General features: G+C 43.9%; 1 pseudogene across 1 annotated transcript; it reads left to right on the top strand.

Annotated features, from left to right (window-relative positions):
• Positions 1 to 35,660: 35,660 nt before the first annotated feature.
• LOC308627581 (small ribosomal subunit protein uS19-like) lies at positions 35,661 to 116,950 on the top strand (annotated as a pseudogene). Its single transcript has 2 exons — positions 35,661 to 35,767; positions 116,517 to 116,950. The product of its transcript is annotated as a small ribosomal subunit protein uS19-like (transcript).
• Positions 116,951 to 144,179: the final 27,229 nt, after the last annotated feature.

Below are 144,179 nucleotides of genomic sequence, written 5' to 3'. Positions count from 1 at the left end.
TCCCTAGGGACTTGACAGGGCAGTGCCCCCAACTTTACCCTGTACTGCCTCCCCCAGATTCTAAATTTAAGCCATTTTTCTTTGCGGTGGGGGGGGGGATCCTGTCTTCCATAGACCAACCAACTTCTGATGAATACAGAATCCAAAGCCCACCTTGTCTACATAACACATAATGCCTCCCAAAGTAAAGAGTAAGTGAGATGAGGATATCACCCATGGGGTATAGGACAAGGACCAGTGACCAGACGTTCCTTGAAGACAGGTTTCCGCTCAACAAAATACTTGCCAATAATCAGAACTGTCCGACTGTGAAATGAACTGGCTACCTCACTAGCAAGCTTCCTTGTCACTGGAAATGTCTGAGCAACAGCTACAGAGCCATCATCCCAAGCTTCCAAATGTTGCAGAGGACATTCCTGCCCTGGGTGAAATACTGACCATCTTCCAACTCTAACATCTTTTCTCCAGAGAATTGTAGCGGGGGAAAAAAACCATACTCAGGGCACAATGGATTTCAAATCGTAAATGCATCCTAGTCACTGAACCAAGTTAGGAACTTCTCTCTTAGCTTCCACTTCCACACCTCAATCACAGAACTCTGTGCCCTTTATTTATCTGCTGCCTCTCCGTTTGCACAGACCCTTCTATCAGCTCTCGTTATCACTGGGCTGGGAGTCCGGTCTTACGCTTCACACACTGTCGGGTCGCTCTGGTCAGGTTCTGCCAAAGGGAGGCACTGGTGAGAGATCAGAAGGTGGGAGAGGGAGAAAATCTTCCTGCTAGTTTTCCAGCCGTCAGAGGCAGCTCTGGCGCTGGCCAGCAGTTGCCATAGCGGCAGCGGGATGGAGTCCTTCCAGATTCCAGCTGCCAGGAGGGGGGCAGCAGCACCTCCCAAGCAATTCCAGCGGCGCAGCCTGGGCTCAGGTGCGGGCTCCCGTCCAGAGGGATCAGCAGCTTCCTCATCTCCAGGTATTGCCTCTTCTTTCTTCTGCTCCTTGCCAACTACCTACTTTCTCCCTTTTGCTCCCCCAGCGCTTCCTTCCGACGCCTCTGTAACCAATTCCCTGCATTAAATCTCCTCTGTATGAAATACCTCCAATGCTTCCTGTTTTCCTGGCTGGAGCCTGACTGATGCAATCACCAGCACTCCTGGGTCTCTCTTCTCCCCTGAGGCATCCCCAGTGCATGTCCCAGAGGGGAACACATATCAAATTAGCACCCAGCAGCAACAGCACCCACCACCAGCCTTTCCGGCCCTAGCTGATCCCCGAGCTGCCATCCATCATGTGCAGGCAAGACTGGAGGACTGTAGAGTCTTCAACTTAACACCTAACAATCACAGCTGATGAGGCTGCACTCTGAGACAGATCTATGGCTTCAATTTCTCACCAGTATTTTAGCTCCCCAGGCTAGCTGTCACGTAGCTGGTCTCACTGAGAGGACATTAAAGGACCCATTTTTCAGGAGTTGGCTTATGCTAGCAGAATGCCATTTCCATGTGATATTTATCAACAAGAAACTCTCAAACATGCTCCCATACCTCAGTCCCCGAGCAGATTTAACTACTAGACAGCCCCCATTTATAAACGAACAAATGAAGTCCTTCTCTTTCATAAGGAGAACAGGAAAATTCTCTGCTTCAGGGTTTCTTCAAGAGCTCCCCTGGGAGAGAGACAATTCCAGAGAGGATATCTCTGCCAGTCCTATCCCCCTCCTTCCAGCTCAGGTTCCAGGATAGGTTCTGGGCCAGTTGGTTGGTTGTGGGGAGGATTGGGATCAGAGAGCCAAGATAAGGGAGCTTGTGAATTTTCTACTCAGCTCACTCCATCTCTCATTCCAGAAAATACACTATCGACAGAATTGCAACCACTACACCCCTTAAATCAGTCCACTGAGTTAGGTAAATTTATGCCCCCATCAGGAAAATACATTTTGGTACATGTCTCTCATTGTCCTATTTGCATAAAAACTCTGATATAAGCCTATGGGAGCCAGCACAGGTCCAGGGTTAAAACCTAATGCAACCCCAGGATCTGAAGACCTCGTATCCCATTTGGAGGAGGGATGGCCTTTCCAAGACCAACTGATCTCCAGAGAAGTTTAGGGAACACTTCTACACAGTGGTAGTAGGGTCTGCTATGGGAAATGGGTCATGAATATGTAAAATATAATTATCATTTGTAGATGCACCTTAGAACACATCCCAACAGTCCTGGTGGAGGATCAGGGTATATTTGTGGGATGCGGGTCCTGACTCAGCCCACCAGGAGAGCAGGTAACTGCCCACGTCCAGGTCTCCAGAACACCCAGCTCTGTCAGGTGAGGACAGAGTGGGACCATGGTGAGAGCCAGGAACTCTGGAGTCCGCTGGAGACACCTGACCAACACCTGGCTGCCACTGTTTCATTTCCATGCAGTTCTCCCAACCCCCAAAGGGCTCTGTGGGTAACTCTGGGAGTACCTGGGGCTGGTGGGGAATAGAAAATGCCACAAGTGGAAAATTCCCAGTGGGTCACATTGATGAACAACACTAAAAGTCTCCTCATGTTTTTCTCTATCAAGAATGCCTTCCTTTATTTCAGTTTATGCTCATCTCCCCTCTCCTAGAAGTCTATGTCGACCGGGGGCAGGTTCATACATTAAACACAATCAGTTATAGAAACCCTGGGTTGTAATCAGAGTACTAGCATGTTTCTCTTCTCCTCTCTCTGTCTCTCTCTCTCTGTCTCTGTCTCTTTGTCTCTGTCTCTCTGTCTGTCTCTCTCTCTATATATGTGTGTATATATAGTCTCTCTACACACACACACTCACATCCTACATATACTGTGTGTGAGTGTGTTTTGTTTAAAAGGGCAGAATGAGGAAAAGAACCCAGAAAAGACAGGAAAAAACATGCCTAGAAAGTAAGACAATCAAAATAATTAATAACTAGCATTTACTACATGCCAGGCACCTTGCTAGTGTCTCTGTGTGTATTGTCTCAGTATTTTTTCCAATTTTGGTCATATCCGTGTACACTCATAGTATCATTGCTAAATGTTTTTCTTCCAATATAGTTACTCATTCATTACTATTTTAGGAGAAAAATCTCACAGTATCGTAATACAACCATGGGCTTGATATGCTCTTTTTTGGCAAAATACATTGGAATAATAAATATAGCTATAATATTCAATGAACTGGCCAACAAACATCACCTATAGCAGCACCTATAACCTCATCTGGGGGAACACCACAACATGTATGTACTCTTCACAACAACTCCACGCTATATGACAACTGTCCCCGCTGAGCACTGGGCCGATCAAGACTCACAGAGGCTAAGTAACTTGCCCAAAGCCCAAGGGAGTAAAGTCACCTGAGTCAATGGAGGAGACGTTCCAGAGGCAGGGAGTGGCCAAGAGTGTCCAAAACCACAGAGGGGCTGAGTTTGCCAAAAATGCAAAGGATCCCTTTGAACTTGGAAAGTCATGGGCCCGTATGATATGGATTTGAAGAATAGAAAGGTGGGAGCAGAGGTAATAAGTGAGTAGTTCAGGAACTTGGAAAGGGAGATGAGAGGGACACAAGAGTTTGCACTCAATGTGACTGACTATGAAGTCCAATCGTGTCCACAGCTGCTTCCCAATGCAAACCTCAGAATTGGGATTCCCATGTTCCTACTTCTCCCTGGTGAAAGCAACATGAGCTGCGGGCATATAAAAGATATCGCAGACCCCTAAAAAAGGAGTATCCAGGTTTTCGAGGTCAGGTGGTAGCTTCAGCCAGGTGGCGGTGAAAAGTCTAGAAGGAAAAGCATGCGTCTCAGTTAAGATGGTGACCCTCAGAGCTCTTGGCATCCATCCCAGGGAGGAAATGCCCTCCCACTGAGGCCACTGCTGAAACTGCTCCCCATCACAGCCGCTGCTCAGATCTACCTCAGGGCAGGAACCTCACTGAGGTTGGCATCTCCTCCTTAAAAAACTGAACACCCTCGGGAGGGCAGCAGATGCTAAAGTCCAAGAATGATAAAGAGGGCTCCAGCCTCCACCATCTCTGGAGGCGAGTTTATAGCCATTTAAGGGAGCACTTAAATTCCAAGAGAAGAGCCTTTTTGGATGTCAGGCATCCTCTCCCCTTAACTGCAGATGTGGTACGGGGTCAACCAGAGTGTGTTTACGATAGCTGTTTTGGAACCACTGAGAAAGACAAAGACCAGGTCCTCCTTCCTCCTGCTCCCCAGCCAGGTCAAAGGACAGGCTGAGGATGAGGACGGAGTGGGAAACCGCTTGTATCTGGGGACTGACGATGGGTATCACCAAGCATGCAAATCATCTGTGAGAGCTACAACTTCTCCCAAGAGGTACAACTTTCATTTCCTGGGGACTGTTTGGCTCTATCCAAAGCAATCCTTGGGAGCTGAGATCAGAGTTGAATCAAATTTGCCAACTTTATTTTCCCGTTCTCTGTAATCCCTCAACCCATCTCCCCTTATCTCCTCCCTGCATCCTAGTCCTGAGAGTCTCTAGGACTCCAGTCTTCTCTCCTCCCTGCATCCTAGTCCTGAGAGCTCTCTCCTACAGAGCTCCCAGCAGCACCAGCAAACAGTGAGAGAGGCACAAAGCAGGGAGAAAGAGCATCGCTGCCCACTCCTTCAGAAACATACACAATCACCCACCTGGCCTGCTGGACCCATCTTCCCACCCAGCACCAGGTAGCCCTGCAGGTGAGGTCTACCCAGGATGTCTCATTACCTTCATCTCTGCCTAAGCGGAGAAAAGAAGAAGGGTGAACCAGTCCTACAGCAGGAGGCTCCAGGTAGCTCTGAGGACGGTCATTTTGATCAGGGATTGCTGGTCAAGGGCTGTTTTAATCTTGGCAGAGGGAGAAGAGAGCAAGCTTATTTTTTGTGACTGTTCCCAGCTCTAGAATTCTACTTGTAAAAGCCTAACCATGAACTTTATGACCTACCCAAGCCTGACACTACACTCCTTCGGTCCTCTATTTCCCAGGGTTCATAACCCAGCCAGGAAACCTGCACCCCCGGGTACAGACAAAGCCTGTTTTCTCAATAAATAAGTGACCATTTACAGGTTGACAATGCAAACCAACAGAGCACGCACATGACGCTTTCCTGGGAGACTTGAGAGCAGATCAGACTGGACTGGGTGGATGCTGGTCTGAGAATGGGCCTGGCCTTGGACAGCTGGGGACTGCATGCTAGTGAGGAGGATACTTGCAAAATAATAGAGTCATAATAACAATAGAAAGATTGATGACAATAATTAAATATTTTCAGTAATACACACATCACTATAGAAGTAGTGTCATACTATTTTCTCTTTTATTCTTAAAAGTTATTTCCACCTGATAGGTTAAAGTGCATTCCAAGTGCTCAAATGCATTCATCTTCTCCTCAGCCCATCTCCTCTCTACTCTCATGCTGTTTAAGACATCAACATCCTTCCAAACTGTGGAGCACAAAGTCTGGGAACATCTGATTGAACCACCCCTCTCAAGTTCCGTGGCTCATTTCTTTGTAGCATTTCACATCACTTTGTTTCTCCATCCTGTTACCAGCACCCCAAGTCAGGGACCTCTCTCCTGGACAGCTGTAATTGCTCCTCACTGGCCTCTCCATCCTGTCATTGGCTCTTAATTCTCAACTAGGCGAGGGGCCAAAGGACTCCCCTGCCCACAACTGTCAGTGGCTTTGTCATTCTCATCCCTGGAAGTCTTTCATCTCGACTCCCAGGACACAGTGTTGGTGCCTCTTTACGCCACCTACTAATACCTTAATGCCAGGGCACAGTTCTTTATCTGCAATTCCAAAAGAGAAAAAGCTCTGAAAGTGAAAAAAAATTTTGGAACTTATGTGATAGTAAGACCTGTCATGAAGCTATTTAAAATTTTTATTTGCCTCTCCTAGAATTTTCATATATTTCATCAGAAAAATATTAACATCTTTGACTGTGGAATAATTCCCCAGGCCCCACAAAGGGTAGTATAAATTATACTGGATACACATCATAATATTTTGCTAAAATCAGAAAAATCCTGTATTCCAAAACACACATGGCCCAAAGGGTTTTAGATAATGAATATGGGGCCTGCATTCACTTGCACTGGAGTCATGGCTCGTTGTGTCTTATATCTAGTTATCAATCAGGGAATCCTCAAATTGAGCGCATACTATACAGAAGGCAACTTTCCAGGCAGTGGAGGCATGTAACAAGTTAAAATGCATGATCCTTGACCAAAGTTCTTACAGAACATCCTGAAGACCTAAAGCAGCATCAACATGCTTTGGGGCCAATGAAGGAATCTGATGAGAAAGGCATCATGGCAGACTGGATGCTCAGGAAGAATGCTGCAGAGGAGGTTTACCTTATGCTGAGTGGTAAAGGAAAAAGAGAAAAAGCAATAAAGGCCTGGGATGGCAGTCCAGGGGTGGGCAGGTAAGTGAGAAATTCACAAGGGCTTGCAATTTAATTGACTATATTGAACTATTAGACTCATGTACGGTCATAGGACAGCTGGCCACTGTTTATACAATTATACTTCTTAGAAAACTACTCCTGCTGCTGCTACCAGTGTCCCTACCAGCACTGCGGCCAAAATGTCATCTGGATCCTCAGCAACATTGGGTGAGAAAGCCTACTTCCATTACAAGTACTATTTATGGAAAGTGCAATGAATGCCAGGGCTGGTGAAAATGCGGCTGCAGAAGTAGCCAAGGTCAAACCATTAAGGGCCTATTTAGCAGGTGGCAAGTCTAGTGGCTGAGATTATGAACCCAACATTTAACAGCTCAGCAACCCTAGGGAGGCTGCTTAATCCTTCTGTGCCTCAGTTTCTTCATCTGCACTAGGGGGATGCTGCTGCTGCTGAGGCTGATATTACCCAATTCGTCCAAGTATTGTGAGGATTCAGTGAGAATATGCATGTAAAGCCTTTAGAAAATATTCAGCAAATGTTAGTTGTCATTATATTACCATTCAAAGGAACTTATGGGCAAAAGAAAGCAGCTGAAGGGTTGTGACATGGTCGGATTGGCATTACATGACCTCAGGTGCACATGTAAAGTCTGGCTTGAAAGGGAGGAGGCTGGAGGCAAGGAGACCAGTTCGAAGGCTAGTGCTGTGATCCAGGCAAGAAGTGGAGCAAGGCTGAACTCGCAAGCATGGCAATGGAACTTAAAGGTAACCCATGGGTTCAACAGAATAAATAGCCAACGTCCATGCCAAAATAGTAGGTAGATAGATAGGTAGGAGAGAGGGGCCATCTGTTTCTTACAGCGGAATTCCAATTAATACATGTGGAAGAAATAAAAGAAATAGAAAATCACCATTAAGCAAATACACTGCAGTAACTGGGACAGGCAAGAACCATTTATGGACGCTAAACCTAGTGGGCAAAAGTACGACGGGAAGGGGAGAGCTTGCTAGTAATGAAAAGGTGGTTCTCCATCAATGCTGGGCAGTGCAACATGGCTGCACTTGACCATCTGCAGCCAATGGCATCACACACAAAAGTCAGAGATGTTAGGGTCTTGGCAGAGCAACTCAACCATCCCCCAGCCCTGCCTTCCAGGAGCTGCCAGTCTGCCCACCACAAACAATGCTGACTCCAGCCAGCCTCCGAATACAGTGGAGCCAAGCACATCAGCTGTCTCTCTAACCAACTAGTAATAAACATGCAGAGTCCCTTCTCCCCCTGAGCAAATAAGGTAGGTGTTCTGTGGCCTGGGTTTGAGTGTGACCTCTGCAGCCAGGCTGCCTAGGTTCCAGTTCCAATTTACTACTCACCAATGCAGACTATTCTTTCTGGGCCTCAGTTTTCTCATCTGGAAAATGGTGATACTGGTACCCATCTTGAAGGGTTAATCCACATAAAGAGCTTATCACAGCGAATGGTCTATAGTCAGCACTCGGGAATATGAGCAGTTATCACATGTGCCCTCTCTCATCAAGATGTCCAGCTGGGAGCCTCTGCTCAGTGGCAGTGTCTGAGGATGGCAGCAGCTATTTGGTCTTTATCCTCACACACACCTTGACCTCTGAATTAAAGCGCTCAGGAAGGCACTTCTACTGCTACCCCCAAATTTGGTATAAACTTGGAAAGTGCTGATAAATCTATTTTTATTTATTTCTAATTTATACCCTGCAAGCTTTCAGAAAGAACGTAAAGCAGCACAGATAAATCTTCGTCACCTCCAGTGACAGGAACCAGGGAACTCTCTTCTTTCACACCTACCACGAAGGTCAGCCCACCCCATCCCTTCCAAGCAGACGGGGGTATCCAGGGAGCTGCTGAGGGTGGTGGTACCTCTGCAGAGCACCGGAGAGATGGCACCCCCTCCCCACCAGACCACTTTCCTCCTGCCCTGCATGCCTGCTGCTCCCACGTCTCCTGTGGCCACACCAGGAGGTCCACGCTGGCCTCTACTGTCCCCAAGGGGATTGTAGGAACAAAGGCATCAAGGGGCAAACTGCTCTCCCACAGCCCCCAAACAAATAAAAATCAAGTATACAGATGAAATCAAATCAACGGTAGCTTTGGAGAGAGGGTGTTTGTTAATCATAAAAGAGTAGCCTGGCAGTATCAAAAGAAGGGGGTCGGTGTCCTGGCAGCTGGGAAGTCAGGCCATCCCCACCGCACACCCTGCAGCTGCCCCCAGTGACACCTGCTCCCTGCAGCTCCACTCCCCAGGGGTGGCCCGCCTGGAGCTGCACTTGCTTCTCTCCTCTGCCTACCCCAAGCTCCTCTACTGGAAGTCCCTCCTGACTGCCCACTCACTGGCCCTGGACCTCTCTGAACATCAGCGTCACCAATCATCTCTGCCTCCTCCTGAGCACCTGAACCCCTTCTGACCTTCCCCCTTTCTCACCAGCACCCCTCCCCCCTGATGCTGATCGACAGATCTGTAAGCTCCCTGAGGACAGGCTGATGGGGCTGCGTGAAGGGCACACAGGAGGCAGGACACAAACTTGGGCTGACTGAAGACTGTGGAGACTTTGCTGGGGTTGACCTTGCAGTATTTCTACCAAATTACTCAAAGCTAAAGCGGCAGTTCTCAAGCTTTAAAGTACATAAGAATCAAGTGGGAGGTGGAAGGTATGGATGGAAGGGGTGTGCTCTCGGCTAAAATATAGATTTTCATGCACCCCTCCAGAAATTCCGTTTTAATGGGTCCAGGTTGGGGCCCAGGAATCTATTTTTAACAAGATGCATGGGATCTTGTGTCCTCCTTCAAGAAACAGACCCAACCCCAGAACCTGGGCTAAGTGGAAAAAGCCCCGGTGTGGGAGCCCAGCGCTGCTGGAGCAACACCCTGGTTTTGATACCAAGTAGGTGATATTAGGTAGGGAAACAACCTATCTGGGCCTCAGACTTCTCATCAGTGAAATGGGCAGGTAGGATGAGCTTCCTGGAGCTCTAATAGTACAAAAAGACAGCTAGCTTTCAGTAAGCAGCTATTATATGCCAGCTGCTCTCCTAAGTATTCTCCATGTATTTCTCCATTACTCTGAGAGAGGTGCAGTGAGGACACTGCAGAGAGGAGTGCTGAGTGACTTGTCCAGGGTCACACTGTTGGTAGTGAGAGACGTGGGATTTAAACCCAGACAGTCAGGTCCCAGAGCCAGAGCTCATCACCACCATGCTCTGATCCCAGATAGGACTCCTGGTCCAACTTTACAGAGCAAGCAGGACACAGGGCACCTGGATGGCTGCCATACTGGTTTGCCCATCCAGAGCTCCAGCCACACCCTGGGAGCTGCCCTTGGGTCATCTGCTAGGCCAGTTTAAAAGCAAGTCTTGGGACTTCCCTGGTGGTGCAGTGGTTAAGAATCCGCCTGCCAATGCAGGGGACACGGGTTCGAGCCCTGGTCCGGGAAGATCCCACATGCCGCGGAGCAACTAAGCCCATGTGTCACAACTACTGAGCCCAGTGCCACAACTACTGAAGCCCACGCACCTAGAGCCCGTGCTCTGCAACGAGAAGCCACCGTGATGAGAAATCCATGCACCACAACGAAGAGTAGCCCCCCCTCGCCGCAACTAGAGAAAGCGCACGCGCAGCAATGAAGACCCAACACAGCCAAAAATAAATAATTTTTTTAAAAAATAAAAAAAAAATTTTTAAAGCAAGTCTCACTGAATGAGGTCAAGATCAGCCTCAACCCACAGGCAAGAGAGGTGCTCATTACTTAAAAACTGGGAAGGATTTCAAAAGCCAGAAGCAGAGTGTGCAGACATAAGGAATGCCAGGGCCTCCCCAACTCCAGAAGCTCCTCATGGGGGAGGACAGGACAACACGGGGCAGAGGGGAGGCTGAGAAAATTCCCAGTAGGTCAGACTGACAGGCAGAGCTTGTCATCGCAACAGGCCACTGCAGGCTGCAGCCCACGTCTCTCAAAGCACAGAAAGCACAGATTACACCTCGGGCCATGAAGCCCAGAGTTAGAAGTTCCCTGGGGGACCCCAAGGGCACCTGCCGCCCCCACAGGAGCAGCAAGCTCAGGAGAGTACCTCAGGGCCAAGGTCACATTAGGGGTGAGGGGGGTCTGCCATGTGCAAACTGTACCTGGCAGAACCCTGAAAGGGAAGGGAGGTGAAAGGAGACCAGTGAGTCCTACTGCTCCAGGCCCCCTGGCTGGGGTTGCCCTCTGCTCACACCTTTTGTGAGGTCTACACATCTCACTCCTCCTCCATCATTCACTGCCTTCCCAAACCCCACTTAACTGTGAGATTCCAGCTGAAAAGACCCTCTTCCTAGCCACCCCGACCCCAGGTCCACAGCCCTTCCCCACTGAGCTTTGCACACTCTGCTTTTGGAACTCCCCCTTGCACTACGGGTTTGTGATAGGCATAGTTTGTCGCTTAGGAGTCTGCCCTTAACTAGCTGTGAGATCTTGGAAAAGTCACTGAATTTCTCTAAGGTCCAATTTCCTCAGCCTTGTATTGGGGACAGTAATTCTATCAACCTCAGTGGGTTGTCGTGAGAATCGAATGACATGTATGCAATGGCCTCAGCACATAAGTACTTAGTGAATGTTAAGGATTATTATTTATCTCTTTGAATGTATGTGTAGTGTAGCTTTTGGTCAGCTAGTACATATTCCCATGAGAGCAGGTGTCTTCATATCTCCCGGCTGTAATAATAACATCGTCTACTTTCTACTGAGGAGCTACTGTGTCGAGTCCTCTGCTAGGTTGGTGAATCTCTAAGCTACCCTTTAGGAGGCTCCAGGCTGGAGGTCCTCACGCCCTGATACCCTGCACAAAAGCCATTTTTGTTCACATAACCCTCCCTGCAGCAAGCCTTGGGCAGTTTCTGTACTCCCCTCAGTCCCAGGTTTAGCAGATGCCCTGGAAAGCAAGAAGGAAAGACAGGGTGGCTGCGGGGAGTTCCATATCTCCTACAGGGTGCTGCAGGGGCAGAGAAGGGACACTGTGGGTGTGGGTGCCCATGTACATGCACAGGTGGCATGGCACACGGAAGAGCATTTACACTCCAGCTCGTTTCTTAGGTCTACCACGTAACTGGCAATGTTACCTTGGTCAAATGTCTAACTCTCTAATTCTTGGTTTCCTCATCTATCCAGGGGAATTAGAATTTCTCCACAGTGCTATTATTAGAATTGTTTCCAGCAAGCATTTACGGACTACTTTTTCCAAACTAGGAAGCTACCAATCCTACCCTACCCCATGAATCAAGTCCCTGAGGCCTTGTAGGACGGGACCCACATAGCACAGAAGGAAAATAGCTACATGCCCATTATCAACACAGTCAAAAGTCAGCATGGAGATTCCTATGAGAACACAAACTCCAGTAATGGTTAAAAGAGCTATGAATTCCAGTATGCACAAAATCAGTGCTTCTTCACACATCTTTGCCCTCAAGCGGCATTTTGTAATATGAATGGAAGCAAAGTCAGAGCAAAAGTCAAGGATGTGTTCAGAGGTGAATACTCAAAATGGCAGGCAAAACTGTGCTAACGACAGGGGCCATGCTGCACTCAGCCCAGAAGGCGAACTCATCCTGAGAAAATCACTCTCCCTCCACACACACTCCCCACCACCTTAACCTGAGAGAGTGAAAAGCAAAGAGTATTTACATTAAATGATTTAGAAATGCAAGAGCATCATGTGAATAAAACGAAAGGGGTCTTTGTTTAACAGTTGATTTGACAGCCAACAGTGGGCCCTGACTCTTCTTCATAAAATGGGTATTTTAAGAGTGCCTATTTCATACAGTGGTTGAGAGGATTAACTGAGATAATCCAAGTAAAGAATTCAGTACAATATCTGGTACGTAATAAGCTTCTGATAAACGTTAGCTGTCAATGCTGTTGTTTTTGTTGTTCCTGTTCTTAAATTGTTAAAATTAAAGAATCATGAATTAGGGAAGTAGATACCCTAATCAAATGGTTCAGTCTTTGGGCTGGAAATATTATTCAAATATCTAAACATCCACTTCTTCCCATAACTCTGTGGCTTAATGGGACACGACTTGCATGATTCGGGTACATCCAATAGAAAACCCTGCCCTGGTCTTCTGACATCCCAGGGCTCCCTGGGATGGAAGAAAAGCAGAAAGCTCAAGTCAGATGCAACAACTGGGATTGAGGACTGGAAGAGGAGTGGCTGAAAAGAAAATGGAATTGGTCCAAAAGACACAAAAAAATAAAAGGGGAGTGTGAAGAGCTCTTTAAAAGCCTCACATGCCCTGGGAGAAACCTTCAAAGGAGAGAAGAATGAGCCACCCCTTCAGACTCTTTGAAGTACTTACACGGAAGGTGGAATCCCTTGGTCCACTCCATCTTCAAATCCCGCCAAGTTAAGGGCCCCCCCTCAACTACGCGTTTTACATGGTGCGTACCTGAAAAGCCAAGTGCTCAGGCATTGCAGGTAATTTCTCTCACCATTTAATAAGGAATGCCTGGGATATTCCAGCCAAGAAGTGTTTCTTAATTTCATGTGCAATCTGAAGGCATTATCCAAGGGTTATTTTTGTTTTGTTTTATTCAGAAGTGGGGTTGCTGGAGCATTCCTCTTGGACATGTTCAGATTTGAATTAATTAGAATTCCTGTACAGTTTTCTTCGGTTATAATTATAGCTTAATTTGATTGCTTAATAGCTCTGGTTTTCGTAATGTTTAGCACCTGTTGTAAATTGCACACGATAAATCACCTTCTACCTTCCACCGTGTTTATGCCTAACTTTTGCCTTTTCCCTTTCAGCTGGTGGGCTCACGATGACAGCCACATGCTTTGCTCATCCCTGCCCTTTCTGCCAAAGAACTCTCTTTTGCAAGCCTATTTAACCAGAGAAGAAGTGACTTTTACTTAAATGCCTCCTTAAGACTGTTAGATTTTTTTAAGAGGAAAAAAAATGAGAAGAAAAAAAAAGAGTATTTCGGATGCTATAAACTCTGAAGACTGACCTCTGGTATTAAGTAGACTTCCACTTAAGGGTCACCTTTCTGATGCACTGGGTGTACGGGGGTTTTTTTCCCCCTCCTCTCCTTTCTAGGATTATTAGACAGCAGTGGAAGCCCTGCATCATTAATTGATTTCTCCCATGCATTGTGCTATGATACAGTTTTTCAAGGCTGTGCATAATTGTGTTCTCTGTGCCAGCGTTCTGTGTTCTGTCCTTGTCATATTGTCATTGAAGGCTGTTTCCACCCTCTGTAATTGGAGATGTTCTACTTTTGGACAAAGGTGTGGGGGCAGCTCAGGGGAACGGCGCTGACATTTACTTCATCAATTTATTTTTATTGTTCCTACATTTATTGCAGCTATAACAGCCCTTTAATAGTTATATCTCCTCCCTGTAGGGTATTCTGGTATTTGAAATTTTTTTAACTCATTTGTTCTCATAGATAACAGTAAAGTGCATTTCAGGATAACCTTTAGGTTTCCATCTTTTCTCTTCTGTTGGCTCTGAGGCGGTCTTCGCTTTCAACTTTTACTGCGCTGCCAGTCTAAAGGCCAGAGAGCCAAGTTCATTCTAGCACTGGAATAACCACAAATTAGTGGTCCTGAAAATTTCAGGGAGGTTAGTCCTAAACCAAGGGTGCAGCTATTACCGTAATTCAAAACTGGTCATCCTTTTAATGGGGTGCGGGGGGCTAGAGGAAGGTGGGCAGGAAGGGGAGAAAACGAGGGGCAACAAGAGAGAATCCCAGCAAATACCCACCAGGCCTCCCATTACAATCCTAGTCAAATAAGGATTGTAATTAAATCTTTATGACTGATGAAGCATCACACTGGACCAATTTTGAGTCTCTGCCCTTCAAGGCCAAAGACACGGGGTACAATTAAGAGGAAACTGCACTTGGATTTACTGTTCTTCTTGTGTATGGATACCATGACCCCTCTATCCTAGTCCCACCTCCCTTAAAAAAGGTTATCTTCAGATAGCCTTGGAAATAAGTCCTTAACTGCAAACCTGGTTTATTTATTTACTTTTTAAATTTTTTACCAGCATTTTAAAATTTTTTACCAGTAGGAAAAATAAATACCGATTTTGTCCACTCTCCTTCCAACATCTTTGCATTTGAGAAAACATTTGTATAGGCAAGCTATATTTCTATGCTTATTTTTAACACCATGACACTAAGCCAATGTATAACAGTTTGTGCTCCAATTGCCAGCTTTAAAACATTCATTTCCTCTGAACAGTATCTAGGCACATTTCAAATGGGAGTCCATTCTTATTTCTATCCCCCAGTTTCTCCTACAGACTCATTACCACACCTTCTCTTCCTAGCAGTCTTATCAGAACCTACCAGAAGTTACTGCCCTCATCTCAATCAGGGAGGGGCAAATGCCTTGTCCACTACCAAAATGCCAGATAATTAGACAAAATAATTGGCTCCAGATTCCATACTGATTCTAGCACCAGGTGCCTTTCTCCCCTCACTACCAACGTGAATATCAACCTGGGTAACATCATTTCTCATGCATCCCAGATGCCACCATTTATAAAAAGGGAAGGTTGTTTCAAACCACATAAACTCTCAAGACCTCGATTATTGTAGGATCGATCTAGTAAATCCCTGATAAAAGCAAGAAGACACTGAATGATCAAGGTGGGTGCTCCTGGTCTTGGTCCCCAGCCCCAGGTTCCCTCACAATAGTAGATAAAGGGGGAGACCCCAGGCTTAGGACATCCTGTGGAAGCTTCTAGAGCCAGAGAAGCCTCTATTCCAGTGGTTCCTGCAGACAGGCTCTGCCAAATGGTACCCTTTGCCCCCAAATGTCCATGTGCCCCAGCCTCCACATGTTTCCATTTTACTTCTACCCTGTATCACCACTTCCACAGCAAAAGAACCCTTTTCAGAAGACTATCACCTACTGCCATGTTGGTACATCAATTAAAGCTTCAGAAAGGGAAAATACAAGGTGAAAAAATAAATCAAGTGTACAAAACCAAGAGGGGAAAAAATTTCACATCCTGGAATCAGAGCTTGGACAGGGAAGCTATAAAAGTGTACCGTTCCAAGCCTCTGCTTCACAATAGGGCTGTACAAAAACCACCCCGGAATGATGCTGCCAGGTTTCTGGTGAGGATAGGATGTTTGGAGGCTCGATTGGGATTTTTTTTTTAATCACTACTATTCCAGTTGGACTTTATCATTGGATAGTTTAGAGAGATACTACCAGCAGGGCATTAATCCAGACGAAAATATTTTAATATTTCCCCATTATAGATCTGGCTCAAAATCCCAGGATTTGCATATTCAGGTTCCTGACTTCTTTCCTCATCTTTGAAGACTTACAAAGAAAAATCATGATGGGCAAATGCACCATAGCTTCATAGCTGGTGAACTTGGAGAACATACCCATTGCCCTGGCAGGGCCAGAGGCAGTCAACATCCTGAATTCTCCGCCCAATGGCAAGAGGCATTCTGCACCTGAATCATGGGCACAATTAAGAGGCCTTCACCAGCTACACGTTTCACTACCACAGGCAAGTTATTTTCAAGGATGCTAAAGCCTAGGTGTGAGATTAGAGTTGCCAGGATCTAAAGCACTAAATTTACTGAAAGTTCATTTCAGTCAGTTCTGCTATTAAATGGTCACATGCATCTCTGTTAATCAAGTCAAGATGCTGGTCACAACTAATGTGAGGTAAGCTTGACAACAATGGCATTCTAACAAGAAAGAAGACCTTCCATAAGGAAATGGTATCTCTGGACTCAGAGATGAGCGCTGAAGGTCAAGTGTGCCCACGGTGGCCTCCTGAGTAGCAGACCAAACACACTGTGAAAGGGCATAGGGAATGCAAGGAGGGAGATCTGCACCACTCCTTCACATCTGAAAATGTGACACCAGTACCAGGACAGGGCAAGGCCAGGCAGAGGGGAAGCCACCTAAAATGGAAATAAAAGGAGAAAGAGGCCACAAATGGGAGGCCTGATTATATTGTTCTCTACCCAGCTGGTGGGCAGCCCTTAGCAAGGGCATGCAGAAGAAAAGGAAGGGTGGTGGGGACTGGTGGGGGATCTTCCATGCCAAGTCTATCCTTCTTCAGATGGTATGCTAGGTAGAGCTGGAGTCTAGGATGGGTAATGAATAAAGTGACAGGTGCCCAGAGCTAAGTTACTCTTATGCCCCAATTCATGGCACACATCACTGTTAGTCCATGCAAGTCTCCCTCATTTAATCTTTTCATTCTCCCTTCATTTTTCTTCCTCCATCTCCACTCCCACCCATTCCAATAGGTACCTACTGTGTTTCAAACTTCATCTTGTATCCACAGATTCTGTGGAGTTGGTTCAGGAGTGATGCCATGTTCATTTGCCATTTGGTTTTTCAGATTGACCCTAAGGTTTGCTTTTTATTTTGTTTAGGCCTGCCCTAACAGAGAGTATTACAGAGATCAAGGACTTTACACCTGTTGATCAGACAAAGAAAATGAAGTGGTGGATCTCAAAGACTATTTTAAAGCACATATGCACAGCATGTATACATGGTTGTGCAGATTATTTCTGTGAACAGTGCCCTCTGGATATGCAGAATCAACAACCTCTGCAACTGGACATATTTTCTGAAATCCATCACTATTGATATTGCTATTGTTGTGTTGACCTCAATAAGGATTTTTTAATTAAAAAAATTTTTTTTTATCTTAAAGGTAGTACAAGTTTGTTATAAACAAAACTAGAAGACTGTAGAGGGCATAAAGTTAAAGCACCCCTCTTCCCTCACCAGCACCCCTTCAGTCCTATTCCCCCAGGTAAACACTGTTAACCCTTCCTTGGATGTATATCCTTCCAAAACTATTATACACATGCAAGAATATATTATATACAAATGTTTTTATACAAATGACACAAGGCCATATATACTATTTTACTACTTTTTTCTTTCTCAACATATTTTGGACATGTTTCTATAAAAATACAGAGAGAGACTTATTTCATTCTTTTTAGCAGCTGAACAGAATCTCTTTCTATCAAAGTACCATGATTTATTTAACCATTCTCCTACTAATGACAATTTAGGTTGTTTCCAATTTTTGCTATTATAAGCAACACTTCACATTAAATGTTCACTTACGTATGCATGGAGACATATATATATATATATATATATATATATACACACACACACAAGTGTATATATGATAAATTACTAGAAATGGCATGTCTGTGTCAACAGGAATATACATTTTGAAATTTAATAGATATTATCAAACTGCCTTTTTAAAAAATAATGCCAATTTACATGTCCATGAACACTGTTTGAGAGTGTGTTACCCAACACCCTGGAAACATTAGGCATTATGAGACTCTTGCAATTATAATACTTGAAACTACCTATGAGACTTTTTTAAAACTACAAAATAATCTCTCATATATTTATTGGCCACTAATATGCCTTTTTCTTTGAAATATCTATTCATGAGTTTTGCCTATCTTCCTATTGGTATATTTGTCTTTTTATTGATTTGGAAGAGCTCTTTGCATATTAAGGAAATATAGAAAGATTTTTCCCAATTAGTCATTTCTTTGTTTATGATATTTTGGCTATGTAGAATCAATTAGCCATGTTTTATTTCCTATTTTTATGATATTTCACCACGTGGAAGTCTCAGATTTTTCATTATCAAACTAGTCAGTTTTTTTAATAGCTCCCATGGTTTCATGTCTTACTGAGAAATGTCTGCTATAATTGAATATCATTAAAAATTTCATTCTTTTTTTTGTGATTATACTTTTATGGTTTACTTTTTCTTTTTACATTTAGGAATCCAGGCTTATTTATTTTTCCAAATGACTTGCCAGCAGTCTCAACACCATTTATTGAATAATAATATATCAATTACCTATTGTTTTGCAATGCCACCTTTATAATTTAATAAAGTCTCATACATTTCTGGCTGTATAGCTGGACTTTCTATTTTGTTCCATTGCTTTATCTTTTTCCTGAACTAGTACCATACTGTTTTATTACCATAGTTTTACAATATATTTTTGGTCTGGTAGAGTGTTTTGTTTTTTTTTTAAACTGTAGTTCATAAAATGCACAAAACTGTCAAGACCTTATCCTAGATTAGAGATTTTTCCTTTCGTGAAGGATATTTATACAAAGAGTGCAAGTTTATTTTTTAAGTGTATAATCCTACCAAAAAGAATATTTAATAAGAATTCACCCTATTACTAGCTGGGAGAATTGGTTGGATGGATGGATGGATGGATAGATAGATAGATAGATAAATAAATAAATAAATAAGGCAGGGACCCCAATCTGAAGAAATTATGTAGCTAAGAAGGTACCAGAACACAAATACCAGGGCAGTTAAAACAAAGGACAACCCCTGTGGGTTTGAGCGATAAGAGAAGGCTTCTCAGGGATGATGATGGATGGACATAAACACCACTCACAGAGCCCTTACATTGTCACAAGTGGGAAGGTGCCTTTCCCCTAGAGATCGGCTCATGGGCTGTGTACTTTTTGCTATTAATAAAAACTGACATTTATTGACGGCTTACTGTTTACAAGGCACTGCTCTAAGTGTGTTATAAGCACCAACCCTATGAAATAAGTACATATTTTTATTAGGTTTTTTTTTTTTTTTTTTTTGGCTGCACTGTGAGGCTTCTGGGATTTTAGCTCCCCAATCAGGGATCAAACCTGGGCCCTCTGCAGTGGAAGAGCAGAGTCCTAACCACTGGACCACCAGGGAATTCCCTACACCTATTTTGCAGATGGACAAAACAAGTCACTTACCCAAAGTCACAGAGCTACTAAGTTGAGAATTTGAACATAGGCTGTCTGGCTCCAGAATGTTCATCCTTAATCATATTTCACTGCCTCCAAAGCCAGAAAGAGGGCTTGATCCAACAAACCCTCCCCTGCCTAAAGCACTCCCACAGATGATAAAACTATTAACGGGAACAGGCTGCCCCACCAGTACAGCCTAGATGCCCCTGTGTTCAGGTTGCAGACACAGAAGCTCAATGAAAAGTCCAAACTTCCTGAAGGGATGGAGGCACCTGGAACGCTGGCCCCCTGGCTAAAGTTTGCAGTTCATTCCCATCAGCACTTGCGCCTCCTCTCCCACAGAGGAGACTCACAGTTCATGCTCCTGCACACTCTTTGGGCCTCCGGTGCAGTCTGGTCACCTGGTGACCCCTGCCCACCTGGGACCATGGTGGCCTCTGTCTGACCTCGTCCCAGGCTGACAGCTGGCGTCGCACTCATCCAGACAGCCAGCGTTCCTGGCCGGCCGGAGCATTGTCTCCTGCCCTGCCTTACAAACGTGTGGGAGAGGGCAGGCCACTCCTGTTCAGCCATGGCCTCAGAGGGGGGCCGGTCCCTGGAATTAAGGAGATGGGAGAAAACAAGATGCCAGCTGCAAGTATTTCTGACTTTAAGAAAGAAACAGGGCCGATGGCCTCCTGAAGTCCAGTGCCAGCAATTGTTGGAAACAAAAGGCCCTCTGGTAGGCAGGGTCAGGCTAGAGCACAAAGCTCCATTGTTAGGCTACACTAGTGGTTTCCCAACTTTTCTTTTTAAGCCACGGAACCGTTTATAACCCCTCAGCCATGCCCTCAACGTCTGGAAGGGCTTTCAGGTAGAGCCCATTACCAGGAAGAAAACAATGGCACTCTGAACCCATCACAAGCAGATGCGGCATTGAGACAATGGTGCAAAATGTCGATTTTCTCATCTAGTCGCCTTTCATTCCTTAAAGAGGCTGTCTCAGATGAACGTCTGGGAGTCCCTTCCCTCTGATCTCCCTCTTCTCACTGCCCCCATAAACTGAAAACTGGCAAGGTCTGGATGCCCTGCCACTCCGGAAGGGCAAAGCTGGGTCCTTACCCTGCCCATTGCAGTCTCTCAGATTCCTCACAGCCAAATAAACCCTCCTCTCCCTAATGCTGACAGCCTCTCAATAGCAGCACTGCCACAGGATATGGTGCCAACAAACCTCCGCCTCTTATCCATCATTCTCTCCCCACTAGAGGGGAGGAAGAAAAGGAAAGAGACAAGAAATCCTGACCCAGCACCATCATTTTTTCAGAGAATATCAGACACAGAAAGCAGGTACTGTAATACTACTCTAATCCAAGCAGGGACAGGACTTCAGCCCTCTCAGCCTTTGAGAATAGGATAAAAGTGAAAAAGCTCATACACACAACATTTTGCATCCAATTTCAAGAGATGCATGAACCCTCCAGAAATTCAAGGATCTCAGGTTAAGAACCTCGGGCCCACTTTTTGAGCTATCCTGTACCATTTTAGAGTCTATTTCAGAGACAGCTAGGTTCTCATCAAGGCTGTTTTCTCTTCTGGGCTCAGAGCTATACTACAGGTCCCAGTCCCCTTGCACATTCACGGGGATGTATAACCGATTCTTGCAAAGGGACATGAGCATAAATGATGTGTCCCTTGTGGTTGGAGGCAGTTAGGGGCAGGCACACCTTCCCCACTCTCTCTCCTCCCTGGTCTGCCAGCTGGATGACTCCAGGGATGTTTTTTGTTTTTTGTTTTTAATATATTTATTTATTTATTTATTTGTATTTCTTTTTGGCTACGTTGGGTCTTCGTTGCTACGTGCGGGCTTTCTCTAGTTATGGCGAGCAGGGGCTACTCTTCCTTGCGGTGCGGTTTCTCATTGCAGAGGCTTCTCTTGTTGCAGAGCACGGGCCCTAGGCGCGTGGGCTTCAGTAGTTGTGGCGCACAGGCTTAGCTGCTCTGCGGCATGTGGGATCTTCCCGGACCAGGGCTTGAACCCATGTGCCCTGCATTGGCAGGCGGATTCTTAACCCCTGCACCACCAGGGATGTCCCTCCAGGGATGCTTTGAAGCTGCACAATGAAGATGTCTGAGCCTTTACATGGAAGGAGCTTGGATCCCTGAATGACAACATGGACCGGACAGACCACCTCCCCGCAACCAGTCTACACAGGGCTGTGACATGAGCTAAAAATAAAGCTTTATTGTGGTCTGCCACTGAGAATTAGGGGTCATGCATTACAGTAGCTAGCATAATTACCCTAACACAGGGCTCCTTCATACAAATATCCAGCCCAAGCACTCCCTTTCCCTCTGCCTCACCTAGAGGAGTGGTTCTAAGCCCTGGCTTAATATTAGGATCACCTAAGAACCTTGTTGAAAAGGGGAGAAGGGGTGAACCAGCAATAGAGCCTGGGCATCATAAACTTTTAAGTCTTGCAGTCGACTTTCACTCACTCACTAGGGTGAATCTGGTGGTGAGAGGAGGAGCTTTCCATTTCCTCAGAGGCATATTAGTAACATGGGCCAACACTCCTTCTCCACTGCTGCTCCTCTAGGAGGTCAGAAGAGAGGTAAACCTGCCCATGCCTGTCTCTGCCTCGGCCACCATTCTCAGGGAGACCATAGAAGCACAATGACTGACACTAGTGAACACTTACTCTGCGCCGGGCTATGTTCTGAGCACTTTACATCCAGGACCTCATTTGAGCCTCTCATCACAACTCAGAAGGTGCGAGTCATATCTCCATTTTAAACGTGGCCCAGAAAGGTTAAGTAACTGTCCCCAGATCACACAGCTAGAAAGAGCACCCAGTCCTAACACTTCTAATTTATCATGACTTTCCCAACTTCTCAAATCACCTTTTCAAAGACAAAAACTCCTGGATAGAGTCACATATGAAGGCATTACCAGTTATCACCTTGGTTATCAGCTAACAGTGCATATGGAACTGGCTGACACTTACCCGAGAAAGAAGAGGCCTCAAGGCAGCTGCGGTGCGCAGGCAGGAGGAGGGTCTACTGGTTTGCAAAGGCTGGAGCACACCATGACTCCTGGGCTGAGAGCCCGGCCTCAGCGCAAAGCCAGACCTAGTCATGCAGCTTCTCCCAGTCTTCCCAGGGCCTGGCTGAAGCTTAGAATCCCCAGTCTGTAAAACTGGGGGTGCGGTGAGCAGCGGGGAGGGAGAACTGGCACCGACCCCCTTTTTAGGGCCTTCGTAGAGTGAGGCTCCAGGAATCCAAACCCGGGCAGCAATCACATCACACAGGGTACCCCTAGAACCACTCCAGGAGATCCGGGTGGGGGGCGGGGCTTGTGCGGGAGGCGGGGCTTCCCGCTAAGGCTCTCGCAGCCCCTCCCTCCTCAGGCTTTCCTGTTCCCTGGTCTTTCTCAGATGCTTTGGGCACTTTTCGTTTTTAAATCCATTTCGCACGTTATTACACATTCCTCTGTGTAATTTTTAAAAATCTATAAGTTATGAAAGCTGTCATTCGATAAGGTCTTTATTCTCCCTGGCTGGAACTTCTTCTAAAGTACTTCTCAGTAGGCAGCGAATCACTCCCCTTTGATTACCATGTGATTAGTTTGTTCAACTGATGGCCTTTCTTCTCTAAGATACTCATTGTGTCTTCTGCCTCCTATGCAGTTCTTAAGAATTTAAATGAGCCATTTTATTTCTTCCTCCAAGCCCAGAATCCACACACCAGCCCCACCCTTCAGCCTTCCCTTTGAGTGTGCCTAATAAACAGCGGCTCGGTTTCCTAGGGCCCCCTCTAATGGGGAATTTTATGTTGTTTCTGACATTGTTGTGCTTCCCACAAGACCGAATGCTGCTAAAGATTGAGAGACAGTGACATAAATGTCAGGGAAACGCCTCGGTAGTGTCAAGCCTAATTAGACGCTTACACTTGGGGGACAACTACGGATACCATAAAACGCAGAGCTCATCCTCTCTCAGCACACGCCTGGAGTCTGGCAGATGGGGCAGGGCAGGAGAGAAGGCCCAGGAACAGGATAAAAGGGGATGGAGAACAGTTTCGCTGGGAGGCTGAAGGCGATATTAATGCATCCTCTTACTCCTTTTAGGTCAGCCACTCTTGTCCTGGAAGTACCCATAGGCAAAGCCATTAGATACATCTGCAGTGCCTAGGGGCTGTGAGCTTGTAAAGGGCCAAGAAAATGTTTGAGATGAAAAACTATTTTGGCTCCAGATAACAAAACTGAAACTGTGAAATCAACATGGTAATTGAAGTAATAATTAACAAGGCAAATTACAAATGTTATTTTACATTTTACAGCAAAATTATGTGTGTGTACAGACACACACACACAATATATAGTGGAAGGTACATGCATTTTAAAGATAATATAATGTTGGGTGAGGCTTCCAAAAATAAGGGTGCCTTCAGCTTGTGAAGGTCCTAAAGTGGCCACATCTACTGATCCAAGACACATTTCCATGGGTACATGTGGGTCATTTACATATAAATAACACCACTAATATTCAAGTTCTTCAGCAGCATGCCAGGTACACTGAGGGGACCAGAGAAATGAAGATAGAGTCCCTGCCCTCACAGCTATTAGAATCTAGTTGAGGAGATAGGACTAAGCTATGAAGAACAATTCATTTATTCATTCAATATCTCTTGATCACCTGTTACGTGCAATATTCTTGATACTGAGAACAAAGCAATGATCAAAACCCACAAAATTCCCTCCCCTCATGGAGCTTAACAATACAACAGTCCTTTGAACAACAGTATAAGAAAGAACCAAGTTCATCATAAGCTCCAATGATAAAAATGCTAAATGAGCATTTTTCATGGAGCAGAGTGAGGAGTGAAGGAGATGGTGCTCCCCAAATGGTCAAGGACACCTGCATGCAGGAGGGCGGGTGTGAGCTGGGTCTGGTTGCTCAGTCGCCCCTTCCGCAGCCTGTGCTCCTCCCCGGATGTGTACAGAGAACCTGTACACAGGCCTGTTTTTGCCCAAAGGGAGATAATATATACATGGATGAGATAATGTGTGTGAAAAGGCACACTGTAAACTTTCAAGTGCTATGTGAATTATCTGTCTTATTATGCATGTGACACATTCTGTTTATTCACCTGAGTAGAGATACTGAAATCATTGTGGAGAAATCCATGTACAGTCATTTTCTCCTCTCAGTTTTTACCCAGATATTCCTTCCCAGCTAAGCTGAACCAACTTGTACATAAATATCCCACGTGCACTTCAGTCACATTTTTGCATCCCACTGAGGTAGCAAGAACAGGAGTCACCTCAGAACAGCATTTAGAGAAAGACAAAATCATCTGAACTTATCCAAAGGGCTTCCTTGCTGAAAGGAGGAGAGGGGACTGGTTGGGAGATGAGTTTGCTTCTTCCTGCCAAGAGTGCCCAAAGCATGGATTCCACGGTCCAGACTCCCAAAGCTATGTGGTACAGCTCCAGTGTATTTTGCCAAGACAAAGGGTCCATTTCCTTTAGTGGTATAGTAATTTACACTGTTTCTAAGAGCTTGAGCATTGCTTGTACCCATGAAGTAAATAAAATAATTATCATTAAGCCCCATTTGACAGATGCAGAAAGTAAGACAAACCAGACTTAAGTGAGCTGCCCAAGGTCACACTCACTGGCCATAATAAAGGAACTCAGCTTTCCTGGCACACACTAGAATTCCTTTCATCATGTCTTTCCCTAAAGCCCTGGTGCCAAGAACAACTAGAAACCTTCCTCCTTAGGAGATCACCAAGCCCAGGTTGACCTCTCCTGAGATAATCAGAATTATTTTATGAGTAGATACTCACCATTAATTTTCCCATCAGACTTTCCCTATGACGTGCACTTGTCCAATTGCCCAAGACGTTTTCCTCTAGACCCTCCCTTCTCTCCCCCAAACACACACCTAAAACACATACCCACCCAGGCACATACAACATGAATCTTTTCAAAGCCCATTCCTCAAATGCCTACATTCTAGGTTTGCCAGATCTACACAAAAATTTTAAAAATACAAAATACCCAGTTAAATTAGAATTTCATGTAAACAAAAAATAATTGTTTAGTATAAGCATATCCAAGGCAATATTTGGGATATACTTATACTAAAAACAATTTTTTTCATGTATTGCATTGCACAAAACTAGTTGCCCAAATGGAATCAGAGTCTTTGAGCCTCTAATCCAAAAATCTAATGCTCTCTTCTAATCCTAAACATATCTGGGTCCTACTTGCAATCAGCTGTGAAGGTGAGAGGTCTAAACTCCCCGGTTTAATTGTCAAAGAATCTGAGGGTGATGGAAAAATTAACAGTAATTTTGTCTCTGACTCCCATGATATTACACCTAAAGTAATCAAGACCAGAGGAAACTTAACCAATGCATGCATACAGAACTCAGAACTCTCACTAAGAAAGCTACAGCTGTCAGACCCAGGAGGCTGTTTGCACCCAGAACGAATCCCCGTGGCTATGAATACAGTCATTTCTCTGCATCCTTCCTCAGTGGTATCCAAAACCCCTGCTCCCCTGTCACACTGAACTCTCTCCCACAACAAGGCTGGCACCCTTTTTGGCACATAGTAGGCTCAATCCTTATTTGTGGAAAGAATAAAATGCAATGCATATTGAAAGCCACATTTCCAATAGGTTAGCTCAAGTTGGATAAAACTGTTAAGAGTCAGAAAAGTGAAAGTCCTGGAGAAAGGCATCATTGCTTCCTTCGTGGGATGGAATCTATTTGAGGGGTAAAGAGAAAGGGATTCTAGCATCCAAAGAGAAACAAACAAACAAAACATTGACAAGGCAAATGCAAGCTTTCTCCTCATAATGCTGAGTAAATAAGCACACACTAATGTAACTCAACAGTACGTAGAGGGCTTCCCTGGTGGCGCAGTGGTTGAGAGTCCGCCTGTCAATGCAAGGGACACAGGTTCGTGCCCCAGTCCGGGAAGATCCCACATGCCGCGGAGCGGCTGGGCCCGTGAGCCATGGCCACTGAGCCTACATGTCCAGAGCCCGTGCTCCACAACGGGAGAGGCCACAACAGTGAGAGGCCTGCGAACCGCAAAACAAACAAACAAACAAACAAAAAAAAACAGTACATAGAAAACTAGCTAGCCCCATGGAGGAGAGCGGTCCCCCAGAGAACTGAAGAACTCATGGGCCCATCTATATTTTGAGCATTGGGGTTGGGGGTGGCTGCAGAGGACAGGAGCCTTCCAGAATAATACTGCTGAAACTTCAGCTAGACCTCCACCCAGTAGAGGCAGCTCCCTCTATGTATTTTTAACCTTATAGTGTTTTAGAATGAGGGATACTGAGAACAAGAGAGCGAGGGAGAAACTTTATTTCTTTATCATTTATATTTAGTATATTACAATGTATTTACTGCTCAGAGTTCCCGCTCAAGAGACACAGTTTTTAAGGGCACGTGAGAACTATGGGGAAAGGCAGGAAACTACTAGGAAATTGGTTGCAGGAGCATAGGATAGGGAATGGAAGGTTCTAGACACATTTAAGGCATCCTTACCCCAGCCGGCCCTATCACTAGGCAAGGTAAGCTGAACCTGGATGGGGAAGGAACAAAGAGGAAACCAGCATGAGCTGGAGGTCTAGTTAGGCTGTAGTGACCCTCACTGGCTCTGCATCTTGGATGAGCCTCTCCCCACTGGGCACCCAGACACAGATGCAGGACCTGCCCTCAGGGATTGGATTCTGGAGGGAAGACAGACATGTCAAAGGCAATTCCATACTGTGAGGTGAGCACACAGGCGGACTAGTAGGCAGCTAAGCGCATGCACAGGGGCTCAGCATAGCAGTTGCAACAACAGGAGAGAGAGAAATATTTTTGAACAAATTTCATAGTGGATTTTTCTCCAAAAACTGCAAAATAGAGAAAGATCAGAACTTTATTAAATTTCTTTACAGTGCATGGTTGAGAACATAGATTCTGAAATAATTCTGCCTGTATTTGAAGCCCAGCTCTGCCATTTGCTAGATCTGTGACCTTGGACAAGTTACTTAAATATTCTGGGCCTCAATTTTCTTATTTGTAAAATGGGGATAGCACCGAGCATATTATGTGATTGTTAGCAGTGAAAATGATGTGAATTTTAATATACATAAAGCACCAGAGCCGGGTACATAACAAGTGCCCAGTAAATGTTAACTATTATTACTATGACATATGTAGTTTGGTATTGTTTTTTAGACTGCATGTTGAAACAAAGATACCTTAATCCATTCCAGGTTTAAAGTCTCTAAAAATTTTAGTACGGTCTGATGATAAATACCATGACAGAGGTGTGCCCAGGTCAGTATATTTAAGATGCCCCTAGAAGGAACTCCTCACTCAGACTGCAGAAAGATAGTCAAGGAGGGCTTTTTGTAGGAATTATCTAAGCTAAATTCTGAAGGGTCATCCAGGCGAGGGGAAGAAGAGCAGCTTGTGCAAAGGCGAGAGGCAAGAAATGGGAAGACACAAATGTATGAGGGTAGAGAGCAAGAATGGGGGAGCAGGACCACTGAGAGACAGCTGTCCAAGCCCAGGCACAGGCTCTGGCATGACACCAGGGAGCACAGTGCCGAGGGAGATGCATGTCTCCCTCGCATGTTAGGAGAGGGTCCCCCTAACTGGGGGAATTGAGAGGACTTGGTAATTGGTTGGTTTTGAAGGTGAGATAGAAATTGACTTCTTCCCAACTGTTGGTTTGGACAACTGCAAAGATGTTGACACCATTCGCTGAAACAGGAAACACAGGAAGAGGAGATGAGTTGGGGGCAGGAAGGGTGAGGGGGGTGGGGAGAGTGCTAGAAATGAGCTAAGATCATGACTTCCATTTGGAACCATTTACCTCTGGTATTTCTGTAAAACAGCTAACTATGAATGCTAGTAGGTAATTGGATACACAGACAAAATAATTAAAATTTCAATAGCTATCCCTTATATATAGACTTCTTCTGCAGAATGAACCATTCCATACGAGTTTTACAATTACTGTGTGATGAAAACAAGTATCACTATATATGGAGCACTTACTATGCCAAGCATTTTGCATACATTAGCTCATGTAATCCTTACATTAACCCCAAGAGGTACATACTGTTAGTGACCCATTTTACAGTTGAGGACACTGAGGCTTAGACCTAAGATGAAGTAGTTGGACCAATGTCACTTAGCTGGTAAGTAGAAAATCCACATGGTTTGTTTTCCTTTTTGACAGATGCAGAAACTGAAGGTCAAATGGGACAAGGAACTCATACAAGTTTACAGAACCAGGAAGTTGAGGAGCCAACTCTAGTGCCCAAATCTGCTACTTCAGGAGTCCAGTGCTCTTTGCATCACCCGTGAATTCAGGGTGTAGAGGTCTATAATTTGCACAGGGCAAGAGTGAGAAGATTATATGGGTAAGGCCAACTGGTAGCCATTATCAAACAAGGCAAGAACTGCTTATTTCTCTGTGCGGCCTCATAAGAATAAGGCACTTCATACCTTCCTGCTGCTGTTCATGATGCTGATGCTGATGATGACAATGACTACAGAGGCTGGATGCAGCTCAGAGTGAACTTCTACTGATGCTAACACTTCAATTAAGACCCAAAAACCTTTGTGACCTTAGAGTTCTTGAAGACAAACTTGGGACTGTGAATTATCTTCTCTCTAGAGAAGGTAACTTGGGCTGGAATTGCGTTTGTGTTCATTCATTCAACAAATATTACAGTGATGGAGCAGCTATTGTCAGCCACTGTGCTAGGCACACAGAACCCAGTGATGAACAAAACAAACATACTCCCTGCTTTTATGCAGCTCACAGTCATAAATACCCCAGCTAAATCAATGAATTTGGTAACGTTGCAGCATACAAAATTAATGCACAGATATCTCTTGCATTCCTATACACTAACAATGAAAGATCAGAAAGGGAAAGTAAGGAAACAATCCCATTCACCATTGCAACAAAAAGAATAAAATACCTAGGAATAAACTTACCTAAGGAGGTAAAAGACCTGTACTCAGAAAACTATATGACACTGATGAAAGAAATCAAAGATGACACAAACAGATGGAGAGATATACCATGTTCTTGGATTGGAAGAATCAATATTTTGAAAATGACTATACTACCCAAAGCAATCTACAGATTCAGTGCAATCCCTATCAAATTACCAAAGGCATTTTTCACAGACTTAGAACAAAAAATTTTATAATTTGTATGGAAACACAAAAGACCCCGAATAGCCAAAGCAATCTTGAGAAAGAAAAATGGAGCTAGAGGAATCAGGCTCCCCAACTTCAGACTATACTACAAAGCTACAGTAATCTTGACAGTATGATACTGGCACAAAAACAGAAATATAGATCAATGGTACAGGATAGAAAACCCAGAGATAAACCCACACACCTATGATTACCTTATCTATGACAAAGGAGGCAAGAATATGCAATGGAGAAGAGACAGCCTCTTCAATAAGTGGTGCTGGGAAAACTGGACAGCTACATGTAAAAAAATGAAATTAAGAACACTAACTAACACCACACACAAAAATAAACTCAAAATGGATTAAAGACCTAAATGTGAGACCGGACACTATAAAACTCTTAGAGGAAAATGCAGGAAAAACACTCTTTGACATAAATCACAGCAAGATCTTTTTTGACCCACCTCCTAGAGTAATGGAAATAAAAATAAAAATAAAGAAATGGGACCTACTGAAACTTAAAAGCTTTTGCAAAGCAAAGGAAACTTAAACAAGATGAAAAGACAACCCTCAGAATGGGAGAAAATATTTGCAAATGAATCAACGGACAAAGGATTAATCTCTAAAATATATAAACAGCTCATGCAGCTCAATATTAAAAAAACAACCCAATCAATAAATGGGCAGAAGACTTAAATAGACATTTCTCCAAAGAGGACATACAGATGGCCAAGAGGCACATGAAAGCTGCTCAACATCACTAATTATTAAAGAAATGCAAATCAAAACTACAATGAGATATCACCTCACACCAGTTAGAATGGGCATCATAAGAAAATCTACAAACAACAAATGCTGGAGAGGGTGTGGAGAAAAGGGAACCCTCTTGCACTGTTGGTGGGAATGTAAATTGATACAGCCACTATGGAAAACAGTATGGAGGTTCCTCAAGAAACTAAAAATAGAATTACCATATGACCCAGCAACCCCACTACTGGGCATATACCTAGAGAAAACCATAATTCAAAAAGACACATGCACCCCAATATTCATTGCAGCACTATTTACAACACCAAGGTCATGGAAGCAACCTGAGTGCCCATCGACAGATGAATGGATAAAGAAGATGTGGTACATATATACAATGGAATATTACTCAGCCATAAAAAGGAACGAAATTGGGTCATTTGTAGTGGCATGGATGGACCTAGAGACTGTCATACAGAGTGAAGTAAGTCAGAAAGAGAAAAATAAATATCGTGTATTAACGCATATATGTGGAATCTAGAAAAATGGTGCAGATGCACCGGTTTGCAAGGCAGAAATAAAGACACAGATGTAGAGAACAAACGTATGGACACCGAGAGGGGAAAGCGGAGGGTGTGGAATGAATTGGGAGATTGAGATTGACATGAAATAGATAACCAATAAGAACGTGCTGTATTTAAAAAAATACAATAAAATTCAAAAAAATAATAATAATAAACAAATACCCCAGCTAGTCATGCCTACTAGTTGGATGGTGAGTGGGGAATGGTGTCCCTATCTGAAAGCTGCCTTCAAGAAGCTGGCATCTTTGAGCTTTTTGGGTCCCACTGGTGTAAGGAATACTAAGACACAAGCTATGGACTAAGCCTGGGTTCCCAGTCCTGGCCCTGCCTGTGGCCAGCTGGGTGGAGGACCTTGCGAAACTCACCAAGTTTCTCTGGCCTTGACATAATATGGCTGGAGGCAGGGGAGGGCAAAAGGACTAGATCCATGGTTTTCAAACGCCTTTTAAGCTACATTATTCATTCTTTATTCATTAACAAATATTTACCTAGAACCGACTTTGTGTAAGTAACATGAACAGCACAAACGTGGCCCAGGCCTCAGGAAGCTTGAGGCCTAGTGGAAATCTTATGCCAAATTCCACCACATGAAACAGATGAAAATGGAGCTGATCCTAAGGTTGTCTGCAAAACATAGTAACAACAAACAAACAAACACCACACAGACTAGCTAATCTCTCAGGTTACTTCCTAGAAGATTCTTGGGTTCTTTTCTCCCAGGCTGGGGCAACAACAGCAGCAGCAACTCATGCTCTGCATGCCTACCTCCAGTCCTACGTCAAGCAAAGATTTTCTGTAACTTTGTCCCACAAGCCCCAAGCACTCAAGCTCGTCAAGGTACTGCTCCCCTGGTACCTTGCTGTGCTCCACTGGTCTGTTCTGGGGAAGCCGGCCATTTGCATGAGACTCTCAGAGTGTCTAGTTCAAACAAGTCAGGGAAGGGAAGACCATATTTCCATCTGGAGGCAGAAGGCTTTTCATGCATTCCTGCCCAAACACAGAATGAGCCCTGGAGAGGCTGCAGTGGGTGTTAGCAAAAGCAAGACAAATGGTCACAGTTGTGAGCTGCTTCTTCCCAGAGAATCCATTTTTTTTTTTTTTTTTAAAGAAAAGGAATGAAAGCCCAGCTCCCCTATTCCCTTGCTAGTTTTGCAAAACAAACAAGAGCAAATAATTTTCATTCATTGACTTTATTTCTTCCTTCCGAAGAAATCTCCCCAGCTTCTAAGGAAGACCCATTTGAGGCTTACTGCACACTGTCTGTCCACTTGATGAGAAGGAATTTGATTTTTTTCCCTTTCTCATGCCATTCTGTGCCATCGTGAGCCTGACCATTTCCAGATGAACTGCTGCCTTTACCAGAACGAAATGTTTGCAAAAAGGTCTTTAATGAACTGAAAACGTTAATTTGAAAAGACTCCTCTGTGGAAAGATTGAGGCTTGGAGAGGGAAGGAAATGACACACAGCCTGTGGACTGGCAGACAGCTGGTTTCTCTCAAGTTTTTCAAAGAGGGGAGATGGAGAATGGGCTACATTAGGTTGAGATCCAAAATGGACCCTCACTTGGAAGGCAGGACCAATATGGCAAGTCTGAGCTTTGTTCACACACTCAGCTTTGTTTTGCTCTTTTAAATGTCTATATACACAGGATTCTCCCTAGTGAAAAACAATACACAGTCCCCAGGCCCCTTCCCCAACACCAGAAATTCCAGCAAATGCCCCACTGGCATTATTTCAAAGGTAATCTTCAGTGAGAATGATATTCACGTGAACAGTAACAACCACCAGTAACACCACCACATTTTTAAAATCAAGGTGATTTTCACAGCACACCCACCGTCAGTGCCACCCATACTGCACACAGAAGAAGACATGAAAGTTACAGACTCTGCTAAGAATGCTGATTATAAGTCATCGGGCAGATATAATTACAGGAATTGCTCTCTAGCCGAGCTGATATTTATTTCAGCAGCTCTGACCCTTCAGGAGGATCTTGCTGCCACCCCACCCCTAACTCTCCACCCACCACCACCCCCACCAAAGGGCTTTTCTAACTGAAAGCAAACCCAAGCCAAGTCCTGTTCATTCTCTCGGCAAGGTGCCAGAAAAAGTGTAAATTTTCGTGAGCTACAGCTATTTTGCCAGAAGTCTGCAATGTGTCTGGACACGAATGGCTGTTCCCTTTTGTGAGACCAGGCCTGAGCACCAGGAAGTTCTAAAAGCAGCACATGGAGAGAGATCGGGTGACCAGAAAAGGGGACAAAAACAGCCTGTGTGCAGTATATCAGGCTCTCCTGGGGTGTCCTGCCTGTGCCCAGATCAATCAACTTATCGCCCTTTAAAAAAAGGTAATCTTTCTCAGGCGCAGTGTTCCAACTGGGTGCTGTTAAGTTTGCTCCCAAAGCCAGTGCCCCAACTCCCTACCAGGACTTCACCTTTCATAACAGGAATTAAACCAGTTAAGTCTAGAGACACAGAGAGACAGAGAGAGAAACAGAGAGACAGAGAGACAGAAATTAAGCACAAGCACAGCTAACTAGATTTAACCCATGATGCTCCTTTAGCATTGGCAGAGATGAAAGCAATAAGACAGCTTGAGGCTCTTTGAAAGAAAGAATTTTTAAAAATATGGAATGAAAAGATCACCATACAAGTAGGGGGTATCATGAACCAGTCTCCCAAGCACGCATCCCTCTTGTTGTTCAGGGTCTACAGGCTTCATGCATTCAGAGGCCCCCTGGGAAGTGACGATGCTCTCTAGCCCCCTGCGAGTCTCCTCTTCCTTGGTGATGCTTTGCAGCCCCCCAGTATCATGCCCTGAGGAATCTCGCTGCTCAGTGAAAGCCTGTGGTTTGTCTCTAAATTCCCCAGTTTTCACTCCATCTCTACTGAAGGGGGCAGTAAACTTTAATGCGGAGGAGGCAATGATTGGGAGACCAGGTGTGACTTAACAGGCTTTAAAGCCTCTGAATAAAAGCAAAGCCAAAGGGAAGGGTATGCTTTCCAAGTAATTAAAAAGCAGTGTCAGCCCCTTCACTCCTATCTTGTATCCCGACCCGCACCCCTGAGATCTTGCCCTGACAAAGCGAGGGAAGGATGCAAATCGAAGAGACCTAGACTTGACTCACCAGATGACTGTATTAAGGTGCACATGCTGCTAAGTTTCTACGAAACTGGCAATGGCTAGGATAGGGCAGGGAAGAGCTGGAGTGAAAAAAGTGACGGGGTGAAAAACCCATAACGGAACACAGGTTTGCCTCAAGTTACAGAATAGATATATTTCGTAAAAGTGAACTATAAATCGTTTTAATAAATGGATTCACTGTCAGCATACCAGCTATTGTTCCTAGAGGGAAACCTTTTGTAATTTGAAAAAGTAGCTGCTATTTATTTTTTTGGGCCAATTTGTGTTGCTAGGTATGATATGGAATTTTTATAAAGTAAAGGATATCAAAAAAAAGTGTTTCCTGAACTTATTAAAGTATGGAACTCCAACCAGAAATGCAGCTGCCAGGTATATGGACTGAAGTAAACTAAGAGAGAGAAAGAGAAAGAAGAGGAAAAGAGGAGAAAGAGAGAGACAATGCGCCCTTGGGTTAGGCAAACCCAGTGCAATGAATTAAGATGTCTGTGCCCGGGGCTTCCCTGGTGGCGCAGTGGTTGGGAGTCCGCCTGCCGATGCAGGGGACACGGGTTCGTGCCCCTATCCCGGAGGATCCCACATGCCGCGCAGCGGCTGGGCCCGCGAGCCATGGCCGCGGAGCCTGTGTGTCCGGAGCCTGTGCTCCGCAACGGGAGAGGCCACAGCAGTGAGAGGCCCGCGTACAGCAAAAAAAAAAAAAAAAAAAAAAAAAAAAAAAAAGATGTCTGTGCCCATCATAATAGGGACGGAGATGAGCAAAGAGCATGCAGAGAGATGAACTGTCAGGCTGGAAAACCAAAGACAGAGGGTGTAACTACACAGAGAGCAAAGGAGGAGAAAAGGAGTGAGGTCAGGAAAATGCATGCAGGCTAGGGGTACTGGGGGAAGTCGGAGACTCCAGCCAAGTGTCTGAAATAGCCCTGGGCTGGGAGGAGACAGTGTGTACGAAGAGGAAGGTAGAAAAGGGGGGTTTGAGATACACAGGTTTCCCTGTTCTCTAGCAAAGACGATTCCAAAATAAACTGTGCCTTTGCCACCTTGGAGTCTCATGGACCAGAGGTCCATACGCCATCCTTAACAACCACAGCACCCTTCCCTAACGGAGAAAGGTCAAGTCCATTTCCAGCCGCAAAACCTGCCCAAGTTCTCTCAGCCTCAGGGAGAGGAATTTCACAGACAGAAGGTGGAAAAGGAAAAGTCACCGGAGATGCAAGACTTGACAGCAGAACAGGAAAACGTTCAAAGTCATTAATTCCTAATTAAATAAAGTTGATTTCAAACTTGTGGGGTTTTTAAATGTGTTTCTATCTTTATGGCTTTTGTTTACTTTGTGTAAGAGGGAAGTTCAGAGAGACTGGTACTTTCTTGTGTGATTTTAAGAAGGCTGCCTGAGTAACTCCATTATTCTTGGTTACTCGTTTAGTCCCCACAGACTGTAAGGGTCTCCTTGGTCTCCAGCACCCAAGAAGCCCCTCAGGTGTGCAAGGCCCAGCCCCACCTCACAGGACACAAGGGGGAGGATCAGGCCACAGGAAGGACCAGCACCCTTTCTTAAAGACATCGTGCCAAGAACATTCCCCTCTGAATCTTAAATACTCCTCCTAGAAACCCATGCAGGTAGATATGAGTCTTACCAGCTTACGAAGGAGAAAGGCCCAGGGAGGTTAAGTCCCTTGCCTGAGGTCACACAGTTACTAAGTGGCTGAGTCCAGATTTAAAGGTGACTGACCAAATGCTGAACAATGTGGAACACGCTGCCCGTGCTACAGCGGTCAGTGAACAGCAGCACCCAGGACGCCTGCAGAGGCCACCTCAGCACTGTCACGGGGGACCCTCCACAGCCGGAAGGGTAGCTGGACCCCTACCTTCTTGCTGAGGGGCTCTGCAAGGCGCCGGCCAGTCACACACGTGACATTCAAAAGAAAAACCACCCTTCACAAGGCACGTAAAGAAAACCCGTTTTTCTATCTTTAGGTCATTCTGTGCCTCCACAGCCATCTGCAAGAATGGAACTTGGTTTCATTAAACATGATATTTTTGTCAGCTCTCTTATGCTTTTTTTTGTTTTGTTTTCTCTTGCTTTCAATTAAAGGATTTTTCTTCCCTTCCCAGAAATTCTTTGGGGATTTGAAACCCACTTCAAGGAAGGAAGAAAAAAAAAGGAAATCATCTTACAGTATTGGTCACCGAGATGGGTGTGAAGACAACAAGCTATAAACTGAAATCAGCTCCATCTCCAAAAGCAAAGAACAGTCTCTAAAAAACTGCTTTGAATTTTAAGAACTAGAAATAATGCTGGCAAACTGGTTTGTCTTTCTTAAAACACAGTAATTTTTTTTAAAGCCTCCAAATCAACTCCCAATGGTTACAACCAAGTAAAGAACATAGGCTGAGACTTCAAGCAAAGTCAGGATGCTCCACCAGAGAAAATTATTTAGCTTTGAAGAAATAAAAATATGAGCAAAAATATGAGCTGGAAATAAAATTAAAATCACACAAGAGCAAATGTGGCGGACACTGGAAGTCAGGCATCCCACCAGCAAATAAAACCAGGGTAGGGCTTCCCTGGTGGCGCAGTGGTTGAGAGTCCACCTGCCGATGCAGGGGACACGGGTTCGTGCCCCGGTCCGGGAAGATCCCACATGCCACGGAGCGGCTGAGCCCATGAGCCATGGCCGCTGAGCCTGCGCGTCCGGGGCCTGTGCTCCACAACGGGAGAGGCCACAACAGTGAGAGGCTCGCGTACCGCAAAAAAATAAAAATAAAAATAAAATAAAATAAAATAAAACCAGGGTAGAATCAGCCAGTGGGGTGGGGAGTCAGGGAAGGGGGCCAGGCTGTGTGGGGTTGGGTTGAGTGTTTCCCACTTTGAAATCAAAGAAATGGGCGTGTGTGGGGTGTCTGCCTGCATATATGACTGTCCTTTTCCTCAGCAGAGTCAGGATGAAATAATCTCTCTCTTATCACAGCCTTTGATCTCACAATCCCCTTTGCCCATACTACTAAGATATCCCACATCTCTGCAATTCAACTTTGAATGCTAACCTCCCCCCACCTTTTATTTTTTTGCCTACACCTGCCCTCACACACTAGTGGCTCTGCTCTGCTTTATGCCTTGCCCATATTGCAGTGTTTTCGTTAGATGGGAGCCATCACCATGGCAGAGGCCAGCTGCCACCCGCACATGGGGAGCTCAAGCCAGTATCCCTCCTCCGTGGGGCTGGAGAGGGGTCACAGGAGCAAAAGGGCTCCAGGTGTCCCTGAGAGAGGAAGCACTGACCCAAGGGAAGGGAAAGGTCACACTTGCTTAGCAAAGCTCCTCAGCAAGTCGGTTCTTAGGGTCTTTCTCTCTCTCTCTCTCTCATTCTGGCATTCCTGGGAAAATGCTGGTGTCAGGAGCTCATTATGGAGTTTGGCTCAAGAAAAGACTGCCCACCTATATCTTGCCTTTACCAACCATTTCCACTGGGTGTGCATCACTGCCCCCTCACCCCCAACCTTCTGGGTTCCTTCTAAGGCATCTGAACGAAGAGTCTACAATGCAGGGCCCTGGCCTGGAAATCGCCTGGATCCAAAGGTGGATCCCCACCAGCCACCTTTGATCTGACCCATAAGGAAAAGAAAACAAGATTCTGGATTCAGACACACCCTGGTTCCAACTGATCTGGCTGGGGCCCCTTAACCTCCTTGGGGCTGAGTTTCCTCATCTCTGAAACGAAAATCACAATATCCCCCTCACATGTCTTTTGTGGCAATGACATTTAATCATTCATGTAAAATGCCTACATAGGAGCTTCCCTGGTGGCGCAGTGGTTGAGAGTCCACCTGCCGATGCAGGGGACACGGGTTCGTGCCCCAGTCCGGGAAGATCCCACATGCCACGGAGCGGCTGGGCCCGTGAGCCATGGCCGCTGAGCCTGCGCGTCCGGAGCCTGTGCTCCACAATGGGAGAGGCCACAGCAGTGAGAGGCCCGCATACCAAAAAAAAAAAAAAAGCCTACATAATCCAGTGTCCAGCACATAATAGGCACTGAACCACAATGGTTCCTGCTCCAACAGCCCACAACTAGTTTATATTTCACAACAATAATTCAAACCACTTACTGAGTCTTTACTGCTTGCCAAGTACCACCCTAAGTATTTTGCATAGATAATCTATTGCATCTTCAAAAATAAAATCCTCTGAAGTACCACCCTTATTCCCCTTTTATATGCCAGTCTCATGCCCCTTAGTAAGCTGCAGAGGTAGAATTCAAACCAGGATCCTCTCGACTTTAAAAATCCTGTTCTTGGGACGTCCCTGGTGGCGCAGTGGTTAAGAATCCTCCTGCCAGTGCCAGGGACACGGGTTTGATCCTGGTCCGGGAAGATCCCACATGCTGCGGAGCAACTAAGCCCATGCGCCACAACTACTGAGCCTGCACTCTAGAGCCCACAAGCCACAAATACTGAGCCCGCGAGCCACAATTACTGAAGCCCGTGCGCCTAGAGCCCGTGCTCTGCAACAAGAGAAGCCACCGCTGTGAGAAGCCCACGCACCGCAACAAAGAGTAGCCCCCGCTCGCCGTGACTAGAGAAAGCCCGAGCGCAGCAATGAAGACCCAACTCAGTCAAAAAAAATATCCTGTTCTTTCCTGCACATCTGCTGCTTCCTGTATCCTCACAATATTCATGAAAACTTTTGCCTGTGTGGTCTTTTTAAAGGTTTCTCTCTTAACATTTTCCCTTTCCCATTTATTCATTCATAAACAAGTTTTAGCTTGCTTAAGATAAAAAGTATCAGTGATTTTCCCTATTCTGCATTTATTTATCAATACATGATCCACAGCTAAGTACCTCCTGGCACATTAGCAAAGCAGAGATATCCATAGAAATCAAATTGCTCTTTGCCAAACCCCAAGTTTTAGCTTGGTTAAAAAAACAAATTTTTTCATATTTTGGGGGACAAGAAATCTGTATCTTCTTCCTAAGGCAGCATCCACCCTGGCTACAGCCTTCACAAAACCCAGTTTTCATTTATCTATCCTAAGGCACAATAAAAATTTTTAAACTTTTATTATTTGTGAGTTAAGCCTCTGCATTCACCTTACACTTTGTTCTCCAAGCCCCAGCTCAAATCCCCCTAGACAGCCTCCCCGTTTCTTTCAGCCCCAGGCCCAATCCCCACATCTTGATGTGTCACAGAGCTCAGAGCCTGTTCTCTGGCACTTCCTTAAAGGGTTTTCTAAGTGTTTCACATATGGACATCTTGTCGACCTAAGAAGCTTATGAATTCCTCAAAGGATGGGATCTTGTCTTCTGTTGATTTTGAAACTCCTAAAGTGCTTAGTACTTTACTTGGCATCAAGTAAATGCCTAGTAGAATGTCCACAGATGTAATTACCCTCTTAAGTACTAAAAGTCACAGGCATACCTCTGTTTTTTCTTTGGAAGTTACCACCAGCCCTATCCGACTGCCCAGGTCAAACCAGAATGACGTATGGTCCAGCAGAGACCAAACTAGAGGTCAGTAAGCCGATCTCCATGACCCAGGTGACCTCCCACCTCATGAAGATCATCCAACCAGTCCAACCCAACCCAGCCCCTCCTTGCCCTGAACTCTTCATTTACAAGGAGGCACAGGCATCAACACTTCCTTCTTCTGATAATAACACTCCCCCATCCAACGCTTTGGAAACTGCTCTTCTCCCAACATAACCAATGGTTCTGATCAGGGCCGAGTATCTCATCCCTCTGGCTACAATGATTCGTCCAAGGATAACCATAAAGATGAGCAACCCATCTCTCTGGTCACAATGATTGGTCCAGGGATGACCCAAGCTGGGCCAATAAGACCATTCCCCATAGATTTTTCTAACTGGAACTGGCAGAGAGGAACTCCTCCCTCTCTGAATTTGAGGGTGTAAGCATGAAAATCAGGAGCTGCCTGTTCTCTTTTGGAAGAGAGAGACCACCTGTGTTTAGAGAAAACGAAGGAAAAAAACAGAAGACAGAACTTCAGAATTGACCACGGTCGAGCCCTGGCTGCAGTGATTCCTAAGGCAGCCCCTGCTGCTCTGCTGAAGACTAAGTAATGGGATCCCAGATCTCCCTTTTGCTTAAGTTGGGTTTCTATCAACTTGCACCCAGGGGCTTCCCTGGTGGCACAGTGGTTGAGAATCCGCCTGCCAATGCAGGAGACACGGGTTCAATCCCTGGTCAGGGAAGATCCCACATGCTGCGGAGCAGCTAAGCCCATGCGCCACAGCTACTGAGCCTGTACTCTAGAGCCCGTGAGCCACAACTACTGAGCCCGTGTGCTGCAACTAGTGAAGCCCACGTGCCTAGAGCCTGTGCTCCACAATGAGGGAAGCCACCGTGATGAGAAGCCTGTGCAACGAAGAGTAGCCCCCGCTTGCTCCAACTAGAGAAAGCCTGTGAGCAGCAACAAAGACCCAACACAGCCAAAAATAAACGAATAAATTTATTAAAAAAAAAAAAACTTGCACCCAGAGTGTCCTCATAACATATCTACTTCCCAGGAGGGGCATGTAAATTAGTCCAGGAACAAGTATGGATTAGGCTGTCCTGCACAAGTGGGTGCCAAGAACTGAGCCGTGGATTCCTCTTGAGCAGGGCCTCTGATGGGTACAGGAAGGGTGTTTTCAGGTAGTGCTTCTCAGCCTGCTGTGACCTGGGTCATGGCCTGCAGCATCAAAGGCTCATGACCGAAACCCCTGGGAAAAATGCCCCCTTCTTCCCTGCTGGCTGCAGTAGCTGATGGGCGAAGGGACTCACCAGCCTCCTGGTTGGATGTGGGAGGGAGAGGCCTGCTCTCCCTGCTCTAAGAAGACAGGTAGCACCAGGCGATCCTGCAGCAGAGTCTGCTTTTCCATGTCAAGACGGCAGCAAAACAAAAGCCTAGTATTACCAACCTAGTATGAAAAGCTGAACTGGCAATCAAAGCCTGAGACATCTCCACTACATAGGCAGAGAAATGCCTGGCTGCCTTTTTCCAGGCCACCACCAGGCTCAAATGAGAGAATAGCAGTAACTACAACTTCCTTAGCAGGCGCTATGCACTGAGACTTTACATGCATCCTCTCATTACATTCTCACAGCATGGCCTGGCACAGGCCAGAAAACTCTGGTCGCATTTTAGAAAAGAAACCTTACCCAAAACATAAAGCTGCCAAGTTACAGAGCCGGGAGTACAAACCATGTCTATATTAGCAGTGTTTGTGCTTTAACCATCATGTCAGTCCTCCACCTGGAGATAGCACTGTCAGACTTAAGGGGAAAAAACAGAAAACACAGGACACCCAACTACCTTTGAATTTCAGATAAAAAAACAAATAATTTTTTAGTTTAAGTATGTCCTATGCAATATTCTGGGTGGACATATATTAAAAGATTATTGGTTATTTGTCTGAAATTCAAATATAACTGGGTATTTTGTACTCTCTTTGGTAACTCTACCTGGAGATCCACTTTATGAATGCACTTGCAAAATGGCAGAGTGCTACACAGAGTAAAATTCTTTGGCTTTTAATCCTAATTCCCATCTAACTGAGGACAGGCACTGTCCTGGGACATTCGTATCCACAGCTATAAATCCAGACAAGCACCCAGCCCGAGCAGCTTTCCATGGCCCTTGTGGAAATCAGATAAGCTCTAAGCAGTAAAGACACTTGGATAAAGTTCACTAGGATTCAGAAAAAATATTAACCACCCATATGTCCTCTTCCACCACCCACACACTGCCCTTCCCAACAGCTGGGGGATCTCTTTTTAAGCCTCTTATCCTCCTTCCCCCACCCCTTCAATACCTAGATGGCAAGGTCATCCCACTTGCTAAGTTTCTGGCCACTGCATGTCAGCCTTGTCCTAGAGTCTGGGGAATGTTACTGTAGAGATACAGGCCCTACACTCAAGGCATCACACTGTGACTGAAAAGACAGTGTACAATTAAGTGCAGGAGTGTAATGATACAGTTCCCACTCACTGGGCACCTTGTCCTCACCAGGCATTGCGCTAGCTACATTCGCAGAGAGGATCTCATATAATACGCCCAACACCTTGTCCAGAAATCACGAGCATCCTGTCTGAGCAGCTGGAAACCACCAGGAAGCTCCCACCCTGCTGTTAGAGATGCCAGATGAGACACTGGCTTCTTATTTGATGAATAATTAAAATCACCAATCTGAGTATATTAGGATAAGGGGCCCTGCTCTTTTCCATTTCTTACTTTCCTCATACACATTGCCTTAAACTGATTAAGATGTTCATGCCTCAGGGGCATTTAGAGTACAAACTGGACTGGGTCCCAAAACATGGCCCCTGTCAGAACACATGTTATGGCCAAAGAATAGCAGAAAATGGCTCCATGATCCCTCCTTTGTGGACAGAGGGAGAAAGACAATGTCTGAGTTTCCTTTCCCTAATAAAGGTCTGTGGTCCTACCAGTCACCTCCTCCCAGATCACTTTCACCCAGACTTTCACTTCTGTCTGGCAAATGGCTGCCCTGCCCTAGGTGACAAATGCCCTTCTATTGTCTCATTATGGATTCCTAATCTCTTCTCATTTTTCTCCATAATTCCAGTTGATAATAGTCATCAACTTTCTCTCACTGTAGAAGAGGACTTCGAGATAATGTAATCCCTTTTATTCATAAGCAGCTGAAGGAGATGATTCAACAAGGGTTTTCCAAAATCTAAGAAAAACAGAGCAGAATCTAACAGGTTCACAGAGGCCACACTACTTCCAACTTCCTTTACCACTTTTTCCAGCTCAGCCCCTGGGTACCCTGGAAGCATTATGCCTAAGCACTTTTAATGCTATCAACACTGCCAGATTTCCTAAGAACAGTTTCTCATCTTTTCCCAATAACTTACTCCCCCTTGCCCCGCTTCTCAGCCTGGCCTTGTCCAGGCTTGGCTACAGTCATCTTGATTCACCTCTCACTTAGGGAGTGCAATGGAACTCCTTGTAAGGTGACTTGAAGCCAAGGGACCAGAAAGCAGCCCACCTCAGATGCTGCTTTTGTTGGTTTAGGCTTTGGAAGAATCTAGTTTTATCATCCAGGAAATATGATGTGACACCTTGGATAAATGAATCTGGAAACGAGAAAACAAGATCCTATTGAACTTGCATGTCCTGCTTTTATCATCCTCTCTTCATTTTCTGGAATATAGCATTAATTGCTTCCATACTAAACATTATATCTGCTTTCAATCCCAGAGTCTCCAATGCTTCATAAGGAATGCTCAATGTAAGTTTTTTCTTTGTTTGTTTTCTTTGTTTTGCTTGCTCTTTCAAGGTCTTCATTTTATACCACTAACTTGTGGCTTAGAGGACTGTTTTGTTTCTGCATTATCCTGTCTGGGAGGTTGTCTGTTTGTTGCATTTTATTACTATTTTTAAGAGATCCTAGGATCCTAACTTTGGTTCCAGTATCTGATATTTGACCTCATTCTTAGCTTTTTGCCTCTAATGCTTCCTTTTCATCACCTAGAACATTCCATCTTACTTTGGACCTCTCTGAAATCCCTACCTGTGTCCATAATCCTTCTCAAATCCCCCATTACTCTTCCCTTGGTTGTGAGTTCTTAAATAAAAGGGTCAGTAAAAAAATTTTCCCCTCAAAATGAGATACAGCCAACCAATTCCCCTTCACCACTTTTACAGTGAAACTCAACTTAAAAATCATATAGTTTTTGGAATTTTTCTTTCAGACCTGAGCCCATGCCAGTCACATCTGTGTTCTTTACAAATGGATGGTTAGTCTTGCCTCACAGTAACTTTTCCTCTCTAATCCTTCCCCCAAAACGTTTTCTCCCTGTCAGCTCACCACTGACTCTCTGCAAATCATCCTGTGATCCCATGTAGAAAAGATATGATACACAAATAAATTGTAGTGTCTTGTGCTTGGGGGTTATAACTGAAAACAGATTTGTAGTCAGAAAAAAATGACGTGTATAGCACAAATATAATATATATATAATGCTACATATATGGTACATATGTCAATAGCCTTAAAACCATCATGATAATCTGCAAAATGAAACACAACTTCTGCCCAAACATCCTGAGATCTTTAAAGTGAAACAAGTGTCTCATGGATGATAAAGGTATTCAAAACCCTAGTTGTATATACTTTATCCATGTGTACAATTACATCCTGTTTAGCACTTTACCTCAATAATCATCTCATATGCTATTACCAGGGCTAACACTTGAGTGCTAACCGAGTGCCAGCACTCTGCTAAGCAGCATACATGCCTTAACTTTTCATTCTCAGCAAAACCCCATGAGGTAGCTATTCTTATCATTCCTGTTTTACAGACAAGGAAACCAAGGCTTAAAGGGAATTTGTAACTTGCCAAAGTTCCCATAATTTGGCAAGATGACAGTGAGAATTAGAGCTCAAGCTCATCCACCTCCAGAGCTGGTCGGGGTGACCACCCTCATGTGCTCCTCCTCTTGAAGGGTCCCGAGGAGAGTGACCTTTTAAACCTATACAAGGCTCCGGAGTTTGCGGTCCTCCCACCAGCCTGCTCACCAGGCGACTAATCAGTCAGCAGTGCTGGAGTAGGTCAAGCTTTGTTCCCCATCTTTTATGGAGTATAAAGATGATTAATTGCTTACACAGAAATTGATCTAACCACTATTTTATGAAAAATGCAGGATTTCCGTAACTCTAAAGGAACTTCTCAAAGAAATTTGAATTAGGGAACAAAGTAATTTAATTTTTCCATCCCATTTTTAGCTACTGATTAATGTAGAGTCCTGAGTGTTGGAAAGACTTAGGGAGATCAATAAGAATATGAACCCTTATGGAAAGGTTTGCTATGAGAAAGAATTGTAGCTCAGGGTCTTCGACGGAAAATAGCCAAAGGTTAGAGTCCACGGACACCGGTGCTATGGGCAGGGAGTGGGGCGGGGGACAAACTCTCATGCTACTGTGACTTTTAACATTTCTTCTGAACCCAAGCTCTCTCCTGGTCAAGGAGATAGTAATCCGCTCCCGTAACATGTTGAGATCAGGAGGGAGAGGCAACAGTAGGGCTGGCGACCGCAGCCAGGCGACAATATCGGGTATAAATGGCGCCCTCCCTCATCACCCTCACAGCCCAGCAGACTACCCCCAGCTCTGTCCTATTAAGAAGAACACCCCTTGTCTCTCAGGCTGCAGTTGGTCAGGATTAACCCCTCCCACCCCCTCACCCCACACCCCAGCATTCCCCCTCCTTCCAACAGTCCTTTGGACAGACATGACTGACAAGAGTACCACAGGCAATGATGTCACAAAGAGAGGGGGCAGTGTGCCCTGTTAGACCATCTTTCACTCCAGTGGACTCGCCTTCACAGACAAATTGATTTGCAAAGGTTCAGGCTGCCAGCCTGGGCTGCTTTGCATACAGAACGCTCCCTGGTGACACAATAAAAAGTGGCCAGGCTAACAGAGGAGCACAGCAGGGTCTGGCCAGTTCAAAGTCCAAACTCCACACCCCCTCACCTCAGTCTGGTTTGAAAGGTCACTGTGTGTCTGGGAAAATAGTCGCAGGATACAATCCTTTATTAAAGGTCACTATTTTTCAACAGCACTTAACACACACTTACACACAAATTGAGACTGGAGAGGGGAAAAAAAACAACTGGGGGCTGCATCGTATTGTATATTGTGCTTGCAAGATTTATGTCTTGTGGTCACCAGCAATAAATACACACTGCTTCAGTATTAAAGTTCACATTAATCCACTGATCCTCCCTCCCCTGGAAATCAGCCTCTTCTTTGCCAGGAAGATAGGGGCAACCAAGACTTTTGTCCATCCCTTTTGTTCCTTCCCCATCTTTTCCTTCCCTTGTTGCAAGATTTTAGTTTAGTTTTTTGGTTTTTTGTTTTTAATTATGGGTGGGTGTTCTTATTATCACTGATGTACACTCATAGAGCTTTAGTCCTGGTAGTTCCCTCTCTTGCACTGTGCAGGATGTGTGCCTAGCATTTGAATCCAAGACCATGTGTACTCATCATGCCTGACACTCAAGTGTGCGTCTGTGGATCTGTATGTGTCCCAGACCTGGAGAGGCAAAAGTCAAGTTCTTTTCTGTGCTCCTTGTGAAAATCCAGGGGAGCACTGTAGCTAAACCAGTGGCCATAAAGCCATCAGGGAGACTGCCAGCCCTGCCTTTTCATTATGTTGTATATTTTATTTGAGTAAATACTTCCGATACAAGCAAAAATAGCAACTGTATTTTCCTCCAGTAACAGACAGCTCATGTTTGGATCCCAAAAAATGTTAACAATAGCAATCCCTGCATTCATAACAAAAGAGATTATCAAAGAAGTCAGCCTGAGCTGTTAGATTAATTTAGGCAAGAATTGCAAAAGGAAATATTTAGAGGAAATTCTATGAATTTCAAATAGCCAGCAAAATATATAATGTTGAGGATTCCACTCTGCTCTGTAGCACATTTTTTGCAAAGCTCTTGCTAGTGATAGATTTCTGAGCTATCAAAAGCACATTAATTTTTTCTGATTAAAACAGCTGTGAAAATATACAAGTGTAACTGTGAAAAATCCGGGGCTTATTGTAATACTTTAAGCAAAACAAGGATAACGGATTTTTAAATACGGACTTGCCAAAAGTAAAATATCTAACACGGGAGAACTAATTCCGCGTGTGCTTCTAATATTTTGGCATAAATACTCTAATCCTCTTGTCCATCCCGTTGGCACCTCGTCTACAGTTGACTTGTTAAGGGCAAGTTCCTTTGTAATGTCGTCAGCACCTCTCCGTAGTTATTGACTGTGCTCTCATTAAAACGGCAAGATCACAAAAACGGCAGAAGTGAGAAGAGGTGGGAAGAAAGCCCACACCTCACTACAAAGGTATTCAGTAAGGCAAAAAAACCTAAAGGCGAAAATGATAGAACATGACAGAAGTGAAACTGTCTGACAAGGAGGAGGGAGAAGGGAGGGAGAGGGAGGAAAAGGGACAGGAGGAGAGAGGAAGGAGGAGGACCAGGATGAGAAGGGGGAGCCTTCTGGAGGCGGGGCTGGAGTTCAGTGACTCTCTTTCCATGTTTCTGTTTACTTATAAAAATACAAGGGATCACAAAGACCAAGTTCGAGTTGCTTACCATGTTCACCCAGAGTTATGCAGTGATACAGTCCACGAATGGTGTACACACACACACAAACTCACAGTCACACACAACTTATCTTCTTCTCATTATTTAAAAATAAATCCTTTGGGGAGGAAGATGTCAACTTCTGTTGCTCATACCCCTGATTTGGGCTTGGCTGGTAATGATGTTACTGTGTACCTAGACTCTTCATTCCCTGATCGACTGCCTCGAAAGGGGTGACCTCATGAATAAAGTCATTGTATGATTCAAAAGCATGGGGGAGATGCGCCTAACTACAACAAGATGCCTTTTGGGAACCACCCAAAATTCAGCCCCCCCAACTCTGAAGACAGCATAAAGACTGAGAAGAAAAGAGAAAAGAGAAAAGAAAGGAGAAAAGAAACTCTCTTTCCTCTCCCCCCTCGGCTGCAGGCTGGAAACAAGGTTGTGCTATGTGCTGCACTGACCCTCTGCAGGCTCCCATTCAAACAGAAGTTTTGGGATCGGGGCTCCCTGTTGGACAGTGAGGTGGTGGCCAAATGTTCCCCGTTCCCACGTAGAGCCCTTGCCTCTGAGACAATGACGCAAATGCCACCGCCTCTCAAAGCCGTTAGGAGGGCTCTGTAAATAGAACTGTCTGGGATTCCAACCTACAGAGCCCCAGCATGTTCAAAGGCAGCACATTAATGCATAAAATGCCTGGATTTGGCCGAGGTATTGCATCTGTCTCCACAAATGATGCTTTTAGGACAGCAAAGGATGCAGCGTCAGATTCTGAGGGGGGTTGGGAACTGCTGAACTGGGATGGCCCTTCTCTCCCCTCCTCTTGACTCGCTCTCCCTCCAGCCTCCACCCTGCCCCCTCCCCAGCCAGGTGATTAATTCCAAGCTCCAAGACAGTCTCTAAAGGGATGCACGTTCGTTCGTTTGTTCGCTGCAGTGACACCCAGTGCTAGAGGAGAGAGGAACAAGCAGAGGCTTCTCTGCTGCCAGCTGTGGCCAGAAGCCTGCAAGTCTCCTCTGGCCAGGCTGAGCGTGTCCTGTTCCCCGGGCATCTGGGCAATCTGACCCAACCCGGGTGGGGTGCTAAGGGCCACGGTCTTAGATTTGATGATGCCCTGCATCCCAGGAGGGTTCCCGGTGCTTTTTGCCCAGTACAATGGTGCCCTCAAGCCCTGGCCTCTTCCTCTACACCCTGATTCTCCTGTCCAGGACCACTCCACCCACACTCATATCTGTGCTCTATCCCACCCTCCCCTCCCCATCCCAGGACACCTGTGGTCGGGTATCCATGCGTACCACCCATCCAAGTACCTTCCAGGCAAATATCACCTCTCGCTGTAAGAAATGGACTTTTCCATGCACTACAAGTCCCTGTGATTGTCCTTCCTAACGGACAGAGTCTGGCTCACACAAAGACCTCCCACAGCACAGTGGACCTTCAGGCTGAAAAACCACCATCATTTTTCTCCAAGGCTCATTGGTTTGGGACATTTTCGTTTTTCGTTTTTGCAGGATCCAGTATTTTCTCATCTTTTTATCATTAAAGCCTATGATGATTATGTGTGACTGCGTGCATGCGTATGTGTGTTTGTGCAAATCACACCGAGGGAAATAGTGATGCAGTCATCCTTTGGTCAAAGGGGGTGGGGGGTGGGGGGTCTCAGTTGCTCACAGATTTTGCAGACAGGCATCCAGAACGTTTTGGGTCAGTGTGTCAAGAGTGTCAGCTCCATGTGGGCAGGGACTATACTGCTTTAGCCCCAGCACCCAGAACAATGCTGGCTGTCACTTCATGCTCAATAAACATTATTGAAAAGTTTTATATGCTGAAGAATGCAAGCATGTGTCTCAGTGGTTTCTGGCATGTCTTTTAGTTTTCACAGATTAAAAGAAAAATTGCCTGGGCAGGAGATCGACACCATCCTTTTTGCTTATTGAGCCTTTCTTTTGTGGTCCCTCAAGGGGAAGAAGACAAGGCAAATACATGCATGTATCTGGGCATTCACACATGTGTGTGCGGGTGTGTGCAGGTCTGTTGGGGGCAGGTAGCATATAGCATATAATAGGTGGTTTTTTCCCCTTTGTTATGTCTGGTCCAATCCCTCTGCTTCTTTGCTGCCCACGTCATGCACCTGAGCTCTGTTATAATAGCAGTTACAATGGTTTTGACAGCCTTATGAGTATAGTTCGGAAAACAGCTGTCATGGAAATTAGCAAGTTTTGCCAACAGCTCAGCTCTGAGGTGATGGGAGCCCAGGCCGGGACAGGAGGAGTTAACCGAGATGAGTGAGGTGTTTTGCAAAGTCCCAAATCCCTAAACTCCCACAAAGATCTTTGATGGCCGTGATCAATAGATTCTCAGACCACAGTGACATAACCTTGTTGTGGCTCGGCAAGGGTACAGTGGCTAAAAAGGCGTGGGAAGGTGGAAAGGTGGGAGGAGCAGGGAGAGAGCGTGAACAGAAGGGGATGAAGATCTCATAGGCCCTACCCTGCACCCCCAGCACCTCCTTCCCACACCCACCCCTTCTTCAACAGGCATCACACAGCAAGTGACTGGTAATGGTTCTTTGGCCTTGTACAGCTTTTAAAATCCTTCAGCTGAAGCATCTCAGCTCCAGTCGCCAGCAAAGCTTGAGCACCCTTGAGACCCTGGTGCAGATAATCATCATCCACTCAGTGACAAGAAGCTGAGCGCCGCTTCGGTACCAAGGAGACCGAATGTGGCAGGGCACCAAGGTGCCATCTCAGATGCATCCAAGCAGCCGCCGTGGCGGCAGCCGCAGCACGCAGGGAGGTGCGTGTGTGCAAGTTGTTGTTTTTTCCCCCTTCTCTTCTTCTTCTTCATCTTCTTCTCCCTCTTTCCTCTCAGCCTCCTCAGAGAATCCTTTCTCAAGAGGGATGCTGTTAACGCAGCGGCTCTTAGCAGCCTTCCCGTTACCCAGAGCCTGCTGGACCAAATTGAATCCTGTAGTCAATACTGTTAGAAAGGAAAATGACACTAATTTGTGTAAAAGTGTAATCAAAAGGCAGTTGGGTGATTTTTCTTGCTTTCATAGAAATGTGGGTTTGAGTTTATGATTATATAAAAGAGAGCCAGCCGGTCAGCAGCTTCCTGCCTTCCTTCCAGCACTTCCCAAGCACTCTTTTTGCCGTGTGACAGCATTATAGTTAATGGTGTTGCATTATGTATACAATACACTGTGGATGGTACAGCTGGCTGGGATGGTCCTGCAGACCGGGGTGCTGATGGGTATTTACTCACCAGCTGAAAGGACGAAGAGAGAATATCTAGAAATAAAGGAAGAGCCATCCCTAATACACACAGAACTCAAACCCCCAGCAGCTTGGAACAGCCGGTGAATTTCCAGATCGCAAATGTCCCTGCGTTTATATTCCCTTTTCCACCTCAAGCCTTTGGCTCACATTTTCCATTCACAGAGCTCCCTGGCAAACTGAAGATGGTCTAAACAAGGAATACCACATCCCTTGCACGTATTAAAAATAGCTCTCCAAACAGCCCAAAATATTTTCATTCCATTGTCAACTTTCCATCTCACACCTTAACAAGGGGCAGTCCTCAGAGAGGGACAGCTCCGAGCAATTATCCTTTGCGTGTATGACTTCAAGGCCAAGTCACCAGGCCTCAATCCCCTGCCCAGAAGCAGGTCAATTTTCCCATTAAGCAGTTGTACAAAGGAGACGCAGACACTGGAGGTCTGCGGAACGGAAGACACTGTTCCATTCCCGACGCCGTGAGGACAGAGGTGGGCAGTGCATATGCAGCGTTGCAATCCCCCAGGGGCGCATGAACGTTAGGCACTGACCACTACACTGGAAGAGGTCACAGTAATGAAGCCTGGGGCCTGGGAGAGTGGAAAAGGAAACCATCTTTGCCCTGAAAGTACGGAAAGTTTGCCAGGAACCGGAGCAGAGGATTTTAGGATCCCCGAGAGCCTGACGAAATAAAGCTACATCTTTAAAGAGTTATTTAAGGGATTGGCCTTACTCAGGGGGCACCGAGGAGGTGGGAGCCTGCATGTGAAACTCCAGAGACAGCAGGGACAGTCTTAGGGCCTCTCCTTCCCCAGTCATGCCCCCCAACACCCCAACAAGGAAGAGCTGTCCCTATGTGCTGACCAAAATTTGAATTCACTTAGTTGATTCATTCATTCAATAAGATGTACTGTTCACCTACTATATCCCAGGCACTGTGCTAGGTCTTGGGGATACAACCGTGAACCATACTGACAAAAATATCTGTCCCCATGGAACTTACATTCTATCCCTCCACGAAGGATGAAGCCTTTCAAAAGACAATGAGAGATGCAAACAGTCTGGGGAAAGATAACTAAGACATAAATGACCAAGGTCTGTGTTTTCTATAGGATTTTTAGTGAGGGAGGGAAAAGGAGCATAGCACCAAGTTGAGAGGGAAGAAGGAAGTGAGGGACGAAAATTCAAAAGCCTAAGGCACCGAGGCAAGATTCACCCACTTTGCAATTCTGCTGAGGTTAGTGCTGGTAATGAAGAGGTGATCACGCAAATACCCCTAGCATTAAATGCCAAGATTCTGAGTTACTGTTATATTTATAAGAGACAAGAAACTGGCAAAAATCTCTGCTCAGCTGTCAGTAAGCCTGGGTTCCAGAACCAGGTCTAAATGCAAAACTCCAGGGCCCCCCAATATTTGGACCAGTAGAGAAACTCCCCCTGATCTCTGTCTAGGCAGCTGGCCTCCTCTTTCTTCCCCAGGGCTTCCCACAAATCTCTGTAATGCCAGGAGCCCAAACAGGTCAACCAGCACCCTGTTCACCGGAAAGCATCCAGCAACTTGTAAAACAAAAATTCTTTCCCTAAAATTCTGGTGTGCTGTTCAAACTTATTAAAAAACTTGACCTCCATCCTCAACCACTGCAGCACCCAAGAAAGCCATGGATTTCACTCAAACCACATGTCATGCTTTCCCCTGGCCTTCAGAATCAGAGTCCCTGAGTCACAGAAAAGCTGCCTTGCGTCTGAATCATCCTGGAGCTTCTGGCCAGCGGCCTCCCTGCCATCGTGCTATTTCTAGCCCTGACAGAGTCACAATTTTTTTTCTCTGCCCTGATTCCTTTGACCTGCATCATGATATAAACTTTAGCACTGCCCCCGCTACAGAAAGCCTCACTCTTTTCCTCAGTAACTGGCATTATTGCCAATTTTCTTCTCTCATAAGAAGAAAAAAAAAGCTTTCAAGTTACTTCACAGGAATTAAGAAATTAAATAGCATCCACCAAATAAATGGCGCGCACACATACACACGCACGCGCGCGCGCGCACACACACACACAAACACACACACTCACATGCAACCATCCCAAAACTATTGGCCTGAAAACTTGGCTATCCCACAGATGCTCCTTTCGACATAACTGCGTAAAAAGAGGTCAGGTCTCGGTCTGCAGCCTGAGCTCAGTCTGTGGTCTGCCCAGGGTCACTAAAATAAAAGATCATCCAGAGGGCTGAAAGAACTAAAGTTACTCAGCGTGCACGCTGCCTAGGGGTGCCAAAACAAGGGTGAAAATACAACTCGGTATGTGATGGCTGTGTGGGACGTGAGATCGTGGCTGGCTGAGGGTGCTGAATGGCTCACTGATATATTGGTACAGTTTGGCTCTGCAAAGAATCTAGCTGAAGAGAAAGACCCAAATACACAGAGAGAAAGAGAGAAAAGGAGAGAGACCTAGAAGGAGACCAAGTGATCGAAGGAGACAGGATGAGTGACAAGGAGACAAAGAGGCAGGGAAGACAAAGGAGGTGCCCTCCTCTCCTCCATGTTCCCAGAGATTAGAAGTGAAACCACAATGAATAAATCACTATCATGGTTGGTGATGATGGAAACTTCTTTTTCCTTGAGGGGAGGGAAAGCAGACGATGTCTTCTCTCTATCCAATTTTTTAACAGTCTGCAGGAAGCTGGGGAGAAAATCTAGACCAAGGAAAACAATAACAGCAACAGCTGGAAGAAAAGACAGTGACTGGACTAAGAACTGAGTGTGCAAGTTCCTGTGGCCATCAAATTGTTGTGGTTTTATGACTCTGATTTCTCCCTGCCAATAATTTTTTCTTTTCTCCCCCCAGACTTGTTCCCTTAGGCCTCGCTTTACTGAACCTCAGACAATAGTGACCTCAGCATAGAGACATATATCCAGGCAGCCTCAGCCTGAGGCTGGAGACCAGGACACAAAGGGCAAAGGTTTGACCCTAAGAAAAATTTCTCAGGGGGTCGGATCACACTGCCTGGCCGGAGGGATTTTTTTTCCCCTGATATTGTTTTCTCTCTTCAAGTGACTGATTTTCCCAGCCAAATCTTTAACTCCCTTGCAAGAGAAGTGATGTTTGCGTCTCTTCGGGGTTTGGGTGTAGATGTCTGCCTCCTGCCATTTCCCATCAAGGCCATCACTTTTTTTTAAGCTGCGGCATCTCCAAGTCTCAGCTTGATGATACGGGCAATGCAGCCAGGGCTGGACTGCACCGGCTCCCGCCTCCCTGGAACCTCCCACCTCCCACCCCTCTCCCCAGCCACTGCCTCAGGGGGCCCAGCATCTCTCAAAACTGCTGGGTTATGCATGGCCAATGGGAAGACATTTGTTAGTTGCAAGTGTTCAAATTAACACTTACTCTTGTCTCAAGGTCTGCAGGGAAAACCAAGTCTGACTACTAATTACAGCTTTGGGGGGTGAAAATAAACAGCAGTGTGGCAAGTTGAGGCCTTGGTGCAGAAGAGAACTGTTTTCATTTGGTTGCAGCATTTTGACAGTTGAGGCCCAAGAGCTAGAGAGGGGATCCTGGGGCAGAAAGCCAACTTATCCTGCTCAGGAGAAGTGCAATGTCTTCAGGCCTCACCATTGTACCCTGGGCCTCAGAGCTCCAGGGCAGCATCATTCATCTTTGCTGGCTTTTTGAGAGTGGCAGAGATGGGGAGGAAGTTGTCCCGGGGTCAGTGGAAGACACAAGGGCACTATCATGGTGGACCAACACAGCTGGTCCCTTTCTGCCCTCTGAGCTCAAAATTCTCTCCACTGCTCCAGACCTAACAGAAGTTCCCAGCCTTGCCACTACCACCTATAAAGAGCTTTCTGGCTACTCCAGCTCTTGCAATCTCTTGCCCTTCATTTCTTTGAAGCAATTTTTTTCACCACTCTTTTTTGCCCATGTAATTACCTTGTAGAGTTGGCTAACTTTTAGTTATAATGCTCCGTCCTAATGATATTGTATAATCTGGGAAATATTATCTCTAGTCTTTGGGAAATTCTCAGCCATTACACCCTCAAATATTGCTTCTGCATTTTTTCCTCTCTTTTCTCCTCCTGGGACTCCTATTAAACAGATGTTGGGGCCTTTTGATCTGTTCTTCAGATCTCTTAACTTTTTTTCATGTTTTTCATTTAATTAGGTCTTTATGCCACATTTTGGGACATTTCCTCAGCTCAGACTTACAGTTTCATATTCATTTTTTTTTTGCTGTGTGCAATATGTTATCTGGCCTATTGTGTGGGGTTTAAAATATACCAGAAAATTCTTTAATAGCTTTTGCTCCAAGACGTGGAGTCTAACTCCTCTCCCCTTGAGTTAGGGCTAGTTTTAATGACTTTCATCCAATGAATAGAATATGGTGGAAGTGACAATGTGCAATTCCAAGACTTGGTCATAAAAAACATTGTGGTTTCCTTCCTCTATGCTCTCTCTCACTTGCTCTAGGGCAAGCCAGCTGCCATGTCATGAGGACACATCATAGTGCACTATGGAGAGGCCCACATGGGGAGGAACTGAGGTGGTCTGCTAACAGACCCATGAAAGAGCCATCTTTCCTCCAGCTTCAGTCAAGTCTTCAGATGACTGCAGATCTGGCTGACATTCTCACTACCTCATGAGAGACCTTGAAAAACTAGCCAGCTAAGCAATTCCTGAATTCCTGACACAAAGAAACTGTGAGATAAAAAATGTTTATTGTTTTTAAGCTACTAAGTTTTGACATGATTTGTTAACTAATCCACCCATAGACTCAATTTTTTTTATTCTAGTAACTATTTCTTCATCCCTGAAGTTTCTAATTTTTCCATAACCACCTGTTCTTGTTTCATTGCCTTCTGTTTTTATTTCATTTCTTTGCCCTCCCTTATCTTTGAAAACGTTTAAATTACTTATTAAAAAAAATTTTTTTTGATTGCTCTATTACCTCCTTTCTTTGAATGTTGATTCATCCATTTGCTGAGTTTGTTATTTGTCTTTCATGGTGCTGGCTTCCTGGGCACTGTGTAATTTTTATTTGTGAAATTATCTTTTATGAAAATTTCTTTCTCTCAATATCCAGAAAACCCAGGGCAGTCTTAAGGAGGAATTGATCATTAGACTCAGGTATCTCAGCTCAAAGTAATATGCTTACTAACCATGGCCCTGAGTATACAGCAAGTTCCCAAGGTCCTGTCATGCTGGATTGTGCTTCTTAGGAGCTTAGCCACAACCCTAGGCAGGAAAGCAGGGTTTTTCTGCTGCCTCCCTCCCACATTTAATAGGGAGAGCCTGATCCTAGGCCTTAGCTTTATGTAGGCTGTATAACTCAAGCATCTGGCTTTCAGAGTAACAGGGTCCCAGCCTGAGCCTATTGATTAGTCAGTCCCATTCCCAGTCCCCACAAGCCTAACAGCTAAGTCCTCCTTCAGTGTGGCCCATGTATTAAATTATTTTATGGAAACCTCTGCATTTATGACTGCTGGAAATTTCCTCTCTTGATTTAAGCATTGACTGGGTACTCGTTAAATTTTTTCCCCATCATTTGTAAGTGTTTAAGGTAGAAAGAGGAAGCTTCAGCCTGTGGCCAATATATTTGCCCTGCACCAGAAGTCTTATTTGCTAACCTTCCACATTTATTTATCCTCTCTCCCTTGTCATACCTTAAGCTTCTAAAAGGTAGGGACAGGATCATGTCCCTTTTTTACTTCTCCTCATTGGAAGAGCAGAATACCTTCAACATGGGAGCTGCTCTATAAATATTTGATTGACTGACAGGTGAGGGGATGATGTGATGAGAAGGTTTGGAAGGAAAAGGAAACAAAACATCTCCCATATTTCATTAGGACATCTGACCCTTGGATGTGGAATCCTGCTAAGAAGGTGGTTCTTAGCTTTTTCTGGATCGTGGACACTTTTAAAAACTAATTAGACTCTTTCTGCAGAAAAAAAATAAAAATAAAAATAAAAATAAAATATATATATATTTATGTAACACACAAATACAAAATTCTACATTCTGTTTCAGAGATCTAAGTAATTTAAAAAGTTAATTCCAAAGTATAAAAATGTTTCTTGTGTCCCTTAACAAAATTTCTTTGGTGTTCTGAGTTACTTTTTTTTCTTGCCACTTACCAAATATCTTTTTTTTTTTCTTTAATCATTAGAAATCACCCTGTCCAGTGACCTCTCTTGACAGACATGGAAACTGAGGCCCTGAGAGCCTATGTGACTTACCAGAGCAAATCATGGTCTGACCTCTGGCTAGATGCATCTCTAAGAACAGCTATTTTCCACTATCTAGACTGCTTCTCCCCATAACTTTGGGACTAGGTACACTCCTACTTGGTCGCACCACAGAAAAGTTAGATCTAATTCTGTCAGTAATGATACTAATTTTTTCCTAATATGTTTACCCTCCTTTACAAATATCCCCTTGTACCTGGCCTTTTTCTGTAAGTCACTAAAGTCAACTGGTACATCTGAAAATGGTACTTACAATCTCAGATCCCTTAGCCAATTGAATCTCAGCCCCCTTAGCCAACTGAACTTGTCATGCTCCCATCTGTCATTCAAGGTCAATTCAGCCAACATTTATTGATGTCTGGTATTTATCAGAAACTGCTCTCAACACTAAAAATACAGAAATGACCAAGGGCACACTGGGCTCATTGGCTAATGGAATGATGGACATGTGGGCATGTAACTATAAAAAAATGTACATAGTGAACTAGGGGTATGTATAAAGTGGATACCCTTCTAATAAAGAAAATTATAATTAATTTGAAAAAGTAGAAATTGTTTAAACCACATCCTCAATTCACCATAGAACAAATCTAGAAATTATTAACAAAAGTGATAATCCCCTACCAAAATACCCTTAGCTCCTTGAATTTTTAAAAATTCACTCATAAATAATTTCAGTTAAAGAAGGAGAAAAAGTATAGCTCAGGACTCTACAGAAAATTATAAACATGAACTTAGGAGATGCTCTCAAGTCTACAGTTAGAGGGCAAATATATAGCCTTAAATGTTTTCATCAGTAATTTGTAAAAGGATAAAAATACATAAACTAAAATTTCAAATCAAATGACTTAGAAAAAGTAAAGAAGAAATGATTAACAGAAATTAATGTATTAGAAAAGAGTTGGTCTTATATATAAATTTAAGAGAAAAATCTAAATATTCAAAATTAGGAGTAAAAAAGTGTATAATCCACCAACATGAAAATAATTTTACTTATATAAGAATCTCATGTGCCACAGTATAACAAATAAAAAATAAAATCTCTGTAAAATAGATAACTTTCTAAGAAAATGCAGATTACAAAAACTGTATCCAAAAGAAGTAGGGAACTTAAACAAACAAATGCCATGGAAGAAATTGGAAAAGTCTGCCAAGGGATTAGACCCAGATGGCTTTATGGGCAAATTCTTTCAAACTTTCAAGAAATTGACTATTCTATTGCTATATAAAATGTTCCAGACCATATAATTTTTTGAAATCTCCCTTGTTTATTTTGTGAAGTTAGCCTAATGCCAATACAAAAATCTGACAAAGACAAAAACAGCACAATAAACATTCTAACAAAACTCTGGCCAATCTCATATTAGTAGAAGTAAAAAGATCAAAACACTTCAAGGAGGGTTAAGTACGCTCATTATTCCCACTGTAGTTAAATTTTTTTTCTAGACGTTTAGCCAATGCAGTAAGACAAGAAGAAATAAGAAATGTAAACATTGAAAAGGAGACCAAATTAGCATTATTTCCATAACTGATAGTCACCATCCACAAAACTCAAGGTAGTAAACCACTGAAACAAATTACCCAGTAAACTAGACAATTACAAAATAAATATATACATAACAATAGCTTCTTAAAATAGCAGCAATAACTACCCAGCAAACATAAAGGGTAAAAGCTTCCATTTCTAATAGCAACAAAACTATAAAGTACCTTGGAATAAATTTAACAAAAATGTGCAGGATCTTTATAAAGTTAATGACATGCTTCGCAAAGATCTATAAAGAATAGAAAGAGTGTTATATAGTGTATCTGAAAGGTGAGACTTAATATTGGAAAGCTGTAAATTCTCCCCAAGTTAATGGACTTTTACTCAAAATAACAGTGAGAATTTAGGGAATCTAAAAAAAATGGTTTTGAATTTCAAAAACTGTTTTGAAAAAATCAAGAATAATGACAAGCTGAACTTCAGCTGCCAAAACAAATTATAAATCTAGTAAATAAAACAATGCAGGACAGAATAGTAAGCACCAAAACAGGACCAACCAGATAAAAACTTAGTCTAGGAAATGTGTGCCATTTCAAATGAACAGGAAAGATAAAAATTTTAAGAATGGTTTCTAGGACTACTGGGCAACTATTTGAAATAAAATGTAAAATTCAATCCTTACATTATATGGCATGTCAAAACTCCAAATGGATTTTTAATGTTCAAAAAAAAAAATAAAATGTTCAAAAAATAATGAAAGAACAAAAATGTAGATGAATGTCAATCTGATGGTGGGTACAGAAAACTTTTCTATGAATAAAATTAAGGAGGGAGGGAGGAGGAAGGAAGGGAGGAAATATTAACAGATTTAACTACTTGAAAATTACTTCTAAAAATCAAAATGACTTAAACATTGAAGGCAAATATTAACTTGATAAAAACATCTGCAACATGAAACAGATAAAGAATTAATATTCTTACAATCAGTTCTTGCAATCCATAAGAAAAATCAAAATATTGTTAAAAGTGAGCAAATGAGATGGACAAGCAATTCAAAAAAGGAAAAACGCAGATTACATACAAGTATTTTAAATGTTTAGCTTCAATAATAACCAAATAAATTCAAATTAAAACAAAGCACCACATTTCATTTAATTTCAAAAACTGAAATATCCAAGGCTGGTGAGGATATAGGGTAATGACTTTTTTATATATTTTGTTAGCAGAATTGTATATTAATGCACTTCTGAGAAGCAATTTAGTAATATGTATAAAAAACTATACCAATATTTACCATGTTGACCCAGGATTTCCACCTCTTGAATTTTACCCTAAGAAAATGATCAAAGTTACTTACAGAGATATGCATACAAGAATATTCTTTGCAGTATTACTTCAATAGAGGAGTTTGAATCCTCCAAAATATATAATCAGTCCCTGATTAAATGACTTACAGCATATCCACAGGCAAAATGATTAAAATTTTACCTATAGATTATCTAATGACACAAGAAAATGTCCAAGATACATTGCTAAGGACAATGTTACAAAACAGTATGCAGAATATAACCATAATGGTGCTTTAAAATTTTAATCATGAAATGTGTTATTTAATATCTGTCTTGTTCATTCTCACACTACTAGAATGTTCTCACCCCTGGCTACATGTGAAAATAGTCTGGAACACTTTTTATAAAATACCCCTGCCTGGGCTCCACCCCCAAAAAATAAAACAGAATTTCTGTGGATGTTGGTTTTTTGGGTTTTTTTTAACTTCTTCAACTGATTCTAATGTGCAGCCAGTGTTAAAAACTACTGCTGTGTAGAGCAGTGATTCTCAACCTGGGCAATTCTTCCCCCAGGGGACATTTGGCAATATCTTGAGATGATTTTTGGTTATCATCCCAACCTGGAATGAAGGATGCTACTGATGTCTAGTGGGTGGGGGCCAGGTTTTATGGGTGGAATTTGTCCCTCCAAAATCATGTTACAGACACAAACCCCAGTATCTCAGAATGTAACTGTACTCAGAGATAAGGTCATCAATGAAAGGATATTAAAATGAGGCCTTTAGGGTAGGCCTAAATCCAATATGACTGATATCCTTACAAGAAGAGAGACACCAGGAATGCAAATGCACAGAGAAAAGGCCATGTGAGAATACAGGGAGAAGGTGGCCATCTCCAAGCCAAGGAGAGAAGCCTCAGGAGAAACCAACCCCCCGACACCTTGTTTATGGACTTCCATCCTCCAGAACTGTGAGAAAATAGATTTCTACTGCACAATTCCCCCACTCTGATATTCTGTTATGGCAGCACTAGCGAACAGGGATGCTGCTAGATATCAAACAATGCACAGGACATTCTGCACAACAAAGAATTATCTGACTCCCAAATGTCAATAGTGCCAAGGTTGAGAAACTCTGCTCTAGAACCTAGCTCAGTGCCAAGTGTAGATAATCAATAAATATCTTCTTGAGTGAGATAGTTAATAGGTGAAAATCAGTAGGACTTCTTCACCAGTTGAGTGGGAAGAGAGAGCCACAGAGAAGAGCAAAGAATGGTCACCAGATTTCTGTTTGGGCCAACTAGGTGAGTGGGGAAGGCAGAGTTCAGCGAGATGGAAAGGATGGAGTGGGGAATCAGGTGGAAGCGGAGGTGGGCACCCAGTGGAGGTGTTCAGTGGCCAGTCAGAAATAGGCTTCTGGAAATAAAACAAGGCATCACCAGTGTACAGAGAGAGGTTCAGCTGCTGTGAGGAGATAAGACTGCCCCAGAGGAGCATCTAGAATGAGAAAAGTACCAACGATGGAACCTTGAAGATCAGTAAAATTTAAAGGGCAGGGAGAGGAAAAAGGAGCCTGCCCATCAGATAAAGGAAGAAGAAAGAGGCCAGTTAAAAACCTTCATCTAGAGAGCAGACAGCAGAAGCAAGAAGAACTACAATCCTGCAGCCTGTGGAACAAAAACCACATTCACAGAAAGATAGACAAGATGAAAAGGCAGAGGGCTATGTACCAGATAAAGGAAAAAGATAAAACCCCAGAAAAACAAGTAAATGAAGTGGAGATAGGCAACCTTCCAGAAAAAGAATTCAGAATAATGATAGTGAAGATGATCCAGGACCTCGGAAAAAGAATGGAGGCAAAGATCAAGAAGATGCAAGAAATGTTTAACAAAGACCTAGAAGAATTAAAGAACAAACAAACAGAGATGAACAATACAATAACTGAAATGAAAACTACACTAGAAGGAATTAAGAGCAGAATAACTGAGGCAGAAGAACAGATAAAGTGACCTGGAAGACAGAATGGTGGAATTCACTGCTGCGGAACAGAATAAAGAAAAAAGAATGAAAAGAAATGAAGACAGCCTAAGAGACCACTGGGACAACATTAAACTCAACAACATTCAGATTACAGGGGTCCCAGAAGAAGAGAGAGAGGAAGGACCAGAGAAAATATTTGAAGAGATTATAGTCGAAAACTTCCCTAACATGGGAAAGGAAATAGCCACCCAAGTCCAGGAAATGCAGCGAGTCCCATACAGGATAAACCCAAGGAGACACACACTGAGACCCACAGTAATCAACTTGGCAAAAATTAAACACAAAGGAAAATTATTGAAAGCAGCAAGGGAAAAACAACAAATAACATACAAGGGAACTCCCATATGGTTAACAGCTGACTTCTCAGCAGAAACTCTACAAGCCAGAAGAGAGGGGCATGATATACTTAAAGTGATGAAAGGGAAGAACCTACAACCAAGGTTACTCTAGCCGGCAAGGATCTCATTCAGATTCGATGGAAAAATCAAAAGCTTTACAGACAAGCAAAAGCTAACAGAATTCAGCACCACCAAACCAGCTCTACAACAAATGCTAAACGGACTTCTCTAAGTGGGAAACACAAGAGAAGAAAAGGACCTACAAAAACAAACTCATAACAATTAAGAAATGGTCATAGGAACATACATATCGATAATTACCTTAAACGTGAATGGATTAAATGCTCCAACCAAAAGACACAGGCTTACTAAATGGCTTCACAGGTGAATTCTATCAAACATTTAGAGAAGAGTTAACACCCATCCTTCTGAAACTCTTCCAAAAAATTGCAGAGGAAGGAACACTCTCAAACTCATTCTATGAGGCCACCATCACCCTGACACCAAAACCAGACAAAGATACTACAAAAAGAGAAAATTACACACCAATATCACTGATGAATATAGATGCAAAAATCCTCAACAAAATACTAGCAAACAGAATCCAACAACATATTAAAAGGATCATACACCATGATCAAGTGGGATTTATCCCAGGGATACAAGGATTCTTCAGTATATGTAAATCAATCAATATGATATACCATATTAACAAATTGAAGAATAAAAACCATATGATCATCTCAATAGATTCAGAAAAAGCTTTTGACAAAATTCAACACCCGTTTATGATAAAAACTCTCCAGAAAGTGGGCATAGAGGGAAACTACCTCAACATAATAAAGGCCATATATGACAAACCCACAGCAAACATCATTCTCAATGGTGAAAAACTGAAAGCATTTCCTCTAAGATCAGGAACAAGACAGGGATGTCCACTCTCACCACTATTATTCAACATAGTTTTGGAAGTCCTAGCCACAGCAATCAGAGAAGAAAAAGAAAAGGAATACAAATTGGAAAAGAAGAAGTAAAACTGTCACTGTTTGCAGATGACATGATACTATGCATAGAGAATCCTTAAGGTGCCACCAGAAAACTACTAGAGCTAATCAATGAATTTGGTAAAGTTGCAGGATACAAAATTAATGCACAGAAATTTCTTGCATTCCTATACACTAATGATGAAAAATCTGAAAGAGAAACTAAGGAAACAATGCCATTTACCATTGCAACAAAAAGAATAAAATACCTAGGAATAAACCTACCTAGGGAGACAAAAGACCTGTATGCAGAAAACTATAAGACACTGATGAAAGAAATTAAAGATGATACAAACAGATGGAGAGATAGACCATGTTCTCGGATTGGAAGAATCAATACTGTGAAAATAACTATACTCTCCAGAACAATCTACAGATTCAGTGCAATCCCTATCAAATTACCAATGGCATTTTTTACAGAATTAGAACAAAAAATCTTAAAATTTATATGGAGACACAAAAGACCCCGAATAGCCAAAGCAGTCTTGAGGGAAAAAAACAGAGCTGGAGGAATCAGACTCCCTGACTTGAGACTATACTACAAAGCTACAGTAATCAAGACAATATGATACTGGCACAAAAACAGAAACATAGATCAATGGAACAGGATAGAAAGCCCAGTAATAAACCCATGCACCTATGGTCAACTAATCTATGACAAAGGAGGCAAGGATATACAATGGAGAAAAGACAGTCTCTTCAATAAGTGGTGCTGGGAAAACTGGACAGCTACATGTAAAAGAATGAAATTAGAACACTCCTTAACACCATACACAAAAATAAACTCAAAATGGATTAGAGACCTAAATGTAAGACCAGACACTATAAAACTCTTAGAGGAAACATAGGAAGAACACTCTTTGACATAAATCACAGCAAAATCTTTTTTGATCCCCCTCCTAATGTAATGGAAATAAAAACAACAATAAACAAATGAGACCTAATGAAACTTAAGAGCTTTTGCAAAGCAAAGGAAACTACAAACAAGACGAAAAGACAACCCTCAGAATGGGAGAAAATATCTGCAAACGAGTCAACGGACAAAGGATTAATCTCCAAAATATATAAACAGTTCATGCAGCTCAATATTAAAAAGACAAACAACCCAATCCAAAAATGGGCAGAAGACCTAAATAGACATTTCTCCAAAGAAGACATACAGATGGCCAAGTAGCACATGAAAAGCTGCTCAACATCACTAATTATTAGAGAAGTGCAAATCAAAACCACAGTGAGGAATCACCTCACACCAGTTAGAATGGGCATCATCAGAAAATCTACAAACAACAAATGCTAGAGAGGGTGTGGAGAAAAGGGAACCCTCTTGCACTGTTGGTGGGAATGTAAATTGATACAGCCACTATGGAAAACAGTATGGAGGTTCCTTAAAAAACTTAAAGTAGAATTAACATATGACCAGGCAACCCCACTACTGGGCATATACCTAGAGAAAACCATAATTCAAAAAGACACACGCACCCCAATGTTCATTGCAGCACTATTTACAATAGCCAGGTCATGGAAGCAACCTAAATGCCCATCGACAGAAGAATGAATAAAGAAGATGTGGTATATATATACAATGGAATATTACTCAGCCATATAAAGGAACGAAATGGGGTTATTTGTAGAGACGTGGTTGGATATAGAGACTGTCATACAGAGTGAAGTAAGTCAGAAGGAGAAAAACAAATATCTTATATTAATGCTTGTATGTGGAACCTAGAAAAATGGTACAGATGAACCGGTTTGCAGGGCAGAAATTGAGACACAGATGTAGAGAACAAACATATGGACACCAAGGGGGGAAAGCCGCAGGGGACGGTTGTGATAAACTGGGAGATTGGGATTGACATATATACACTAATATGTATAAAATGGAATACTAATAGGAACCTGCTGTATAGAAAAAAAAAAAAGAAGAAACTTCATCTGAGGGCAGCCGTGGAAGCTACAATATTTTTATATGTTAACTTGGCTAGGCTGTTATTCAACCAAACACTAATCTCGGTGTTGTTGTGGATGTATTTTATAGATGTGGATAATATCTCCAATCAGTTGACTTTAAGTAAAGGATATCATCCTAGATAATGTGAGTGAGCCTCATCCAGTCAATTGAAAGACCTTAAGAGCTAAACTGAAGTTTCCCTGAGGAAGTAGAAATTCTGCCTCAAGACTGCAACACCACCTCCTGCCTGCGTTTCCAGACTGCCAGCCAGCCCTACAGGTTTCAGACTTGCTAGTGTGCACAATTGCATAAGCCTATTCCTTGTTGTTTCTCTGAAGAACGCTGACTGATACAGAAGCCAAGGCGGGGTCAGAACTGATGGATCCATTCTGCACCTTTATGCGTTGGCTTTGGCATGTATGAGTGAAAACAGGAGGTCACTCTACACCCGTGATGAGAACTCGGGAGAGGAGAAATTGAGAAAAGAGAGAAGAGGTCTGGGAGAGAGAGCACAGGAAGATTTCGAAAATGTGTGCCTGCCTGTGGAAATGAGGAGGGGCCAGGATAGGGGAAAATGGATAGACCAAGTCAGGATACAGGTGCCCAGCTATCCCATGCTATCCCTGCTACCATTTGTGGGCACTCAACACACCTTCAGTGTCATGTGAAGCAGTTTACACTCATTAACCCTCACCACAAACCTTCTGAAGGGAGCTTTCATCTTTATTTTACAAATGTGGCAACTGGACCTAAGAGGCACTAATTACACTATATCCTTCACTAGTACATAGGGGAACCCAGATCCAAACTCAGGCCCCTGTGGTTCCACACTTCCACTATTGACCACCAAGCTGTTATTTTGCAAGCTACTTGATGGAAATGTTAGGAGTACAGAAAATGGAGTTCTAATGCTGACTCTGCCCTGACTGGCTACAGGGCATCTCAAGCAGGGCGTAGGGCGTGGGAGTCATCTGCTGTGATGGAACAGCCCAGCCTTTGGCATCAGACACCTGGGTCTGGATCTCAAGTCTACCATTTATTGGTTGGGCAGCCTTGGGCAGGTTTCTTACTCTCCCATGATTTAGCCTCATCTTTAAAACAAAGATTAGGGTTTCCCTGGTGGCGCAGTGGTTGACAGTCCGCCTGCCAATGCAGGGGACACGGGTTCGTGCCCCGGTCCGGGAAGATCCCACATGCCGCGGAGTGGCTGGGCCCGTGAGCCATGGCCGCTAAGCCTGCGCGTCCGGAGCCTGTGCTCCACAACGGGAGAGGCCACAACAGTGAGAGGCCCGCATACTGCAAAAAAAACCCAACCAAACAAACAAAAAAGATTAATGATACCTACCTTTAAAAGACTGTAATTTCTGAGACAGCATACATAAAGCACATAGCACATAGTAAGTATTCAAGAAATGGGGATTCCATTTCATTCTCAATCTTTCTCTGGTCCTCAGTTTTCTCACCCATTCCACCTCCTACAGGGGTTTGGGGCTGGTCAAATGAGATAACAAATGCAAATGCCCTTGATAAATGCAGGGCATCATCATTATGGGAGGACAGGATGCGAGCACTGCCCTTTGTACAAAACTCAACCACCAATTGTATTACCCTACTAAGTCATGTAAACCCCCTCTACCTCAGTTTCCCCATTTTAAATGCAGGCATAGTGAACACTTAGGCTTATGAGGACAAATGAGTGCAATCTGTAATTATTTTAAATTGGATTTCAGGCCATATGGTTGTTCTGGACTTCTAAACAACCAGATGACATCCCCAGCTTCCCCCACCAATATACCCGCCTCCCCTATCCTACGACGGAACAGCATCCCCCTCCCATCAGCTCATTTGTCTCCTCAAGGACCCGCTACCTCAAACTTTACAGAATTTTCTTTTTTTCCTTCAGCTCCTGACTCCATGCACATCTCATGCCTTGCTCTCCCAGAGTTGACACATGGCTGAGCCGATATCCTTCCTCTGTTTCCTTTCTTGTTACTACATGTCCAGTAGTATTGCATAAAAGTGCTCAACGGGAAGGGTCAAGCTCAGTTTCAAGCCTGAGGTCTGGGATTACATCAAATCCGTAACGTTTATCTGCCCTTGCCATCAGCCAAATACTTCCCAATTTAGGTCTCCCATCAAGAGAAGACTGAATTGTCTGGGCTACAGCATGCCCTGCTCTCGCGTCCATTTTTCTTACTTAATTCCAAGGGTATAACTTCCAAACCCACTTAGGCCTGTGTAATGGTCACAGACATTGTGGCTATTCGGGGCCAGGCAGCATTTCTACCTGAGGCAGCTGCAGGGCCTACCGTCAGAATGAACAGACCACCTCTGCCGGGCTGGAGCGGGGGAAGGCCCACACAAAGGGCTTTTTGTTTCAATTAAGTAAGAAGTCAATTTGAGCCCCATTTCCAAAGTGCCTCGCTCTCCCTTGCCTTGGGCACACAGTGAATGTTATTCTTCTGTGACAAAACTCCCCCATTATAGCATGCACAGTCCTAACTTAGGGGTGGGGGGGATACTGACTTGCCCCAAACACCAGCATTTTTGTGGAAATCCACCTAGAAGATGCCCCTGCCAGCAGATGTGGTGTCTTCCTGTTCTCTCGCCTCTTTGTTCATAAATTCATTTTATTGCCACTATCTACAAGGAATAACTGGGTACACCCTCAGTGCCTAGGGCAGTGCCTGAAACCCAAAAGGCACTTTATAAATATTTGTGTAGTGAATAAACACATGAATGATGCACAAATAAAAAGTTCAAGTGGGGGTGAGAAGGGAAAACAGAGTTTGGGGTTTGGTTTTGTTTGGTTTCATTTTGTATTTAAATGAAAGAGGAGAAGGAAGAACTATAATTTGGGTTCTAAATTAGAAGGCAGCTAGGTCCAGGAAAAAGTAAGTCATTTGTTTGACCATCTGGGGGCCTAATGGTAGACCAGCAGGTACCTGCTATTGACAGCTCAAGGTATGGCTCTAGAAATCTTCCGGGTGCAAGAAGTTTCATCCACTAGATTGGGGGCATCTTCCCTGCAGCCTCTGGGCCTCACTTCTGCCTTGTTTTGCTCATCCTGCTCCATGTACACCACCTGAATGAGGTTCCTTAACCCTGACAGCTTTCTCTAGGGAGCATTTAGAGCCTTTAAGATCTTACCTGTGTTTCACCAGAAGTCTTCTCATTAGTTACTTTAAATGTTCCCAGGGCTTAAGACATTAAGATTTAAAGGAAACAACTGACTGCTTTTTTCCATGCCAAATCAGACCATTGTTTAACATGGTGAGAGCTACCACTGAGGTTACTGAAGTAGAAAAAGGCAGGCATATGCTGCTGGAGAAAAGGAACTTAGCAGGGAAATTCAAACCAAGAAAGGCTCAGGGACCAAATGAGTCAATGCGATGTCTTTAAGAATCAGGCTTTGCAGGAGTCCTGCAGCCTGAAAGTCAGACCTGAACTGGCCTCTGGGACTCCCAGAGCATCTCTGTACTGTATGTCATCTCACAAAATAGTCAGACTGGAGCTACCAGAGAGGTGCATGCCATGGGCAGGAGGCTTCCTGGAGAAGGAGGTCCTGGCCTACCTTAAAAGATGTCAGGCCTAGCAGGGTGGGGAAGCAGAAAACAAAGCATAGTGCTATGTACAAGGGGGTGAACGACAGCTGGGCTAGAAGCTTGTTTTGAAGCAGGAGATGAAGGTCTCCCTTCTGACCATGCCCCACCCTGCCGAGAGAATCTCGCCCTTCGTGGGAAAGTGCTTTGGGAAACACCAAAGTTATCTTTGTCTGAGTTATGTGGGGAATTCATTATTGAGTCATCTTGGAGTTCTGACTTGTGATAGTGGTTCCAATTTACTCAAAATTTATTCAAAATTTCTAAATGGGATTAGGTCAAATCAGAAAATGGAGGTGGATGTCATCCCCTTCAAACCTGAAATATATTAACTCAGGACAGAAAGAGGCCTTCTAAGTGGGCAGGGAAAGACCAACTCATCTGTTTGGTGTCCAGCTCAGGATAAATGGAAAACATCCCTGGATTCCTCTAAACACTTATGGGCTTCTATTTACCAGAACTTTCTCAGAAAGAATTCTTCACTTTTCTGAGCTGTGAGTTTATGCAGGCATCAGGATAACTCAGTAATTAAGTCCCCACACAAACCAAACTCAGATGATTTTTTGCTCTCCCACCATTTCCCATGAAGGCCTTTTTCTCTTTGCAGGGTAGGGTACTGTCAGAAAGACCAAGGCGATGTAAGCTTGTCTTGGGCTCCTTCCAGTTCCCAGGTGGCTGCTTCCATGCTCATGAGGACCCCACACCCAGCACACCCCTCTGCCATGCCCTAGTAGATGCTGCCATCCTTGGTGATTACTCCATGACAAAGGCCACCTTCCTAGGCATCATACTTCCCAGGGGCCCAATAAGGTCATCTAGGCCTTTTGTTCTAAGTAAGATTCTAAATTTTAATAAGGGTCTTATGCAGACATTGCCTGCAGGCAACACTGGCCCATATCTTTATCAATCCTTTCTATATTTGAAGAAATTCCCATGATATCACTCCTGCCTCCTCACTGTCGTCACAACTCAAACTCCCACTTTCTTTTGCAACTGAGAGGCAGGCCTGTGACCTAGCTCCGTCATTATACACATCCACATAAGATTTTGTTCTAGAAATGAGCAAGACAGCCACACAAGGAACCAGGCTCTGTCAAGGGCATCCCTTTGGCTGACCCCATTAGCAGCAGGGGCATCAGGCCTCAGGGCACCAGGTACGGATCCAGACACAGAAGCTGCCCTAATGCTACAGACAGCAGTGCATGCAGTTGAGTTGAGATGATGGGTTCCTAGCATTGAGTCCTCAGCAGCTGCAATGGTGGTTTCATCTTCAAACTAACTCTACAGTGCTGGGGCACTTTTCCTGGAAGCTTAACCTTGAATCTGTTTCTCCCGCAACTCCCAATGATTTTGGGGGGTGGGAGGGAACCAAATATCATTTAATAAATACATTTTCTTCTTCAAACAGTCCGAGTGGTTTCTGTTGCCTACAATTAAGAACACTGACAATATGCATTTCAGAAGCCAAGGAGCAGGAGCCTGGGGCACACAGACATTTGACACCTGTCCATGCTCTGAGGGGGCACTCTTTTCCACTGGTGACAGGGTAGAGGAAAGGGGTCATCCCTTCCTGGGGATACAGGGAACTAATTCTTTCAGTGCAAGGCAACCTCCTAAGGTAAGGCAGTCCTTCCTTTGAATCAGTGATGTCTGCAGATGTAAGTTCCTTTGACACCCCCCTAAAGCTATGTAACACAGAAGAGCTTCAAAATGTGACCTCAGGCCACATTAAGCTTCAATGATCTCCCCTTTCCTGCCCTTCCCCAGTCCTAGCTACATCTTTACTTCACCTGTTTCCAGACTCCCAGTTACCTCCTTTCTCAAACCCCTCTCTTCCCACCAACCTCAGTCAAACTTGCAATCAACCCCTTTACAGTATAACCACTAAAAATAGCTTAGAATATTATTCTTCGCCTTAAGTATTTGCATGATATAGGAATCAGAGCCTTAGACGAAAAGAGCAAGACCTCCTGGTGAAATTCCAAGCATCAGCCCAGTCAATAAGGGAAGTTTGTGTTTGACTTGCTTCCATTTTTATTTATTTGTTTGTTTGTTTTTACATTGAAGACTTCCTAGGATGACTACAAGCCATTAGAGAGGAAGGAAAGGGTCTAACATTACTAAAAGTTCCCATGCTGGATGCTTTTCCCAGCAGTACCACATCTACCCCTTGCCTTCATGGTTTCAGCTACACTAACCACCTCCTGGCTCCTCCAACATTCCAAGCAGTCTCCAGCCTCAGGCCTGTGCATTCACCAGTCCCTCTGCCTGAAGCACACTTTGCCCAGATACCCAACAGGCTCACTCCCTACCTTGAGGTCTCTGCTCAAGTGTCCTTAATTAGAAACACCTTCTCTGACCACCTGCCCCTAACCTCCTTACTCCTGGTATTCTCACCTCCCCGCTTACCGTTTTGTAAGTTCTCCATATCACTGATCACCATAGGACACGCTTACTAATTTACTATCTAACCCCCTTCCCCGCCACCACCACCAGAAGGTAAGTTCATAAAGGCAAGGATTTTTTTCTTTGTTCCCAGCAACTAGAATAATCATTGGCATGTAGTAAGTGCTCAATAAAATTTTTTGCATGAATTAAATTCATACAGAATGATGTAACCATCATTCTCATTTTCAGAAAAAAAGGGTTATGTTCAGAAAAATTAAATCACTTGCTCAAGGTCTCCCAGCTAATCCATGGTGAAGCCTGCACCCAAGCCTAACTCTGTGCAACAACAAAGACCAAGCTTGCTCACCTCTACCATGCTAGGCAGGTTAATCATGGAAACCACAGGATCAAGGCCCACTCCCTCAGTTCCTTAGTGACTTCCCAACCCCTTCCTGGAGACTTATACTTGTATTGCTTAAGGTAACACTGGCTGTTTCATCTAATAAACCTTCATTTCTAAGTGGGTTAACACAATAAAAGAGTCTGACACCCGTGTTCCTTGTAGGAATGTTCTCCAACTGGTGAATCAGGGACCCAGGCTCTTTCTAACTTGTGGGTCCACCATCTTTGTGCCATGGCTAGCACTCAGTCACATGACTAACACAAATGCAAAGGAGTCTGGGAAATTTAGTGTGGTTGTGAGCCCAGGAAGAGGAGAAAAGAGTTATGGTGATCAATTACCAGCTTTAAGAAGGTCCAAGTGTCATCTTTTATTAGCAACTCAGGTTTTCGAATGCCCAACCACTGAGTGCAGCGGCACCATGCAAAGAGGTGAATGACCTAGACCTAGAATTCAGGTAGTCTTGCGTTCAAATCCCAGGCCCACCACTGACCACTTCCTTGACCTTAGTGAGGTTACTTAGCTCTTTAAGTCTCAAGTTCCTCCATGGTAAAATGGGGACAGTAATCTGTCTACTTCATCAGGGTGTAGAGAGTAAAAGCTGAGATAATGCTGGGTATGTAGCACAGTCCTGACACCTGGCTATTATTAGGGAGAAGATGTTCAGAGAGGGGTCTCCAGCTTCTTTTCCCAGTACTTTTACCTCCAAGCTAGCCTGTGGTCCAGAGAGCTATTCTAGGTCTCAAAGCTTAAATGAGAAGCTTTGTCCCCACTTGACAAGTGACCTGTGAGTCCTCTCTGTTGCATCCTACTCACGGTTTCTGACAAATCTCCCAGTATGTGTTTGCATAAGTCAGTTTGAAATGCCCTTTCCATTAACAGAGGAGCTCTGCTATTAACTAATTACACTGTGGCTTTTCCTGTGTTTGCCTCTGTGCCTGGGAGAAGAGGCCAAGTGTGAAGTGGCCTCTGGCATGAAGAGAAGGCTTCTGCAGATTGGGATGGGTAGGGGCTGGGGTGGGTGACGGGGCTGCTGTTTTCTCTCCTTTCTTTTCTACAAATCCAGTTGTTGGGAGAGAGGCCTGCTGAAAAGAGGGCCCCTGGAGGAGCTGCTCTGAATTCCCCAAAAGAATTGGGGAAACTCAGATTTTTAGAAAAATACTGATGTTCAAAAAAAATAGATTGGGCTTCCCTGGTGGAGCAGTGGTTGGGAGTCCGCCTGCCAGTGCAGGGGACATGGGTTCGAGCCCTGGTCTGGGAAGATCCCACATGCCGTGTAGCAGCGAGGCCCTGGGCCACAACTACTGAGCCTGCACTTTAGGGCCCGTGAGCCACAACTACTGAGTCCATGTGCCATAACTGCTGAAGCGCATATGCCCTAGAGCCCATGCTCCACAACAAGAGAGGCCACCATGATGAGAAGCCTGCATGCCGCAGTGAAGAGTGGTCCCCGCTCGCCGCATCTGGAGAGAGCCTGCTCACAGCAACGAAGACCCAGTGCAGCCAAATATAAATAAATAAATTTATTAAAAAAAAAAAAATAGATTAAGTGCTCAAGGTCACCCATCAAATACAAGGTTTGCTTATAGTGGGGTCCTAATGGGAAAAGCTGGGTCTCAGACACTAGACCCTCACTGCTGGTTCTGATCCCGTGACCAACATCTGCAGGAGTAGTCTGCCCAGTCCCACCTTCTGCTGTGCCTTCCTCCATATTGGTAAAGAAAAATAAAAGCCTTGGTTTTGGAATGAGTCAGCTGTGAGTTCAAATCCCAGCTCTGCCACTTAGGCAAGTTGTATAACGTCTCTGAATCTCAGCTTCCCTAGGTGTAAAGTGAAAATATCTATCTCAAGGGGACACCACAGGATTAACTGTGAAAAAGAGCGACTCAAAAGTAGATACTAATAGGTAAGAGTTTCCTACTGTGACCCCTACCCTTAGATCTCTCTCATGGCTGTAGAACTTGATGTCACCAACCTGAAAATGTTCTTAAGTTGTTGCCCCTCTCTGAGGTATTCTCACTTTAATACAATGCAGTGTATAGCTGAGGGGTGGGGAAGTTTGCCACACTTTGAATGGTGAGATGCAAATATCTCTGTTACACTGATGGGGTGGGCCCAACAGAAACCCACTTAATGGGGTCTGAAGAGACTTTGGGGGGACAACTCCTCCTGAGTGAAGGAGTTGGGAATTATGAGCTTCACCCAATAGAAGGCCTTTGCCACAGAACAGGATAAGGGGTTTTGAGTTGGAGTCAATCAAACCTATCCCTATCCCAGCTACATGGATAGGTGTCTAGGTCCTGGGCATAGAAAGTAAATGAAATAGAAAGAACTGTGCTCCATTTCCAGTTAGAGTGCAGAAAATCACAAGAGACCGCTGCTACCACACTAACAATGACAGCAAGACAGATAAGCGACAAAATCACAATTGTTTAAAAATCATCAGAGAACCGAAGATGCAAAGAAGGGAAAATGAACTAAATTTCAGAAAGCAATAACCCCTTCCTGGCAAGAAGAGAGCCATGATGCTTTCATCATTGGTGAAGACACAGAAATCTGCCATAGATGGGGGTAAGGAGAAACCTGTCAAACTTCTGACAAACTTATAGTGGTGAGTGGGTTAGCACAACAGATTAGGACCCTGAGGGGTCCCAGCCAGATGGTAAATTTGTACCTACCCACCACCCCACTCCCATTGTTTTCATCTATACCCAAAGTCAGTATGCTGAGGGGCTGGGGCGGGGGGGTAGGGAAAGAGGGATGAGATAGATACTCCTGAGGTACCCAGAGCCTTTCCCAAGGGCAAGGCTGAAGCTGGGGGTGGAGCAGGAGATCTGAGAGAAATCCCTCCAAGGCACTTGGGGCCTCTACCAAGTGCACTACAGCCATTCTCCATAATATGTGTGCAGGGCATCTGTGTGGAGAGAGAACTATCAAGATGCAGAAAGATGGGGGTAAAATTGGAAAGCAAAGAGAATATTTTTCATATTAATATTTTATATTCCTAAAAGATGAAGAATTTTCTGAAATCTCACCAGTGCTCAGATCCCAAACCTGCTAAAAGGAGTTCTGATTCTTTCCTCAAATTGTTTTAAGGCAGTGGCAAAATGAATCTAACTTCAGTTGCAATCAAGCCCAGACTCAGCTGAACTACTCAGATGAGATTGACTCATCTCCCAACACATGCCCTCAGAAAAAGACGATCTCCTCTGCTGGAGGTGACTATTATTTACTTAATTTCTACTGGTATTCTATACAAAATGTCCCATATATCAAAATATATGAAAGCTGCAAAGAAGCAAGAAAATGTTACCCATGTTCAAAAGAGGAAACAGTCAACTGAATCATATCCAGAGACTGCCCAGGCAGGGACTTTAAAACAACAGTGATAAATATTTCAAAGAAACCAGTGGAAAAAATACATGCAGGAACAGATTAGTAATTTCAAAAGAGAGAAAGAAACTACAAAAAAAAGGACCCAAAGGAAACAACAGAAATGAAAAATACGATATCAAAACTGAAGAGTTTATTTAATGGACTTTACATCAAATTTGATATAGCAGAGAAACAGATTAGTGAACTTAAACACAAATCAATAGAAATTATCCAAACAAAAACAAAGAGTGAAATAAAGAGAAAAAGAAAAAAGAAATCTGTGATAATAACAAACAGTCTAGAAAACATGTAATTGGAATTCTAGAAGGAAAAAAAAGAGGGATAATAGGGTAAATATATTTTTATTATTTTTTAAGATATAACAGCCAAGTGCTTTCCAAAATAAACCTATAGATACAAGAAGCTCAATGAACCCAAGTAGGATAAACATAAAGAAAATCACACCTAGTCATACTTAAACTGCTAAGACTCAAAGATAAAGAGGAAATTCATAAAAGTAGCCAGAGGAAAAATGATACATTACTTAACGGGGAACAACAATGAGAATGAGGCCAGAAAACTGGAACAACTTCTTTACAGTGCTATAAGGAAAAAAGAAAAAAACTATCAACATAATGTTTCATATCTTGCAAAAACAGAGGCAATATACAGACATTTTCAGAGAGACAAAAACAGAGACAATTTGTCTCCAGCAGACCAGTACTACAAGAAATGTCCCCCTCAAAATGTTTTATATATATATATATATGTGTGTGTGTGTGCACGCGCGCACATGTGTGTGTGCATGTGTGTACAGATATTTGTTTCTCTCTCTCTGTGTATGTGTGTGTGGAGAGAGATCTATCCAAACACTAAAATAAAGAGATATATATACTTCTGTAGATAAATATATAGAAATACATATAAACACTTCTGTGTGTGTATATATGTACATATATACATATATAGAGAGAGAGACAAAGACAGAAACAGAGATGGAGAGAGACAGAGAGAGAATATATATACATATATCCGTAAAAAACTACAGACTTAAAAAAGACAACAACAACAATGAATTATGAGGTTTATAGCATAAACAGAAGTAAAATATATGAAAACAAAAGCACAAAGGGCAAGAGGCAGGTAAGGTCCTTACACTATTCACAATGTATGAATGAATGTATCTGAAGGTAGATTGCGGTCACTTAAAGATACATAGTTTAATTTCTAAAGTGCTTATGTTGTAAAAATTAACACAGAAAGTAGCTAAAAGTCAACAGAGAAGACAAAAGAGAAAACTAAAAAATACTTGATTCATCCAAAAGAATACAGAAAAAAAAAAAAGAAACAAAGAGCATATGGTGGGAATACCAAAATGGTAGACTTAAACCCACTCATACATTTAGTTACATTAAATATAAATACATTGAACACACCAACTGTAAGGCATAAATTGCCAGACTGGATAAAAGTAAGACTTACCTATATGTTATTTTAAAATAACATACATTAAATATAAAGACACAGATAGAATGAAAAGAAGAACAGAAAAAGATATTCTAAGTAAACTGTAAGTATAAAAAACTAGTGTGCTATGTTTAAATGAGACAAAGTGGATTTAAGACAAAACATGTTACCAGAGACAAAGAGAGCATCTCATAATTATAAATAAGGTCAATTCATCAGGAACACCTAATAATCCTAGTGTATACTCAAAACAGGGTTTCAAAATTCACAGCACAGAAACTGACAGAACTAAAGAGAAAAAAGAGAGACATCCACATTTATAGTTGGAGGTTTAACACCATTCTCTCAGTTACTGACATAAAAAATAGACCAAAAAAATCAGTAAGAATATGAGTTGGACACCACTTTTAAATAGCTTGACATAACTGGCATTTATAAAACACTGTTCCCAATACCTACAAATATTCATTAATTTCAAGTGCACCTAAAACATTCACCAAGAAAGACTACATGCTGGGATATAAAACAAATCTCAAAAATTTATCAAAGACTCAAAATCATATCAAAGTATCAAAATAACATTCTGTGATCACAAAAGAATTAAGTTAGATAGCAATTGCAATAAGATAACCTAGAAAATATTGAATTATTTCAAAACTTAAATACCCTTTTTTTAACTGAAGTATAATGACTTTCAATATTATATTAGTTTCAGGTATACAGTATAGTGATTCGATATTTTTATACATTACAAAATGATCACCACAATAAGTCTAGCTACTGTTTGTCACTATACAAAGTTAGTACAATATTACTGACTATATTCCCTATGCTGTACATTACATCCCCAAGACCTATTTATTTTATAATGGGAAGTTTTACCTCTTAATGTCCTTTACCTATTTCACTTATGCCCCCACCTCCTCCCCTTTGGCAACCACCAATTTGTTCTCTATCTCTATGAGTTGTTTCTCTCTTGTTATGTTTGTTCACTTATTTTTTATGTTCCACACATAAGTGAAATCATGCGATATTTGTCTGTCTCTGACTTATTTCACTCAACATAATACCCTCTAGATCCATCCATGTTGTCACAAATGGCAAGATTTCATTCTTTTTTTATGGCTGGGTAATAGTGAATTGTGTATGTGTGTGGGTATATGTATATACATATATATATGTATGTATATATATATACATATGTATATATGTGTGTGTGTATATATATATATATATATATACAATAGACTATATATATACACACACATCGTATCTTCTTTATCCATTCATCTATTGGTGGACATTTGTGTCATTTCCATATCTTGGCTATTGTAAATAATGCTGTGAGGAAACTTGGGGTGCGTGGATCTTTTCAAATTATTATTTTCATTTTCTTTGGATAAATACTCAGAAGTAGAATTGCTGGATCATATGTAAGTTCTATTTTAATTCTCTGAGGAAGCTCCATACCGTTTTCCATAGTGGTTGTACCAACTGATACTCCCACTCACAGTGCACGAGGATTCCCTTTTCTCCACACCAACACTAGTTATTTCTCATGTTTTTGATCATAGCAATTCTGACAGGTGTGAGGTGCTATCTCATTGTGGTTTTGATTTGCATTTCTCTGATGTTCAGTGATGTTGAGCATGAATTCATGTGCTGTTGGCCATCTTCATGTCTCCTCTGGAAAAATGTCTATTCAGGTCTTCTGCTCATTTTTTTAATTGGGTTGTTTTTGTTTTTGTTTTGATATTGAGTTGTATGAACTCTTTACCTATTTTGCATACTAACCCCATGTTTGATATAACATTTGCAAATATCTTCTCCCACTCAGTAGGTTACCTTTTCATTTTGTTTATGGTTTCCTTCTCTGTGCAAAAGGTTTTTACTCTGATGTAGTCTCATTTGTTTATTTTTGCTCTTGTTACCCTGGCCTAAGGAGACAGATCCAAAAAAGTATTGCTAAGACTAATGTCAAAGAGCTTACTGCCTAAGTTTTCTTCTGGGAGTTTCTTCTTTCATCAATGTCTTAGAGTTTTCAGAGTACAGGTCTTTCAACTCCTTGGTTAGATTTATTCCCAATTTTTAAATTCTTTGTGATGCAATTGTAAATGGAATTGCTTTCTTAATTTCTCTTTCTGATAGTTCATTATTGGTGTATAGAGGTGCAACAGATTTTTGTATATTAATTTTATATCCTGCAATTTTATTGAATTTCTTTATTAGTCCTAATAGTTTTTTTGATGGAGTCTCTAACTTTCTATATATAATATCATGTCACCTGCAAATAGGGACTATTTTAGTTCTTCCCATCCAATTTGGATGCCTTTTACTTTATTTTTTTTTTCTTTGTCTGATTGCTGTGGCAAGGACTTCAATACTATGTTGAATAGAAGTGGTGAGAGTGGGCATCCTTGTCTTGTTCCTGATCTTACAGGAAAAGCTTTCTGCTTTTCAACATTGACTACGATGTTAACTGTAGGTTTTTCATAATGGCCTTTACATTTATGTTGAGGTATGTTCCTTCAGTACCCATTGTGTTGAAAGTTTTTATCATAAATGGATGTTGAATTCTGTCAAAAGTTTTTTCTGCATCTAATGAGATAATCATATGATTTTTATCATTCATTTTGTTAATGTGTTGTATCACGTTGGTTGATTTGCAGATATAGAACCATCTTTGCATTCCTGTAATAAATCCTATTTGATCATGGTGTACGATCCTTTTAACGTATTGTTGAATTAGGTTTGCTAATATTTTGTTGAGCGTTTTTGCATCTATATTCATCAGGGATATTGGCCTGTAATTTTCTTTTTTTGTAGTCTTTGACTGATTTTGGTATCAGGGTAATGCTGGCCTTGTAGAATGAGTTTAGAAGCACTCCTTCCTCTTCAATTTTTTGGAATAGTTTGAGAAGTACAGGTATTAACTCTTCTTTGTATGTTTGGTAGAATTCACCTGTGAAGTCATCTGCTCCTGCATTTTTTCTTGTTGGGAGGTTTTGATTACTGGTTCAATTTCATTACTAGGATTGGTCTGTTCATATTTTCTATTTCTTCCTGATTCAGTCTTAGAAGATCACATGTTTCTAGGTACTTATCCATTTCTTCCAGTTTGTCCGATGTGTTGGCATATAATTGTTTATAGTAGTTTCTAATGATTCTTTGTATTTCTGTGGTATTAGCTGCAACTTTTCCTTTTTCATTTCTGACTTATTAAGTTGGGCCCTCTTTTTTTCTTGATGAGTCTGGCTAAAGGGTTATCAATTTTGTTCATCTTTTCAAAGAACTAGCTCTTAGTCTCACTGATCTTTTCTATTGATTTTTTAGTCTGTATTTCATTTCTTTCTACTCTGATCTTTTTTACTGCCTTCCTTCTGCTAACTTTGGGCTTTGTTTGTTCTTCCTTTCCTAGTTCCTTTAGGTGTAAAGTTAAATTGTTTATTTGAGGGTCTTTTTCTTTACATTGTTTCTTTAGGTAGGCCTGTATCACTATGAACTTCCTTCTCAGAACTGCTTTTGCTGTGTCCCACAGATTTTGGAAAGTTGTGTTTCCATTTTCATTTATTTCAAGGAATTTTTTCTAATTTCTTCTTTGATTTCTCCATTGATCCACTGGTTGTTTTGTAACATGTTGTTTAGTCTCCATGTGACTGTGTTTTTTCCAGTTTCCTTCTTGTAATTGACTTCTAGTTTCATACTGTTGGTTGGAAAAGATGCTTGATATGATTTCAGTCTTCTTAAATTCATTGAGACTTATTTTGTGGCCTAACATGTGATCCATCTGGAGAATGTTCCAAGTGTACTTGAAAAGAGTGTTTATTCTGCAGTTTTTGGATAGAATGTTCTCTATATATCTATTAAGTTCTTCTGATCTAATGTGTCATTTATTTTTTTGTTTTGTTTTGTTTTTTTGCGGTACGCGGGCCTCTCACTGCTGTGGCCTCTCCCATTGCGGAGCACAGGCTCTGGATGCGCAGGCTCAGCGGCCATGGCTCAAGGGCCCAGCCGCTCCGCGGCATGTGGGATCCCCCCGGACCGGGGCACAAACCTGCGTCCCCTGTGGAGGCGGAGGCGGAGGCAGAGGCGGACTCCCATCCACTGCGCCACCAGGGAAGCCCCTAATGTGTCATTTAAAGCCAATGTTTCCTTATTGATTTTCTGTCTAGATGATCTATACATTTATGTAAATGGAGTATTAAAGTCCCCTACTATTATTGTATTACTCTCAATTTCTCCCTTCGTGTCTGTTAATATTTGCTTTATATATTTAGATGCTCCTATGTTGGGTGCACAAATATTTGCAAATGTTATCTTGCATTGACCCCTTTATCATTATATAATGCCCTTCTTTTTCTCTTGTTACAGTCTATTTAGTCCAACATGAGTACTGCTATTCCAGCTTTCTTTTTTGTTTCCATTTATATGGGATAGCCTTTTCCACCCTTCACTTTCAGTCTATGTGTGTCTTTAGATCTGAAGTGAGTTTCCTGTAGGCAGCATATATATGGGCCTTATTTTTCTATCCATTCAGGCACCATATGTCTTTTTTTAAACTTATTTATTTTTGGCTGCATTGGGTCTTTGCTGCTGCATGCAGGCTTCCTCTAGTTGCAGAAAGCAGGGGCTACTCTTTGTTGCAGTGCATGGGCTTCTCATTGCAGTGGCTTCTCTTGTTGCAGAGCATGGGCTCTAGGCATGCAGGCTTCAGCAGTTGTGGCACATGGGCTCAGTAGTTGTGGCTCCTGGGCTCTAGAGCGCAGGCTCAGTAGTTGTGGCGTACGGGCTTAGTTGCTCCACAGCACGTGGGATCTTCCTGGATCAGGGCTCAAACCTGTGTTGCCTGCAGTGGCAGTCGGATTCTTAACCACTGTACCACCAGGGAAGTCCCACCATATATGTCTTTTGATTGCAGCATTTGGTCCATTCACATTTAAAGTGATTATTGATAGGTATTTACTTAATGACATTTTTTAAATTGTTTTCTGGTGTTTTTGCAGTTCTCTGTTCCTTTTTTCTTCTCTTGGTCTCTTTCCTTGTGGTTTGATAATTTTCTTTAGTGTTATGTTTGGGTTTCTTTCTCTTTATTTTTTCGTATATATTGAAGGTTTTTGGTTTGGGGTTGCCATGAGGTTCATATATATTGACATATATATGATATATAAACCAGTTTAAGTCTGAATGCATTCTAAAAGCACTACATTTTTATTACCCCCCACACACTAAGTTTTTGATATCACATTTTACTTCTTTTTATTTTGTGGATCCCTTAACTACTTATTGTAATTATAGTTGATTTTACTAATTTTGTCTTTTAACCTTTATACTAGCTTTTTAAGTGTCTGATTCACTGCTTTTTTATATATATATATTGGCCTTTACCAGTGAGATTTTTTCTTTCATATTTTTTTTTTATTTCTAGTTGTGGCCTTTTCCTTTCTGCTTAAAGAAGACCCTTTAACATTTCTTATAAGGCCAGTTTAGTGTTAACGAACTCCTTTAATTTTTACTTGTCTGTGAAACTCTTTACAGCCTCTTCAGTTTGAATGATAACCTAGACAGGTAAGAGTACTCTTGGCTGTAAGATTGTTCCTTTTCAGCACTTCAAATATATCCTGCCACTCCCCTTTGGCCTGAAAAGTTTCTGCTAAAAAATTAGCTGATAGTATTATGGGAGTTTCCTTGTATTTGAGTAGTTATTTTTCTCTGTCTTTAAAATTCTCTCATTATCTTCAAATTTGGCATTTGAATTATGATCTGTCTTGGTGTAGATCTCTTTGTGTTCATATTGTTGGAAACACTCTGTGCTTCTTGGACCTAGATATTTGTTTCTTTCTCCAGCTTAGGGAAATTTTTAACCATTACTTCTTCAAATAAGTTTTCTACCCCCTTCTTTCTTTTCTCCCTCTGAGACCCCCTATAATGCAAATGCTAGTATACTTGATGTTACCCCAGAGGTCCCTTAAACTATACTCACTTTTTTAAATTCTTTTTTTCTTTTTGTTTTTCTGATTGGGTGATCTCCACTATTCTGTCTTCCACATCACTGACCCATTCTTCTGTATCATCTAATCTGCTGTTGACTGCCTCTAGTGTTTTTCATTTCAGTTATTGCATCCTTCAGCTCTGACTGATTCTTTCTTATATTTCCTAACTCTTTGTTGAAGATCTCACTGTGTTCCTCCATTCTTCAACCAAGTTCAGCGAACATCTTTATGACTATTACTTTGACCTCTTTATTAGGTAAACTACTTATCTCAGTTTCATTAGGCTTTTTGGAGGGGGGCGTTTATTTTGTTCTTTTGTTTGGAACATATTTCTCTGTCTTCTCGTTTTGTTTGATTCTTTGTGACTGCATGTGCCAAGTGGTTTTGGCTGGCCAGCTAGAACTGGAGCAGTGATGGGCCAGGGGGGCTCCAGGGCTCAACACAATAGGGCGGTCCTGGCAGAACAGCTGGAATGGGACAGGGTGTCCCAGTGTGCACCACACTGGGGTTGCTCTCATGGGAGAACTAGAGTTGGTGTAGGCCAGGGGCATGCTGAGGCAGCTTTGACAGGCTGGCTAAAGTTCCTGCCCATGCTATCAAGGTGGAGGGGGAATGCAAAAAAATGGTGCTCTCCAGTGCCTCCAACCCTGGAGAGAGTTCCAACAATTCCCCACCCATTTGGCAGATGCTTTAGGGTTATTAAATGGATTTCCCTCACATAATCTAGGTGCCTTTTAGACCACTGTTTTTTCTCTGTGCTCCAGGGTGGCTGATTCTACATGCAGGCCCTCCTCAGTGATATCCCTCGCTCTGCAGGTTGTCAATACCATGTCTCCATCTCTCCTATCCAGCTCTATGTTATCCCTCTATTGTTTCTTGTGTAGAAGTCCGTGTCAATCAGCCCTCAGTTCTTCTGAATATATACAGAATTTCTGTATATATAGGTGAAATTCAGTAGGTCCATGGGAGGAAGTGACCTCAGGGTCTTCCCATGCTGCCATCTTGGACCAAATTACCACTTGTAAATAATCCAGAACTCAAAAAAGAAATCATAAGGAACATTAGAAAATATCTCTACCTGAATAATAAAGAAAACACAACATAACAAAATTTGTAGTCCTATATCTATTAAATAAATTAAACTTGGACTTCCCTGATGGTGCAGTGGTTAAGAATCTGCCTACCAGTGCGGGGGATATGGGTTCAATTCCTGGTCCAGGAAGATCCCACATGCCACGGATGAACTAAGCCTGTGAACCACAACTACTGAGCTTGTGCTCTAGAACCCATGAGCCACAACTACTGAGCCTGCATACCACAACTACTGAAGCCCACATGCCTAGAGCCCATGCTCTCCAACAAGAGAAGTCACCACAATGAGAAGTCCACACACCACAATGAAGAGTAGCCCCTGCTCACTGCAACTAGAGAAAGCCTGTGCACAGCAACAAAGACCCAATGCAGCCAAAAATAAATAAATAAATAAATAATTTTAAAAGAAGAAATTAAACTCATAATAACATACCTACTAAAAAAGAAACCTCCAGGCTCAGATGGCCTCACCAATTAATTATGTAAACATTTAAGGAAGAATTAGTGCCAATTTTACAGAAGCACTTTCAGAAATTAGAGAAGGAAACACTTCCCCACTTGTTACATGAAGCTCATATAACTCTTATATCAAAACCTGAAAAAGACATTACAAGAAGAAAATACAAATATCCTTCATGAGCATAAATACAAAAATCTTTAAGCAAATATTAGCAAAAAATTTAGCTTTATATATACATATAGAAAGACAGGAAGAGAAGGGAACTTCTTTAATCTGATGAACAGAATCTCCAGAAACCTACTGCTAATGTCATACTTATATCCACTCTTACCACTTCTATTCAGTATTATGTTAGAAGTCCTAGTCAGTACAATAAGGCAAGAAAAAAAATACAACACAAGAATATTAGAAAAGAAGTAAAACCATTGCTATCTGTAGACAATATGATTGCATAGGTGGAAAATCCTATGGAACAACAAAAGAATTAGTAGAACTAATACATGAGTTTAGGAAGGTCACAGGATACAAGGCCAATGTACAAAAAACAATTTAATTTCTATATAGTTCTAATGAATAATTGGAAATAATTTTTAAATTCCATTTACAGTATCAGAAACATTAAATATTGATAAATAAAACTATTTTAAAATGTGCAAGTCACAAAATTTTTGCAGAAAGAAATTAAAGAGATAAATAAATGGAAAGGTACCATGCTCGTGAATTGGAAGACAAAATATTGTTAAATGTCCACTCTGTCTAAATGGATCTATAGATTCAATGCCATTCCAATAAAAATTTTAGTGGACCTTTTTGAAAAATTCACAAGCTAAGTCTAAAAGTTATATGGCCATAGAATATCCAAAATATTTGAAAAAGAATAACAAATTTGGAGGACTTATACTACATGATTTCAAGCCTTATCAGAAAGTTATAATTTGATATTGATGTAAAAATAGACAAATAGATCAATAGAACATGATAGAGAATCCATTAATTAACATATATATATATATAGTCAATTGATTTCAACTTCTGTTACAAAGGAAAGTCTTTCTAACATATGGTGCTAGATCAGCTTGATATCTGTGTTAAAAACAAAGTGAACCTCAACACCTACCTCACTCTTTACACAACAATTAATTCAAGAAAGATGGATCATAGTCCTAAATGTAAAAATTAGAGCTATATACCTTCTGGAAGAGAACATAGAATATTTTTGTGATCTTGGGATAGGCAAAGATCTTTTAGGATGGTTGCAAAAAGCACTAACCAATACAAAATAAACTCATGTATTAGAATTAGTCTAGGGAGGAATAATACCCTGGTGGTCCAATGGTTAGGACTCCACACTTTCACTGCTGAGGGTGCGGGTTCAATCCCTGGTCAGAGAACTAAGCTGTACAGCATGGCCAAAAAAAAAATTAGTCTGGGGAAGATTTTATTCTCCAAAAATGGCTACAGCAGTCCCACATGCTCTTCCAAAACTTTGTCACTCCCCTACCAAGAAGCTGAATTGATTAACCCTTCCCTGAAACCTGGGTGAGCTTGTAGCTGCTCAATTCCTAAAGTAGAAGTGATGAAACTAGGTCAGAAAAGGAAAACAGCTGCCATCTAACTCTCTCTTTCCTCTCTCTCTTTCTGGAAGTGCTCTCACCCTTGGAACCCAGCCACATGGAGAGGTCACAGTATTTATTCCTGCCAACAGTCCCATCTAAGATCTAAGCTGACAGTATCAATGGCCAGACATGTGAGTAATCAAGCCTTCAGATGACTTCAGTCCCACTCTTTAAGCCACCTCAGCTGACATCTAAGGGAGCAGAGACAAGTTATCCCTACTGAGTCCTACCAAAATTATAGATTCATGAGCAAAATAAATGCTGTCATTATTTTAAGTAAAAAAAAAAATTGGGGGATAGCTTATTATGTAATAATAGTATCTGGAGCATTCTGAAAATAAGAATAATTTTGTGATCAGAAGACACCATAAATAAAATAAATAGGCTATCCACAGACTGGGAAAAAATATTTATAATACATATATTCAACAGAGGATGTGTATCCAGCATACATAAAGAATACCTACAAATCAAGCTTTTAAAAAATAACAGCCCTATTTTTTTAAAATAGGCAAAATACATCTTACAAAATAAGATACGGCAAATTAAACATGAAAAGTTGCTCAACATCATCTTTAAGTGAAAATTAAAACCATAATTTCACACCTACTAGCACAATTAAAAAAAAACCCTAGCAATGCCAAATATTGGAGACAATGTGGAGCAGTATTTGGTGCATGTATAAAATAGTACAATCACTTTGCAGACCTGTTTGGCTGTTTCTTATAAAGTTAAATATACATCTATCCTATGGTGCAGCATTTCACTACTAGGTATTTACACAAAAGAAATAAAAACATGCTTCAACAAAAAGACTTATGCAAGAATGTTAATAGCAGCTTTATGCATAATAGTAAAAAACTGGAAACAGCCCAAATATCCATCTATAGGAGAATAGAAAAATAAATTGTGGCACATCCATACAATGGAATATAAATCAACGGCGTAAAGAATGAACAAAAATTTATATACATGCAACAGCATGGATAAATCTTGAAATCATTCTTTTAGAGGAAAAAGCCAGACACAAAAGAGTACATATTTATTGTTCCAGTTAGATGAAGTTAAAACTAAAGTAAGATGATAAAAATTAGAAAGTGGTTTCCTCTGGGGACAAGGAAATTGACTCTAAAGGGATACAAGAGCAATTTCTGAGATGTTCTGTATCTTTTTTGATTACATAGGCATACACAATTGTCGATAATCATTGAACGGAATACTAAAGATATGTGTACTTTATTGAATATAAATTATACTCAATCAAAAATCAGAAAGAAATGTTTCCCTAAACTCTGTGACACATTGATGCTCAAGCAGCCCTCTGTAAGACCCCCTCTAACAAATGCCTCTTACAAAGAAGAGGAACATTCCCCGGTCCAACTCCCTCCCCCCACTTTACCACAGACCACCAACCTCCAATACAGCAGCATATTGGAGCACAGAGGCACTGAGCAGGACATGGGAAGAGCAGCAAGACGTAACAAATATCTAGGGTCCATCAGCAGTTACAAACTTTTTTATACACAATACCTCTTAGAGTGTCCCAGGAGTACTAGTGTTGAGTAGGAAATTTTGCAGGAGGACCCAAGGTCATGAGTTATACAGGTAGGAATAATGAGCCAATCAAATGTGTGACTTTATTCATACCCACAGGCTGGTGGGTCAGGTTACACCAGAGACCTGAAAATTCTCACTCACTCCAATGAGACTGCTTGACTTACTGTACTTCCCAAGCCACCACTTTCTCCCACCTAACTTACTATACTACCTCTTCCACCCAACTGATGAGTTCTAAAAACTCATTCCTGCCAGGTCTGGCACATATACATACTATTATTTTTCAAATATGTTATTCCCCAAAATGTATGTAGACACTGATTATTCAAATACAAATTCACCTAAAGGTATTACTGAGTTCACTGTATCTTCTCAAACAGTAAATGTCAAAAGTAGAACTCCTATTGAGAGTTAATTATTTTTAATAAATAATTTTGAGGGGTTCTTATACCTGAACAGATACTTAGAGTCAGAGAGACCTGGATTCAAATTCTGGCTTTGCAACTTCCTAATCATGTGACCCTGAGAAAGTTACTTCATCTCTCTGACTTTCCATTTCTCATCTGAAGAGATAGGGATAATGATAGGGTCATTGGGGGATTAAATAATGATACTGAAGTTTTAGCACAGTGTATGACACATAGTAGGTGCTCAGTAAATATTAGCATTATTCAACAGAAACTGTAAGGTATGCTAAAAAAAAAAATGTCCAGGACTTGGAGTCAAAAGACATAATTCTGCTCCCATGTCCCCACTTCTCTCTCTGGTTTGAGCATGTTCCTTTAAATCTCCAAACCTCTAAACCCTTACATGCAAAATGAGTATGTTGAGTCTAGTTGTATTAGCGATGTCCCACCACCATTGAGCAACTTTTTCTAAGTTGCTGGGAAGAAGATGCCCAAGATGGAAATGTTTATCCCACCATCAACACAATCCAAATTGCAGCAAAGTGCCAATGAACAGCAGGGCTGGGGTAAACATGGCTGCCACTCCCTGCCAGTGGTGAAATGACCCAGGAAAACATCCGGTAAACAGAGAGCTTGGAGTGTTGAGCTAAGAATGATCTCTTCCCTCAGGACTGGCAAATGAGCTAAATCCAAGCAAAGAGGACCTTATGGATAGGAGAGGAAAAGGTCTTTCCAGTGTGTCCGACTTTTTCCATTCCCATTACTGCCACCTAAGTCACGCCTTCAGTGTCCTGCCTTGAGACTGCAGAGAAAGCTTCCTCACCAATCACCCTGCTTCAGGTAATCCTTCCCCATTCTATCCTAAATAGCACAGCCAGAGCTGTCTTTCCAATGCACAGCATCAACATGCTCTCTCACGGTCAAAGTCCTCCAGTGGTGACCATCAACACTGGACTCATGCTCTTCCCCCCTCAAGAATGAATACTCTCTAAATTCTAATGATCCTTGAGGGTCTAGCTCAATTCCTACTGCTTCCAGGAAGCTTCTCCTCATGGATTCTTGGATGAAGTAGAGAGTACTCACTCATTAGAGAATCTCAAAAATAACTCAAGCACATGCCCGTAAATCTTTATTGGTTCCCCACTTTTTACTGAATTTTTAAAAAAACACCTCAGACTGGCACTCAGTACAGTCCACAACATTAGCCCAACCCAAATTTCCATCCCACTCTTCCACCACACATGGGCTATTCTCTAGCCAATCCTGAGAATTCCTGAACTCATGAATTCACGTTCTCCCTACCTGGTATTCCTGCCCTCAGACTGTCAAAATGGGACCCATCCTTGCTTATTTCAAATGCTATATTAACTCTGCTGCTTTCCCTGATTTCATCCTCCTTCCAAGCCCCTTAGTACCTTGTTTATTCCCCTGGGACTCAAAATCTTCTTGCGTTTCAATTAAAGGTGCACTTTGGGAGCATAAGACCATTAAGGACAGATGCCTCTTTGTGCATTGTGATCCCTGGATTAGCACTGTCCATGCATGTCATGGGACTTAGGAATTATTGGGTGAGGGACACTGGAACATCCATGTCTTGGTAGTTGTACGAGACATGCCAGCACTGAGTGGGAAGTCAGATAAAATGGCACCTAGAGTCCCTTCCAGTTCTAATCTTCCAGGAGCCCTAGAAGGCTCTAGGGGACCCCCTGAGCTCTGCTTTTTCTGAATTCCTTTGGCCACCAGTCACTCAATTCAGCATGTGATTGATTGGTTTTGGTGTTGTCGTTTACACCTAATTTTTTGCAAAGATAATACATTCACATAGTCCAAAATATTTTTTATAATCAAAAGGCACAAAGGACAACACCTTATCCCCCCACTCCTGTCACGTGACTGCTCATTAAGCACTTTTATTAGCTTTTTATATCCTTCCAGATTTTCTTTACGCAAATGTAAATATATGTTCTTCTATTTTATAACACAAACAGGAGCTTGCATTTAGGTGTTTTTGCAATTAATTTGGGAGTTAAATTTGCCTTGCCAGCTGCAGTGAAACTGCCGTGTGAGGTGTGTACCTTAAAGCTCCTCCATGCTGTACTATGACTAGCTCAAGGCTGGGCACACACAAATGTTTAAATAAGTGCTTCTTGGTTGGCTGCCCTTCCACAACTTTCTCTGCCCTGCCTGGAGCTGAGAGCACGTGCCCCACCTACAACTCCAACGTGTGAAGAGAGGCCCTGCATTCTCACTTCCTCTGACACATTTTTAGAGAATGGTCTGAGCCTCAGGGGGGTCAGTGCAAGTTTTATTCTGTGGTATGCCAAGCCTCCTTCCACCTTTCAATTTGGTGGAAGAGAAAGCACAATTGCCTGGGAGTCAGGAGACTTGGAGTCAGCTGCAACTGCATCCCCAAGTGGCTGCAAAACTCTGGACAAGTCATCTGTCCTCTCTGGGTCTCAGTCTTCAAAGAGGCTTCCAGCATCAGGGCAGTCCTTGGCCAAGGTCTTCCAGCCTTGGCTCTGCAGATGTCATGTGCTGTGGGCGTAAGGGCATGTTTGCACCCAGGAGTTCATGGAAGGCACCTGGGGCATTTCCCCTGGACCTGTGTTTGCTGATGACAGCCCTTGCTGCAGTCACAAGACAGTGAGTGAGCATCTCAGGGCAACAGTTTCCTCCCCAGGACCACAGGCAGCTGTATACCCAAAGCAAGACTGAACTTTTCCTGATAAGTCAAGAATGGCCTAAGCAAGGGTTCCACAGTTGTCCACATATGGACCCCAAAAAGCCTACGGGCACATCTGGGGAGGCCAAGCTACCCATCCATGGAGCCTTCAAGGCCAGCACCCTTCTTACCCGCAACCTCCGAGCAGGTGGCACTAGAATGGGGAACTGTGTGGTTCCCGAGAGCCTGGCTGGGGAATTCCTCTCGATTTCTCTCTGCTCCACTGCCCTCCCCACCTGCCTCCATCTGCCTTTAGGGACAGGAGAGAGCTGACCTGGAAGGGACCTCCAAAGCCATCTGGTCCACCCTCTCAGTCTACAGATTCAGAAACTGAGTCCAGAGAGAGGAACTCACTCACCCAGGGCAAACAGCTGCCTGAGGGGGAACAGTCATCAATGATAAGCCACCCAACCCGTCTCGGGAAAGCCAGCCGGGGCTCTCTCCCTCCTTCCGGAGGCCTTGTCCACATGTCCGCAGTGAGGCAGGTGCCACACCAAGGCTCTCCTCTCAGGGAACAGGGTGAGAAAGTGTCTCAGAGGACGCAGCCAGGCAGATACTCCCCATGGTTTCCTGTTCTGTCGGGAACCCCGGTTGGCTGATTTGGTTCTCTGCACCAGTGGCGAAGGCCAACTACCTGCCTGCCTGCCTCCAGTGGCACAATGTTGGTTATAAACTTATCATGACTATCATGAGCAGAACAGGAGGGAGGAGAGTGAGGTGGCAGTGTCTTCTTCAGCTGACCAGCATTCAGACTGAAACTGGGACTCGGGCCTCAACTCAGACCAAAAAGCTATCACTAGGAGCCCTGTTCCCTACAGGGCTAGAGATCCTCAGGGCTTCTGGAATCTCCTCCTTCTACTGAGTTATACCCACTTCTCTCTGCCTGTCTAAAATCCTCTCTCTCTCCTTTGAAAAGCAGCTCAGGGCTGCCTCTTCCTTGAAGCCTTCCCTGACTATACTCCCCCATCCCAAACCCCCCACCCCCTGCCCCTCCCCCCAACACACACACACACTCAAGGTCTCCATCCTCTTAACTGGGCACCCATGACATGTCCTGGGCTGCTCTTTAGAATACACATACATCTGCAATCATCTGACCAAAGACTCTGAGTGTCCTCCACAGCCCCTGGCCCAGCAGAACACATAAAAAAGTGCACCATAGTGACTTGCTGGTCAACTGATTCCAGTTCCTCCCATTGAAGGAAAGGGAAACCAACATGTGTGCCCCACACCAGCACCCCAGGAGGTTCTGCCGAGAGGAGTTCATCATGGCAAGTTGCCTCCAGGGTGCAACGACCAGAAGTCAACCCATTTTGGCGGGCTCCACACTAACTCACGGACCAGCTGCAGTGTGGCAGACCAGGACCGGTAAGTCCCACCTTCCAACCTCCTTCCAGACATTGCAACACACACACACACACACACACGCGTGCGATGTCCTTGCATTTTCCCTCCTTTGCTACCCCTCAAGTCTCTTTTCACCCAATTCCTCCTGTGGATAAGTTAAGACTGGTGTGGTCACGGGGCTCATAGGGACTTGCGTATAAGTCACGCCCCGGTCTCTGTGCATTACCCACCACCCAACTCTCCCCCAGGACTCCTTCCAGCTCTAGGAAAAGCCAGTGAGAGCAGCTCTCCATACTCGCTCTGACAGGGCTCAGAGCAAGTAAAACCAGAAATGGAGAAACGGCAGCAGTAAAAGCAAACACCGCTGCAGAGCTGGACCTCACACAGGTCCCTGCCAACATTTAGAAGGACCCTACAATTTCCAGACTGTTCCAGGCAGTCATAATCTGGGGAAGACCTTAATGCTTGATTTCTCTTTTCCTGCGATCTGTAGCCTGTGGCACTCAACATCCTTGAGTCCCAAACAGTGTTCTTGCCCATTAGGCAAAGTTTCTGGGCCAGACAACAGTGGCTCTCTCCAGCCCAGCCCTGCCTGGCTCCAGCCTAAGGCTGAAGAAACCTCCTCAGCGAAAGCTAAGGGTGTCATGGTGACATTAATTCAGCCACATTCCACATGTATAATATTCCTGAGTAGCAGTTAAGCCTGTAAATCCATTATTTATGATGCAGAATTGCCCATGCAATGCAATGTAGGTATGTTAGTACTGCTGTGAGAAACTTAACTTTTCAATGTCCTTGTTTTGAGAGGTACAAATTTTACAACTTCAGCAATGCGTCACCAAACACTGCTTACATAGCTACTTCCATACCTGGTTCAAAGTGGCTACTTATATTCAAATACAGAACTTCCCCTACCTGAATATACCGAACAAATTAAAAATGGTTCATGATTTGCATCCAAGTTCTGGGTTTCTTACCATTGCCCTCGTTTCCTTTGTAGCATTGAAATCAGACCTTAACCGTGCTTGTGAAACAAAAACACGGAGGCCATTTCCATTGCAGAACAGAAAGTCATAGAAAAGCACCTGCATGTCTTTCTTTGTTGTTGGTTGGGGGTGGGGTGAGAAGGGAGAAGGAAGAGGGACACTTCCATCTCCACCTCTCAACTTCAAGCCAGAGACTGAGGGTTCAACCTCTGTGTGTCCAGGGCACCCACACACCTTTTCTGGGCTGTGATTGTCTGCTCTTGAAAACAGCTATACCACCTGTATGCTTTAGCACTGACAGAAGAGAAGGGCTAATCAAAGTGACTAAGGCCAATATACCAGATTATCACAAGCCCTAGTCCCTTTCTGACTTGCAGCTGATCTGGAAACATACTTCATCACCTTCCAGTGCCATATTCCATGGAGGTGAGAATTTTAAGTTCAAACCTCTTCCAGGTCATTATGAAGATTCATGTGTCAAGGCAGAAGAATAGGATATATTTTAGCAATTTATTCACTTTATTTGTAATTTTAAAACATTTAGACATGGGACAGGTAGGCTTCTGTTTGTACTCTAATCCTGCTCTTTTCTTGGCAATAGGCTGGCTCGCCACTTTCCAACACACACCCTTCGCTTCAGTCGGAACCACAATCCCACCGACACACCGCCTCATCCTTAAACTACACCAGCTCCTCCCCCAGAGCTGTTCTTCTCCAACCCTCACCAGGACTGCTCCCCACCCCATCCCTTCCAAATCCTTCCAAGCTTCCTGCAGCCCATGTGAAGCCTCTGCTGAAACCTTCTGTCACTCACAGACCTCCCTTCTCCCTGCACCCCGGTAGTGCTCCCAGCTATACCACCAGACTTGCCCTATGTAAAGTCTATTTGAATCACCTGATGACTTGTACCGCTTGTCTCGCTTCCTTTGTAGACCTCCAGGAGGGCCCCAATCTTACATGCTTCTGCATTGCAAACAATCCCTAACAGAATGTTGAATTGAAAGTTGACACTCAATAAATACTTGCTCTTTTTTTGGAGGAAAAGTTGGCAGATGTAATCAAAATTTTAAATGTTCTTGGACTCTAACCTAGCATCCTGACTTCCAGGCTAGATCTAACCCGTAGAAATACTTGGAAAAGAGCTTAGAACAGGACCCTGCCCATAGTAATCATACTATTCAGAATTAATGGTAGCTAGCTGTTGCTGCTGCTATTGTTGTTAGAATGTTCCCTGCAATATTGTTTATAATAGCAAAAATCTGGAAAGAAAACAAATGGCCAGCAATAAGAGAATCATTAAATAATTGGTGGTACAAAAATGTTCATTGCAGCTCTATTCACAATAGCCCGGAGATGGAAATAACCTAAGTGTCCATCATCGGATGAATGGATAAAGAAGATGTGGCACATATATACAATGGAATATTACTCAGCCATAAAAAGAAACGAAATTGAGCTATTTGTAATGAGGTGGATAGACCTAGAGTCTGTCATACAGAGTGAAGTAAATCAGAAAGAGAAAGACAAATACCGTATGCTAACACATATATATGGAATTTAAGAAAAAAAAATGTCATGAAAAACCTAGGGGTAAGACAGGAATAAAGACACAGACCTACTAGAGAATGGACTTGAGGATATGGGGAGGAGGAAAGGTAAGCTGTGACAAAGCGAGAGAGAGACATGGACATATATACACTACCAAATGTAAAATAGATAGCTAGTGGGAAGCAGCCGAATAGCACAGAGAGATCAGCTCGGTGCTTTGTGACCACCTAGAGGGGTGGGATAGGGAGGGTGGGAGGGAGGGAGATGCAAGAGGGAAGAGATATGGGAACATATGTATATGTATAACTGATTCACTTTGTTATAAAGCAGAAACTAACACACCATTGTAAAGCAATTATACTCCAATAAAGATGTAAAAATAAAAATAAAATAATTGGTGGTACATCAGTTAGATTCTATGCAGATTTTAAAAAGAATGATTTTTTTAAGAACTAAATATATAATTTTGTGTATGTATATTATACACATTCATGGAGGCAGCATAAACCCATAATTAAGAGCACAGATTCAGGACTCAGACTGCTTGAGTATCAATCCTGGCTTCATCTCCTACTACCTATGTGAACTTAAGCAAATTATTTAACTTCTCTGTGCCTCAGTTTCCTTATCTGTCAAATGAAGAAAATAATAATACCTGCCTCATAGGACTAATGTATGGACTGAAGGAGTTCCTATGGGTAAAGCACTTAGAAAAGTATCTGGCACGTATTAAAAGTTAGTTGTCATCAGTATTATTATCTGCAAAAAAGACAAAAGATAAATACCAAACTGTTAACAGTGGTTTCCTCTGGAGAGAGATACTGGAGAAAAGGAAATGTTCTGGTTTTGGGGGTTTTTTTTAACCACAAGCAGGTATAACTTACATAATATAAAGATGCAACCTACGTGCTAATAGGTTGCAGGTTTGACTCATAAGGACAACTGCTACCTGAGATGCAGTGTGAGATGTCAGGATGCAGGAGCACAAGCCACGGCTTCCTCATTTCTAAATCCTGATTCTAACTCCAACCCACAGCCAGAAAATAAAAAATAAAAGATGTTATCACCAGCTGCTGCCCCCCCCACACACACTCTGCAACCCCACAACGTGCTAAAAAATTGAGAACATCTGTTTGGGGGGAAAAAGCACCAATTACTATTTTGAACGGGAAGAAAGAGAACAAGTAAATTTGGCAACCAATATATTTTTACTCATACGTTTTGAATGCCAAGGTAGGATCTAGTGCTGCTTTAATAATCATCTTCCTGTGATAAAAGCTGACTCTAAGTACTACCTAGGACCACGCCCTCCATGTCACAAAACCCTCCTCTCTTCCTAGACACCTTCCCAGCCACCCCCAGTCTGCAGCATCCTCTACCTCGCGCCACGTGGAGCCATGCTTTGGCCCCTGCCTCTAGGAGGCTCTGGCTCTGGTGACCCACGTTGTGATATGACACATGCGCCACCCAAGGCCCAAGAACACTGAGAACAGAAGCCCTCTACCTTGGGCTTCATTCTTCTCCACCACTTCCCGGCACATCCCCTCCTACCAGCCACACCACAAATCTAAACTCCTTAACCCCACGTCAAGGCCTCGCCCAGCCTAGCCCCGGGGCTGTTTCAGCCCTGTCTCCGGCAATTCCATGATCCCCTCTCTTTCTGGGGGTGCAGTCAAGCTGGCCAAGTCCCTGCCCTCCAGCTTGGCCGTTTGCTTTGCACTTCTTTCTTTCTTTCGTGGAGGCTGCTCCTCTCATATTCACCATCTTTGCGCTACTGTCAGCATCTCCTCCCTTGCTCTTCATATAACCACTTCCCACTACCCTTCAGACCAACTTAACAACACCCCCGCATCCTGGCCCCTGACCAGTGCGTAACCATCTCTCTGCCCTCTCCACTCTGCACCCTCATCTTGTGCTCAGCAAACAACCCAAATTACACAGGCTACCCTCTGAATGGCTAGAGCCTGTCTCCTTAACCAGACTGCAAATTCCTGGAAGACAGGACACCTGCCAAGGTTCTTTGCCTCTCTCGTGCTGGGCACGGGAAGAGCAGGGTAGAGGGAAGGCTGGCAATTGGAAGGAAGCGAGGTGCAACTCTTCCCCCAAAAAGCTGAAGTGGGGTTTCATTTAGTAGTGAAATTCCCATTGACAGCTTGCTAACTTCTCATGGCGACCTTTTCTTATTTGTCTTTTTGTTCATTTAGAAAGCTAGGAAAGAAAAAAAATTGTTAAAAATTAAATCCAAAACTTTCAGCTCTGATAAGATGAATTTTCTCAAACGCCAATAATTCCACATGGCTTGTCTAAAATTAGAGGGAGAGAGAGAAGTGACCAGGATTTTTAATGGATTGGCTTCCATAGTAGATGCAAGATAGTCAAGTTTTATTTAAATGACTTTCTTAGGAAATTGGAGCAGCAGGCAATGCATCAGATGCCAGAAGTCCATTTAAATATTATACTAAGGGAAGGGAATTCATTTGGTCAAGCTGCTAAAATGAACAGGCAGGGACAGAAATGCCCTGGAGAAGTGCTGGGTATTTCATCTTGAATCCATTTGTAAAATAAACACATTTATTTACCAAGTTTAGCACTTTGACTATTTCCTGGAATCAGTATTTGCACAAATCTAGGCTGAGATGGCCAACTGGAATTAAAAAGTGACCAAGACTACAAAATTAATTTGACACTCTTCAATTTTCTTGTTTAGAAACACAAGACAAAATCCTAATCAAATTGGAAGTTTATATCCTATTTCAGTCTACAGCTTGGAAATTGCCACAGCGCACTGGCAAACGGCCGCCCTTAGCACCTCCAGCCCCAATGTGCTTGTGATGATGGTCCAAGCTACAGCTGTTTATGAGCTTAAAATGCAAACATACTAACTCCTTACTTCTGTAGGAAGAACTTGCATTCCCCCTGACACCTACCGCTGCCTTACAGATGGGCCTAGCCCTGAGATTTCAAACATACTACAGGAAACACACTGACACACACACACCCTGCCCAGGCCCCACACTGCCCAGACACTTTTAAAATTACTTTTCCAGTAGGATCCCAGGAAAAGGTTCTATTTAGCTACCACTTGCACATGGCCAGGTTATGACTGGTTTGACAACCTATAGCCTCTCTGGTTCTGCAGGGGTCCTTGGGGTAACTCTGCCCTCTGCCGAGTTAATGACTCCTTTTGGACTCTGGATTGGGTGTTTGGTATCCTGAGTTTCCTGTATCCTGCAGAGGTAGGAAGACCACACAGTATCAGACTTAACATCCCACAAGATGAGGTGTGGTACAGCAGACCTACTCTACTGTGCTGGCAACTGGGGCTGGAGGGTGAGGTTGTTGTTTCCTGGCTCAGTAGCTCACCAGCCAGTTTCATTACTGCACTCCTCCCCTCCTTGCCCCTGAGTAACGAAACTCCTGCAGGGAGGCCTGGCTCTTCCCCAAAGCTCTCAAAGATTTCAGAAGCCCCTTCTTCCCTGGCAAACTTTTTCAGCAATAGCCTGCCCTGCTCTCCCCATATTGTCAACAGTTCATAGCTGAAGCCTCAGCGGAATATCCCATCCAATTTCCCATAAAATGGGACATGAAAATAAACACACATATTGTATGTTGGTTTACATTTCCTGCACAGACCCAGCAGGGGCAACAGGAAAGACATTAAGGAAACTATTTCTAAAGCAATGGGCTACATTTTAGCAAGAACACTCTCACTGACCCTAAAAAGAAAGCCATTAAGATGGCTAAAATCTCATATAATTCTTCAAAAACGTTCTTGAACATTCCCATTTTAATTTCCAAAGTCAATATGGCTTACTAGTGCCCCATGCTCTATGACAACAATTCATATTGATGGGGAGGGAAGTATGAACATTTTTCTATTGAATGGAAAATTTGGTTATTTTTAAGGACATTATTCCAAGAGAGAAAAAGGTCTTAAGTCCATAGCACCTGACAGAATATTGCTTTGTTCCTAGAAGGCTGGTTTCTCTTGACATCTCTGCCCTCATTAAAAAAGCATATCACAGTTGTCACCTTTATATTTTCAGTCATGCGATTTCAAACCCCAAAACAGAATGTTGCCATTTATTTTTCTTCTGAAGAAAAGGAACCCTGCTTGCATGCACGCTCAACGCCCCAAATCCAAGAGAACATTCCCGTCGCACCTCTCTAGTTCAGAGCACCTGGCAAGTCTGAGTTAGTGAGATGTCTGAACTAGAGAACAGAGAAGGCTATTTTATTTCTTTCAAGTGAACTCACTAGTAATAATCACTTGCCATTAGCACATTAAAATTGTATGTAAGTGGTGCTACTGAAGTGCTAGAAAACAGTTTGTTCTCAGGCAGATAAATGGTCTCTCCTGTAGTCTTGTTCACATTGCTAATCTGGTCAGCAAAGCCTTTCCTCGTGGATCGTGTAAGCATTAGCACCAGGTGCCCTGCCAGGGAAGCACACACACAATCCAAAGCCACCTTGAGAAAACAATATATTTTCCACCACAACGGAGCCATTTTACCACACCTAAGAACGTGAAATATAAACAAAAAATAAAGGAGTGTGTAACATCACTGCCTCTCTCCGCAGGGGCCTTCTTATGGTGGGGGACAAAACGGTAGTCCCACACTCCAGCCATCAGGAGAACCCTGACAGCTTCTTCCGTTAAACTTTCCTCCGTATCCTGCTCCCCACTAGCCGGCCTTGGTGCCCTAATTCTTCCCCTTCTCCCACTCCCAAGCTTCTCCCTGTGATGAGAGAAGGGTGAAGAAGTGTGGAGTGTCTGGGTCCGGTGCTTTTTCCGGTCTCATCTACTCATACTCCTCTCTTAGTATTCCTGTGCCACTGAACCGGGGATTATTACTTTTGTGGGTTGGCGAAGGTGGGCGTCTTAGCTCAATGCTAGCCTTAAAGAGAAATGTCCTCTTCACTGGCTCTTCCTTGAAGACCTGCACTTTTTCTCATCTCAAGAGGCAAAATTGAAAGACTCAGCTCAGAGTGTGGAGCTACAGGACTAAAGGGATCACTAGACTGCTTCGGAGCCAGGCCCTCAGCCAGAAGGGCTAAAGGAGCCCTGTGACCCATGCTAGTGCAGATTTCAGCAGGAACAGAAGTTTCACACTAGGGCATGGGGCCAAAGCCATGATGAAATCAATAGGATGCCTTTGCCAAGAGTGCCCACTCTGCATATCTCCCTTGAGCCTGATCTAAGAGTTGACGTTTAGGACCTGGTTAAATAGCTTTCCAACTCATCACAACTGACTGAACGAGCAGATAAATGGAAATTTGGAACATAAGAAGCTGAGATAATCCACACACAAATGTCATGTCCCCAGATGACTGTGGGTTGAATATATGCACAGCAAGACATTTTCATAAACCAAGAAGAGATTAAATTGCCCAACGTCTTTCACCCTTCTTACACTTGCCTATAACACAGCTGCTAATATCTAGCACCATTATTAGGGGTGATTGAATTGACGTTATATATACAATAAGATTCACGCTCCAAAGATATTAAGATCCACTGTCAGACAAATCAGTCTTTCTCAGCTCTGATAAGAAGACCAGTTGGGTGACTGGCTCAAGGCTCATGCAACTTCCAACCCCTCATACCGAGAACGGTGAAATCACACTTCTGGGGGCCCAACATAGAGGATAACATAGAGAATCTAAAGCAGAAGTTTGAAGTTTCCTTATTTTATTTAAAATTAATGCAAATTTTGTATTCAACTTTATAATGTAATAATCTTTCCATTAATTAACATTTCCTCAAAAATCCTTCAATAAAATAAATGCTCCGGGGGAATTGCCACGTGTATCCTACAGCCCCAAGGTTTGGCCAGCATACCACCACCTCACCCCACATACCCCAGCTTGAGAAGAAAAGCAACGAGGGAACCAAAGCAGAGTTCTGAATCTTGGAAAGAGAAGTGAAAACAATGCTTACCAAAGTAGGGGGAGACTGATGAGATCTTTTCCATAACCATTTTCCATAGCCACTGCTAGAAAATGATTAAAGTATTATGCTGGCTTGTCATGAGGTTTCACACTGAACTGTGTTCATTGAAAAGTTTTCTCCCCTAGGGACCATCAGGACTTGGCTTAGGAACAGCCTCTGAGAACACCTTGAGAACTTCATACATAAAAGCCAAACTCCTTAATCCCTTAATACACCTAAATTCTGATGAAGTCACTGAAGGTGTCAGAGCAAGATGCAAAATCCTCGAGAGACTATCATCAATTTAGCATTTCCAGTTCAGGTGGAGATATTAATTCCACTTATCAAAGAGAAGTACAGAAAGGCATTCATTATGAAAAGCAGAAACCCAAAATGAAGAATATTGTGGGTTGGTCTCAGCTGGGTTTCCCTGAATTTATTACCTTGGAAAGTTCAACACAGATCTAAGTCTTCCACCCGAGACGGTAGCTAGTGGGAAGCAGCATCTGGGAGCAAATCACCAGGATCATGGTGGCCTCCTCACTGGGTACCAGCTGTGCAAACCCCCCAACATTAAGGAATGAAGAAGCAGCAGCTGGGGAGGAAGGTTAAGGAAATTGTGTGTTTAAAGGCAAGACCATTTTAAATTTTAATATTATTCCTATATAATTTGATATATGATCGGATGAGATCAGGAGGAAAAGATTGAGACATACGGGAGAAAGAGGAAGTAAGGAGATCAGGGTGAAGGAGTAGGGAATAGTAGGAACGATACAAAGGCCAGAAGACAGAGAACAGAAAACAAAAGAGGCCAGATGGTGGGAATGGAGAACAGCCACCAAAATCCTGTCCTCTGGAGGCATGCTTCTGCCATTTGGATGAATAACTTTAATTTGTTTTGTCTTTTTCTTATTGTTTCAGAACATCTGTGGCTTAGACAAACAAACTTCTCATTTGCAAGAAGGAAAAGAGATCTCGCCTTCAACTCAACATAACTTAAATTTGGCTCTGACTTTAAAAGTTAACCAGTTTTGGAAAAAAAAATTAACCTAAGCCTGAAGCTTCAGAAAATGGACCTTAAATTTTACCTGTAGTTCAATCCACCTTCTTGCAATGAAATAGTAATTAATATATTTCCATTTTCCTTCATGATTAAATTCAGGAGAAGAGTCTACAAAAGCATGATTATACCTAGGGAAAGTTACAGTCAATGGATTTACTGACTAGAATTAGGGGCACTGTTTTCTCTATTTCACCCCAAAGTCAGACATCAAAGTAACCTCTCTCTCTCTCTCTCTCTCCCTCTCTCTCTCTCTCTCTCACACACACACACACAAGCACATATACACTCCACCTCACTCTCCCTCACTCTGAATGTATTCCTGGTGACAGAGAATCCCAAAGTCTCGTTCCCATGCTCCACCCTCTTTTTTCCTTATAAGCTTATAGTCATGTATGTGACACATCAATTCAGTTCTCATTTGTCAGATCAAGAACAGGGCCAATATGTTGGCTTAATTTAAAGAGTTTCTGAGTTGTTAGAATTTCAGGATGCAAACAAAAATGAAATTTGACTTAGAGGGTTTTTTTCCCTCCCACTTCCTGGTGAAGATACAACAAAATAGCCAAAAGGTAGTTAGACGATGGAGAACAGGTGCAAAGGTCTGGAAAAATGCTCTGCTCTTGAATAATTGAAAGCAGACTAGAGATCCTTCTGTTCTATGAACTCTCCACAACTGGAGAGAGTTGGTTCCCTGAAAAGGTCTGAGCACTGGTCAGGGAATTCCAAATTACAAGGGGGAGAAATCACTTGAATGAAGAGTTCAACAAGAGATCCCCATCTATTTAAATTGTAAAGACACCAAAACATGAAAATCTGCCTGCCAGTCCTGCTCTCATTCGCTTGAGCCAACTACATGCATGTGCTTGGATGCAGAAAATAAAAATGGCCCTGCAGTCCCTTGAAAAACTTTCCTTAATCTTGATGTTACTTTAAAGCCATCATAAATCACACAACCTGCCAATCTTGCCATGTTTTATAAACCGTGGCGAGAGGTAGAGTATTTCTGGCCCAACGATCTCCCAGTAACAAATGCCAGTTCTAATGCTGCAGCATTTCCTCAATACCACTCGACCTCTTAAACAAGGCTCTACAAGTATATTAACTGTCATATTCTCAATTTTTTTTTTTTACAATGGGAAGTGATATCCTCTTATGACTAGCTCGATGGAGCCAAGGGCAGCGGCTGTCTGGGGACTGACGAAAGCACCCAGTTGTGGTGGGTAAGGCTTTCCACCCACCAATTACTGTCCCTAACATACCTATGGGTTCCCTGATCCCTACAAGATCCCCCAAGGTCACACCCCACCGGCTCAACAGGTTCCAGCCTGCCCCTGTAACTCACTGTCATCCAAATGGGTGCCAAAATCAACCTTCACAGGGCCACCCTCTGCATGGCCTTCAGGATCAATCGAAAAGGCTGAACCCAGGCAAGCCCATGGCCTGGCTTGCCTTCAGGAAATTCCGGGCTGTCTGCAGCAGCTGTGGTTTGAGTAGTACAACAAATTCACTTACTGAATGACAACAGCTTTATTGGCAAGCCAATTCAATTAAAGCCCCTGCATCCAACAAAGTCTCCGGCAGCCCTCTCTGCATAAAGAACATGGAATCATGCCTACATTTCCCTGAGTGCCCTCAGCCCTAGCTGTCCCTCTACATGAGAGGGAGAGGGATGAATGAATTAGATGCGGATGATGGTAATTAATGGCTGGCTGTCAGAGAGTCATTTCGGAGGCTCGGCCGTTGAAGGCTCCGTATTAAAGACCAAAGCCCAGCACAAACTGACCAGGACAGGCTAGAACTCGCTTTCTAAATAGTAGGAGTGTCGCAGGCACCTGCGGCAAGAAGGGAGGGGGAAGCAGGGTAAGGTAAAGGAGGGTTGGAGGGGAAACAGAGAAGCAAAACATCAGGCCGCTTACATTGATCAATGCTTCTTACACTATTGATATATAAATAATATGTTCATTTTTCATTCTTACAAAATATGTCCTTTAGGCTACCATTATGGCAAACTTACTTCAGAGTTCTGACATGAGCTTATTAGGAGGGGGAAAGGGAGGGCTGACTGTAGAGCTACAAACAAAACACATTTTCTTATAAAATATATATAACATCATTTTTGCCTTCAGTAATAAAGATAAAATAAGAGTTTTTCAGATCCCTGGCACAGTCTTGCCAACCAGTCCTTTGGCACTCAGAGAGAACGTGGGGGGAAGAATAGCAGAGGGGGCAGGAAGGGAAAGAAAACAATTAACAAATCAGCTCCAACTGGCTCATTTATATGGAGATAGCTCTCACTTTGCCTTTAGCCAATGCCACCAACAGAGCCAAGTCAGGTTAACTACCTAGCAGGAGATAACTTGGGTCGATTGGGCTTAATTATTCCTGATAGTAACAGGTTACCATATGCACTGTTTGGAGCATAAACAAAAGCCAGATATCGAGGGGCTAAAATGATCCTTCTCCAACAATTGGAGTCGTGTGAAAAGCCAGGCTCCTGGTTCATTCCATCTGTCTAAAGTCCTAGTCTTAGAGGTCTCAGGGCCTGAGTTGCCACCCATGAAATGTGAGGAATTCCATGACTATACTGGAATGAGTCTTTTGTCTCACTCCCAGAAAGAGAAGAGAGCTCCAGGTGGGAAATTTCATTTAGGGAGTTTGTTTCTCTGCTCACAGCAATCCTCTGGAATGTTTGCCTAGAACCTGACTTCAAAATTCCAAGTTTGGAGAAAATGTCAACTCCACCAGGAAGCCTCCCCAGATTCTCTCAATAATAAAATACTTCCTCTGCTACACTCCTAGAGAACCCTGAATGTCCTCTATCATGGTCTTTAATTCAATCTTCTCCACAACATAGTTTGTTGTCCCCTTGTCTTCCTTCCCCAAAAGACAAGGGTTTTCTGAGGGCTGAGCTCTGGGCTTTGTATATAACTGGCACTCAATAAATCTAAGTGGAGTTGAATTAAATGGCCCTTAGGAAATGGATACGACTTCGCAAAGCCTCAGTCTTAAAGAATTATGTGGGACCTTGTTACGACCCTACAGGCATCAAGATTTCACTGCTGTTTTCCTCACTACAGCCACCAAATTGGTTGCCCACTTTAATTAGAACAGAGGCCAGATGTCTGGCCAGCTCTGCTAGAACCGGAAGAGCTAGCAAGCTGGTGGAGTTTCCCAGCTGGGGGCTCGAGAGGCTGGCTTCGTGTGGTTGGGTCACCTTCCCTTGCATACTTCCTTCCCTCTTACTTGACTCCCCTTCCCTCCCCCCACCACCACCCCATCCCGAGGGCAGCTGTCCCTTTTATCAGCAAAAGCCCTTTCCTGACAACACATCTGTCCAGCACAATGTTTCACCCTGTCCAGTGATTCGGTTACCTGAAGCATTTGCATCCTTAATCAGTGCAAGGGCCTGAAACATATGTGTCCGTAAAGAGCCGGCAGAGGCAGAATATCTCCTTTCAGAAGACTACTATCCACTAAGAATGAAATCTAATATTTAAAGGGCATGACACCCCGTTCATACTAGATTTCATTAATCAGTGTTTTCGTGGAAAGGATAAATCCTTTATGCATGCCTTTTTCCTGATTTTTTCCCCCATTTAAAAACTGCAATGCTTATTTTTCTTCCCTGCTATTAGCTCACAGAGACCCACTACCGTGAACCCTGCTTCCTTGCCTCCCGAAACTCACCCTTACTCATTCACACTGAGGGAATGAAGTTCAGTCAAGAAAAAAGGGGTAGAAAGAGAGACAGAGAAGTGTTCTAGTTAGTTTTAAGCATGTTTTATTAAATAAAACCTTTGCGACCCTTGAAAAAAATAGACCGTCACTATAATTATGAGCCTGTACTTGGCATGTGAGTGACCAATATGTTCAATGCCTCAGGAATATTAAGTAGGAGATCACAGCCTTCGCTTGGACACTCCCTAAGGACTATATTACTGACATTGAACATGATGAGAATGGCATTGCTTCGACAGCCACAAAACCCACACTTTTAGGTGAAGTTCAGAAAAGAGGAATCACTGGTATCCTTCCTGAGAGATGTTGACCAAAGAATATGCTGATTTTGTTTTACCTTTTCACATAGCCTCTTCTGTATCTGCATAGGGCATTGAAATTGCAATGAAGCAATGAAGATCAGCACCAAAGTACTTAATCATGTCGCTAAGGACGGAAGAGTCTAACAATACCCAGGACCTCTGAATGAACCAGAGGCACTTTTCAGATGTCTAAACACCTATGATTGTGCTAATACTATTCTGCTGCATGTTCCCTTCAATTTACGGAATAGTGAAGACCCAACAAATTGTTAAATAATGCCCCATTTCCTCATTAGCTTCAAATGTAACTCCCATTGTTGAGTAAATATCTTGGTTCCTGAATAACACTTTTTAAAATATGCAACAAATAACACAAATATGGGAAAACAGTATGTACAAAGATGTTTATCACAATATGCTTTATAACACTGGGAAACTAGAAGCAATCAGAATGATAACAATAGGTAAGTGTTAAGTAAATACACTGCAATGGACCATCACGCAGCCATTAGGAGGATAAAGACCATATAGCAACATAGAAAATGCAAGTGACACATGCTAAGTGGGAAAGGGACTGGAAATTGTATTGCACTGTGATTACAACTAGGTAAAAGCATATATATAAAAAAAGACCAGAAAGGAATAAACAAAAATAATAATTGTGTTAGGGATTATGAATGATTATTTTCCCTTATCTTTACTTCTCAAACTATCAGTAATGTTAGGTGTCTTTTATAATTTAAAAAACAAAAGGAAAACCCAGCAACTTTTTAAGAACTATCCTTTTTTAAAGTAGCTATAATTTTGAAATAAAAAAACAGTAATATGCAAAATATTCTAACTATGTGAAGCTCTAATTAAGATGTTCCACATGGAAACAGCAACCCTGGCAGGGTGAGCATCACCCCACACTGCTGCTCCCACCACTAACACACATCTCAGGGAGGATTCCCTTCTGCAGACTTTTCCACTGACTCAGATTTACAGGCCTCTTTCTAGATATTTTCACTCCACCTGAACAGTTTATTTCAATATAATCATTGGATGGGAGAAAGCAGCAGTAGCTGAAACTGAGGGCTGCAAAGTCAGAATTCTGCTTAACCACAGATGCTGGCGTCCAGCTGGCTGGCTGCAATGAAGCTGCTTAGGGGTGGACACTGGAATAGCCACACAGGAGAGATGAGAGGCTGGGAAGAATGAGCCTAGCAATTTAAAATAAACCTGAATCTCCTTAGCTCTGTTGAATAAGATCCCAGGATACTGAAACAACTTGCAGCTTTGGCCTTGGATCTGCCGTGTATGATCTTTGAAGAATTAAAGAATGAGAATGAAAGGGTCAGAACTCTGGTGGGGGCCAATTTTATATCTTTGATCCAAACAGCACCTCTTAATGTTCCAGTGGATCATGTCCACTTCTTGACCAGAATTCATTTCCAAACTACAGCCTTCTGGACCCCACAGAAAAGAGTATACCTAAAATTTATCTCATGGGCAGCTAATAATAATCTACAGGCATTAGCTAACAGTAATAGATTCTGAATTACATAAGGAGACAATAGATAACCAAAAGCTTATCTAGCAAGACGTCCCACTCACTTGGCAGCACTTCTTGTACTTCACATTAAATCGTACAGGTCACATGTTGCTGCATCAAAAAACCATAATTTTCTGTAGTCTTAGGTGAGTAAGCCTTATGTTCCCATATAAGCTATAAATGCTAACCACTTTTTAAGACAATGGCCTCCCTTTAGGATTTGACTTCTTGCCATGACACTTTTGATAACTTTATCAACCCCAGCGTATTAAAATATTCAAGCTTGTAAGCATCAACTATCTAACACTGATTCGTGAGTCTAATCCTAAAACTAGCTCTTTAGGCTGTTTTAGCTACTTTTATATGCAACCTGAGTACATGACAATATCATATTCAGTTTGGAAGGCAGACCTTATAAAGTGTGAAATCTTTTAAGACACCATAGGAGCACACAAAACAATTATAATAAGCATTGCACATATTTTTAAATGTGACTCTTTTGCTGGCCTTCTTCCTCATCTCAGTGCTCCTGGTATCACTTCTTTAGTCAACATAGTAAGTCGTTTCAGCCATGTCTGCCCAGGGAAATGGAAGGAAGAATTCAGGTCTTCCTTTGGGTTCAAACCCCAGGCAGCCCCTGAATTAAGACAGAGAGGCAGAGGACAGCAAGAGGCATCTCCCCAGAAGGGTAATTTATTTTGGCTTTAATGAGAGGCAAGACAGTCCCCACACGCTTGGCATGAGCAGAGTTTAAGAACTTAGAGCAGTTCCTGAAATAAGCATGAAGGACATCTTCTCATACCACACCTGAACCACCTGTTTGCTAACTTCCTCCTTAGACTCTCAAGTTTTTGCAAGTCTTTGCCTGAAACAGCTTCTTAAATCTGCAGTTAAGTCAAGTGCCACCTTCTCCCTATAGAAACCTCAGCCCGTCCAGGGTCAAGGCAAAGGGTTACTGCTGAAAGGAGGCACTAAGTTGGAAGGACACTTGGGGACTCTTCAGTCTAGTGGTAGCCACCAAATCACCAGAGGAGCCTGTGACCCAGCCCCAGAGATTCTGCTGCAGTGGGACTGAAAGCCACCCAGGCGCTTGCCCACACACAACGTCTCTGTCACAGGTGGCCCAAGCACAGCACTCTGAGAAACAAGGATGTACTCCAATATCCTCTGAGGCTCAGAGAAGTTGCCAAAGACACAGAACCTGTTGGCAGTGGAGTTAGGAGCAGTATTCAGATCTGTAGACATCCTACTGCCCCAGAGAGTGAGAGGAAAAGCAATTACAGCTGGAGGCCGGGCAGGAGCAGGTAGCACTACCCTCCCCAGTGGATACCAACATGTGCTGTGGAGTCTGGAACCTGGAGCAGGCACTTGGTGCCAAGGGGTCATAATACCACCTTTAATGATGCCTATGGCTAACCTTCCCCACAGGAGCCACAGGAACAAAACTCTTTTCTAGGCACCTGCATTTGATCTAATATCTGGATAGAAGTGGCCATCTGGGGCTGGCTTAGCAGAATCATAAAATCCAGTCCCAGCTTCACCGGGTGTCAGCCATGTAACCATGAGCAAGTCACTTACCTTCTCTTCGGCTTCTGTTTGCCCATCTGAAAAATGAGCCTAATGCCTACTTTTCTGATTTGTTGTGAGAATCAAATGAGGTCATGATATGTCCTCTGAAAATTAAAATCTTCTGGAAGCATAACGTCCTATCTAGTATTTTCATACTCTTATGGATCTTGTGCAAAACTAGAAGGAATACACCCTCTTCTACAACAAGAATTGGATAGGATAGAGCGTCCCAAAACTACCAGAATTGCTCATATTTTCTAGGAAGCCTAAAGGCTATAGCCTGTGTACACAGTATCAATGCAGACCCGTGGTAAGCAGAACAGAAAGGATGAAGCCTTTAGAAGGCACTTGGGATGCATTCAAACTTGGAGCCCAAGGCTTTGCTGACTTCCTATATCCAAGAGTCACAGCCACAGGACTGGGGTTTATCTGGTCCTCTAGCCCTGATCAGAGCCAACAGTCGTAATGATTCTGGGGTCCTTCGATGGCTCTCCTCCCCAGCTATATAAACACATGGTTCTGAGGCACTTCCTTTGCCTCCTAAACCAGCACTCACAAACGCATTCCATGCAGGATTCCAATTAATCAATTTTCTGCCTGCATTTGCATGTTTGAAATGAGGAAAATATTTTAGATCTCTGTTTTTTATTCCAGATGGAATCTGTTTGTAAAAACCCAGAACTCCTTTCAGAGGCCATTGAGAGGTAGAAGAAGGTGAGGGGGTGGGGCTTCTGGGAAGGCTTTGGGGCCCCAACTTCCTCTTCAAGTAGAGCAGCTGTACTTCTACCTAATCGGGCTCCCACAGAAGGCTTCGTTTTGTTAATTTTTTTAAAAAGTCATGAAAACCAGTCATCTTATCCAGTCCCCTGGTTTAAAGGGGAGGAAATCACATTGGAGAAAGGTTAACTGATATTCCAACCTTCTCCCTTAGTCACTTGCCCAGGCAGGAGAACAATGGGAAATTCTGCTTCTAATGGAAGGGCTTCCTGCCAGGGTCTTCGGTCTCAGTGCAAGCTGCTATGCGTGGCAGCAGCTGGGTGGCTTCTCCTGTCTGTCCCCACATCTGGCAGCTCTCAACAGTGGCCACCTCCAGTTCCAGCTCATCAGTGCCTCCCCAGGGCCTCTCCTGGAGCACTCCAGTTAACAGCTGGGATAGCATCTCCAGGGTTCCTCATCTCCTCTGCCAGCTCGTCTGGCCCTCTGGTTTCTGGGTAGCACCATCTTTACAGAATCAGCCCCTCCCTAGGACTCTTTCAAAGGACAGTTCTCAAAAAAACATGAAAATAAAAAACAAAAAACACCCACAAAACTTATTAATGACTCTGTGAAGTGACTCCGGGGAAGCAAGTCCATGTAAGGAACCCTGGCTGTCACATTAGTTGCCCCCTCAGGGCCCATGCCTGCTGACTCTCCTTAGCTCAGGGTGTGTACCAAGGTCTCCAAAGCTGTCCTCCCAAGGGCTGTAGGGGGAAACTTTATACTATTATATCTATGTTACATTTGTTGAACATGGTAATAGTATTGTGATTATGTAGGAACATGTCCTTATTCCTAGAAGATGTAGTCTGAAGTGTGTTTGTGTGTGTGTGTTTAGATGGGGAAGGCGGGAAGGTACAGGCTGAGAAAGAAAGAGGTAAAGCAAATGTAGAAAAATGTCAGTTGGTGAATCTTGGTGAATGGTATATAAATGTTTATTGTACAAGTCTTTTAACTTTTCCTTAGGTTTGAAATTTTTCCAAATAAAATGCTTGGGGATAGGGGAAGGAGTCTTATACAAAGGCAAACTTACCCTGAAGTGGATGAAGCTTAAGTGTCAGGGTCCCTCACTACATGGAGCCCTTCCAAGACACTGGTAGGTTAATGAGGGTCATCAAGGTAAAGAGTAGGTAAGATGAATTACTATACCAGAAAACCTGAAACACCCTGAAATCTTACAGCTTACATACAAAGCAAACTGGATAGAGGTTGTCCCAGGTTTGTCAACAACCTAAAAAGTTATGACATTACCAATTACAAGCAGCAAAGCTGACATTTTCTTAATTGTCAATAATAAAAGACAAATTTCTATCAGCCATGTTAGAGAAAGACTAAATTATCTTTCTATTCTCTCTGTAGAAAATATCACAAAATTGTTGTGTACAAAGAGCTGAACAAAGAATATAGAAGGAAAAGTATCATAGAAGTATGTCAAGTAATTAATTCAAAATATTGTCAGTTTTCTAGACTTTGTCATGTTTGTAGCATTTGTCAGCATGTTTAATAATTATATAATTTGATTTATTTTTTCCTTCTGTATATGAATTCACTTTTAGAGCCTCCCTCCTTCTAAAGTGCATGCTTTGTTTCCCAAACATGTTGTTCACACAAATATATACACACAGACAAATGTCAATACATGCAGCCTTTTTTCAAAGCAACATCTTTTGGGTTTAGGGTTCCTTGGAACACATTTGGAAACACTGCCCCAGAGCAAAGTTGCTTCTTTTTAACCACATCTATCTATCATGGTAGCTGCACTGTAGCATTTGATTTCTAGGAAGACATTTATTTGAAGAGTTTACTTAAAGCAAATAAACTATGTTTTTCATTGATCTTATATTTACATACAATCTGCTTTATATAGCCACATTCATTAACCCAGCCAATTAAGGTCCAAACAGCACTGTGAGGGAGGCCAGACAGGTAATAAGAAAGGATTTGCCCCAAGTCCCACTTCACAAACATCCACCTCCATCTCTCCAGCCTCTGTTTGGCTACTTCAATGTCCCATGGGAGTAAACTGAGGCAAGGGGGCTGGAGGTAACTTTTCTTAGAACAACAAGGCATAGGATCTGGGTTTCCATTTTGTGGATTACTGTCGAATTGGTAAATTATTTTAACAGGCTCGATTTCTGTGGCCTGCTTGTCCTTTGACACCTTGTGTTCAGTGCTACCTGGTGAAGAGACAAAGAAGACTAGGGCTCACATACGGGAGAGAGGGGAGTGAGTATGAGGGTTCACCCTTCTTTGCGCTCCCCAAAGTGAAGACAATTCATCCTTGTCCCCCAGTGGAAAAGGATCAGTCTTTGACATTTTGCATTATAGATAACGCCAAAGAGGTAGCCCTAAATGCTCAAGGAAACTTTCAGAAAGAAGTGCAGCTTTCTATGGGTCCCTCTTCCTAACCATCCTGCATCAGCAGACCAGGGACCAGACACAGCTTCCTGGCCCATGAAAGAACTGGAGGGACAGAGCCCCATCACAGTGCTCACTGTGCATTAAATTCTCCTGCTTTGCCATGTAATTCCAGAGGCAGGAAGGGGAACCCTTCTGGTAAAAACTCCAGAGCTAATGCTCTAATACAAAACCCAGTAACAACAACAACAACATAATAATAATGGTAAAATAACCGTCATTTATTAAGCATTTTCCCAGCCACCTTAGATGGTTTCCATGAATTATGTCATCCCCTATAAAAAAAAACTAGGAAACACTTCTTCAAACACTAGGGTAAGAGGGTTCCATTCATTGTGGTAAAGGGTACAGAGCATTGCTCTGCTTTGACTCATGTCAGTAAGTAGGTAGAGGGCTTCCCTGGTGGCGCAGTGGTTAGGAATCTACCTGTCAGTGCAGGGGACACGCGTTCAGGAAGATTCCACATGCCGCGGAGCAACTAAGCCCGTGTGCCATGACTACTGAGCCTGCGCTCTAGAGCCCGCGAGCCACAACTCCTGAGCCAGTGTGCCACAGCTACTGCAGCCCATGCGCCTAGAGCCCGTGCTCTGCAACAAGAGAAGCCACCGCAATGAGGAGCCCACACACCACAACAAAGAGTAGCCCCCGCTCGCCGCAACTAGAGAAAGCCCGCACGCAGCAACACCCAGCGCAGCCAAAAATAAAATAAAATAAATTTTTAAATAAGGAGGCAGAGGAAGCTGACCCCTATGGTTGGGAGTCATCCCCACTCCCCCACCCCTCACCCCACCATGGTCTCTCCACTAAACACTCAGAGGACCAGCGATGGTGAATACAGGGCTGTGCACTGGTCACACTCAGATATTAAAGTCGACTAATAAGTAAGAAATATAATAATTATACAGTTGATACATTATGCATTTTTATTTTACTGTTTAGACAATTCTGAAGTTTGTACAGGTAAAACAGAAACTCACTCCTCACTTCCTCTCCTACTGTTAACAGCTCAGTGGTATCCTTGCAGATTTTCCATATATATACATGGAAATATACATGGAAATAATAATGGCCTAGACAGGCTCAGAAGCCCTGCCTCCAAGATCATTCTTAGGAAAGAATGACTAGGAAACATTTCTGGAAAAGATAAAAAGGGTCAGAGACCAGTGTCACCACTTCATCCCTAATCATGGCTCCAAGGGATCTACCTCAGATCAGATTTCCTAGAAACAGACTCCATGACAGAGATTTGGGTGCAGAGCAAATTGGGGAGCATGCTTGGAAATAATACCTGTAAGAGAGAAGGGAAAACAGAAAAGGACAGGTGGGAGGGTTGAACTGTGTGATGCAGCTGTCGCCTTCGTGACAATCCCGTAGGGAACTCAGGAGTTGAGATGCCCTTCTGAGTTGCCCCAGTTAAAGCAAGGGAACCAGGCTTTCCTATTCTCAAGTAACTAATAATTGGATGCAGGGAGCCCTCGGGAGAAGGAGTAAGATTGGGCAAGGCAGCTTCCTTCTTCCAGGGCTGGTTCCAGAGAGAGTACAGCTGTGAATGAGCAGGAGCCAACATCTCTTGGTTTTGAAGGGGGGAGCTGGGAAGCCAACTGCAGCATATACTACAAGACCCTCAGATGTTCCAAAACATTCTCTTCTAGAAAAAATGTTTCTCTTCTAGAAAGGATGAGGAGTAAATAGGAGGGGAAAAAAAACTTGTTGAGTGGGCTTCCCTAGTGGCGCAGAGGTTGAGAGTCCGTCTGCCGATGCAGGGGACGCAGGTTTGTGTCCTGGTCCGGGAAGATCCCACATGCCGTGGAGCGGCTGGGCCCATGAGCCATGGCCGCTGAGCCTGCATGTCTGGAGCCTGTGCTCCGCAATGGGAGAGGCCACAACAGTGAGAGGCCCGCGTACAGCAAAAAAAAAAAAAAAAAAAAAAACAACTTGTTGAGTGAACAGATAAGAGAATGCTACAGCCCAAATGTTGACACAGCTCCTGTGTCATACCTAATGTTCCCATGATTTCCAAGAATATTGCACTATGCCATACCCTGCATAACAACACACACAGGACCTAACTACAGTTGCCAATAAGGAATGGCTAGGATGGCATTTTCCTCCCCTTTGGCCCAGAGCACTAAATTCCACTGGACAAGTTTCACCTGTATGATTGGAAATGAAAAAACAAACAAACAAACAAACAAAAAAAACTCTTTCCTTTATGAACAATAATAAAAACAATTCTAGGAGGGGAGATAGAGCAATGCAAAGCTTTCTTGGAAACCTCACTGCTGCACCAGGAGCAGATGTCCTGGGGCACAAATTCAGTCCTGTTCTATCCCAAATAGCACTTCAGCACACGTGGATCCAGAGCTGCTGGTGATCCTGCTCGCCCAGCTCTGTTTTCTTTCCTTCTAGCCTCAGCAAGGACACACAAACCTTCTGAGGGCAGGACCAGCTACAACACAGAGCTGGGACCCCAGTCATCTGGACAGTGTTTTGTGTCCAACTACATCAACACTGGTATTCTTTGGGTGATGCTATATCAGAAATGTCACGTTGATTGCATTTTTCTACAAACACTCATAATGAATGACGACTAACCCTTCCTAAACCAGGCCTAGGCCGGCATGCTTTCTGATGAAACACTCCAAAGTTCCTTCAAGTGGGATTTCTATCCAGAAGTGTCCAAAATTGTCACGACTGCTGTCAAAATAACACAACCATTATCAGTATTCGTGGTAAAAATGGCCAGTAAATGTGCCTCTGGGTCTTAGGCTCATGGTCTACAAAACGGGCAGCTGCGTGCCTGCACTGAACTTGGAATAACAGGTCAGAGAACAGACACCATTCCTTTCAGCATCTGGGAAGACGGACTCTACAAATAAAAGGTAGAATTAACTGATCAACTTTGTAGCATGACCTTGTCCATCAGTTCTAGAACATGAGAGATTTCCATTGTGATGGTACGACTACCACTGAACAACTCATTGCGTGCATTAATTCAGCCACTAAAGGCCTCTTTCCCCTTAAGTTCATATAAATACAAATCTGCTTTTGGGCTCTAGGACAGTCAGGGAGAGGTTAATATTTGGAGATTTATCTTTAAACATTTTTAATCCACTTTTTTACAAAGATTGGCAGAGCACTTGGCAAACTGTCCCCTTACCAGTGACTTATGAGGGACAAGACTACAAACAAATTGGGACCAAAGTGTCCCAGACATCCCTGACTGATGTCTTCTGCAGGAATCTTACCTTCCAAGGGGACAAAGGACAGGCCCTGCTCTACTGTAGTTAACCAGTGCACAGCACCCACCTGGACCAGGCACCATGTGAAGCCGTTCAGCATTAAATCCTCACGACAATCCCTACTTACTACTGTTATCCCCCATTTTCAGATGAGAAAACTGAAGAACAGAGAAGTTAAGGGACCTAGTAGTCAGTGTCAGAGCTATGATTCAGACATAGGCATCTGACTCAGGAGTCTGTGCACATAAACTCGATGCTATCCTGCCTCCAGAAGAAGCATCTTCCAAGAAGTGCTTTTACTTTCAATCCTTTAGTTGCCTTTACTTTCCAAATTCCCTTTGAGACAGGCAGAGCCAAGGTTACCCATTTCGTGGAGACACCAGACCTACATGACTTAATTGAGTCACAGAATTAATCAGTGATTGGACACAGAATGGAACCTAATCCAACACACAGCACAGATCTTTACAATTCAACCAAGCAGACAAAAAAACAACAGACTCAAATCTGTTCCTGATCAGCAGACAGCTGGACATGCTGGACAAGTGCGGGAGGTGATTGCTAAGCTCAGCCCCATTACAGCCCCAAGGCACATCGCCTCCTCCCTCTAATTCATCCTGAGCAAGGCACTGAACCCATCTGGGCCTCTTTCTAGTTGCAATGACATGAGTCAATTCATTTCGAGGATAAAACAATAATAAATATTTGCATTATCCTTAATCATTTCCAAAACATTTCAAACACATCATCTCATTTAGTCCTAACAGCACTACGAAGGAAGTTTTGTAGTGTTCATTCTAGAGACGGAGAAACCAAGACTCACAAAATTTGTCATCTATCCAGTCCCATGCATAACTCAGTCTTAATGTTTGATCCTGCGCTCTCTCCACTGTGCTCTTGCAACTGTATTCTAATTCAAGATCCAGCAGTTGAAGACCATGGTCAAAGAGAAGGCTGGGGAAATCTGGACCTGCCATCAAACCAGGGACTGTTCATCCCCAACACTTCAATGCTTCATTGCCAAATAAAAAGAATGTTGATTTCCATTATTTAACCAAATAGGATCCATTCCACGAACATTCCAACTGCTAATCAGACTTGATGAATGACAAAAGGACATTGTTTTCCACATTTTTAATCTGTTCTGCTGGACTCCCAACCCACTGGTGAAAACTTTAAGGGACCCCAAGATGCCAGTGGTCAACTTGTGCAAATCAAGTATTTTGTGATCAAAAGACTGAACTACTCTAATATCCAACTTTTTTTTGTAATTGAAACACCACTGGCCACCAAAATCTAATGGTTCTCTATATTATTAGGTCATTTATTCCCCCCAGCAACCCTATGAGGTGGATACTATTGTTATCCCTATCTTTCTTACAGATAAGAAAACTGAGGCACAGAGAGATTAAGTAACCTGCTAGTCAATGTCAGAGCTGTAATTCAGGACTCTGATTTGGTGGACTCTGGAATGCTCAGTTAGACAGAACTTCTTCAGTACAATTCTCTAGGATTTGAGTTGAGGGTATGGGGATAGAGAATGTTTTGTTCTACTTTTTAAGTTTCACTATTTATCAATAGAGTTTATCACCATATCTTATCACTATAGTGGCTCATAAGGAGACCTCTCCCCACTCCCATTAAAATAGAAATCTTCTTGGAAGGGCCAATGTCTAAAACCCTTATCAGTTATGAAGTAATAAAAAATAAGAGAAGTAAGAAAAAATATAGCCTCTGGAGAGACTTGGCAATGCCTGGAGGTGACAAAAGGAAGAGAAAGAATAGATAGTAGAGGTGAAAGGTTTCCAAAAACAAATGTTACCTCTATTCTCTACCCCAGCTCTTTACAGCATAGCACATACCTCTATGAATGAACATTCTACTTACCAACTAGAAAAACACAGAAGCTGAGACTGAGTGAGTCCAAAGATGCGAAGTCCAAAGACCTGACTCTCTCCTCCCCTCCAAGCCAGGTGAGTTGCTATCCTTCTGAACTCTTGGCCTCCACAAGATCATCCCCTACCCCTGATGTAAAGACGTGTCACCATGCCTCCGGTGGCAGCCCTCCCAATCTTAGATGGCCAGGCCCAATCTTGCAGCCCACCCCTCAGCAGACCTGGTCTTCCCGGAGAACCCCACAAAGAGGGCATCCCACATTTTCAGCTGCTGCTGCCAATTACCCAATACTTCTTTTTTATCTTCTTGGTAGTTTATTTTATCAGGCTATCTTATTTCCATGTATATGGGCCACTCAAATACTTTTTTGAACAAGGCAAAATGTTAGTAAGTATAAAAGTAAATAAGGCTGCTGAAGAACCGACAAGACGGCAGAAGTGGAGCAGGAGAAGCAGACCTTCCGCAAGTTCACCTACCGCAGTGTGGACCTTGGTCAGATACTGGATGTGTTCTACCGGCAGCTTATGCAGCTGCACAGTGCACGACAGCATCAGATGCTGAACAGAGGCCTGTGGAGGAAACAGCATCCCTGCAGAAGCGCCTGCGCAAGGCCCAGAAGGAGGCACCGCCCAAGGAGAAGCCGGCAGCGGTGAACACACACCTGTGGGTCACGATCATTCTGCCTGAGGAGGTGGCCAGCATGGTGGGCATCTACAACCACAAGACCTTCAACCAGGTGGAAATCAAGCCTGAGATGATCGGTCACTACCTAGGCATGCTCTGAATCACCTACAAACCTGTGAAGCAGGGCCGGGGGCCACTCACTCCTCCTGCTTTATCCCCCTCAAGTAGCCTGCTTGGCCAACCAAGGCACAGACTTCTCTTTTTTTAAAAAAAAAAAAAAAAAAAAAAAAAAGGTAAATAGGTAAGTAAATCACACCACCAATAAAGGCAGAAGTAATAATAATAGCAATAATCACAACAACAACCATTTATGAAGTGCTCCCTGCATGCCCTGTACTTTCCATACCTGATTGCATTTCATCTTCTCAACATGCCTTCAAGGTAAGTATATTTTACAGATGGGAAAACCGAGGCTTAAAGGCATTAAGTAACATGCCCACATCAATCAAGAACTACAAATGCCCAGTTTCACCTGCAGGTCTGTCTCTCTCCAAAGCTCAGGCTCTTTACTAATATCCTAGACTCCTTGATCCACTCTATAGCCAGGTAGGCTTTGCATATAGGAGTAGATTTCTCTGTTTTGTTTCTACCCTATTATACTGGTGGGGTCTAGAGAGGTTTACTCCCTTGCCCAGGGCCTCATGGTAGTGTGGACAGAAACAGAGCTTCACATCCTCTGATTTCTACTAAAAACACTCATTCCCCTCTACCCTGATGCCATACACTCCCCTGCCTATCCAACTGGCCCTGCCCGACATCTCCCACAGTGGCCTGGGGTTAGGGACTGCACGCGTCTCTCAATAGACAACATGCTCAAAGTGCCCTCCCTTCCCACGCCCCTTTGAAGCCCTGGAAGGAACACACAGTGATCCACTCCTATCCAGGTTCCCAGCTGCTGAGGCCCATGGGCTCATGTCAAGAGCTCTGGGGATCCACATCTACCCAGAGCGTCTGAGAAAGAGCCCCTGCTCCAAGATTCCAGGTGTGGTCACAGGAGGGTATTTTCTGCTAAGACCCACCCAGCCCTGCCAGCAGTGCCCATGCTGGGCAGCAACCACTCTAAGGACAAGAAGGATCAAGTCTCTACTCTGCCCTAACAAGCTCTTTCAAGTCTCTGGGCCTCCCTTTTATCCTCCGTAAGGTTTAGCAGGCTACTCCAAGGGCAGTCCAGTAATCAGCCCCAGGGCATTACCAGGGAGCTCTTTAGAACTGCAGACTTTCCAGCCCCAGGCCAGGACTGCTGCATTCAATTGTGCACTTTTAATAAGATCTCTAGGTGATTCGTGTGAACAGTAAAGTTTGCGATACACCAGCTGAGACCATCTCCATGTCCTTCCCAAGACCTAAATTCTGAGATTCTCAAAAGGCGGCTCGTGGCTCAATTTCCAGACCTCAGGGTTGAGATGCCTCTTGGAACTGGGGGAATCCAAGCTTCTAATCAGGAGTGGTCAGAAGCAGAGTCACAGAAGGCGTCTGTGAAACCTAAGCCCTTGGACAGGCAATGCGGGACCACGGGGCAGGCGAAGGAGCCGGTTCATGTTTTCCATAGGCGCGCTGTGTGTGCCAGCTGAGGTCTTTAATGTAAACCCTCCTGTGCTCCGACCTAAACAATGAGCGTAATTATGGGCTCGCTTACCCGCTTCAGATGCAGGGCTCGGGTCGGCCCTCCACAGGGTCCTGCAGGAGGTCCTGTTTCTGAGTCAGGGGGGGCCTCTGGTTAACCAGAGCAGACCCGACTCTGAGGGGCAAAGTTGACATACCAGCATAATTACACGTAGGTTGACCATATTTACTGCAACTCTGTTGTTCTAGAATTTCAAACAAAGACTGAATCCTAGGAAAACACACCACTAAAGAGAAGCAGATTGTCCTGAGTGATTTATTGAAGAACAAAAGCGAGGGGAAGAAAGAGAAGAGGATTATCAGAGACTCGCACATACTTCCCTTTCCCCTGCCTGGTCTAAGGAGAACACGCAGTGACCACCGCCTTCCCACCCTCCCCAACGGAAAGGCCTCAAAACACTGACATTTTGCTTTTTCTAAGGCATGCTTTCACGTGGCCACATCAAATCCCTTACACCCATCTAGACTCATCAGAAGAGAGCAGGGCAGTAGCACGGTCAGGACAGAGATCCCCCTCTTCCCTCCTGACTCACTTCTCTCTCCCCCCACACCCTCCTACAGGACACACATCTCATACAGATCTATTTCAAATGAACAGAAAATCAACCAAGGCTGGAATGTGGCTTTAGAGAAGCCAAAACATCAGGTCAGGCGTGTGACTGGCCTTTAACTTTGGGAGGTTATGGAAGGCTTTGAATAGCTGCCAGCACTGTTTGGCCTCAGCTCGGTCCCATGTAAATACATAACTGTTATGGAAAGCAGTGGCGTTTCCAACGCACAATTCAGAGCTTTCACTGACCCAGCAATGACGGGAGGGGGCAGTTGGAAATCTGCACCGTTAGGAAACAGCACCTCCCTCCCAAAATTAAAACCTCTATATATGCAATTTAGGTGACTCTGAGATCAGGGCCACAGGGATCTCAGGGCCCTTGCTTGTAGCTGCCACCGGGTTAGGGACTGAATTTTCATGCATTGAAGCCCTAGCCCCCAATGTGACTGAACCTGGAGGTAGGGCCTTTAGGAAGGTAATTAAGGTTCAACGAGGTCATAAACATGGGGCCCTAACCCGGTAGGATTTATGTCTTTATAAGAAGAACAAGAGATCTCTTTTTCTCCGTGTACACACAGAGAAGAAGCCATGTGATGACACAGTGAGAAGGCATCTACCAATCCAGGAAGAAGTCTCACTAGAAATCAACTCTGACAGCACCTTCATCTTAGACTTCCAGCCTCCAGAACTGTGAGAAAATAAACTTCTGTTGTTTAGGCCTCCCTGTCTGTGATACTTTATTATGGCAGCGCTAGCGAACTAATACATACACCACCCCCACGCCAACACATACACACACACAATTACAATTATAACTCCTCAGCCAGGGAAGGCTTATCAAGTGCCTACCAAGTGCCCGGCAAAAGAAACAGGAGATAGGCTTCCTGTCCTCATAGAGCTCAGGACGTCTTTGGCGAGACAAGATCAACCCTGAAAGACAAACTGGAACAACACAAGAGGGGATGTGGGTGGAGCAGAGGAGCTGAGAGACCATTACGTAACAGGGTCACCAGGTAGGAAGCAGAGAACCGTTCATTACAAAGGCACATGACAGTTCCTGCAAGTTTCTTTGTTTTCTTTTTTTAAGTTGCTCTAAGATATTTTGCTCAGAAAGTCCCCAAACCTTCATCCTTGCCCATCAAGAAGAAAGAGTGGGTTTCCTGGCCAAAGTTCCAGGGCAGGGTCTTGAAATTCCTAATCCTGCACCCTGTCAAGATGGTTGTTTGCCACGTCTCATTGCCTGGAGCTCAAAAGGGGTTACATGCTCCTGGGCCAGGTGGTGCCACACAGATGAAGAAATAGCAAGTGATTGGGCTAATTAACCTATTTACACACACTCATAAAATTGTGAAAGAGCCTTTTGCAAAACTACACATGTTGTTACTGCTCAAATGTCAGAAAAAGAACACAGAATCAGGATGGGATTCAGTTCCTACCAGATGTTCACAAAGGTTAAGCTCTGCTGAATGGCAAATTCCAAACTTGGTCAGTTAGAAACTCTATGGGCTTAACTCCCTCTCTAATCCTGCACTCTTCCTAGTGACACCACTTGAAATCTCCAAGCGTGAGCAAAGGGCAGGGTCTGACGTCAGAAGCCCTAAGACAGAATATGGACACCTACCACAAAAGACACCCCCGGTGGGATGGGGCACCCAGGATGGTTCTGAGCAGGGAAAGAGCAAGTGGGATTTTTCACAAGTTCACCAGAGATTTATGCCGCAACTTCAATGTGGGCTGGGCATATTATAGCCCAGACAAAGGAGGGAGGCATGGGATAGAAGAAAAGCAATAGAAAAGATCCTGGACATTTACCAAATTGTCTTGAAGAACAGCAACTTTCTCTTTTGTGGGCCTCATCCACCCCCACTTTGGTTCTGTGGTTCCAGCAGCCCATCACAGTCATTTATCCTCTTGCCAGAGAAGTGGGCTTGTGACCAGGATTGAGCCAATCAGTTTCCCCATCCCGTTCATTGATCTGAGGATTGGCATTGGACTGACCAGGGATATCAGGATTCATCCCCAAGAGGAAGAAAACACATTTTCTGCTCTGGTTACATGAACCAATAAACATCCTACATGTCCTTTCTTCTCAAGCTGGTCCCAGGGCTGATTCTGTTATTTGCAATCAGAAGACTCGTAACTAATGCAGGAAGCATGTGGACTCTCACCAATTGCTTTCTGGTTTGTATCAGACCACCATCCTGTGTCTAGTCCTAGAGGACACCCTAGGGGAAGAGGGGACCTTGGCTGTAGGGTGACAAAAGAGGATGGGGGGGAATTTCTGCTGGTGGTGACAGTGACATTGTCCAAAACATCATAAACAGTTGTGAGGAACTGTCCCAATATGCTGCCCACCAAGGTGGGTGTTCTGGCCCTGGGGCACTCCATAAACAGAGCCAGTGACACCAGATTCTCTCCATGAATGCCTCCAACTGGGAGCAGAGCTGGTAGGAGAACCCACAACCCCTCAGCACCTCCAACAAGTACTAAAAAGGAGTTCAGTGTAGCAGTCAAGTGCATGAGATCTGTGTTCGGGACACTTGCACTTTAATTCCACTCCCTACCAACCGTGTGACCTTGGTTAAGTAAAACCTCTTGAACCTCTCTTTACTCATCTGTATAATGGAAATGGAACACAGCTCATAGGATTGGAGTGAGAGTTAAATGTGATTAGCACGGTACCAGGCACCGCTGGAATTACCATCATCATTATTGTGGCTGTTACTATTAGGAAATGCTCTGAAAACTGTTCTCTGTGAAATAAGTCAGGATCTGCCCTCGTAAAATCAAAAAGTGCATTCTCACTGGGAAATAGCTAGCAGCTCCTGCCAGCCTAGAGTGGCAAATTCCAGGCTTGTGTCTATTTCTTGCCTTTATATCCTTTCTCATTTATTTTTTGATTTATGAAAACGCATCCATCATTTTCTAAGGAAAGCCTCCAGACACATGAACAAAAATGATAAAAATGCACAACAAAAACAAATAAAACCATTCACCATGGCTAACAAGTCAGGCATTTAGCCCCAGTGGGGTAGATAAATCTGGGCTCGGCACTGGGACCCAAAGGTCAACAGGCTGGGACTTTGCTGAAGGAATCGAAGAAAGGAGATTCTGAAGCTTCAACTCACAGTCTACCTCCAATCTACCAAGAGCTTAAGAGCAAATTTTCTAGAGACGACATCCAAATGGGTCTCTAAGAAGCCAGTCTAGAAAACAATGAGACAGCTACCCCCTCCCTGCCCATTCACTAGGGGATGTTTTCAGAGAGCCAGCAGACTTCTAAAGTTATGCCAAGCACCCCTTTTACCTACAATTCCCATTTCCATGAGGGAGGGGTCATCTCGGGGAAGGACACTTAGTTACGTGACTTGAGGCTCCCTAGGAAATGTGACAAGGCCAGCCCTCTGTCCTTTATCTTTAGCTCATGGACATAGGTCTAAGGGGACCCTCTCTGAAAAGTTTGCTTTGGAACCCAACATTTCTAGCTTTCAATATAGATATTTCATTTTTGCTTTAAGCTGAGAATATGTGAGAGGAAAAGTGAAAATGGAAGCCCAGTAGAGGCAGGGAGGGACGCTTATGGTGTGAGACGGAGATAGGGCCTTCAGTGGCAGAGCACAAGTGCCCTCATGTCACCCGGGCAGGGCTCCTGATGGGTAAATGAGTTCCCAGACTGTCTCATTGGATAAGCTCTGCAAAATGCCTTCCTGCCCACAGTCTGAGGGGGTCTTCAGTCATGGGTTGTCCTGGCCACTTCTGACTGAACAGGGATTTATTCATAGGCTGCCGGGAGGCCAGTGAGATGGCCTAGTGTGAAAGCTGTGCCCAGCAGGACTGCTGGGTAATGGATAACATCTGGCAGGGCTATCAGATCTTCTCCTGGGACATCTGGCTGTGACAGGGGACAGGGGAGCCACCGTCGGCAAGTAGTGATAGATGCAGCAGAACAGAAAAATGTCACTGAATCACTCCAACTACCCAGCACTGGAGTAGACAGTCATTGATAACTACCTCTGTCGGTAGAACCTGTTAATAACAAGTATTAACAACAACACAATTAATGGAGCCACTGTCGACAGCAACCATACTGGTCGAACATAACTTTGTGCCTGGCACTTCGAAGCCCTTACACATGTGACCACACTGAATCTTCACGAGGACCCTATTCGGTCAGTGCTATTATTGTCATCATTTTGCACGTGGGGAAACTGAGGCTAGAGAAGGGACACAGCCTGGTAAATAGCAGAGCTGGAATTTGAACCAGGCAGTTTGATTATGGAACATGAGATTTCATTCACTAGGTTTCACACGCTCCTGTTAAATCACACCATGTGGCCACGAGTGATGTTCTGGTTCTCAGTGAAGCCTGCTCTGTGACCACTCTGACGATTTTCTGTTCATCCTCACCTCCTTGTGTGTCCTTCTGATAATCCCCCATCTCCTAAAGTGATGGAATTATGTCATCGTTCCTTAAACTGGAAGCATCTAACTTATACAGAGACATTGAAGTTCCCATCAAGTGGCTCGTGGGGACAGCAGAGAATGACAGGTCCTCTAAAGGAGGTTAACTGGCCCTCATTTGCCCTTCTGAGCCTTAAAGGATGAAGCACAACCTAAAGTATTCAGCACAGACAGCCAGTGCTGGTAACACTTTCAAAGTACACTTGATTTATTAATCTCCTTCTTCCAGTCATCATAAAGAGCCTTCCCTGAAGCCAACTAAATCCTTGGTCTAGACCAGGGGTCAGCAAACTGTGGCTCATGGGCCAAACCTGATCTGCCACCTGTTTTGTAAATAAAGCTGTGCTAGAACATTTGTACCACACTCATTTGTTTATGATCTATGGCTGCTTTCTCCCTACAACTGCAAAGTTGAGAAGCTGTGACAGAGATTTTATGGCCCCAAAAGCCTAAAAGTTGTCATCTGGCCCTTTACAGAAAAATTTGCCCAACCCTGGTCTAGGGTGACCAGCAGGCAAGGAGGACACCCCACCACACTCAGGGCCTCTACTCAGCAGAATGGATTTGCTCAATGACGGTGACTCAAGCCACAGAAACTAGGTGCCATGAATATCAACATCAATCAAGTAAATCAACAGGTATGTAGTGACCATGGCTGTGGGCCAGTCCCCAAGACTTCCATGAGCTGCTCTAGGGCTGGATTGGACAGGGGTCTGGGGAGGGGGCCAGTAACAAGATAGGAAGAAAAGTCCAAGCTGGTGGGACTCCAGGCTCCTCATTCCACCAGAACACTTCTGCTTGCTCTTTTTATATGTTTTAGTTTCCACTGAAGACTCCATTTGAATAAAGAGTTCTGTTGTATTTTTTTTTTTAATCTCAATCAACAAGTACCTCTTCAGCTTCTACTATGGGCCCAACATTAGGGTGAGTTCTAGGATGGGGGGAGGCTGGGGAAGGAGAAGCCGTGACCCCCACCCTCCCACAGTTTAGCCCAGTAGTAAGAATACATGGGGGGTACACGTAAACTGAGAACAACATGGAAAAATAAGCATCAGGCAGTACAGATCAGAAATGCTTTTGAAGTTCAGATTATGAAGGAAGTCAGACTTGCAGCTGTAAAGGATGGGAAGGATTTGCAAAGGCAGGAGGGAGAAGGAAACGACAGGGCTGGGGATGGAAGGGAGGATTGAGGATGAAGTGCCCTCTCAGCCACCATGAGAGGAGCTGGGACTCTGCTAACCAACTTTCTAGAAAAGGGAAGAGCTGCATTAGCCATCACAGAGAAGAGGAGGAAGCTGTGGAGGCTGCCCTGTGAAAGGAAAACACCTCTAGCTTACTCCAAGGGGGCTCCAGGTGGACATGCCACAGTTAGGGGAAAGGCTTCCAGACAGGCATAAAGGAAGGACACGAAAGACTTTCCACAGCCTCAGAGCAAGATTTGCAAACATTCTGCAAGACATTTTTCTAGAAAACGAATGGACTTGCCTTTTGATCCTGGGCCCTCCAAACTGGGGTAGCCAGTGAGACTTGAGCCACATGTGTGGACTCTACCCTGTAACTAAAGATCCCCCAAAGTCAGTTCTTGAACCCCAATTTAGTATCTTTCATTTTCACGCAAAGGACCAGCTCCATCCCCTGTGGAAGGAAAAAGAAGGAAAGGAGAAGATTTACCAGAGGATGGCCAGAGCTTTTCCCCGGAGCAGCCCATCTACACTGCCAAGTGAAGTTGGGTTTCTCCCCAGGGCCTAGAGAGACAGTCTGTCCCCAAGGAACGTGGGTTCGGGCTCTAGGGAAAACCATACATTTTCTGGGTCCCTGTGGGCACAGCCCTGATGTTCTGGGGGTGGGAGGTCAGACTTTCTTTACATTCACAAGCAAAACTGAAGTTAGAAATCATCCCCTAGGGAGGGTGGGAGGGAGGGAGACCAAGAGGGAAGAGATATGGGAACATATGTATATGTATAACTGATTCACTTTGTTATAAAGCAGAAACTAACACACCATTGTGAAGCAATTATACTCCAATAAAGATGTTAAAAAAAAAAAAAGAAATCATCCCCAACTCAGCCAAAAGGAGATAGCAGGGCAAGGAGGCCTCAGAGAGTAACTGAGAGTATAAATGTACCTCATGCAGGACACAGCAGATTTTCTTGTTCTAAGTTTCCAGTGTTACAGATTCTTCCCATTTCCCTCTTTAAAAACAGTTTTAAAAATATGTACACGTTTATATTTTCTAGTTTGTGTAGATGAGACTAAGGCAAAATAAGAGGGAATGTGCTAACCACCAAAATCATCCTCATTTTCATGGTGAAGTGACAAAAAGGACCTGAGGCCCCTGCTGCCCTGTACTGTGGAGTAAATATCTCTTCTCCTAACACTGACCCAGGTCCAGTCAGCCAGAACCCCACAGTCTACTGGCATCATACAGAAAGACTGTATGTTCCCATCTCAGCTAACGGTTTGTGAGTTTGGGGCTGCCTGCATCAGAGAAATGTCTGAGAGATGGAGAGTGAGACGGAATCCTGACAACCTTGTGAAATACCCAGCTCCAGCCGTACCTGCATCCCATGTTCCTCTGCACTCCCAGATACATGATCCAACAACTGCTCTTTTTTGTTTATGGCTAGTTTGAGCTGAGTTTTTGCCACCCGCAACCTAAAGTGGTCTGCCTGCAAATCCCAGCCAAGGTGTTTACCTTAGGTCAAGCCCCTTCAAAGAACCTGCAGCCACTGCTTTTGAACACTAAGCTCCTTGTTCCATGTCAACACTGACTACCAAAAACAATGAGAATGGAAACTCCTGGACCACTTGAGCACAGCAAGCACTCCATCTCTCAGTGCCTCTCCTGCCTCTCTTTGCCAGCCCCCTTGGTCTGGCCCGTCAGCCTCTGAACTATGCCAATCCCATCTCACTCTCCGGCACCCACCATCAACTCTTCACTCCAGTGCCTCTCCCCACCCATCTGTTACAAGTACCTCACCAGGGAAAGAAAAGGAGCCCTGCTTCAGAAAAGAATAACTGCCATGAATTGTATACCACGTGAAAGGAAACCACACCCACTTTGATAAGTGCCCAGCAACTGCCACTTGGTCATGGTTGTCCTGCCCTGATGGTTGGGACACTCAGGTTTCTGATGTTTACAGAGTAAAAGCAGGCAGGTCCCCGTGCCTGGAGCGTGGGACACTCGTGCCCACACACAAAGCAGAGACAGGCCCTTGCTCTCTGAGACTCAGTTGCCTTACAGTTACACTGGGAATCACATAGTATTACGGACCACCAGGGTTCTGTCAAAGACCACTCATCCTGAACATGGCCAAGTCTTAACAGTGATAAAGAGAACTGTGGGGAGGAATTCTATACTGAATTTGATTAATAATAAAACAAAAACAATACAGTAGGTGGAGTGTAGGGAGCCTCACAACAGGCCTATGCAGTAGGAACTAATTATTGTCTCCATTTTATAGATGTGGCTCTTGAGTCTTGGAGAGAATGCAGGTCTTGTCCAAGGTCACTCAGCTGGGCGACCACGGGGGCTTGGAGTCAGACGACAGCATCCGAGCTCCTGACAGAGCCGCAGGGATGTTAAAGAACTGAGCCCTGCTCAGAACGTCCCTTTAAGCATCTCCATGATGCAGACAAGAACAACGGCCTTGCTTCCAGCCGGGCTTCCTGAGTGAGTCTGTGGAAACAGCCTGGAGAAACAGAAAGTTCTCTAAAATATTGGGTATTGTGACTATTTAGGCAATCCAGTCCCAGTTGACGTTGCAGACGATGGCCTGTCCGCCGCACTCCTCTCAGCCTCAGACGATGCCAATGATGTGGGTGGAAGATTTCAAACAACAGCTGTCTTCTGGGGGCAAATGTTCACTCCAGACTAGCTCCGCTTTAAGTCGCTTCTCCCCAGCTGGCCTGCAGACCCTGGTGGGCAGCACAGGCTAGTGCTTTGGAAGCTCCAGGTCAGACAGTCCTGAGTTCACTCCTCTTACAGCATTTACTCTCTGTGCCAGCTCCAAGCCTTGCTTTCTCATCTATGAACTAGGAAGGGTAAGGGGACCAATTATAGGAGGGGTTTTCGGGGGGTGGAAGGAAGCATTGTGTTTTACCTCTTTGACTATTATGAAATAGTTTAGATATTGAAAATATAAGTAATAATATACAACCATCAGCAGCTTGTCAGTTATCACTGACACCCCTCTTGTGCCCCTCTCCATTCCATTCCTCTTCCTCCCTTACCAGACGTAAGCATTTCCCTGAATTTAATATAGAGCCAGAGTTGGCGAACTTTTTCTGTAAAGGGCCAGATAGTGAACATTTTCAACTTCGTGGACCATATGGTCCCTGTCACAAGTATTCAACCAGGACTGTGGAACACAAAAGCAGGAATGAGTGTGGTTGTGTTCCAATAAGTTTTATTTGTGGGCACTGGAATTTGAATTTCATATAATTTTTAGGTGTCATGAAATATTATTCTTCTTTTGATTTTATTATCAGCTACTTTTTTCTTACATTTTTTCCAACTTTCCTGAGATATAATTGACATATAATTTTTATCAACTACTGAAAACAACAAAAACCATTCTTAGTTCACAGGCCATAAAGAAAGCAAGTGGCAGGCTGGACATGGCCAGTGGGTGTAGTTTGCCAACCCCTGGTCTATATCACTCCCATACACACTTCCATACTGCAACTCCACATGTGTATGTCCAAATACAGTGTTGTTTGGTGTGTCTTAATTTCATATAAATGGTATTATGTAGTACATTTTCTTCCACAACTGGTCACTCTTTTTTTAAAGTTATGTTTGCTAAGATTTGTCTGAGCCATTACATGTAACCTTTAGTTTATTCATTTTTACTACTGTATAGGATTTCATTATATGAATTTACCACAACTTATTTATAAGATTTCACTACATGAACTTCACACAGCTTATATACCTTGATGGACATTCAGGCTGTTCTTTACTATTACAAACAAGGCTGCAGAAACACCCTGACACCCATCTCCTGTGCACGTGCACCAGATTTTTTCTAGGGTTGCTCCTCCAAGTAGAATTGCCTGTTCATGGGTGTTTGTTAATCATGATCACATAAAGCCAGAATCACAAAGAACTCAGCACCACACCTGACACCTACTAAGTGTCCAATCACTGGTAGCCCATGTTCCTCTGGATCCCCCTTAAGTACCAGGCAGAAGACTTACTAGTAATTTTTAAAGTGTTTTTTCTGTGTGTTTAAAAATAAATACTTTTAAATTTAATTCAAAAAGACTATATCATGGGCAAAATGTGTGGGACAAACAATGGGGCTTGTGGGTGATCAAGGAGGGAAACGGCCAGTTGGGTCAGCATTATCAGGAATGGCTTTTTTTAAAGCAAGATTTGAAGTTGGGAGGGACACAGAGAAAAATGGATGCTTGTGAAAAAGGGGATGACAAAGTAGCTCAGAGTCAGGAATGGGTGTGGTGTGTGCAGGGGAAATCCAGGCGCCCAACTTGGCTGGGTCACAGGAGCCCTATGGGAGAGGGAAGAGAGAAAATTTGCAAAGTCCTTTTGGCAGGCTTTGAATGCCAGGTAGAGGGTATGGGGCTTGACTTGCTGGGCACTGGGGGTCCAGGAAAGGTCAGTCCCCCTGAGAAGGGCGAAGGCTACCTGCTGGGGTATTAACTCAGCCAGTCCTGTTCAGTGTAAGCTCAAGAGCAGACGGAGCCGAGCCAGAGGCAAGGTCAGGGCACGTCAGGGGCCGGATCCAACACTGACACAGCCTCACGGCCCAAAGTGAGTCTTCAGAACTAGCCTGTATGTGCAGGTTTGGGGTCCAATGCCACCATCACTCAGCAGCTAGACTGGACCTTTAGAGAGTCTACTGGGAGCCAGGCTGAGAGCTGGTTTTTAATAACACATTCCACTATCTGGTCCTGGTTGGGGATGGGGGGTGGGGGGACCAAAGCTATTGCCTGAAATCAGACACAACATGGAAATAGATGAGTTGGTGTTGTGGCTCTTTCCAAGGCTAAGCCCAACCGAATCCAGCCTGCCTTCTTTACACAGTGCCTTTAAACTGATTCAGTGTTCGTGTTTCAGGCAGAGATGGGTATACTCTCACTAACCCAGCTGGGACTGCAGGGGCTTATAATCCCTATTTTAACCTATACGTAAGTCAAATAATTATTGTTATTAAAGGGGACACTGTTTAAGACATGAAATCAGACAGAATGAAAGAACAAAGGAAATGAAATCATCTCACTTATTCATTCATTCATTCAACATATACATATTTATTAAGCCCCCACTGCACCAGGTAGGGTAGGGCCACAGCAGTGTATAAAGCATGGCATGTAAGGTCCATCTCAACAGTCAAGATAGCAGCTGTTTTTTTAATAGTAATACAAAGCAGCATATGGTAAGTTCCAGAATTAGTCTTTTGAACAATTAACACAATGGGAATTCAAGGGAATAAAGAAAGGTAAGGGAAAGCCTGGGAGAGGCATTTCAGGATGGCTTTTTGAAGGATGGAGAGGCTGAGAGAAAGTAGGAGGGGATCCCAAATATAGACTGGGACAAGCAGACTTATGGTGGTGAAAATGAGTGAGACATTTGGGCTGGGTGAGGCCTAGTGCCACAGGCTCTTCCACTTTCTGTAACACAGCTGCACACATCCTCAAGTCAGTCCTGGCTGGGGGATGCTCATTCCCCCACGTGTCAATGTTCTCTCTTCCCCAGTGCCCTGGTATTGTAGGCCCTGGTCCCTAGTCCAGACCCCTGTTGGAGCCGGGCACCCTGAGTATGTTGGGTCTGTGGCTTACTGCCTTATTGCCTTGGGCAGATCACTTACCCTCTCTGAGCTTATTTGGTGCTTGTGCCCGCACTCATCTGGTTGTTGTAAATATCCAAGAGATAGTCCACACTGAGTCACTGTAAGCAGGAAAGGGTCCTGCAGATCAGGGCCACCACACCATTTTTGTGCTCACAGAACAGAAGTTGCCATGCAAATATAACCAGCTACAAAATCTGAAAGGATACGATCAGGCCATGAACAAGAGTGACATTCCACTCAAAATGCAAGCTCCAGCCACAGTACCCCAACAGCTGGGATCCTGGTTCTCATCACTCCTTCTCTCTCATTGCTATGAGGACATTTGGAGAGTTGATACAGTTGTTAAAGTTGTTACATCCAGAATTTACTATCATGCTGCTTGGCACTTGGGCAGGCTACATCTTCTCTCTAGGTTTGTTGTGAATGGCTCAGAAATACAGTCTAAAAGTTGTATCTGGGTCTTTTCCCAGGTAGGGGCTAGAATCCTAGATGACAGTGGTTTCAAGGGGTTTTCCCACACCTCAAGGGGGGCACAAGTTGAACCAATGGGGTGTGGGAAGGAAATATTAGAGCTTCTACTTACAGTTGGTTTTTTTAACACATTTATTGGAGTATAATTGCTTTACAATGTTGTGTTACTTTCTGCTGTATAACAAAGTGAATCAGCTATACATATACATATATCCCAATATCCCCTCCCTCTTGCGTCTCCCTCCCACCCTCCCTATCCCACCTCTCTAGGTGGTCAAATAGCACGGAGCTGACCTCCTTGTGCTACGCAGCTGCTTCCCACTAGCTATCTGTTGTACATTTGGTAGTGTAGACATGTCAGTGCTACTCTCTCACTTCACCCCAGCGTACCCTTCTCCCTCCCCATGTCCTCAAGTCCATTCTCTACATCTGCGTCTTTATTCCTGTCCTGCCCCTAGGTTCATAAGAACCATATATTTTTTAAAAAGATTCCATATATATGTGTTAGCATATGGTATTTGTTTTTCTCTTTCTTACTTCACTCTGTATGACAGACCCTAGGTCCATCCACCTCATTACAAATAACTCAGTTTCATTTCTCTTTATGGCTGAGTAATATTCCATTGTATATATGTGCCACATCTTCTTTATCCATTCATCTGTCAATGGACACTTAGGTTGCTTCCATGTCCTGGCTATACTTACAGTTTTTCTAATGTATAATTGCATTAGTTTTCTATTGCTACCAAAACAAATTACCACAAACTTAGCAGCTTGAAACAACACAAATGTATGATCTCACAGTTCCTGTAGGTCAGAAGTCCAGCTGGACTTGATTGGGTCCTCTCTTTAATGTCACACAAGGACAAAACCAAAGCATGGTCAAGGCCATATTCCTTACTGAAAGCCCTGGGGAAGGATCCATTTCCAAGCTGATTCAGGTTGCTGGCAGAATTCAGTTCCTTGTGGCTGTAGGACTGAAGTCACTGTTTCCTTGCTGGCTGTCACCTGGGGGCCAGCTGTCTCATTCTTAGAAGCTACCTGCATTGCTACCCATCTTCCCATGGGGACTCCTCCAGCCACTGTGGGCCAAGTCCTCACATTTCAAATTGCTCTGAACTGACCTCCCCTTTTGTCACATCTCTCTGATTCCAGTCAGAGAAAGTTCTCTGCTTTTAAGGTCTCAGGGATTAGATTGGGTACACCTGGATATGCTAAAATACTCTCTCTATTTTAAGGTCCTTAACCTTAATCACACCTGCAAAGTCTCCTTTGCCACATAAGGTCACATGTTCATAGTTTCCAGGAATTAGGCGTGAACACCTTTGGAGAACATTCTTCCTACACAATAATAAAGAAAATAAGCTTTACTAATATTTGATAGACAGACTGCTGCTGTGTTACAGAGGATCACTGTCATATAAGGCACTGGATGTGTCTTGAGAGAAAGGCAGGAATCCCATACAAAGAGGGATTGACAGCGGCACCTTCACTTGTTTGTTTGCTGTGGCACACTGGGACAGATTAAAAATTTATGCCTTCACAGAGGCTGGGATTCAGAAATGAGAGCCCCAGTGCCCTTCCTCCATTTGGGCTTATGTATCATATATTTTTTTAAGCTATTACAGCCCAGGTTTTGAAAAACTAAACCTAGAACCAGACTTTTGACTCACTGTGTCACAAAGCATTATATGTTCAAAAACAGTGAGCCTAACCAATCCACTGCTCTCACTAAAAATATAATTATTCATCATATATCTTAGTAAGAACAAAAAGATTTTTGTACTGTTAATAGATTAAAATCATTATTTTAAAATATTTGTTTCATTTATAGCAGTTCTTAACATTTTATTTAGGGGTTTGTTATTAAATATATGTAAAATGTGAATACAGGGCTTCCCTGGTGGTGCAGTGGTTAAGAATCCGCCTGCCAATGCAGGGGACACGGGTTTGAGCCCTGGTCCAGGAAGATCCCACATGCCGCGGAGCAACTAAGCCCGTGCACCACAACTACTGAGCCTGTGCTCTAGAGCCTGTGAGCCACAAATACCGAGCCTGAGTGCCACAACTACTCAAGCCCGCGTACCTAGAGCCCGTGCTCCGCAACAAGAGAAGCCACCACAGTGAGAAGCCCACGCACCACAGTGAAGAGTAGCCCCTTATTCCCACAACTAGAGAAAGCCTGTGCGCAACAATGAAGACCCAGTGCAGCCAAAAATAAATAAGTAAATTTTTAAGTGAATACAAAAGTATGTATACATAAATTACAATAAATAAACAAACAAACAAACATATTTTAGGTGTACATTCTCAAAAATGTTTTTGCTGATAAAGTTGCTCAAGCAGGGTTTGGAAGACAAAGCCTTAGGTCACAAGACAGAGACCATGCTGGGGTCAACATAAACCTTCTGGAGTTATTTCAAAGTTCTTCAAACTCCCTAAATATGCTGCTTTTCAAAATAGTTTGGGTTTTGGTTGTGGTTGGCTTTTCAGTCAATTTGGAAAATTTGTCTTCCAAGTAGCCCCTTTCCTGGGCTCTTGTTTTGGCCCAAGCATGGTAAGAGAAGAAAATGGAGTTTTCTTTCAGGTACCATTTCCTAAAGTGCAAACTCAGAGATGGAGTCTGGGCCTCCTCGTTGCTTGTTTTCAGGGTCTGGCGGGAGGTGAGAGCCTCTGAATGGCCGTGCCGGGGGGCTTCCTGTACAAGACTTTACACATTTGCAGTCCCATCAATCCAACACCTATGGGACAGGAAGCCAACCAGGTTTGTGGAGCCAGATAGCCAAATAAAACGGGATCACTTTTTACTTTCCTGAAGTTAATTAATGCTGAACGGAGCAGGCCAAGTACAAAACCGATGAGGCTTTTTCTGAGTGAAGACTCCACATTTTATCCATAAAGCCAAATAAAGCTGACCCTGGGACTCCCACAAATGCAGGGCAGGCCTAGCTGGGAGGTACAGAGGAACTAACACTTTTCCCTTCACACTCCTTCTGGTATTTCCCTTCTGGGTTTTATTTTTATTCATTTTTCCAGTTTATAAAACACACTCACCGATGGGCCCTTGGGGCACATGTGGAAAAGCTTAAAAGACACAAGTACAAAAACAGACTGACTTAGCGTCAAGAACGAAAAACATAAGAATTTTCCTCCATCTCTCCCCCACCCCTATTCCTGCCCCAGTTACATTCTGGGCCTTCCCCTCCCATATTTCCTGAAAGGGCCATAAAGCTGGGCTTTTTCAGAAGGAAAAGGAGGGGGGTGTCAGAACTATTCTTTAATATCTCCATCCAAGTCTTGCTCTGGAGCCTGGTTCTGTAGCCCAAAGCGGTTTGGCAAAGAGGCTGCTTGAACAAGGAGTTCAGGCCTCAGCAATGGGCAGTGGGGCCCCTTCAACTGGTTCCAGGCCCTGGACAGCCTCCAGGACATCCAGGTCACTTCCAACATCTCCAGGATCCAGACCCCGTGAGTACTGATCGGGAGCTCCGATTTCCCACACCAGGAAGGGAAAGAAAGACTATATCCTTTGAGGGCTGCCTAAAGAAGATGCTTTAAAAGGCCCACTCATCCCTCCCTTTTAAAAAAAGAGTGCTGGTGAAATTATTTTAATCTGCTCTGTTAAACAGCTGACAGACAACTTGAAGAGTGGGGAGAAAAATTAAAAGGAAGCCAGATACCATTCTGACAGGGAGAAGCAGTGCCACTCAATCATTCTCTCTTTCATTAAACATGTATTTATCGAGCACCTACTATATGCCATGGGCTAGAGATACATCTGCAAATGGAACAGGCCTGTTCCTGCTCCTGTGGCTTTTACAGTTTAGTGGGGAAGATGGACATTAAGAAAATAATCACACCAAATACCTATGTAATTTCGGTTGGGCCTCATGCAATGGAGAAAAAGCACCACCAGGCTCTATGAATGTGCCCTCGGGGACACCAACTTTATCTGCAGGTCAAGGAAGGCCTCTCAGAGGACAGGTGTTTAAGTGGAACCCAAAGGAAGGATGCACAGAAGTAGCCAGGTGACGCGCAAGGGAAGAGCCATGGAGGCCAGAACTGCAGAGGGAGCTGAGGAGCCCTCAGCCCCCCGGAAGAAAAAGGACATGAGATGCAGTGAGAAAGGTGGGGTCACACAAGCCAAACTCTTGGAAGGCAGTTTTGTTCAAAGTTCAGTGAGTGGAGTGACATGATCTGGTTCACGTTTCCAAAAAGATCACGATGGCCAAGGAACCACCGTCCATGCCCAATGGCTCTCGTTGTCCTGGAAGCCAAGAAACATGATCTGAAAAGTACCAACCTGGGGAATTATGATCACGGTCTTCAGTCCCCTCAGTGCTTGACTTCTGTGACAAGAGGTGCTTTCGGACATTTTGCTGAGAATCCTGGGCATAGCAGACATTATAGAGTGTGGAAGAAAGAGACAGGAGTCTGGGGCAGCAGGAATGTGTCATCTAGCAGGGAGATAAAGCACACCCAGCCAAGCAGCAAAGCCCCAGATGGGGTAGTCAGGGAAGAATTGACACATTCTCTTCCGCGGGGGTCCAGCGGCATCAAGGGGCCACTGCCCGTTCATGATTTCCTTCTATCAGCCAAACACAGCCTTCTGCCAGGCAATCCATACTCCACCACGAAAGATTAAAAGAAGATAAGACTGTCCTATGGCGTCTTAGTCAAATAACGAAGCATGACAACTGTCAGGACACTTTTTTCCCCTGAGGTCTGTGAACATATCCTTCTTGAGGCAAAGGAGAACAAGCAAAGCCAAGCCATGTGCAAACCTCTGGGCACACTCATCTGGAAATGTCACAGGGGACCAGGATCCTTGAATCCTCCTCCTGCCAGAGAAGTCTTCCAGAAGGACATTGTTCTCCAGTGCCTTTTGTGCTGTGGTATTTTCACAGGAAAGGGAAGTGGGGCCTCTGCCTGAATTGGCTACATGGCCCAGGTCCCCCCAAAGTTAACATAACGCATGTATCCTGCCTTGGCTTTCTTTACAAATATGGGGCTGGGGGTGCAGTCCTGTGTGATTTATTAATCCTGCTTCCACCCTTCATCCAATGCATGAATAAATGAAGAAAACGTATACTCAGCTGAAAAGGAAAGAGAAAAGAAGGGAATAAGAGACAGCCCCCCCACCCAGGCCAAAACTTGAAAAAATAGGCAATTTTCCCAAAAAGTCATTGCATAGGTTAAAATCACCCCAGGGAATGTTTAACTTGCTCCTTGGTCATTTATTTGAGCTCTAGGCCACTCCTGGGCTGTGGTGCTTAATGGAAAGAGTATTTACCTTAGCAACCACAGCAAGCCAGGGATCCAGCAGGCATGCTGGGAGGACACAAAATACCTTCACGGAGGAGGCCATCAGCTAAGAAAATGTCAGGCTCTGCATTTGGGGATGCCATCAAGGGATCTTTTAAAAATATTTTTCTGTTAATGATGGCTGAGGGTGGAGAAAGAGAAAGAAAAGGCACACTCAAGTTTCCCTTCTATTTTTCACCACCACCCTCACTTCCCCCTCCTCCTCCTCCCCCTCCCCTCCATTAAACAGTATGCAAGCAGGTAAGGCAGATTGGGTAAAAAGGGGTCATTTGGGAAAGGGAGTTCAGAAAGCAATGCCTTTCTTGCTGCTATCTTGCTGCCAACAGTCACCAACATGCACATACGAAGCTCCTGTTAAAATCTCACAGGTCGTTTCCCTCACCAGCCTAAGGGTAAAAGGTATCCATGTGTATGCTCTTGTAAGTCCCCATATCCAGTCCTCTGATCCCCACATGTAAACGGATGACACTTCACTTGCCTGTGTCTAATATCAGGCCCACAGCCCACAGACACATACATACAACACACACACCGGACAGCCCTCTTATTTTCAGGAGCATGAGAAGGAATCTACTGTTTAGTTGCAGCCAGTTGGACCAGATGACACAGCTGGCCTGGAGTGTTAGGGCTCAACCACAAAAAGAGAAGCAATGGACATCTGTACCTTCCTGAGAGCTCCAGTGAGCTCTCTGCCTGGTGCCTTAGCAGAAAACCAAAGGCTGAGTCCTCCAGCTTTTCCTGGGGAGGTTTTGTAACCAATAGGGGAAAGGGGATGGAGAGAATAGTGGGGGATGAGAGGGAATGGTAGGTGGGGAGGGAAAGGTGTAAAAGCACAGAGGGCAGCTACCATCTGCAAATCTTACTGCAAGCTCTGGGAAGGAGGATCAGTTCAAGCCAGCACCTCACTCTCCACCCAGCTATCTCACCTGAAACATCGCCATTTCACATGCAGTGTTCAGCCTCATATCCAGTTCAGTGTTGGCAACAGAGTAGACATCTGTGCTCTAGGACTGGATTAGCAAATACAGTCTCTGTGTTTGTTAAGAAAGTGTAAGATGCAGTAACCAAAAATGCAGTGTCTTAACACCTCAGGAGTTTATTTCTTGCTTGTGTAAGCTCTTGGGAGGGTGCTCTGGCTGTGAGCAGCTCTCTCCCACACAGTCTTTCAAGGGCCCAGGCTCCTTCTGTCCTGTGGCTCTGACATGCTCTGAAGCGTCATTCCCCTAGGGTTGGTGAAAGAGGAAAAGAAAATGGGAGTCATCGCCTGGAAGGGGCACAGTACACTCCTATGCTCCCAGGAAAAATCTTGGCTTACATATGATGAGTTCAGCTCATTTTACTTCTAGTTTCTAGTTTTTAAGGTTGAGTAGGTGATCAAGGAAGAGGAAGACTAAGTATAAGTCACTTACCTTCCTTTGATTTGATTTGATTTAATTGGCTGGTTAGTACGTAAGTGGTATCCCAGTTGCCCACCCCACCCCAGGCTTCACTAAGTATGAAGATCTTCATACTCCACTGTCAGAAAAGGGTTTCGTCCAAGTGTATCACTGCCTGCTGGGTGCTGTTTCACCTGGTCCTGGCTATTTTATTAGCCCCCTCTCCTGCCTCCTCCTCCCCCACCATAATTCAGTCCACGCACCAGCCAAGTCCAACTCCTTCTGCTCCCCGAGCCCGCCATGCTCTGTAATGCCTTTCCACCTTGCTTGCATACTCTTCCTTCTGCATACAATGCCCTTTCCTCTCTGCTGTGCCTGGCAAACTTCCACACCCTATTCAAGGTGCAGCTCAAATGTCCCCTGTTCCCTCCTTTCTCATCCCATAACCAGTGGAGCAAACACCCATTAAAGCACATTGCTCTGTGTCAGGTGTGTCTGTCTTCAATTAGACTAGCAGTTCTCAACCGGAGGTGATTTTGCCCCCCAGGGGACAGTGTCTGGAGACATTTTTTATTGTCACAACTGAGGGTGAAGTGGGGGGAGGGGGCGCTACTGGCATCTAGTCGGTAGAGGCCAGGAATGTTGCTAAACATCCTACAATACCCAGGACAGCCACTGACAACAAAGAATTTTCCAGGCCAAAATGTCAATAGTACGGAGGTTGAGAAATCCTGAATTAGATGGTGAGTTCCTCAGGGTGAAGGCATTCCATATCTTTGGAATCACCTTCACAATGTCACAATGCTACATAATGCACATAGTAGGCTCACTATAATAAATGTTAAATGGAAGTAGAAACAGATACATGGATCAACATCAGAGCAGACAGTGTAGGCTGAAGAATAGCGAAGCTAAGCTTAACCCCTGAATTGTCCTTGGCATGTAAAGAATCTCCAAATCCGAAGCTCCTGTGGTCTGAGAACAACTGGCCAAACTGCAGGAGCTGCCAAAAAGAGACCCCAGGAGGACAAGAACTCTTCCTGAAGGTGACCTCTAAATTAGGCATTTAGCACAATACATAAGCCACTGTTCTAACATACAGTTCAAACTGATGTTTGGGGGGTGTTTTTTTTTTTTTACAACTCATATTCTGCTAATTGATCTATATAAATTATGTTTATCAATGTAAATAATTTGCTGGCTGAACTTGTTTGTTTTGCCTTATGCATCTTCACGCCCTTTAGTGTCTGGGAACCCTGAAGGACAAAGTGTTACATAAACTGGTTAAAAAGTGTAGGTTTAGCAACAACGTATTTTTTAAACAAGACTTATTTAACTGTGGTTTGCCTGCTGCTTATTCAAGCAGGAACTAAGTAGGTGATTATGAGACCCAGCCTGATGCCACTCCCAGGGTATCCCCTCTCCCAGGCCCTGCAGAACCTCCAGTTAGGAAAGCAGTGACTGCAGTGCACACCTGCAGCACAGGGGTAATCCCCTCTCTCTCCCCTCCTTGTCCCACGGACCCCAGATGTCCATCTTCTATGACCAAATGGGCCAACTTCCACAGCTGAGCACAGGTTTCAGAGGGCAGCCCCTGCCCACTGGTTACTCCAGGACTGTGGCCCAGGAACTCTACAGACACAGACTCAGAGATCTGCAAAGCTCTCTCCCTGCGTGTGCCCAAAGTGCTACCAGGCCCAGTGAAATCTTTGGGCTTTTGACAAGCATGTTCAGCTGAGTTCAGTTCAAGCCAAGTCCAAGAGTTTTTATTGAACAAAAGCTCTGTGCCAGTCACTGTTCTAGGAGCTGTAGACTTAAAATAAAGAACAGAACTACTGGGCTTCCCTGGTGGCACAGTGGTTGAGGGTCCGCCTGCCGATGCAGGGGACACGGGTTCGTGCCCCGGTCCAGGAAGATCCCACATGCCGCGGAGCGGCTGGGCCCGTGAGCCATGGCCACTGAGCCTGCACGTCCAGAGCCTGTGCTCCGCAACGGGAGAGGCCACAACAGTGAGAGGCCCGCGTACCGCAAAAAAAAAAAAAAAAGAACAGAACTACTGGGGGGACACAGACATGCTGACAAACAATTGCAGGGCTGTGTGTAAGTGCAGTGAGAGCAGTAAGTGTGAAGGGCTAAGTGAACAGAGCATAGCCCTGGCTATGCCCATCAGAGGAGAAGATGTCGGCTAGCTGTAGGGGAGAAGGGGAGGGGAGGGCAGATACTGACCTACAGCCTTAACTAAGTCCCCAGGCTTAGGTTCCCGACAGCTTTGATGACAGCCCTGCACACGGTCCTTGCCCTTGGACTTCAGGGGGAGCCAGCTTCCTTCATACAAACCCCCAAGATTCCATTTCACAGGAGGGGTGTGGGTAGATGGCTAAGTCAGGCCTATCAGGAGTTGAGCCCACTGGGGCCTGGGGGTCTCATGCAGACTAAACATTTAAAACCCTGAACTCCCACAGATGTCAGTCTGGCTGGACGGCACAGTCGGACACCTCCAAAAGGCCGTCCACTCCCTGTCTGAGAATAAACAGGACCATGAACTGTTGGAATTTTTTCTTTTTTGGTGTGTGTGTGTGTGCGTGTGTGTGTGTGGTTTTTTTCTTTAAGGAAAGAAAGAAAATGGCATTTCCTTAACCCAGAGGTCAGAGGCTCAGCCCTTCCCACCTCAGCCCACACACACACCAATTCCCTCAGCCCCACGAGTGACTGCAGGAGACAGACTTTCCCATGACTCTGTCCCTCCTCACTCGCACCCATCCAGATGTTATCAATGCCTCTGATCCTTCTCTTCCATGAAGACTGACCCTCACATGTCTGGCTGCCAGGACCTCCTCCCTCCAGGAATTATTATCTCAATGTTTCGGATTTGTTCAAAATCGCATAGCCTGAGTTACGAGCTGCAATGGCCATCCTTGATTGTTCCTGGAGCCGTGGTCTGTCTCTTCAACATTACTCTGGGTGGGACAGCCCTGGGAAAGTGAGGGGCTCAAGGTTTCCATGTGAGGCTAAAAAAGTGGCCCCCTCAGTCCCTGCTGCAGCCTCTTTTTGCAGAGCTGCAGTTCCAGAGGAGACAGTGTGGCTTTTACACGGACTTTTCCATAAGACCACCCCAGTCCCAAATAAATCACTGCATTAGTAATCCTTTATATGCTCCCATTTCTCTCAAGTTAGCGTAGAGATCTGATAAACATGGCCCCAGAGGACCCAGAATCCGACAGCTCCGGCCCCATGCCGTAAACGTCTGTCTGACCCCTCAGCCTCTCCCTCTCACTGCCATGCAGCCACAGCCAGCTCAGCCCCTGCCCAGGGCCTTCTCTTTCTCCACCTCTCCTTCTCCCAAAGGAGATGCTAACCTGCGACAGCTTGAGGCGCCCCTGGGGGAGATCCCGTGATGCCTCCTTCAGCTCAGTACCACCAGAACATCCTTAGTGAGGGCCTTAATTATGACAAAGGGTGAGTCCATTTTCAAACTTCCTGGAATTGAGAGGGGCCAGTGTGCGCATCCTTAATTTATTTACTATTTCTTATTTATCATCCCTTCGTAAGCCTAGGAGCTTTGAGCCTTTAAAGATTAGACATGTGTAACACTAAGGTCTGCAACTCAGAACATAATAGATTAATCATTGGCCTTTTTCCTTTTAAAAAAAATTTTTTTAACGTGTTTGTCATTCCTGCTTCTCCCTAAAATGCATTTACCCTAAATTAACCTTACGGAAAAAAATCCCTCCCCCAGAGAGCAAGAGGAGGGCAGGTATATTAACAGTCAACTCAGAGCCAACCTTTAACCCCCAGCCCTTTCATCAGAAGATTGACCATATATTAAGCAAAAGGGCCAGGTCGAAGGCAGCTGCAGATACCTTTGGCTTCTCATCCTTATCACAGATCAGATGCCTCTCCTCCCAGGCTGGCTTCAGTGCCGAAGCACAGCTCAGCCAGCGCAGACAGTCCCCATGTCCAGGCTGGTTCCAGAATCCAGGAACTCTCCTGTTGCCTTCAAAAACAGGGCCATCACCAACAACCCAGACAGCAAAGCCAGCAAGAGCACTTGCTCTGTTACAGGTGGAGAGGCTGTGGGGTGGATGGACAGAAGTTTATGGATGAGGTTGGAGCTATCGGATCCTGGGTCCTCCAGGTCAGTACTTATCAGATCTCTACCCCTTACTTGAGAGAAATGTGGGTATGTAAAGGATTGCTAATGCAGTGAAACTGAGTAACTCATTTAAGATTGGGGTAGTTACACAGACAAATCCATATAAATTAGCAACAGTTCTAAACTGCCCCTCACATGGGTGATGAGGCATCACCCCTCAAGGTGAGTTTAGGGCTCAGGGAAGGTTGTCACACTTTCCTAATCCCCTCTCTCCAAAAACATTTCTCATCTTTCAATTTGATGCCTCAAATCCCTTCTGTAAGTTAGAAAGCCTTTTACTCCACGATTGGAACTGAGGCTATAACATGCCCCAAGAGGTAACCCCCTGGCTTTAGTTCATGCCTCCAAGGCCTAGATAATGTCTAGATCTGGTCTCTGAGGAGCTTTCAGAGGGAGGGCCAGAGGGCATGGAGGCAGCAACCTCTGATGGGAAGAGTCTGGTATTTAACAGGCCTGGATTGAAATCCTGGCTTCACCCCATACTAGCTGTGTGATCTTGACTGAGTTAACCTCTCTGAAGGTCGGTTCCTTCACGTGTAAAATATTTAACTCACTGGTTTATCCTAAAAAGTAAAGGTAATGGCATGATTAAAGTGTCTGGCACAGAGATGGTTAATTTTCTTCTGTCTCTTGTGGAGGAAACTTCCAGAAAAGGGAAAAAACAAAGAAAATGATACTTTGTTTCCCCATTGAGCCCAGAACCAGTATTAACTCCCCTGAGATATAAATAGGAATTCATTAGTAAATAAGCTAAATAACTGGTGAAATCACACATTCATAGGAGGCTTGTGTGACAGCCTACTTTGATCAACATTCTATACCAGGGGTGAGCAGATTTTTCCTGTGAAGAGGCAGGTAGTAAATATTTCTGGTTTTCAGGGCCAGTCTCTGCAACAACTACTCAACTCTGCCGTTGAAAGCAGCCATTGACTTAGGCAGACATAGATCCATAAAAGAACAACTGTGTTTCGGGCCTCCCTGGTGGCGCAGTGGTTGAGAGTCCGCCTGCCGATGCAGGGGATACGGGTTCGTGCCCCGGTCTGGGAGGATCCCATATGCCGCGGAGCGGCTGGGCCCGTGAGCCATGGCCGCTGGGCCTGCGCATCCGGAGCCTGTGCTCCGCAACGGGAGAGGCCACAACAGTGAGAGGCCCGCATACCGCAAAAAGAAAAAAAAAAAAAAAAAAAAGAACAACTGTGTTTCAATATAACAGTATTTACAAAAGTAGGCGGTGCTCCAGGTTTGGCCCCCGCGCTGTAGTCTGCCAACCCCTGTTCTATACCAACAAGTCCCTCATTTTGTGACTTCTTTTGAGCATCACAGGGCCGCCTCTGAAGATCTTGCCATCTTCCATGCTACAGTGTCAAGGAGGACTGAAGTCTTGGGCATGGTCACCAGTCTGTCAAGCCCTCCAGACAGCCACAGGGTTAGGCAAGTTGGACCTTGTTAGGGTTTTTGGTGACTACTGCTAATACTCAGGGAAATACGCTGAGTCGGAACGGCAGGCTAACTGGCCATGTGAAGCTGGGTTTAGCTTCTTCAAGGAAGAATCACAGGTTGGGGGGGTGGGGACAAATAATAATACACAGAGCACTTTATTCCCCTCCCATCCATTATCTCAGTGTATATCAAAACAAAGCCAGGAGATGGAGCAGGAACCATCATTCCATTTTACAGAACAAGAAACTGAGAGGGCAGGGGTTAGAAGATTTACCTGCCCAAGATCTTATGGCTAATTGTGGCTAATTAGTGTCAGAGCCAGAGATGAAATTCAGTTCTTGGCCTCTCTACCATATCACAGTATCTCCCTCTGCCCAGTGTTTCTGGCTTTTTCCTTGATTTTAGGAATTTCAAAATCGGCAGTGAGCAGTTATTTCCCACACTGAAAGGGACCAGATTTTTTAACGAATTAAGAAGCTCATATAGAAGGAACTAATGACTTGCTGTGTATGATTTGTGATGTCTCAGGCATAATTACAAAGATTATGTCTTATTTTGAAGAGCAACCTTAGCAGTCTGGAAGCAGGGCTTGGGAGATAGGGGCAGGGAAGAGGATGGAGGGGGGCCGGGACACTGCTAGGACTCTTCTGCACGGTATCACTGTCCAGTCTCCCCCAACTGGTTCCCGACATCTTGTTTCCTCAACCAGGCAGATCATTAAGCAGGTAAAACTGACCTTAATCCATTTAAGAACAGCCCTCAAAATAGCAGCTGGTCTAAAGGAGGGCACTGAGCCTTCATGCCCATCCTGGGGGTACCACTTGGCTTCTGCATGGATTCTTCCCAACACAATGCACCAAGGAGAGGAGAATTCTTCAGCTCCCAAAATAAGGGAAGTCGTGATTTTGTCAGGAGTATTGGTTGATCAAAGAATTCAAACCTCATTCTTGAGCAAGATCCCTTTCCCTCTCCAGATGCCCATCTCAAAACTCTGCCTTTGCCCCATGGATATATGTACAAACTGCCTCTAACTCTTTGAAATAAGAGCTAGATATAAATCTTAAGAAATGAATAATGACTAACATAGATCGAAAGCCATAGCCACACCAGACACTTTGCACGCAATAACTCATCCGTGCTCACAGTAACCTCACAGCTGAGTTATTATTATCCCCATTTTCAAGAT

Source organism: Mesoplodon bidens, assembly GCF_964165515.1.
Source record: "Mesoplodon bidens genome assembly, chromosome: 14".
NCBI classification, from domain to species: Eukaryota; Metazoa; Chordata; class Mammalia; order Artiodactyla; family Ziphiidae; genus Mesoplodon; species Mesoplodon bidens.
This window is presented reverse-complemented; position numbering and strand designations above follow the sequence as displayed.